This window comes from Blastocystis hominis (genome assembly GCF_000151665.1).
Source record: "Blastocystis hominis, Singapore isolate B (sub-type 7) whole genome shotgun sequence assembly, scaffold_5".
In the NCBI taxonomy this organism is placed as follows: domain Eukaryota; class Bigyra; order Opalinata; family Blastocystidae; genus Blastocystis; species Blastocystis hominis.
The window spans coordinates 238,865-369,997 of NW_013171860.1; the positions used below are offsets into that span (position 1 = coordinate 238,865).

The 131,133-nt window shown below is 49.0% G+C and overlaps 41 protein-coding genes; 19 read left to right on the forward strand and 22 right to left on the reverse strand.

The window, feature by feature from the left end:
• The window catches only part of GSBLH_T00003962001 (Succinate dehydrogenase iron-sulphur subunit (SDHB)), a gene marked incomplete at its 5' end in the record, with an annotated part of 1,012 nt that extends 814 nt beyond the window's left edge, over window positions 1-198 (forward strand). Inside the window, one exon of the mRNA XM_013042789.1 lies at window positions 1-198. This exon is cut by the window's left edge and continues 273 nt beyond it. Within this exon, the coding sequence (XP_012898243.1) occupies window positions 1-131 (131 nt within the window). The 3' untranslated portion in view covers window positions 132-198.
• Window positions 199-382: 184 nt separating this feature from the next.
• GSBLH_T00003963001 (uncharacterized protein) lies at window positions 383-1,823 on the reverse strand (the record flags this gene model as incomplete). Its single annotated transcript, XM_013042790.1, has 6 exons — window positions 383-789; window positions 823-1,099; window positions 1,135-1,417; window positions 1,446-1,532; window positions 1,563-1,712; window positions 1,741-1,823. The coding sequence occupies 6 exons, from the start codon at window positions 1,821-1,823 to the stop codon at window positions 383-385; spliced, it is 1,287 nt and encodes a 428-aa protein (XP_012898244.1).
• A 1,173-nt stretch (window positions 1,824-2,996) lies between these two features.
• GSBLH_T00003964001 (uncharacterized protein) lies at window positions 2,997-16,319 on the forward strand (the record flags this gene model as incomplete). Its single annotated transcript, XM_013042791.1, has 12 exons — window positions 2,997-3,247; window positions 3,277-3,397; window positions 3,436-3,740; window positions 3,770-3,913; window positions 3,946-4,357; window positions 4,394-4,788; window positions 4,816-5,257; window positions 5,289-5,456; window positions 15,377-15,598; window positions 15,630-15,698; window positions 15,730-15,870; window positions 15,903-16,319. The coding sequence occupies 12 exons, from the start codon at window positions 2,997-2,999 to the stop codon at window positions 16,317-16,319; spliced, it is 3,087 nt and encodes a 1,028-aa protein (XP_012898245.1).
• Window positions 16,320-16,458: 139 nt separating this feature from the next.
• GSBLH_T00003965001 (uncharacterized protein) lies at window positions 16,459-17,876 on the forward strand. XM_013042792.1 has 6 exons: window positions 16,459-16,508; window positions 16,542-16,646; window positions 16,680-16,758; window positions 16,796-16,931; window positions 16,963-17,354; window positions 17,421-17,876. Exons 1-6 carry the CDS (start codon window positions 16,474-16,476, stop codon window positions 17,862-17,864), a joined length of 1,191 nt encoding a protein of 396 aa, XP_012898246.1. The 5' UTR covers window positions 16,459-16,473; the 3' UTR covers window positions 17,865-17,876.
• Window positions 17,877-18,219: 343 nt separating this feature from the next.
• On the forward strand, window positions 18,220-18,495 carry GSBLH_T00003966001 (uncharacterized protein; the record flags this gene model as incomplete). Its single annotated transcript, XM_013042793.1, has 1 exon — window positions 18,220-18,495. One exon carries the CDS (start codon window positions 18,220-18,222, stop codon window positions 18,493-18,495), a length of 276 nt encoding a protein of 91 aa, XP_012898247.1.
• Window positions 18,496-20,029: 1,534 nt separating this feature from the next.
• GSBLH_T00003967001 (uncharacterized protein) lies at window positions 20,030-22,536 on the reverse strand (the record flags this gene model as incomplete). Its single annotated transcript, XM_013042794.1, has 8 exons — window positions 20,030-20,509; window positions 20,546-20,677; window positions 20,708-21,008; window positions 21,037-21,116; window positions 21,152-21,424; window positions 21,937-22,053; window positions 22,085-22,294; window positions 22,327-22,536. 8 exons carry the CDS (start codon window positions 22,534-22,536, stop codon window positions 20,030-20,032), a joined length of 1,803 nt encoding a protein of 600 aa, XP_012898248.1.
• Window positions 22,537-22,766: 230 nt separating this feature from the next.
• Window positions 22,767-23,057, forward strand: GSBLH_T00003968001 (uncharacterized protein; the record flags this gene model as incomplete). XM_013042795.1 has 4 exons in its annotated part: window positions 22,767-22,811; window positions 22,843-22,879; window positions 22,937-22,966; window positions 22,997-23,057. Exons 1-4 carry the CDS (start codon window positions 22,796-22,798, stop codon window positions 23,055-23,057), a joined length of 144 nt encoding a protein of 47 aa, XP_012898249.1. The 5' UTR covers window positions 22,767-22,795.
• A 7-nt stretch (window positions 23,058-23,064) lies between these two features.
• GSBLH_T00003969001 (uncharacterized protein) lies at window positions 23,065-23,582 on the forward strand (the record flags this gene model as incomplete). The annotated part of the gene is made up of 3 exons (XM_013042796.1): window positions 23,065-23,108; window positions 23,139-23,478; window positions 23,508-23,582. The coding sequence occupies 3 exons, from the start codon at window positions 23,065-23,067 to the stop codon at window positions 23,580-23,582; spliced, it is 459 nt and encodes a 152-aa protein (XP_012898250.1).
• Window positions 23,583-30,721: 7,139 nt separating this feature from the next.
• On the reverse strand, window positions 30,722-33,313 carry GSBLH_T00003970001 (uncharacterized protein; the record flags this gene model as incomplete). The annotated part of the gene is made up of 1 exon (XM_013042797.1): window positions 30,722-33,313. The coding sequence occupies one exon, from the start codon at window positions 33,311-33,313 to the stop codon at window positions 30,722-30,724; it is 2,592 nt and encodes an 863-aa protein (XP_012898251.1).
• A 9,728-nt stretch (window positions 33,314-43,041) lies between these two features.
• On the reverse strand, window positions 43,042-45,096 carry GSBLH_T00003971001 (GTP binding protein; the record flags this gene model as incomplete). The annotated part of the gene is made up of 6 exons (XM_013042798.1): window positions 43,042-43,300; window positions 43,336-43,529; window positions 43,560-44,333; window positions 44,434-44,566; window positions 44,599-44,840; window positions 44,875-45,096. The coding sequence occupies 6 exons, from the start codon at window positions 45,094-45,096 to the stop codon at window positions 43,042-43,044; spliced, it is 1,824 nt and encodes a 607-aa protein (XP_012898252.1).
• Window positions 45,097-45,862: 766 nt separating this feature from the next.
• Window positions 45,863-46,940, reverse strand: GSBLH_T00003972001 (uncharacterized protein; the record flags this gene model as incomplete). Its single annotated transcript, XM_013042799.1, has 6 exons — window positions 45,863-46,216; window positions 46,257-46,286; window positions 46,349-46,386; window positions 46,419-46,764; window positions 46,795-46,855; window positions 46,888-46,940. 6 exons carry the CDS (start codon window positions 46,938-46,940, stop codon window positions 45,863-45,865), a joined length of 882 nt encoding a protein of 293 aa, XP_012898253.1.
• A 156-nt stretch (window positions 46,941-47,096) lies between these two features.
• Window positions 47,097-48,473, forward strand: GSBLH_T00003973001 (uncharacterized protein; the record flags this gene model as incomplete). The annotated part of the gene is made up of 4 exons (XM_013042800.1): window positions 47,097-47,202; window positions 47,235-47,621; window positions 47,652-47,996; window positions 48,031-48,473. The coding sequence occupies 4 exons, from the start codon at window positions 47,097-47,099 to the stop codon at window positions 48,471-48,473; spliced, it is 1,281 nt and encodes a 426-aa protein (XP_012898254.1).
• A 9-nt stretch (window positions 48,474-48,482) lies between these two features.
• GSBLH_T00003974001 (uncharacterized protein) lies at window positions 48,483-49,271 on the reverse strand (the record flags this gene model as incomplete). The annotated part of the gene is made up of 2 exons (XM_013042801.1): window positions 48,483-48,930; window positions 48,961-49,271. 2 exons carry the CDS (start codon window positions 49,269-49,271, stop codon window positions 48,483-48,485), a joined length of 759 nt encoding a protein of 252 aa, XP_012898255.1.
• Window positions 49,272-50,933: 1,662 nt separating this feature from the next.
• GSBLH_T00003975001 (Glutamine synthetase) lies at window positions 50,934-53,224 on the forward strand (the record flags this gene model as incomplete). XM_013042802.1 has 3 exons in its annotated part: window positions 50,934-51,044; window positions 51,079-51,241; window positions 51,271-53,224. The coding sequence occupies 3 exons, from the start codon at window positions 50,934-50,936 to the stop codon at window positions 53,145-53,147; spliced, it is 2,151 nt and encodes a 716-aa protein (XP_012898256.1). The 3' UTR covers window positions 53,148-53,224.
• Window positions 53,225-53,417: 193 nt separating this feature from the next.
• GSBLH_T00003976001 (uncharacterized protein) lies at window positions 53,418-54,549 on the reverse strand (the record flags this gene model as incomplete). XM_013042803.1 has 4 exons in its annotated part: window positions 53,418-54,004; window positions 54,040-54,187; window positions 54,216-54,316; window positions 54,348-54,549. The coding sequence occupies 4 exons, from the start codon at window positions 54,547-54,549 to the stop codon at window positions 53,427-53,429; spliced, it is 1,029 nt and encodes a 342-aa protein (XP_012898257.1). The 3' UTR covers window positions 53,418-53,426.
• Window positions 54,550-54,556: 7 nt separating this feature from the next.
• On the reverse strand, window positions 54,557-56,078 carry GSBLH_T00003977001 (uncharacterized protein; the record flags this gene model as incomplete). XM_013042804.1 has 5 exons in its annotated part: window positions 55,966-56,078; window positions 55,863-55,931; window positions 55,218-55,828; window positions 55,065-55,183; window positions 54,557-55,031 (listed from the first exon to the last, which is right to left on the reverse strand). Exons 1-5 carry the CDS (start codon window positions 56,033-56,035, stop codon window positions 54,557-54,559), a joined length of 1,344 nt encoding a protein of 447 aa, XP_012898258.1. The 5' UTR covers window positions 56,036-56,078.
• A 1,185-nt stretch (window positions 56,079-57,263) lies between these two features.
• Window positions 57,264-58,018, forward strand: GSBLH_T00003978001 (uncharacterized protein; the record flags this gene model as incomplete). XM_013042805.1 has 4 exons in its annotated part: window positions 57,264-57,332; window positions 57,363-57,515; window positions 57,546-57,731; window positions 57,760-58,018. The coding sequence occupies 4 exons, from the start codon at window positions 57,264-57,266 to the stop codon at window positions 57,991-57,993; spliced, it is 642 nt and encodes a 213-aa protein (XP_012898259.1). The 3' UTR covers window positions 57,994-58,018.
• Window positions 58,019-58,610: 592 nt separating this feature from the next.
• GSBLH_T00006744001 (uncharacterized protein) lies at window positions 58,611-58,893 on the forward strand (the record flags this gene model as incomplete). The annotated part of the gene is made up of 2 exons (XM_013042806.1): window positions 58,611-58,669; window positions 58,701-58,893. The coding sequence occupies 2 exons, from the start codon at window positions 58,611-58,613 to the stop codon at window positions 58,891-58,893; spliced, it is 252 nt and encodes an 83-aa protein (XP_012898260.1).
• Window positions 58,894-58,909: 16 nt separating this feature from the next.
• GSBLH_T00003979001 (uncharacterized protein) lies at window positions 58,910-59,980 on the reverse strand (the record flags this gene model as incomplete). The annotated part of the gene is made up of 3 exons (XM_013042807.1): window positions 58,910-59,652; window positions 59,682-59,892; window positions 59,921-59,980. 3 exons carry the CDS (start codon window positions 59,978-59,980, stop codon window positions 58,910-58,912), a joined length of 1,014 nt encoding a protein of 337 aa, XP_012898261.1.
• A 1,043-nt stretch (window positions 59,981-61,023) lies between these two features.
• On the reverse strand, window positions 61,024-63,038 carry GSBLH_T00003980001 (uncharacterized protein; the record flags this gene model as incomplete). The annotated part of the gene is made up of 6 exons (XM_013042808.1): window positions 61,024-61,656; window positions 61,689-61,908; window positions 61,938-62,035; window positions 62,070-62,406; window positions 62,437-62,774; window positions 62,805-63,038. The coding sequence occupies 6 exons, from the start codon at window positions 63,036-63,038 to the stop codon at window positions 61,024-61,026; spliced, it is 1,860 nt and encodes a 619-aa protein (XP_012898262.1).
• Window positions 63,039-64,507: 1,469 nt separating this feature from the next.
• On the reverse strand, window positions 64,508-67,358 carry GSBLH_T00003981001 (uncharacterized protein; the record flags this gene model as incomplete). The annotated part of the gene is made up of 2 exons (XM_013042809.1): window positions 64,508-65,985; window positions 66,017-67,358. The coding sequence occupies 2 exons, from the start codon at window positions 67,356-67,358 to the stop codon at window positions 64,508-64,510; spliced, it is 2,820 nt and encodes a 939-aa protein (XP_012898263.1).
• Window positions 67,359-67,542: 184 nt separating this feature from the next.
• On the forward strand, window positions 67,543-68,406 carry GSBLH_T00006745001 (uncharacterized protein; the record flags this gene model as incomplete). The annotated part of the gene is made up of 5 exons (XM_013042810.1): window positions 67,543-67,595; window positions 67,627-67,876; window positions 67,909-68,093; window positions 68,125-68,263; window positions 68,293-68,406. The coding sequence occupies 5 exons, from the start codon at window positions 67,543-67,545 to the stop codon at window positions 68,404-68,406; spliced, it is 741 nt and encodes a 246-aa protein (XP_012898264.1).
• A 33-nt stretch (window positions 68,407-68,439) lies between these two features.
• On the forward strand, window positions 68,440-70,575 carry GSBLH_T00003982001 (uncharacterized protein; the record flags this gene model as incomplete). The annotated part of the gene is made up of 3 exons (XM_013042811.1): window positions 68,440-68,888; window positions 68,921-69,446; window positions 69,493-70,575. 3 exons carry the CDS (start codon window positions 68,440-68,442, stop codon window positions 70,573-70,575), a joined length of 2,058 nt encoding a protein of 685 aa, XP_012898265.1.
• Window positions 70,576-71,149: 574 nt separating this feature from the next.
• Window positions 71,150-73,307, reverse strand: GSBLH_T00003983001 (uncharacterized protein; the record flags this gene model as incomplete). Its single annotated transcript, XM_013042812.1, has 4 exons — window positions 71,150-71,243; window positions 71,275-71,455; window positions 71,481-72,663; window positions 72,693-73,307. 4 exons carry the CDS (start codon window positions 73,305-73,307, stop codon window positions 71,150-71,152), a joined length of 2,073 nt encoding a protein of 690 aa, XP_012898266.1.
• Window positions 73,308-74,797: 1,490 nt separating this feature from the next.
• On the reverse strand, window positions 74,798-75,779 carry GSBLH_T00003984001 (uncharacterized protein; the record flags this gene model as incomplete). Its single annotated transcript, XM_013042813.1, has 5 exons — window positions 74,798-75,280; window positions 75,315-75,441; window positions 75,473-75,506; window positions 75,542-75,703; window positions 75,740-75,779. 5 exons carry the CDS (start codon window positions 75,777-75,779, stop codon window positions 74,798-74,800), a joined length of 846 nt encoding a protein of 281 aa, XP_012898267.1.
• A 97-nt stretch (window positions 75,780-75,876) lies between these two features.
• GSBLH_T00003985001 (uncharacterized protein) lies at window positions 75,877-76,835 on the forward strand (the record flags this gene model as incomplete). The annotated part of the gene is made up of 6 exons (XM_013042814.1): window positions 75,877-75,935; window positions 75,968-76,044; window positions 76,077-76,206; window positions 76,239-76,385; window positions 76,535-76,727; window positions 76,758-76,835. The coding sequence occupies 6 exons, from the start codon at window positions 75,877-75,879 to the stop codon at window positions 76,833-76,835; spliced, it is 684 nt and encodes a 227-aa protein (XP_012898268.1).
• Window positions 76,836-78,821: 1,986 nt separating this feature from the next.
• GSBLH_T00003987001 (Succinyl-CoA Synthetase subunit ? (SCS?)) lies at window positions 78,822-80,273 on the forward strand (the record flags this gene model as incomplete). XM_013042815.1 has 5 exons in its annotated part: window positions 78,822-78,872; window positions 78,906-78,988; window positions 79,019-79,101; window positions 79,133-79,235; window positions 79,266-80,273. 5 exons carry the CDS (start codon window positions 78,822-78,824, stop codon window positions 80,245-80,247), a joined length of 1,302 nt encoding a protein of 433 aa, XP_012898269.1. The 3' UTR covers window positions 80,248-80,273.
• A 418-nt stretch (window positions 80,274-80,691) lies between these two features.
• GSBLH_T00003988001 (uncharacterized protein) lies at window positions 80,692-81,684 on the forward strand (the record flags this gene model as incomplete). XM_013042816.1 has 6 exons in its annotated part: window positions 80,692-80,752; window positions 80,785-81,032; window positions 81,067-81,196; window positions 81,228-81,304; window positions 81,336-81,550; window positions 81,581-81,684. 6 exons carry the CDS (start codon window positions 80,692-80,694, stop codon window positions 81,648-81,650), a joined length of 801 nt encoding a protein of 266 aa, XP_012898270.1. The 3' UTR covers window positions 81,651-81,684.
• Window positions 81,685-83,371: 1,687 nt separating this feature from the next.
• GSBLH_T00003989001 (uncharacterized protein) lies at window positions 83,372-84,141 on the reverse strand (the record flags this gene model as incomplete). Its single annotated transcript, XM_013042817.1, has 4 exons — window positions 83,372-83,798; window positions 83,830-83,949; window positions 83,980-84,083; window positions 84,115-84,141. 4 exons carry the CDS (start codon window positions 84,139-84,141, stop codon window positions 83,372-83,374), a joined length of 678 nt encoding a protein of 225 aa, XP_012898271.1.
• A 580-nt stretch (window positions 84,142-84,721) lies between these two features.
• GSBLH_T00006746001 (uncharacterized protein) lies at window positions 84,722-85,354 on the reverse strand (the record flags this gene model as incomplete). Its single annotated transcript, XM_013042818.1, has 3 exons — window positions 84,722-84,941; window positions 84,970-85,127; window positions 85,160-85,354. 3 exons carry the CDS (start codon window positions 85,352-85,354, stop codon window positions 84,722-84,724), a joined length of 573 nt encoding a protein of 190 aa, XP_012898272.1.
• A 4,328-nt stretch (window positions 85,355-89,682) lies between these two features.
• GSBLH_T00003990001 (uncharacterized protein) lies at window positions 89,683-90,889 on the reverse strand (the record flags this gene model as incomplete). Its single annotated transcript, XM_013042819.1, has 5 exons — window positions 89,683-90,239; window positions 90,276-90,380; window positions 90,410-90,496; window positions 90,525-90,687; window positions 90,719-90,889. 5 exons carry the CDS (start codon window positions 90,887-90,889, stop codon window positions 89,683-89,685), a joined length of 1,083 nt encoding a protein of 360 aa, XP_012898273.1.
• A 366-nt stretch (window positions 90,890-91,255) lies between these two features.
• Window positions 91,256-91,671, reverse strand: GSBLH_T00006747001 (uncharacterized protein; the record flags this gene model as incomplete). Its single annotated transcript, XM_013042820.1, has 3 exons — window positions 91,256-91,273; window positions 91,300-91,350; window positions 91,426-91,671. The coding sequence occupies 3 exons, from the start codon at window positions 91,669-91,671 to the stop codon at window positions 91,256-91,258; spliced, it is 315 nt and encodes a 104-aa protein (XP_012898274.1).
• Window positions 91,672-92,441: 770 nt separating this feature from the next.
• Window positions 92,442-93,321, reverse strand: GSBLH_T00003991001 (Ribosomal protein S3a; the record flags this gene model as incomplete). XM_013042821.1 has 2 exons in its annotated part: window positions 92,442-93,252; window positions 93,292-93,321. The coding sequence occupies 2 exons, from the start codon at window positions 93,319-93,321 to the stop codon at window positions 92,467-92,469; spliced, it is 816 nt and encodes a 271-aa protein (XP_012898275.1). The 3' UTR covers window positions 92,442-92,466.
• Window positions 93,322-94,247: 926 nt separating this feature from the next.
• GSBLH_T00003992001 (uncharacterized protein) lies at window positions 94,248-95,504 on the forward strand (the record flags this gene model as incomplete). Its single annotated transcript, XM_013042822.1, has 1 exon — window positions 94,248-95,504. The coding sequence occupies one exon, from the start codon at window positions 94,248-94,250 to the stop codon at window positions 95,502-95,504; it is 1,257 nt and encodes a 418-aa protein (XP_012898276.1).
• A 39-nt stretch (window positions 95,505-95,543) lies between these two features.
• GSBLH_T00003993001 (uncharacterized protein) lies at window positions 95,544-96,541 on the forward strand (the record flags this gene model as incomplete). XM_013042823.1 has 4 exons in its annotated part: window positions 95,544-95,999; window positions 96,026-96,245; window positions 96,280-96,426; window positions 96,457-96,541. 4 exons carry the CDS (start codon window positions 95,544-95,546, stop codon window positions 96,522-96,524), a joined length of 891 nt encoding a protein of 296 aa, XP_012898277.1. The 3' UTR covers window positions 96,525-96,541.
• A 275-nt stretch (window positions 96,542-96,816) lies between these two features.
• GSBLH_T00006748001 (uncharacterized protein) lies at window positions 96,817-97,901 on the reverse strand (the record flags this gene model as incomplete). The annotated part of the gene is made up of 3 exons (XM_013042824.1): window positions 96,817-97,026; window positions 97,059-97,652; window positions 97,686-97,901. The coding sequence occupies 3 exons, from the start codon at window positions 97,899-97,901 to the stop codon at window positions 96,817-96,819; spliced, it is 1,020 nt and encodes a 339-aa protein (XP_012898278.1).
• An 18-nt stretch (window positions 97,902-97,919) lies between these two features.
• On the reverse strand, window positions 97,920-98,998 carry GSBLH_T00006749001 (uncharacterized protein; the record flags this gene model as incomplete). Its single annotated transcript, XM_013042825.1, is given in 6 exon segments — window positions 97,920-98,040; window positions 98,069-98,260; window positions 98,291-98,462; window positions 98,492-98,678; window positions 98,710-98,951; window positions 98,971-98,998. The coding sequence occupies 6 exon segments, from the start codon at window positions 98,996-98,998 to the stop codon at window positions 97,920-97,922; spliced, it is 942 nt and encodes a 313-aa protein (XP_012898279.1).
• Window positions 98,999-99,038: 40 nt separating this feature from the next.
• GSBLH_T00006750001 (uncharacterized protein) lies at window positions 99,039-99,752 on the reverse strand (the record flags this gene model as incomplete). The annotated part of the gene is made up of 5 exons (XM_013042826.1): window positions 99,039-99,191; window positions 99,224-99,423; window positions 99,454-99,497; window positions 99,528-99,667; window positions 99,735-99,752. 5 exons carry the CDS (start codon window positions 99,750-99,752, stop codon window positions 99,039-99,041), a joined length of 555 nt encoding a protein of 184 aa, XP_012898280.1.
• Window positions 99,753-103,987: 4,235 nt separating this feature from the next.
• GSBLH_T00003994001 (uncharacterized protein) lies at window positions 103,988-106,194 on the reverse strand (the record flags this gene model as incomplete). The annotated part of the gene is made up of 10 exons (XM_013042827.1): window positions 103,988-104,240; window positions 104,269-104,360; window positions 104,390-104,545; window positions 104,579-104,806; window positions 104,836-105,114; window positions 105,143-105,622; window positions 105,652-105,799; window positions 105,830-106,012; window positions 106,044-106,100; window positions 106,133-106,194. 10 exons carry the CDS (start codon window positions 106,192-106,194, stop codon window positions 103,988-103,990), a joined length of 1,938 nt encoding a protein of 645 aa, XP_012898281.1.
• A 3,940-nt stretch (window positions 106,195-110,134) lies between these two features.
• On the forward strand, window positions 110,135-111,062 carry GSBLH_T00003995001 (uncharacterized protein; the record flags this gene model as incomplete). Its single annotated transcript, XM_013042828.1, has 2 exons — window positions 110,135-110,726; window positions 110,755-111,062. The coding sequence occupies 2 exons, from the start codon at window positions 110,135-110,137 to the stop codon at window positions 111,060-111,062; spliced, it is 900 nt and encodes a 299-aa protein (XP_012898282.1).
• A 5,113-nt stretch (window positions 111,063-116,175) lies between these two features.
• GSBLH_T00003996001 (uncharacterized protein) lies at window positions 116,176-118,059 on the forward strand (the record flags this gene model as incomplete). Its single annotated transcript, XM_013042829.1, has 1 exon — window positions 116,176-118,059. One exon carries the CDS (start codon window positions 116,176-116,178, stop codon window positions 118,057-118,059), a length of 1,884 nt encoding a protein of 627 aa, XP_012898283.1.
• Between the last annotated feature and the right edge of the window lie 13,074 nt (window positions 118,060-131,133).

Below are 131,133 nucleotides of genomic sequence, written 5' to 3' on the forward strand. Positions count from 1 at the left end.
AGAGTCTGGACGATACGTACAAGCTGTATCGATGCCATGCGATTATGAACTGCACGCATGCTTGCCCCAAGAATCTCAATCCGGGAAGGTCGATCCACAAGCTGAAGAAGGCAATCCACCATATGCATTAATGGAGGGGGAGGAAGAAGAGGAGAGTTGAGGTGCGGTGATTTGTGATGATGAGGATGAGGAGGATGTGGAGTGTTTGTTGGAGAAAGAGAAATGGGAACTGGTTGTTTGTTGGAGGAGCGTAGAGCGTCTTGTCGAAGTATTGGATATGGCCACAAGCCTACGAAAAGCAAAAGTGAAGAATTCCCACGTAAAGGATTTCTCGCAATGGAATAGACGAATTCCTCCCTCATTCTCTCCACTCCAACCATCATTAGTTCAAACAAACACTCCATTCCTGATCCTCCTCCGAATCCGATCCAAACGCGTCATCAATCAGCTCATCGATGTCCTCTTCCTCTTCCTCTTCCTCACTGCCCTGCTTTCTCTCCTTCGCCTTGGTTACCGATTTAATCGAGAATATCTTGTGTCCGAAGTCTTTCTTCAGCATTTCCTTCCACATCTCGTCTCTTCCACGACTCCGCTTCTCACCGAACTCCTTTACTGCCTTCACCACATTTCCATCGTAATGATCTCGCAGCAAGCAGCACTCCCACAGCGTCGCCGCGTGTCCATTCACGTGCTCTGGAACGTCTTTCTGCAGCTGGAACTGTCCGCTGATTCTCCGGCCCTCCTCGTTCTCGATAAGCGAGGAGTACATGGGATAACGATTCATCAGCGCTACGTTCGATCATTAATTCAGCGAAGAGCTACAGTGAGACAGCGAGATGCACGCCATCGCGTACTTCGTGGGCAGCTGCAGCGAAAGCGTGGTCAGTGCCTTGATATACGCGGCTACTCGCTCGTGGAGAAGCTCCTTCCGCTGCAGGAAGCCGATCTGGAGGTAAGAAAAAAGCGAAATGCGGACGTCGATGCACTCGAGAAAATCCGGAATCAGCGGGTAATTGCAGGGCAGCAAATAGTCAAACCGCGTAGCGTACAGCCGGCTGAGAAACAGACTGTCGTCCGTGCTGATCACCGAAGACGCAATCTACCAATCAGAACGCGTAAAGCGCCAGAAGGAACCTGCAGAAGACGCAGCGACGCCAGCACGCACTTCAGCACGCTTTCAATCGGCAGCTCCTGCTGCAGCACCGACTTCAGCAGCTCCAACAAGTCCCCGATGATGTGCGAATTCAGCAAATGTCCGAACTTCGCGAGTCCCTCCAGCACCACGTGAATCAACTTCTCGTTCCGCGGAAGCTTCAGAATCCGGAAGTACGTCAGCAGCACTTCCTGCAACGAATCTTTCTGAAACGCCTTGTACACTGCAGGGTCCGGACCCTCGCTCTCCGCCAAAATCTTATCCCTATGACAAAAATCGGGACGATTTCTACACTTCCGAAAGATGTCGCTTCTTGTGAGATTTCACGCCAAGCTCGTCGCCTTCCACCAACGCTTCGTGCAGCGGCAAGTCCAGAAATCTACCCATTTAACGGACTTTACAACGCCACATTTGCACCGCATTCGGGGAAACGTGGTAATTCTTCGCCTTCATCTTCTCCGCCAGCTGCCGCACGATCGAAAACGTGATCTGTCCCTGCGCATCCCCGCGGAAAACCTCCCCAAAACACGCATGCACGATTTCTCCGGTTTCCACGTTTCTACGTTGGAACCCTCCCGCGGGACTACGATAACAGCGCGAAGGGAATGATGGCCTTGCTGAGCGTGTCTGCGAGATTGAACTGGTAGTGGTTCTTCAGCAATTCGCACATGCAGCGCAATGCGAGGCGCTTCGTCGATTCATCAGAACCGCGGTTCTGGGCACACTTGGTCAACGTTTTGACGTAGGACTAATGAAAAACTCGCGGTCGAAGCGGTACGGAATAGGCGGTAAGAAGGCTTTCCTCGTATTGGCGGATCTGCCGGACCTCGCGCTTGTGCAGTCCCGCCTTTTCCTCGGCGGTGGCGAGGCGGATGGGGTAGTTCTAGGTGGCAATTCCCGCGGGAGAGTACCGGGAGGATGTCGTTGAAGACCTTGAGGAGGGAAAGCATGGCGATGCGGCGAAGACGGACGTCGTGGTCCTTGAGGAAGGCGAGGACTTGGGAGAGAGCGCTGGGCTGGCGGTGCGAGCGGACCACGCCGGTGGACGGGTCTTCGATGATCTTCTCGCAGTGCACGGCGATGGCGGTGAGCGAGGCCTCGTAGTGCTCGGAGGGACTGAGCGAAGGGGCGGAGGGAGCGGCCGACTCGGGTTTGGGTTCGGACTCGGAGTCAGAGTCAGAGTCTGCGTTGGATTTGGTTTTAGATTTGGATTTGGTTTTGGTTTTGGTTTGTTTTTTGTTGGATTGGGTGGCACGGGAAGAAGAATGAGACTGATCCTCCTCCTCTTCTTCTTCTTCTTCTTCCTCTACCTCTTCTTCGTCTTTGGACACCTTCTTGTCCACTTTTACCTTCTTTGTTACATGAATTGTACCATCTTCCTGAATTGTCGGAAGATATTCATCAACATGATCATTACGTACCTAGACATCAGTAGAAATAAAGCGGAATGACGCGTCGAGGGGCCATTTCGTACTCCTCCTCCATATTATCTTTCTCCTCTTCCAATTGTCTCTTCCTATCCATTCATACTCAATTCAATACCATACGAACGTCTTTTCTCACTTACCTCTCCAAGATTCATGTCCTGGAGGAAATCAGCAAACTTTGCATTCTTCTACACCATCAAAATCCATTGCAACAACCAACCTTAAAGTAGGCTTCATCGTCCAAATAATCATCTGAACTGGAATCGGATAGGTTCAATGCTTCCACGTCACTCATCGATTAAGGATAGACGAACAAGGTTGGACTCCTTAAAGAGTTAAGCCACGAATCGCAAGTCTTGGAACTTGTGGAATTCCAGAAATAGGCCATTGGGTCAAAAAGACTATAGAAATCGACAATGGGAGTTCCAACCCTGTTTAAATGGCTTGCCAAAAAGTACCCCAAATCGATCATGAATTGCGTGGAAGAATTTGGCACCATGGTCGATGGTTTGTATATTCCCCCAGATGTATCATTACCAAATCCAAATGGAATTGAATTTGATAATTTTTATATCGATATGAACGGAATCATTCACAATTGTTCTCACAATGAGGGACTGGATAAAGTTCCCGAAACCAGTAAGGACACCTTCGAAAACATGTTTATGTGTGATTATTGCGATCCGTTCAGTGTAGGTACCTTGATCGGCTTTTTGAAATTGTCCGTCCTCGAAAACTGATTTATCTGGCTGTCGACGGAGTGGCGCCGCGTGCCAAGATGAACCAGCAACGATCTCGACGTTTTAGTGCTTTTCAAGTTCGTTTCCTTCCTTTTCCTTATTTAATTATGTGTAGGAGCGGCAAGATCGAAAGGACGCTGAAGATGAGATTCGCTCCCGGATGTTGGCAGCAGGAAAAAAAGTACCTCCTCCGCGCACCAGCTCGTTCGATTCCAACAAAATCACTCCCGGCACCGAGTACATGATGGAGATCTGCGACAACCTCCGCTGGTACATCGCCGATCGCATGTCGCACAACCCCGCGTGGCAGAACGTGACAGTAATCCTCTCGGACGGCTCCGTCCCCGGCGAGGGCGAGCACAAAATCATGGACTACATCCGCCGCGAGCGCGCCCAGCCGGGCTACGACCCGAACACGAAGTGTGTTTTCCTTGTGTTTGTTGAGCTAGACACATCATCCACGGCCTCGACGCCGACCTCATCATGCTCGGCCTGGCCACTCACGAGGCGTACTTCTACATCCTCCGCGAGGAAGTCACCTCCAGCACGCTCCAAGTCACTCGCTGCGCTTTGTGCGGCTCCGATGGCCATTTGTTTGTTCTTAAAACCTCGAGTTCACGCCTAGAGCCGCGCAGTGCCAGGGCAAAAAGCCGCAGCCGCGCGGCGCGCTGACCCGCGAGAGCAAATACATGAAGCAGCCGCTGCAGATCCTGCAGCTGCCAGTGCTGCGAGAGTATTTGCAGGGCGAGTTCGGGCTGCTGGAGCGCGTGATTTCGTTCCCTTACGACTTCGAACACGTGCTGGACGACATCGTCCTGCTCTGCTTCCTCGTGGGGAACGACTTCCTACCTCGCCTGCCCTGCCTCAGCATCCGCGAGGGCGCGCTGGACCTTCTCTTCAACCTCTACAAGTCCATCCTCCCCGCCGAGCGCGGCTATCTCACCGCCGACGGCGGGAAAATCGATCTCCCGCGCCTCCACCGAATCTTCGAGGAGCTCGCCAAAGTGGAGGGAGAAATTCTCAGACGACGCAGGTGGGTCGCTGGGCATTGCTGAGCATGCAGAGCCGTGCAGATCAACCGGGACAATCAGCAGCGCGCGCGTGCTGCGAGAACCGACCATTTGCTCAAAGCGCCCGAAGTGAAACTCCCCGTGAAGCGGAACCGCGAGGAGATTTCGCTGGAGAACGAAGACGAAGATGACGATGACCAAAATGGCGGCGATTTTGACAAGGAAACTGCCGTGGATTCGGAGGATTCCGCGAAGGAAAAAAAGGCGGCAAATTTGGCGGCAGCGGTGACGGACGCGCTCTTCGCCGAACAAACCGCGAAAATCGACGCAGACGCGGCAGCCAATCAAAACCAAGACACAAATCCGAGCGATGGGAACACAAATCCGAGTGGTGGAAACGGAGAAACCGCCTCGAGCGCGCTGAGTGCGGAAGAGAAAGACAAGATCGAGATGGAGTAGTTTCCCTGTTTCCCCTTTCCGTGTAGCTTCTCGCTGGAGTTTCTGAAGGAGTGGAAGAAGCGAAACACGGACGACAGCGTGCAGGACACGATCCGGCTGGGCGAGGAGGGCTGGAAGCAGCGGTACTACCGCGAGAAGTTCTGCCGGAAGCCTGGAGACCGTCTGGACGGTGCGTTCTACCGGTCGATCTGCACGTCGTACGTGGAAGGCCTGCGCTGGATCATGCTGTACTACTACAAGGGCTGTCCGTCCTGGGACTGGTTCTTCCCGTTCCACTTCGCGCCGTGCGCGTCGACGCTGGCCGAGTTCTCCTACGAGGCCACGCCGTTCAAGGAGGGAAAGCCCTTCCGCCCGCTGGACCAGCTGATGGCGAACCAGCCGCCGGGCTGCGCGTATCTGCTGCCGAAGCCCTTCCAGGAGCTGATGACGTCGCCGAACTCGCCGATCCGCGATTTCTACCCCAAACGAGTGGGTCTGCGGCAGGATGCGTGACGCACAGATCGAGTACGACACGGACGGACTGCCTTTTCGCTGGCTGTGGACCGCGCTGATCTCGTTCATCGATAAAGACCGACTGCTCGCCGCTATCGACAGCGTGATGGACCAGCTGACTCCCGCAGACCTCATTCGCAACCACGTCGGCGTCGATCTGCTATGCGTTCGCAGAGCCCACAGAGGTCACCTCTAGGTCCATTCTTCCCATCCAATCGTGGAAACGTGGAAGCAGAACAAGGGCGAGTTGCTGATTCTCCGCAATCCCCAGGAATTCCCCATTTTCGGAGCCATCGAGACCTCCTCCGAGCCCTCTCTCGGTTTCCACGTTTCCACTTTTTGAGGTGTAGGCGAGAAAGTGTTCTCGAACCCTCCGGAGATGTTAGAGCCTGTTAACTACAACCACTGCCTCATGCTGCATTTCATCATGCCCCCCATCCAAATCCACCAATCAGCGCTTCTCCCCGGAGTGAAACTCCCGCGGTCGGTGCTGACGGGCGAAGACATCGTGAAGGCGGTGACGCTGGACCGGCATCTGAACGTGTCCGATCTTGGCTTCGTGCAGAGCGAGCCGTCCTGGGGGTCAGGCGCAGTGCGCGAGCTGCGTCGTAATGGGTAGAGAGAGAGGAAACGGAGGGTAATGAGTAGGAATTATAACGGTGCGTATAACAGCAATGGCTATTATAACAACTATTCTTGTTATAATCCTACCAATTATTACGCGCAGAACGAACCCAATCCCAAGCGGTTCCAGGGGGTCCAGGGGGTCCAGGGGGTGCCGCCCAATTTTGCCGCCAATTTCCAGCAGGGCTACCCGCCCAATTATCCCGCGCAGAATCTGCCGGGGTCGAATTACCCGCCAAACTACCCGCCTCCGCAGCCGTATCAGCAATTCTACCCCCCACAGCCGTATCAATCGACACAATCCTATCAATCGACACAATCCTATCAATCGACACAATCCTATCAATCGCCACAATCCTATCAATCGACACAATCCTATCAACCAAACCAATCCTATCAATCTGCTTACCCTCCTCAGCCCTACCAGCAACCCTACAAGCCGCAGGACTATCCTCCTCAGCCCTACCAGCAGTCCTATCAGCAGCCCTACCAGCAGCCTTATCAGCAGTCCACGGCGTCGGCAATGCCCAGAAACCCGGGATTTGCCTACGGACAGACGACCTACCAGCAGGGACCACCCGGACGGCCGGGGCAAGGCGCGATGAATGGAGGCGGGTTTGCGAATAATCCGCTGTTTCAGGATCCGAAGGCGAAGGAAAGTGGAGCGGGAAAACGCCCATTTAGTTTTTTGTAACTTTAGTTTTTGTTGGAAACATTTTTGGAACGGGTGTGGTGGCGTGAATGCTTCTGCGAGATGAAAGAGAATAGTTGTATCCGCGTTTCCTGTATTCTTGAGTGTAGTGAATCTACTTGCTGGAGCGTGCTGTGGCATGACTGTAGATAGTATCTTATTTCCACTTGATACTCTGAAAACGTATTGTTGGAAAGAAAGCCTCAGGAATAGTCGTTTTCAAGCGCGCGCAGGGAGTGTCCTTGTTTCTCGATATTATAATTTGTTTAATGGGTTGGGGACGATTTTGGTTGGTTCCGTTCCCGCATCTGCGATGTATTGGACAATTTACGAGAGAGTGAAAGGGGAAACAAAGAAAGTGTTTAAAAACGACCCGCGGTTCTTTCCTCTATGTGAAATGATCGCTGCTAGTGTAGGTGAAGTAATTGCAGGCAGTATACGAAATCCATTCGAGATAACCAAGCAGTTTATTCAAGTTCGCGGTTATTCGAGTCCAATGAAAGCAATTGTAGCAATCTGCAAGGAAAGAGGGTTTCTCTCTCTTTACTCGGGTTATGGCATTATGCTGATGCGAGATATTCCTTTTGATATTATCGAAGTAGGTTTCCTCGATTCTTTCCATTTCCCTTAGTTCGTTCTCTATGAGTCCGAAAAGCGCTATTTCTCTCAGCGAATCGTATTTCTTTGCTTTTTCCGTTCCTGGATAGACCCGTACAGACCTTCGTCTCTACGAAAACATGGCAATGGGTCTGATCGCTGGAGGCATTTCAGCCTTCATCACAACGCCTCTGGATGTGATGAAAACGCGCATCATGCTCTCTGCAGACCTCCCTGCAGCGCAGCGACGCGGGATCGTAGCGACCTTTCGCCAGCTGCAGAGCGAGGGAATGCGGAAAATGTTCGCTGGCGCGGTTCCGCGGACGATGTGGATCGCGCTGGGCGGAGCCGTGTGGTTTGGAGCGTTCGAAGAGTATCGGCGGGTGATCAATCGCTTGTTAAACTAAGAAGGAAGGAAGTGTTTTCTTTTTTGATTGAAGAGTGGTTAAATGAATTGAATCAATGAATTGTTTGTTTCATTCATTCATTCATCTCCAATCGCCTTCTTCTTCTTCTTCTTCTTCCTCCTCCTTCCAAGACTCAAACAAACACGGCAATAGCGAATCGTTTCGTTACTCAACAATCTTTCCAACTGGTATGTGTCTCGAATCGGAGTGCGAATATCCTCCACATTTGTAAGTTTTTTGAAAAAAGGAATCAGAGCAAACAACTACGCTCAACACCTCTCCATTCACTCACTTCCTTATCATCTTTCCCTCCTTTATACGTCGAGATCGGCACAGCATTGTTTACATTGTAACTGTACACCAACGGCGTGTTATCCAGAATAAACGTCTTTTCCTATGCGTCACACTCGCTCTCCGCAATCACCAAATCGCGATTCAGAATACGGAGATCCTTAAAGTGTTCTTGATCGTTCACGAACGTTGTGTACTCTCTTGCTAAACAGTATTGAATGATCTTCTCGTCCTTATTGAAGATATCTACGAGATGCTTCGCATAGCTAGAGCTCTCATCGCGCTTTTGCATTCTCCTACGATTCTGTCGAAGCAGTAAACACAATGATTTCGTAGTATTTGTTCATGACTTCTAAAAAGTGGAACACGTAAGGTCTGTATTGTACAAACACCGTACATCGCTCTGTCTGCTGTGTGGTCTCATCGTATGTTTCGTTCTGTGAGTGACTCCGCGCTTCGAGCTGCGTACAATAAAACTATCATCGTAGTACGAAGGTTCTTTCAAACTGCAATTCACGACAGTCCCGTCGAGATCTAAAACGAGTGTATATTTGGGAACGTTGGGAGCTTTGGGGGGGAGCACGTTCGAATGGGGGTCTTGCTGCGAATATGGGTACCGATCAACAAAGGAGCGAATCGAGGAAAACACATCGAACATACTGATTCCATAGTCGAAAAGTTCGTCTGGAGTCTTTCCGCATGTCTCATCAGTACTGAAAAGAGTATCAATATCACCGTCAGGGACCAGAGAGCTGTGGTTAAGAACAACTCCGGAACACTCTTATAGGATATATTCGTTCCTCATAGCAGTTCTCTTCTACCGTCTCGACGTATGCGTTTATACTTACGCGCGATCCTAGCTGTCACGATTTACAAAAGTAGCCGAACTCGAATGAAGAACGGGCCGTGGAGAAAAAATCTCGTTGTTATGAATTTGATCTTCCGAAATCATATCACTGGTTATACTCAGCCGACTAATGTGCGATCGTCGCCTATCAGTCGCGTCAGAGTCTACAAAAAATAAGACCCGGTGATGCAATACATACAGTCATATCCTGAAATACTTCTGTGATGATTAGCTTTATTATCCATTAAATGGGTAGAATTATTCTCCAAAAGGTCTTACTAGCTGTGGATTTTAAACTACCCAAGTGATATATCTTTTATAAGCGATATTAATCACATGAAGTACTCTGCCACTTTTTATGGATTTGCAAAAACACCGGCTTTTTCTCCAACGTCTTTTTGTATTATTCTTGGTTTTTGTTGCCAATTCATAGGAAATGAGCAAGGCTTTTTTGTCTCTACCGAGATACAGACTCAACGGAAACCAATATTCGTGGATGGTCAACAAACTCTCCGACCTTCTCTCGACTGTTCCAAGAAATGGTCAGAAACTGCGAGAGAGATATGTTTCGTTATTCCACGATGATCTTTCGATCCCTTCAGATCCGTTTCGTTTGATTTTGCGGATTATTTGTAGTGATTCTGTTTCCTACCCTCCTCCAACAAAAGGGGAGCACGAGCTTATTTTATCCTATGGAAATGTGATTGTAAAGACGAAAGGAAAGTATTCTGCATCATCCGTATGCGAGCCATAGTGTTCCTGAACGATATTTTCTATTATTATTCAATTCCGTGAAGCGAATTCCGCATTATGTCACCTTGGTGCTTCAGCGCGAAAACCTACTCCGAGTTACAGAGCTAATAAAAGTTCGTATCGATTGCACAGTTTCACCTAGGTTGTGATGGATGTCGCTGTCGCTATTCCCTCGAAGAGTAACGAAATCTATCAAATGATCGAAGACGTAATCAACAGTCTGCTTTCGGATGTAAGTCCATTCCATCATGATTCTCTCCAGACGTCCCGAGAACCGCTTCTCTTCGCCGTTCTGGAGTGTCTTTCCACCTGGCAGGGCGATTACCCCTTTCCCCACAGCGCTCTGCTTTCGCTCTGCTCCTCGCTGCTGCAGTTCATCCACACTCTCAACGACCACTGTACCTCGATTTCCCCGTTTCCCCAATTCCCTATAGACATGCAAGCGCGCGGCAGCAGTCACGTGGACGTTTCGAACCGTCTCTCCGTGCTGATCCTCATCGAGGCGCGTATCTTCCGCACGATTCGCGTAGAATTCCTCGCCAGTCCGTCAGGAATAGTATTCCTCGATCAGTCTGGAACTGATCCAGCCGCCCCTGATGTCGTTATTCGACCTCGCCAAGCATTACACGGGCCGCAGCGCGCAGCAGAGCCTGCTCATCGCGTGCTTCTCCCTGCTGGAGGACGTCTGCTTCTATTTCCCCAACGAGAACGCCTGGGTGTGGAGCTGCGTGTGGCGCCGCATGCTCATCTCCTGCCAGGAGCGCTCGCTGCAGGTGTCCGTGGCGACCGCGGCGATGCAAAGCCTCGCCAATCTGCTGCCGTCGATGCTGGAGGAGATGTTGAAGTGCGCGGAGGACTTGTACGGACTGCTGGACACCGCGCACATCCGCGAGGGCTGGTCGAATCGCCCGCGTTATCACCGAAATCGCAACGGTGCGGTGAATTACGAGAGTCGGTATTGTAGGAGAGAAGGAGGAGAAGAGAGAATTATCCGTAGCGATCTGGAAGCATCCCGAGCTGTTCGCTGCGTTTACGCGCCTCATCGTCACGCTGGCGCAGACAGAACAGAACAACCGCGCGGGAGACGCGCACGTGGCGTTCAAAATGAGCCTCACGCACACGCTGATCAATAAAATCGGGTCGTTTCTGCGGAATCTGGAGGGACAGCCCTCTTCGAGCGGCGAGCTGGCGGGATTGGACGCGTCGTCGGACATCAAGCAATACGAAACGGCGGTGTTGTCGCTCTGCTCGGAGCTGGTGCACGATGTGGATTGCGAAGAAGTGCGGAACGGGATCTATCAGATCTTGGTGGAAGGATTGGGAAGCAAAACGCCGATGCTCGCAGTGCTGCCGTGCCTCGTGGATTTGGCGCTGGAGGACGGGAAGGAGCGGCAGAACGACGTGAACAATATTCTCACCGGACTTCTCATGAAGATCGATACTCATAATGTGAGGAAACGTGGAACCGGGTGAGGAATAGTATCAAGAAGTGGTGAATCAAGTGTGCAGTTGCTTGTCGCAGCTGATTCGAGGAATTCACGATCCAGCGCAGAGCCAGTTTCTGCAGAACCAGATTTTGGTTTCGTGTGTGCAGCTGGGCCAGACGTTGCTGAAAGGATCGACGAGCACGCAGCGATTGCAGTGGCAGATCAGCAAGAGCATCATCAGCGTGCTGTCCACGATCGAGAAGAAGTGGGATCCCTACCAGCTGGACTATCCGATCGACTCCAATCTCAAGAACTATGTGAATGTGTGGTTCCATCTCGTGACGGTAGCATTGAAGGGAGTGAGCGAAGGGTAGATTAAATCGCTGTCCACCGAGCCGTGGTCGGAGTCCGCGGAGAATTCGCTGACGCTGTTTGCGTCCAAATCGCCGCTATTGTATCAGTACATCACCGATATGGAGACGGACATCGAGCTGTCGTCTCTCTTCGCTTCTGCGGAGCCTGCAGCGAACGAGGAATCGCTCAAGACGGCGCTGCTGAAGCGCTTGGGAGAGAGCCACGCGGAGGAAATCAAGGCGCTGACGCACACCTCCGCGCTGTATTTGTTCACGGTGTACGAAGTGGAGTCGCGTCGAACGAAGCAGCTCCGCACGCTGAAGGGCATCTTCAGCTACTTCAAAGCGTTCACCGACACGACCCATCCGCTCTATCCGGTGCTTCTGGTGATCCTGGAAACGATCTTCAACGAGTTTGTGGAGTTGCTGGATGGGGAGGATCAGTCGGAAATGACCGAGGCGATCTTGGAGGACCACATGGAGTTCCTGATCATCACGCTCTGCCATCGCTTCGAAGTCCTTCAGGACATTTCGCTCCGATACATCTGCCTCCTCCTGGAACACTATTCCTACTTAAAAACGAACGCTCGCTGTCTCAACGTTCTTCTGAAGTGCCTTCTCACCATGAAAATCAACCTCAAACCGCTCAACGAAGCGCCCGTGACGTTGAAAGAGAGCGAAATGCTGATGCTGAAGAACGACACGCGTCTGCACTACCAGCTCGATCTCCCTCTGAGCTCCGACAAGCTCACCAACGTCTACAAGAAAGCCATGAGCGTGTTTTCGACCTGGATGGACAAGGGCGATTCCCAGTTCGAAGAGGAAGTCCTCATCAATCTGCAGAAGTAGCAGCGCCGCAGTCCGCTGATGTGTAGCACCGTCTCTCCCGAAGTGTTCTCCTTCCTCTACGAGCTCCTTCTCGAGAATCGCGAGACCATGCGGGATACGCCCTTCACCGACTTCCTCGCGCTTTCCGCGGTTCATTGTGGGAGCGAACGCGCGGATTCATCCGTAGCCCTCAAGGAAAAGCTCAGCTACAACAGCGGGATTCTGCGCGAGCGCCTCAAGACCACGCCGGAATCTGCGATTGTGGCGGAGATGCACGCCGAGATGAAAACGTACCTGGAGACCAGTTTCTCTCTGGACTACCACGATTCGCCGCACAACGAAGACGAGAGCCTCAAATCGATCTCGTTCCCCGCGGGATCCGACGATCTCGACCCGGAGCGGCAGCCGAGCGACTTGTTGATCCGCTGCGCGGCGCTGTACTCGATCCTCCGCGAAGAAACGGACCCGCTCGTGGTGCAAATCATCTGCTGGCTGCCCACCATTCTGCTTCAGTTTGAACTCCTTCGCTCCTTTTTGACGCGTAGAGAATCGCTCCTCAAGGAGGCGATCGCGATTTGGCGCTGGCTCCTCGCGGAAATCCCGCTCCTCCACGTAGAGTTTCCCCGTTTCTCCGATCTAGTCCCGCCTGATCCGCGAGCTGAGCTGCGCGTGGCAAGTCACGCGCGAGTTGGGTCTGGGGATCTTCCGCGTGTCGGACTGCTGGCGCGACGGTCGCGACCGCTGGTTCCAAGGCGGTCTGCACCACGAGCAGCACAAATGCGCCTGTCCCTGCCACTGCAACACGGTCTTCGTCAAGCTGGACCGGCGCTTCGGACATCTCCCGGCCAGGTCGCCGAGCCCGTTCGATCTGGACGGGATCATCGAGGGCCTGCAGGACGAAATCCAGCTGCAGTCGACGCCGCCGCCGATCGTTCCGCAGCTGCGCTGTGAGGACAGCGGCGACTCGCTGTGCGCGTCGTGCTGCCATTGCGTGACGATGCGGGAGCAGAGCGAGGACCACCGAGAGCAGGCCATTCCGCAGGTCTCGCTTTTCTACGCAGCGCCGACGCTGCTTCGCGATCTGTGCGGCGTCGCGGCGTTTGCGCCCGCAGTGTTCTGCTCGACGTACACGGAGGAGCACTGCAAGTGCCAGGGACTCTGGCTCGACTTCTTCCAGGAAGTGATGAACGCGTATGCGGAACGGTACTCGGATTTGGTCCGCGAAATCAGCAGCGTGTTCTTCAGCTCGCTGCAGAGCGACCTGTCGATCGGGAGCTTCTCGCTGGAGCAGCGACTGTCGTTCCTGCAGAGCGCGTGGAACTGCTATCACGTGTGCTGCGATCGGCAGCTGTTCAGTGAGAAGGAGTGCAAGGTGTTTTATGGAAGTCTGGTGATGGCGGTGATCAATCTGATCGTGAATGCGTCCTACGACGAGAACGCGCTGTTTTCTGTGGGAGCCGTGAACGGGTTTTGACGTAGACGAACAGCGACTCGATGAGCCACGCGACGAACCGCCGCCAGCTGGATTTCCTGCTGGACATCTACGACGAAATCAACGTGGTCTATCTCGAGAACAAGAAGCGACTGGCGCACCTCAAAACGTCGCGTCGATCCCACGTGGCTTCGGACGTCGGACTCGACGAAGATGCTCTCGATGTGAGTCTCTACTCGCAGCTCTTCCAGAACGTGGAGGCACGCAACGGCCGAGCGCTGCGCGAAGGCCGTTCAGGACTCACTTTCAACGTGTTCGACTCGCAGTCCACGCCGTCCGCGAGCCGATCCCCGCACATTTCCGACCACTTAACCGTGGTGACTTCCATTACCACGTCTTCCACGATTCGCCACGAAGAACTGGCGCTGGTTCTGCTTCGCGGACTGATCGAGCAGTACTTGCTGAAGGTGAATCCGTGCCAGAACCCCGAGCGCGAGCTGCTGGACGAGTCGTACATGACGCACGGGAAAATGTACACGCCCAATCAGTGGAAGGACGTCATGCAGCTCGCGCGAGCGCACTCCTCGGAGTGCACGGTGTGGCTCACTCGCCTCTACCCCCACGTGTCCGTTCTCCAGTCCGAGGTAGGGCTGCTGGCGCGTCGCGTCGATCGTAGCTGGTCCGATTGGTCAATCAGTACCCGCAGAGCTATCTCCACATCCCCGAATGCGCCAAATACTACGTTCTTTCCCTCTTTCCCCTCTCTCACTCGCAGATTTTAGATCGCACCGATGCCTCCAAGCCGTGGCTCCTCTACTGGACGCTCCCCTCCCTTCCTACCGTTTCCACGTTTCCTCCTTTCAACGCGTAGCTGATCGACGCGATGGCTCGCAACACGGCGGACCGAATGGAGTCCGCGCCGCCCATGAGCAACCCCTCCACGATGCACTTCATCACCAAGGCGCTCGGGCAGTTCCCTCCCGAGTCGCTCTGCTTCTACCTGCCCCAACTGGTCCAGGGCCTGCGCCACGACACCACCAAAATGCTCCAGGAGTACATCCTTCTGCTCTGCTCGCGGAGCATTCTCCTCACCCACCAACTGCTCTGGGCGCTCATCACCGAGAGCGAGGCCGAGGGAAGCGCCACCGGCAAGTTCGGGTTCTCCGGCAACCCGGTATCCCCGCGGGAGAGGCGTGACGCGTAGCTGACGGGGAGCGACCCGCTGCCGCAGATCTGCAGGAGTATCATCGCGAAGATCCAGGACAACTTCACGCCCGGGCAGAAGCGGCTCTACGACCAGCAGTTCAGTCTGTTCAACATGCTGATCAACGTGAGCGGCGAGGCGAAGCCGTTCAAGAAGGAGGAGCGTCGCGGCGAGATCATGACGCGCCTCACCGAGCGCCTAGCGGAGCTGCAGCGCACCGTGAAGACGCAGTACTGCTACCTGCCCACCAATCCCGAGTTCCGCATCAAGGAGGTCGTCGTGGACAGCGCCGCCGCGATGCAGTCCGCGGGGAAGGCGCCCTACCGCCTCATGTTCCGCGTGGAGCGCTGGGACGGACCGGACAGCGCGCTGCGCGCGTTGGAGCGGAAGCCCCGCGTGGGCGCGGTGCGGTTGGAGGGTCGGAGTGACGCGTAGCCTGCGAGCGGACATTCCAACGTGCGACGCTCCGCCAAGGCCGCGCTGAAGGACTTTTATTCGCCGTAGAATCGCGGGAGGAGGGAGTGAGCACTAGGCGGCTGTCCTCGCGCATCAACGTGGCCTCTCCGCAGCATCTGCAGAACTTCCGAACGCTGCAGTCGGCGTCGCTTCTGCGCAGCGATAGCTCCGTATTCAGCACCAAGTCCATTCCGGAGGTGCAGCCCAAAGAGTCCGAGACCAAGACCATGGGACTCATTCTGAAAGCCTATGATGATTGCAGGCAGGACACGCTCGCATTGCAAGTAATGCGATTGCTGCAGATCATCTGGGAGGCCGAAGGAATCGACATTCCGCTTATGGTCTACAATGTAACCCCTGCCAGAACGAGTACGGAAGACAAGGTGATGGGAGGCATTATCGAATGCGTAAGGGCCCATGTCCCGATTTTATAAATAGGTCCCAAATAGCGATTCGCGAGATAATCTGGGGAAGAAGGGATTCACCACGCTGAAGTCGTACTATGAGGTAGAAGCAGGGTGTTTTGTATTCAGTGTAGTCGTTGTTTGGACGCGAGGATGGAGAGAAATACGAAATGGGACTACGAAGATTCATTCGAAGTTCGGCGGCCTATGCAGTGGCTTGCTATATTTTATGGGTCAAGGATCGGCATAACGGCAACCTCATGATCGATAATAACGTACAAACGGAGATGCGATTTCATAGTTGTAGGGAAATTTGATTCACATCGATTTTGGCTTTTTGCTGGGTACTTCTCCCGGAGGAAATATCGGTTTTGAGAAGGCGGCGTTTAAACTGTCGAAGGAAATGTTTACGTTACTTGGCGGGAAAATCGACGCGCCTGCCTTCCAGGAGTTTTTGGACCTCACGGTGGAGGCTTTCTTGTGTATTCGAAAGTATTGGAGCCAGATCTGCTCTCTGGTGGACTGCATGTCGGATAGCGGATTGCCCTGCTTCCTTCCGGACACGCTGGTGAACCTGAAGAAGCGGTTCACTCCGGATCTGTGCGAGATGCAGGCAGCGAAGGGAATGTACGACCGAGTAGGGGGAGTTTGGGGGGATGTGAGTTGTAGTCGATTGATTCAGAAGAAAAGCTTACGACGATTCTGTACGATGGTATTCAGGTGATTCAAAATGGTATTTACTCCGATGCGTGGTAATATTCTTGTTTGTTACGAAACACGGCAGAATCTGAAATGATTCATTTTGTAGGGGATGAGGACTGGGCAGATTCCGCTGAGGATTCATGTCCTCAATATCCTTTTGTGTTTGAATAATACCCATGAATTTTCTGAATCAGGCTAAGGGATTGGTCGCGTAGGGAGTGTACGCGCAAATTTGATGGTTTAGCAAGAAGACCGAGTTGGAGAAGACTCTGGACCAGGCTCTTTCGAACGAGAACTGGGGAGCCTCTGGAACGATGCTGAACGATCTCGCTCAGGCGTCCTACAACGAGTATGGCGTAGAAAACCGGATCTAATCGTCTAGTGCTGACTACAGAGTGATTTCTGAGGCTATCTGGAAGACCCTCGCTGTCCAGCCCAAGTACTGGAAGCAGATTTTCAAGGTACGTTTCATTCTCCCAGATCTTGCTTACGTTCTAGGCTCTGAACCTGATTGACCATCTGATCCGTAACGGATCTCCCCGCATTATCGATGACACCCGTGATCGTATCGAGAAGCTGCGCGCTCTGCAGGAGTTCTCCTTCAAGGAGCAGCAGTACGAGCGTGGAAACGGAAGTACGCCCTGTGTTGTCTAGTTGACGGTCAGTCCGCGAGAAGGCCTCTCTGATCATCGAGCTTCTGGACGACGATTCTCGTCTCCGTTTCGAGCGCAAGAAGGCCAAGGAGCTCAAGCAGAAGATGGCCTCGCGCCAGAACGCTGTGGGCGGCGGCGCTCCCGCCAGCGCGGGTCCGCAGATGCGCCAGCCGTCGCGTCCGATGCCTCGCAGCCGCTACGACGACGACGACTACGACCGTCCTCGCCGCCGTCGCTTCAGCGATGACGAGGACGAGCGGCCGCGTCGCCGCCGCGCGGATGTGAGCGACGATGAGGACGAGCGTCCGCGGCGGAAGCCGGTGAAGAAGGCGTCGCGGTACGACGACGACGACGAAGAGGAGGAGAAGCCGAAGAAGCGCGTGGTGAAGAAGGCGGCGAAGAAGGTGGCGGACGACGAGGACTTCGACGAGGAGGAGGAGAAGCCGAAGAAGAAGGTGGCCGCGAAGAAGGCGCCGGTGAAGAAGGCGGCGAAGAAGGCGGCGGCGGTGGAGGACGAGGACTTCGACGAGGACGAGGAGGAGGAGAAGCCCAAGAAGAAGGCGCCGGTGAAGAAGGCCGCGGCGAAGAAGGCGGCGCCGGTGGAGGAAGCGGAGGAGCCGGAGGAGGAGGAGCAGGGCGAGACGGACTTCATGGACATGTTCAGCGCGATGCCCGCGCAGAGCAATGCGGCGCCCGCGCAGCAGATGGACTACGGATATGGAGCCAACATGAACGCCAACGCGTACGGAGGCATGGTGGATCTCAGCACTCTCGCTTACGATGCCCAGCCCCAGGACCAGCAGCAGCAACAACAGCAGCAGCAGCAGGCGTATGGATATGGTGGCTACGGATATGGAGGCTATGGAGCCTATGGATATGGAGGCCAGCAAGGATTCAGTGGATACGGATATTAGTCGCGATCGCTTGGGGTGTTTGTTGGAAACAGAAGGAGTGAATGAGCAGTTGAGAGAGTGAATCGATTAATATATATATATATATATGGGAATGGACAATTGTGACAGTGAATCGATTAATATATATATATAAGGGAATGGACAGTTGGGACAGTGAATCGATCAGTATACGAATAATGGAAAGAAAAACAAGAAAGAGTGCGCCTTAATGAAGGGAGGAGTTACAAAAATCTATAGGTTTATTTTTGTTTGGATGTTCGAATTACAAGCTATCACTTCTCTCATTGTGATCTATCTACTCTCTCTTCTCGCTTGCTATGCAGCGGTGAAGGCACAATGTCGTGGTGTTTGTAATATGAACTTTTACACTTTTAATGCCTCTGAAATTTGTATTACCAATGATGTTTGCCAAAGCACGAACAAGAATCTTCTCCAGGCAAACATCCAGTTTCCCCCTAAAAGTCTCAAAACGCATGAAGAAATGCATAAAGTGGATGACGCTGCGTCTCTTCGAACCGAGTCTGCGTCGTTATCTCAAAATGTGGGAAAACAGAAAACCTTGTTAGGTATAGATAAGTGCTCTTATCCGTCCCAAGAAGGGAACAAAGAAATCAGCTGGAACACCGGATGAAGCCAGCAATAAAAAGAAGGAGGAGTGGAGGAAGCAAATTAACCAGCTGAGAACGGTAGACTTTTTAGAAATGGAGTCTATCTTTGCTGGCCACACAAACGATTTAAATATCAACTTGCCTCAGATTCAGTATGAGGACAGAGTGAAATATTTCCCTTGGAACGATACGTTCAACTACGGTAAGTTGTGTCGGAGAGTTCTTTCCCGCATCTCCAAGAACAACACGTACTTCATCATCTCTGGAAGCATCAACGGCGGAATCGGTCACAAATACCTTTCTCTCTTATACTCGGTAACCTACGCGATTCTTCTCCGCAGAAGATTTTTCAGTAGCCCATCATCTCCTCCATAATCTCTAGTTCACATGCGCGACGCGTTTTGGAGCGAAACCAACTCCTGTCTGCGCTCTCTTCGCTACGAAGGAGGTTACCAAGGCCTGGTGGTGTGCAGCAAGATGAATCCCTGCGTGTCCTCCCTCCAATCCACCGTCGACGAGCTGCCCCAATCCAATCTCGTCGTTCTGGACTTCCGCCTCCCCACGCTCTTCTCCGACGCGAACCTGGAGCGTCTCCGCGCGCTCGGGATCATCGGGCCCACGGACTCCTGGAACACGTACAAGATGCGCATCGTTCGCCTGCTGCTGAACCCGTCGCGCACGAACATCAAGCTGATTCGACGCGAGTGGGAGCGGCTCCAGGTCCCGCGCGTGGACCTGTCCACGCACATCCGCTGCGGCGGGCAGCTCGCCGACCATCACGAAGCCACGGTGATGGTCTCTCCGCAGCAGCTGGAGCGCATTCCCGGGATGATTCGGCAGGTTCTTGCGAGCTCTTCGATGGCGTACAAGGCGAACGGGCCGCTGCAGAGCAGGCCGGTCGTGTATTTGTCGACCGATTCGTCGAAGGCGGAGGCGAAGCTGCGGTCGGAGCTGACGGAGATGACGGTCCTCACAGTGTCGTCGCTGCAACGCGGACATACTGTTTTTGCGGGGGCCACGAGCTTGCAGCGCGCTCTGCTGGATATCTATCTGATTTGCAAGTCGCATACGTTTTTGGCCACGCAGGGAAGCGGGTTCAGCCAGATCGCGCGGATGTTGTGCATGCCGGAGTATGTCGCTATCATTCCTGTGAACAAGACACACATTGCTTTTGGTGTTTGTAACAAACAGTTCATTGGGTTCGACGTGTGTTGGCTGCTCGCTTCCTACGAGTGAGAAAAGAATGAAAAGAGGAGAAGTACTGCGTGGCGCGGCGTTTGGGAGCCGGTTGAGGCGCTGCTTCTTCTTCTTCCTCCATTTTATCGTCATCGTCGTGCATATCGCTTCTTTGCGTTATTTTGATTCGTTGAACGTACGCTAAAGTCTCGAGGTATTGCGTGCTGTCCTTCTCATACGCTTCTTTGACAATCTGCACCAAACTATCGGACGTGGCATTGCGTGTATCCACTTTCTCCAACACCTCCCTTGTGCAATGATCGAAATGCTCCATCATCATATGCCACGACATCGAGCATCGCTTATTCACATACTGCGACACTACGCAATCACTCTCTCCGCCCACAAAAACAAACATGTATCACGCATATGCATTGCATTTAATATCTTCAACCCGCCTTGCTCTTTCAAAAACGTCTCGATAAACCCGACCATCATCTCGAACTGCGCCGAACTCGACAAGCTTTCATCCATTCCCATTCCTTCTTCTTCTCCTTCTCCTTCTCCTCCTCCCGCACCGAGCGTCAACGCGCGTTTTCGACGAGGATACAGCAAACTATTCGGATTGGCGATGCGTCCGACGTATTTGGCTCCGAATAATGGCGGCGAAATGGAAGGAAAGCCTGTGATATCGACGGAAAGACGCACGAGAGGAAGTTTATCGCTGGGAGGGAGTCGAGAGAGAATGGATTCGATTTGTTGATCGAGTGTTTTCTCGATGGCTTCAGCGACGGTGGGCGACGCGGCATCGAGATGCGGAAAGTCGCTCAGAGAGCACGTTTGGAAAATGAAAGGCCGCATCTAGAGTGGATAGGAGTGGAAAAGAGAGAAAAAAACGTTTTGAATGGGAATGGGAGTGACGTGGAAGTCGGTCCCTGTGATTTCTAAAAGTGCAACGTGTTTGGGAATCGATTCGGCTTCGATGAGGGACGTCACGCAGGACGATCCTGGCTGCATTGTGTAAAATCTCTATGAATCGAGGAGGAGGGAGAAGCCAACGTTCTGCGCATTGAACGTCGGATCGATTTTGCACTCGTGTTCATGGCCCCAAATCACGAAGTCGAGGAATTTCGGAAGCAAATCCAGGCGGAACGTGCGCTGCGAACCGCGCGACTCGAGGTTTTGGTGGATCAGGAAGAGATGGAACCAGTCGTCCGAGTTGGGCGGCTCGAAGAACGTTACCTGCTTCTTTTCAAACATGCGAGACAAACGCTCGTCGGGCACATAGCCCATTCCGTAAAGAGCTAAGCGTGTGGATCCTTTGGAGAGGAGGATTGGCGTGATCTCGATGTTTTGAACACTGTGGAAGAGAGGAAGAAGAAAACGACTCTGGAACGCAGGCGAAGTAGTTCACTAAGCGAGAGGAACTCAGGATGTCGAGAGCGGAGTGGGCTTTGCTTTCGGGACCCTGAGAAATGAGGGGATGTTGAAGAAGAAATCTACTTCGTGCGTTGGGTCGTCGTGATTGCCGTGGATTACGAATACAGGTAAGGCGATGTTCAGGTTTTCGTCTTCATAGTTGACCGGCCTAGCGGTAAAAGCAATGGAACACCGAAACAAGACAACTAGAGGCGATTTTTCTGTAGGATGATGCGTAAAGTTGATATCTCCCGAGCCTAGACAATATTTGTTTAAAAGCGATGTTGTTTTGTCTAGAGTACTGGGTGTAGGCTTGTTGTCATTGAATAGATCACCTCCTAACAGCAAGAAATCAACCTAGCACGTAAATTCGCTTTCAATCAATTGCATTTAATTCACGGGCCGTTTTCAGTATAAACTCAAAGGATTCGAAGGAGTCATTTCCGATAATCGGGTCGGCCTCTCTATGTACTAGTAACGTGTAGGAGGATGATACTTATACCCAAGATGGTTGTCCGTAGCAACCAAAATGCGAAATGTGTTCTCTGACATATTATTATATTATTTTATTTAAAAAAAGGCGGGAAAATTACAACAACAAACAACAACAACAAAAACAATTCTTTTGTTATTACTATTATTATTATTATTATTATTTTTTACTTAATTAAGAATGAATAAAATAGAACATGGAACTACTCACTTACTCGAAGTAAGTAATCTCGCATCGAGCCGCAGAAGCGAGCTGCCTCTTCCATGCACTTCGAAAGGCACTACAAATCAAAGACGTTCTTGGAACTCACCATCGCACAGATATCGATATCGACAGCGCCACAGTGCGAAATGTGAATGATTTCCTAGGAATGAACCCCTCCATCAACTCCAACCTTCGTAGAGTTCAAGATAGCCAGTTGCGTGTAGCACTTCGCTTTCTCTAACTCATCGGATGTGGGATTGACGATCATTTGGTTGTTTTCCATCACACTCTACAGGGGAACCCAGAAAATCGAAACGAACGACACAGCAGCAACCAAGGAGTCCAAACAAGTTCAGCCCAGCGTCCGTTAACGCCAGAGAAGCACACATGAGGGATAAGCCGAGAGGATCTCCATCCACTTCTAGCACCATGATATACAGCTCAACAACGGCTTTAGGAAAAGCCTCCAAGTCCACACTGGTAGAGAGAATCTTCTCTAGAAGCAAGGACATTGACTTCGTTTCTCTGTTCTAAACAATAAAAAGCACGAAAAACAAGAAACGAGTAAGTTTGGCTGATATACGTCTTTCTGTGCGAATGGGGCATATTTAAAATCACAGTAGAGAGCTCCCTTGTCCTGACTGTCTACGGAACGGAACGAATCACGGGGTCCTTGAACAGAACACATAATCTTCATATTTCCCAACTCTACATAAGCACTTCCGCTGGCATTCTTCACAACGCCTGTGGAGATCAACAGCTGCTTGTCCATTGGCGTAACAAAAGTGAGAAAGCATTCCAGTCTTGGAGTTTCTGGACTTCCGATAATAGGGGGTATTTTGTGCACTTTCAAAAAAACAAAATTCTCATTCAATTTCGGCTGTCTCTTTAGTTCATCCCTGATTTCTTTATTTAGAAGACTACGAAAGCATGGTCGAATATAAATTAGAAGGGTATGAATTGCTGGCTAAAATTGGAGAGGGAACTTATGGAGATGTGTATAAAGCGAAGAGAATTGCTGATGGGAAAATATGTGCGATCAAATTTGTACAGTTATCTGCGTATTCTAAGTGTATAGATCCGATTTCGCAAGTCCTCTCTGGAAAATGGGGTTAGTATGTCAACAATTCGAGAGATTCACTTTTTACGCAGCATCGATAACAAAAATATAGTAAAACTGTACGACATCGTGTCTCCAGACGGTAGTGCTTTTTTTGCATCTATTACATTAGTCAATTTATCCTTAGAGTATTCCAAATTAAACCCTATCTGTATGATTATGGAATACGTTGAGCACGATATGTGGGGTTTTCTTCAATATACCAGGGATAAGAAGTTGGCATTGTATGTGTCGTCGCGGTCTGTAATGTATAGATACTCTAAAGACCACGTTCGCTGGTACATGTACCAGTTTCTCCAGGCGCTAAGCTATCTCCACAAAAACATGATCATGCACCGCGACTTGAAGACGTCGAACCTCCTGCTGACCAACAAGCACGAAATCAAGCTGACCGATTTCGGCCTGGCTCGTCAGCTCCAATTCGGCGACAAGAATCGCTACACGACCGAAGTGATGACGCTCTGGTACCGTCCGCCCGAGCTTCTCCTCGGCAAGTCCGAGTACAGCACGGAGACGGACGTGTGGTCGGCGGGGTGCATTTTCGGCGAGCTTCTCGCATGCGGCCCGCTGTTTCCGACGCACTCGGACAACAAAGTAAGCGAACTCGCTCGCCTTCACCGCAGATCGAAGAGCTGAATCTGATCTTCAAAGCGTGCGGCACGCCCAGCGACGACGAAATGCGCCACCTCATGCAGTAGGCCTCGAGACTCGCTTCCATCGCAGGAACCAAGCGGCCGAGCTGAAGCACTACCCGGGCGATTTGGCGGGCTATCTTCGCCAGCGCGTGGAGAACTACGGCGTCAACAACGTCGACTGGATCACCGACGAGGTCGTCGATCTGCTCTCCCAGATGCTCCAGGTCGTTCCTTCCAAGCGAAAGCCCGCCAAGGAGGTTTCCACGGTTTCTCCGATTCACGCGTAGCTGCTCGAGCACGCCTACTTCGACGAGGTCCGCGCCAAGGCGCCGGAATTGCCGGAGCTGGCGCCGTCGATCCAGACGCACTCCTTCCAGGTCAAAAGCCGCATTCTCCAGAACACCGACAGCACGCACGCCGCGCGGGCCCCGCCGCCGCCCCCCGCGGAGCCCTCCTTCTTCTTCGACAACCCGCTCCCGCCCTTCGCGCCCCCCAGCGTCTTCGCGCCCGCCGGGTTCCCGCCGCCGCGCCCGCCCTTCTTCGCCCCGTTCGATCCGCGCTTCCCCTACCCCCTGCAGCCCCAGCAGCCCCAGCAGCCCCAGCAAACGCCGCCGTTGGCGGGCTATCCGCGAGCCATGGCGCTGCAGGGACCGCAGGGACCGCAAGGAGGGGCGGAGAAGGGAGTGGAGCCGTTCGGAGCGAGGAGGGGAGAGGGGAAGGAGGAGAGGAAGGCGAGGGATGGAGCGAAGAATCGGTCGGAGCCGAGGAACGCGGAGGCGGGGTATGCGAGCTATCCGCGGTCGGAGGAAGCGAGTCGAGGAGGATCGGTGAGGCGTGGAGAGAGAGAGAGAGAAAGAGAAAGAGAAAGAGAAAGGGGAGAGAGTCCGAGTCGAAGTCGAAGACCATCGAGTCGAGATCGAAGTCAAGGGCATTCCAGGGGTCCGAGTCAAAGTCAAAGTCAAAGTCAAAGTCAAAGTCATATTCAAAGTCAAAGTCAAAGTCATATTCCTAGTCAAAGTTATGGTCTAAATCGGAGTCGAACGCGAGATCGAAGTCCAAATCGATATCGGAATCGAAGTCGAAGTCGAAGTCGAAGTCATGGTCGAGGTAGAACTCGAAGCCGAACGCGAAGTCGAAGTCGAAGTCGAAGTCGAAGTCGAAGTCGAAGTCGATATAAAGATCGATATAAATATCACAATAGGAGCCGAAATCAAGATCGATTTCGACATCGCTCGCATTCGCGTTCTCGTTCTCATTCTCATTCTCGCTCTCGTAATATATATCATCGGTGAAACTATTTTGTTTGTTTGAAATAAATAGTCAATGGGATGAGACGTTTATACTCTTGTTTGTATTTTCATTGTTAACTGCACGAATGATGATCCATAGTCTCTTATTATCGAGTTGAGATAAAGAGGCAAGAATATAATAGGAAATATGGGGAATTGTTCGTTTAATATATTATAATATGTTTATATCACTGTTAGTCATAATTATAACAATAATGAAAGTCAAGTCAAGAATACAAAACAGTTGATTCTATTCTCAATCTCTTTGTTATTTTGATCTGATAGTTGCATGTTCATGGATTATAATTCATCAGGTATCTATCTTTTAGAAAAAATGATCCAAATGAACACATTAGTTTGCAAAATACATTCGATCGCTTATTGATATAAAAATGAAATTGCATAATCTATGTGGTAGCAAAAAACGAAAAATGAAGTGTTTCTGCGAATTGTCTTCTTTGAAGACTTTTGGTGATTCGTTGTATTACTGACTATAAAGCAGTGAGATTGTGATTATAATAGATATGTAATATCTTAAATTACAGAAAGTGAAGGAAAAAACACAATTAATGCAATTGTTTAGTATTTCCAAGGTAAATGTGTAATGAAAGTAATCACATATATAATAATGGACAAAGAATTAAAAAGGAAAACCATAAAAGAGGTAATAATTAATGAATAACCACTCTGTTATTGTGCTCTAATGCAGTCCTGTAATCATGTTGTGTTTTGTGACTCTTTATGACATTAGGATCAATTACAAACAAAAGTTATTCGAGAGTTTGATGTTGCTAATATAAACATGAATTAATCTTGCATGGTTTTTATCCATTTTTCCACAATTACATTTGTCTAGCACTTCATTTTCAAAAGTGGGCTATCCAGTTGTGCTGTTCCTATATACTCTTACTGCAATAGGGATTTTTGATATTATCCTTTGTGTTATAGAAAATGAGTTCAGTGAACACTTTGAGTAATTATGTTTCCTTTTCTAACACATAGTAAATCAATATTTCTTATCCGAAGGGTATATAATTGAAAATAGGAGTAGAGTAATTACCAAAGAAAATGAATCTTTTCATTTGCAGACATACAGAGGAGATCATAAAAATGAGTATACGCTATTCAATGACACAAAAATAATGCATTACAAAAATGGCTTACTAATGAAATCGTGTGACATAAATAATGGAAAAATAGACGGTGGCATTATCGTTTACGAAAATGGATACTCCAAATATTGGCAAAAGACTACATCTTCAAATGAAGAAATAGAAATTCGTATTTTAAATGCAAAGAGAGGTCTCATAAAGGAATTAATTATTACCTCTACACAAAGAGTGATTTATCGTGGAGGAGCAGATGAGAACGGGAAAAGAAAAGGAAAAGGTTTTGCGTTTGATCCTGAAACAGGAGGGTTGCAGCTAGAGGGCTTCTGGATTAATAATCAACTGAGGAGGATCACTCGGACCTTTGAAGGGGATCAAATGACTGAATATAGTAATGATTCTGATAACCTCGATATCACTAATCGTCACGCAATTTATATTGGTGGTTACTTCTATGATAAGGACAAAAATCTCTGTTATCGCAATGGAACAGGCTATTTAATCAACCAAAAGGGGTTTGCTTGTAGTAAAGGGGAATGGGATAAAGGAGAAGAGATTAGGACTGACCAGTTACGCGATGGTTGGCTAGATTCAGAAGAAGATCCTCTTAGGGATTATGACCGGCAGTGTCAAAATCTTGTCATCCCTGCCGAAAAATACAAAGAGAGTAGTGTGTTGAATCTGAATCGATTTCACGAATTGAAGAAAATTGATATTAAAGAACACAACTTTTGCAATGTGCTGCATTTTAACATTTGTGGCATAGATACATTGAAAACCATCAATATTGGAAACAAGTCTTTTTATAATGAAGATCGCGCGGAACGAATGAATCGCACTTTTAGTATAATGAATTGTAAAAACTTGCGAACTATCAAAATTGGTCTCTTATCTTTTCACTTTTTCAGCGGTGCATTTGAGCTTAGCAATCTCCCTTCTTTGGAATCCATTCAATGTGGAGAAATTGGAAGTGGTTCCTGTAACTTTTCGTTTTCGAAGTTTCTCATCAAAGGAACGCTTTGAATTGTGAACTGTTATGTCTAGATCTTCCCGAGCTTAAAACGATCATTCTAGGCGATCATTCATTTGAATGTCAGGAAGAAATTGAATTGTCAAGTAGGAAAGCGGAGCTATCCTTTTCTAATGAAAATAGATCTTCCTCGTTTGGAATCCATGGAGCTGGGATGGGCAGCTTTATCAGGAAAGCTGGATAATACTTCATTGATAATGAAAGGTACGATTTTTGGATCGAATCGTTTCTTCAGATCTTCCGAAGCTAAAATCCATGCGGTTGCTGGGTTCTAATTTTCTGTATGTTCAATCAGTGACTCTGAGCAGTCTGCTTTATAATAGAAATCATGACCGTAGATATTCCCAGTGTCGACGAAATTGTTATAGGTCCGAGCAACTACAACAATCACTTTTTGCTCTTTCCTGAAGCCACTAGAGTTCGAATCAGTAGTAAGGCAATGCGTTGTTATGTTTAAAGAAAGATATCTCCAATTATTTTAAACTACACATTACGATAGGAAACTCTCCCATTAAAATCAGTCCTGGATTGAAATTTAACGAATTGGAGTTTAGTTACGGGGAGAAGATCATTAACATTCCTGCGTATTCTGGTAATGACAGTGAAGAATTCATCAACATCAACCGATTTGCGAACCTTGAAGAACTGATTATCGGAAAGAATTCGTTTATGAAGGTTACCAGTGTCATTATTGATCATCGAGAAAAACTGAAAGACATTTTCATTCATTGTCAATCGTTTTTCACTCCTGTGAATACTCAGTTGCGCGGTTCGTTCAAGGTATCGAACTGCAAGCAATTGGAAACAATCACGATCGATTGCTTGAGCTGCATTCATTTTTGCAATGATTTTGTGTTGTTGAATCTTCCTTCACTCAAAACACTCAAAGTTGGAGAAATCGGGAAATATTCCTCCAACTTTTTTCGCATGTCCTTTTGTTTAAAAGGTGATTTCTATCCCAATCGTGTTCTATCTCTAGATTTACCAAGTCTAGAATCGGTTGTTTTGGGAGATGAGGTCTTTCAGTTCTCTTTAGACACGGTGTTTGAAAGTAGTTTTTTTCGAATTCTCACGATTCAGATCTTCCTTCTCTCCGAACAATCGAGTTGGGTTACAAAGCTTTGATGGGTTGCGATGATGATCAGTGTCGTCTTTCAATGCAGAGTTGCTTTGATTCGGATTGGTAATGTTCAGATTTGCCCAAATTAGAGAAGATCATTGCCCCTTCAAATAGTTTCCAAGAAGTGCGCATTTTGTTACTCATCAATCTTCAACCCAAGGAAGTGAAATTGGATAGTTCGTCTTTGCGAAAGGTACTCTTTTGTTTTTCGTCAGGGATTAATCATCCGTTGACTGATCTGACACGAAGGATTATATAAAGTGAGTTTAGTTTTGCTTGTATACTATTACGTTCTCAGCTTGTTTGTTTGCTACTTGTTAAGAGTCTTTTCTTTTAAGTTTGAATCAATCAATAACTGCTCGCATTATCGTTAATGATCTTGTTTCTTGTATTGTATCATCGGTGAAGTTGACTCTGAAATGTTTAATTTACAATTCTTTTCATTTCTCATCACATCAATGTATGAGTCGACGTTGATAAACGATTCATTCAGAATCTTAATCGTATTTTCAGCAAAACAAACAATCTCAATCAAAATCCCTCTTCAAATTCCACTACAATCTTCAAAATGCATGGATAACAGTAGCAAAAGAAGTCGCGAAAGGCAGCTTGCTTCCCTTTTTCATCTATCAAACTAAGAAGCGAGAAAACAGCGAGCACAGAGTGATAAAACACCTACATTCCACGCCAACTCCAGTCCTACGCTTAGATAAGTGAACAACGTAAACGCCAGCTTTCGATTTTCTACGCTTGTGTCTTTCTGAAACTTCATTTCATGATATTCTCTGTGATGCTCCAGCAACTCTTCGATAACGTTGCTGATAAGCTCCGTTTTGGACGGAAAGCAACGATTCATCACATATTTCGTCACACTACATTGAACAAAACAATTCCAATCGTCACAGAATGACAAAGCTTCGAGGATCAATTCGACACTCCTCCTCTTCAGCAACCATTTCTCGAAACACTCTTTTCAGTTTTTCGACTCTCTCTTCGTAGGGTTCTTGCTTGATCGCCCTGTAGTTGCTGATTCGTTCTTTGATCACATCAATATTGTTCTCGATTCTACACTTCTCCACTTCCATCGCCAATCCCCACCTCGCCTTCACGCTTTCTTCAGACTTGTAAAAACTCACTTCGCAGTCTTGGAAGTAATAGAACGGATGCTTTCCGAGCAGTTTATACGTTCTCTTCACGATCTTCGCGATGATTTCGGCTACGATCGAACGCTTCTCTTTCCTTTCTACAGCTCTCGTTGAATTCTGGCGTTTGCAACAGCGGAACGCCGACAAACGAAGTGAAGATCATATTGAACCCCGTTGTGTTATAGCTTCTCGAAAATTCATTGCTGATTTCGAGCAAAGCGTCTAGAATGATAAGCACGCTGACGAGAGAAAAAAACCTTTCGGAATCTTCGATTTGACCGCTTCGACTTCTGCCACATCGTTCGTCAGAGCGCTCCAAGGGAGATCCACCTGATTGCTGGCATAAAGACTCGCAACCTTCTCGTAAATCTCGCGCAGCTCTTGGTTTGTGTGCTCCTTGAAGTGCTTTTCGCAGTCTTGCTTCGTCGCGCAGTGGGTTTTAATCTCTTCGAGCAGTTGGGGAGGCGGGAGAAACTTTTTCCCGCTCTCTGTATTGATCGCTTGTCTTTTCAAAAAGTCATTTCCATTGAGAACAACGAAATAGTAGAGTTGAAACTCTTGGATGTTCAGATGTTTCATGAGCAGATGCCGTCTCGTTATGTATAACGGACCGCCCTTATACCCATTTATAAATATCACGCCTGGAAGATTGTAGAAGATGAAGTCACTGTCGGTTGTAAGAACGAGGGCGTTATTTAGATAGCTGTAGCGAGCAATATCCCTAGAAAGCAAGCACTCATCGTTCATACCGATCTCCATCAATTCCAGATAATCCTACAATACTCATACCGTATGTATCAGTGAACGCAGCCATTACAGCATCTATACAACAGTTGGGTATCCCCAAATGCTCTACTTTATAAATCACAGTGACTCCTACCCTTCTTTTTCAAACCACTTTCCCAAAATTTAATAATTTGCTTTTGCAGACTTGCTCTTCGACTTACATACGTATCCGCTTTGCTCGGATTGTTTATTGCATCGATAAACACTTTAATAACTTTTAGCTTCAGTTGCTTCAGCAGTTCAATGAATTCGATTGTCTTTTGATAAAGATATGTTGGATTATGACTGTAGGCAAAGCCAGAGGGAATCAAAGAATGGTACAGTTGGTTAGCATAGGAGAGTCCGTCAACAACCAAGTTGCATTCCGGATCTCTACAAAAAGTGCAATTCACTACATCTACCTTATCCTTCGCTTTGATGTATGCGCATGGATTTGATTCTGTATGAGAGCACGGGTACCACTAACACCCATTGAAAAAAAGTATAAAAAATGGTAATTCTGTGTTTGACATACTAGAGACAATCCTGAATGATTGATTGATCGTTAATCCGTACTCTCGAAGCTGTTATAGCGCACATGGGAATGGTAAATCTTCCTTCCAGCATGATGTCCTCCTCCTATCCATATATATATTTTTTTATTTTTTTCTCTGCACCACCCAAGTGTTCCTTTTCCCCTCACGTCTTTCTCCAACAAACATCTCATCAACTCATCACCAGTCTCTACAACGCCAGTCGGATGACAACATCCATGGGGTTCTCGGGCTCTCCGCACCAGCACTCGCACTTGGTATCCGTGAGGAAGCACGAGCACTCGCTGCCCATGTCCTCGAAGATGTATCCTCCGCTGCAGGGGTACTGTGACACCGCGAAGGCGTAGTTCTCAGGGAGGTTCAGCGCGCGATTGCCCGCGCTGTCCTTGAAGTCCTCCGCGTTGAACTTCACCGTGTAGCTGTGGCCCGCAGGGATCGCCGAGCCGCGCACCACCACGCGGTTGGCGTCCACGAACAGGCGCGGGTACACCTTGTCCTTCTCGCGCGCGTAGTGCAGCGTCACGTTCCGCGTGGTCTCGTCGGTGAGCACGAACACGAAGTCCTCCGCGAGCTCGATCCGCTTGTTGAACACCAGCACCAGGTCCTCGCTCGCGGGCACGTGCTGCTGCCCGTTGGCGGGGAAGATGCTCATCATCTGCGGCGGGGTCTGCAGGCTGCGCACCGTGAAGTGCAGCTCGATGGGCTGCGAGATGCACACGCCGAACGTCGAGCAGATCGAGCCTTCCGGCAGCACGATCCGCACCTCCGAGTCCTCGGGGTAGAACAGCTGGCGCGCGGCCACCACCATGTTGTTGCTGAACAGCATCTCGCTGGTCGGCAGGTACAGCGGCGCGTCGTTGTTCACCAGCACCTTGTAGAAGGCCGAGCCCGCCATCACCGGACGGTCGAACGTGAAGGTCACTTCCAGCGTCGACTGCTGGCTCTCCGCGCCGTTCTTCGGCATCGAGTCCACCAGGGCGGGCTCGGCCGTCAGCAGCGTGTCGTTCGTCACCACGAACGCGAACTTGTCCGCGGGGAGCAGGGCGGGAAGCGGGAAGCGGCTGAAGGCGTCCAGGAAGAGACCCAGCGTGGTCTCCACGACGTATTCGTAGGCGGGGTGCAGCGGGCGGAGCGGCGTCACGCGGACCGTGTTGCCCTGAATCTCGAAACGCGTGTTGTTGGGACGGAGAATCTGCGTGAACTCGGGGTGCTGCGGGCAGGAGAGCGTCAGCGTGCCCACGTAGGGGATCACGGGCAGCGCGCCGGTGAGCTCGATCGCCGCGTTCACGTAGACCTGCACCGATCCGCTCGGCGAGAGCGACGCCCACTGCGGACTGTCCACGGCGGCCGTGGTGAACACGAAGTCCTCCTCCGCCAGACGGCGGCGCAGCACGGTGCGCGAGGCGTCGAAGTCGGGGTCGAAGATGCAGCGCGCGTTGTACGTGGTGCTGGGCTTCAGCTCGGACAGCAGCACGCTCATCTCGCGCATCTCGGGGAACACGTAGCTGCGGTAGCCCTTCTTGATGAACTGGGCGCGCGACGGCCACACGGGGACCGTGCTGCCCTCGGGCACCACCAAGCAGTACACGTTACCGGGCATGTTCACCGCCTCCACGGCCACGCGCACGAAGGACGCGCTCGTCTCGGACAGGATCGGATCGGCCAGCAGCATGGACGGCAAAGCGAAGTCGTTGTAGGTCGCGAACATCACCGAGCCGCTGATCGGCACGAACTCCACATCGAAGCCCTGGCAGTCAATGAAGTATTCGGTATCCGGGTCCAGACTCTTGAACAGGTACGCGGGCGGATTGTTCACCGGGTCGACCACCACCTCCTGCGAGCCCAGAATCTCCGCATCGAAGCGCTGGCGGATCGTGCAGGTCGCCGTCGTGTGGAACTCGCTCGTCACGAAGAACGACACGAAGTCGTAGCCCGGACGCGCCTGGATGGTCAGACGCGGCTGCCCGCAGAACACGGTCACGCGGTTCGAAGGCAGGCCGGCGAAGTTTCCGTTGACGGTGGCGCGGACCGTGATGGTGATCGAGCTGCTCGTGCAGTACTCCATTCGGATCGGGCAGGACTCCAGAACGGTTCCGGAGATCGCGCACTCGTCGTCGAAGACATTGCCGTAGTGCACCGTGTACTTCTCGATGGGGAAGTAGTTCTCCAGCGGGTGCGTGAAGCCGACTCGCATCTCCCCCTGCGACATGCGCTCCGCGACCAGCTTGATGTTGGCGCCCTGCGGGAAGCGATCCACGTCCTCCAGATCGATCGCGGTCACGAAGTCGCGCGACACCTCCGTGCAGCGCTCGCCCTCCTCGACCTCCTGGTTCGCGCAGGTCCGCACCGTCACGCGGTAGTTGCTCACGCTGTTCGACACCGTGATCGTCGCGCTCGTCTCCGCCGTCTGCGCCTGCTCCGCCTCCGACACCGTCTGGTTGAACTGCAGCTCCGCTACCACCACGTGGTAGGTCACGTTGTTCGAGCGCGACGCCGTCCAGCACGCCTCGGCCTCCGTGTACACGATCAGGCCCGCGCTGGTCTTCACAGGATCGTTCAGGCGGCAGATTCGGAGGTCGGTGATGGGCTGCGGCGTGGAAGGCTTCGTGCGGAACTCCACCGCGTAGGAAGGAAGCGAATAGCCGAGGCTGTTGCGAGCCACCAAGCTCAGCTGGTAGAGCGTGTCGGGCTCCAGATCGGTGAGCGTCAGCACGCCGCTCTCGCGCGCCGTCGTGTCCTCCAGGGGCGCGCGGTGCGCCGAGGGCACCAGCACCGCGATCATGGACTGGATGGCGTCGCCGCCAGCGCTCGCGCCGCTGTACTCCACCGTGGCCGTCGTGGCCGTCACCGCGGTCACCGCCACGTACGTGGGCGGCATGGGAATGCCCGAGCTGGTGGTGAACTGCGGCGTGGCGAAGTCCGTCGAAGAAGGCATGTTGGTCTCATCGCAGAAGGCCTCGGCCTCCCAGGTGATCGTGTAGTTGGCGTTGGACAGCAGCGGCACGGTGAAGTAGGCGATGCGATCCATGAAGCGGACGCGGTCGTCGGTGGTCAGCAGCGACAGCACGTCGTTCGGGTAGCCCTCGGGCGTGAAGGTGACCACGCCGCCGCACGAGTGCACCGCCGTCGAGAAGTGGATCTCCACGGACATCTGGGAGTCGGCGTGGTAGTAGATCTGCAGCACCTCCGGCTTGACGTTGTCCTTGCGGAGGATCAGCTCGGAGGCGGCGGAGGGAAGGCCGAACAGGTCGGTGAACGCGCCCTCCTCGACGAACACGCGCACATAGCGGTCGGTATCGCTCACGAAGCTCACTTCGAACGTGTAGCTCTCCGAGTCCTGGTGGTACTGGAAGTTGGCGATGTCGCAGTTGGTGCAGTGAAGCAGCTGGCTGTTGAAGTCCGTGAACGAGGACAGGATGTGGGTGATGTTGGGGATCACCACGGTCACCGGGATGTTGAAGATCGAAGACTCGGAGGTCCACTCGCTCGAGAACTCGGGCTTGGTCGACTGCATGTTGTGGAAGAACGTCACCGGGCCGACAGCGTCGTTGGTGCTGTTGTACTTGTTCGCGAACACGCCCTCCGGGACGGTCAGCGACACCTCGTTCAGCGAAGTGGTCGCGTGGATGTACTGGATCTGGCACAGACCGCGCACGGCGTTCAGATACGACTGCTCCACCACGCGGTAGTCGGGGTTGCTCACCACCACCTTGCCGCACGCGAGATCGGTGGGCTCCGAGGAGAGCAGCTCGAAGCCGCAGAGCGCGCTCGAGCAGTAGAGATCGGTGACCGAGAGAGAAATCACCGGCTTCATCACATACACCGAAGAGAAGGAAACGTCGTGCTCCATCTTGTTGCCCGCATCGTTGAAGATCATCTCCGAGAGGAAGCGAATCGACCACTCGCAGCTCGTCGTGCAGGACAGCTGGATCGTCATCACGTACTGCATCACGATGTCCACGTGCTCCGTCACGACGCTCAGCACCTGCACGGAGTCGGAAGCCGTCCACATCGAGGACGTGAGATGGCTGATCGGACCGTTCTGGACGTTCAACGCCAGTTGGATCGTGTTCTCGGAGCTCGACAGCACCTCCACGGTCATGTTCGGAGAGACTTCATTGATCCACACCACCAAGCTCGATTCTGCGTTCGGATTGCCGTAGAGATCGTACACGACGCCCTGCGGGTACACGAGAGTGAACTGCACGATCGACTCGTACAGCTCCACCATCGAGAACGTCAGCGACCAGGAATACTTCTGGCCCTCCTCGATCACAGAGAACGTCTCCATGACCACCGTCGCGCTCTGATCGTCGTATTCGATCTGCAGCTGTCCGTAATCCACACCCTGCACGACCTTATCGAAGGTGCCGAACACGGTAATCGTTTCGTTGTCGTGCATGTAGCGCTGCGTCGCCTCCAGCGTCATCTTGGGCGGCACCATATCGATGGTGATCAGATAGCGCACAGGCATGCACTCGTTTCCATACGCATCGCGGCAGTTCTTCAGCGTCACCAGCACCGTGCCCAGATAGTTGTCCACGCGCTCCTCCATCGCTGTGAAGCGCAGCGTCACGTTCGTGCGATCACTATTCAATTCCTCCACGTGGTTCAGCACCACACTGTCGTGCGTGATCTCGAACAGCGTATCCTGCTCCACCGGCTCGGTGAACCAGCAACTCAACGTCACTTCGCCCACACTGATCACCGAAGGAACCTCGCACGACACCATCGGCGACACCGTATCATAGAAGCCATTCACCACAATCGTCTCCGCGTTCATGCTCTCATCCGAGCCAATCACCGCGCCCGCAGCCAGCGAGACGGACCAATCTCCCTGCTGCGTGATAGTGAACGTAAGTTCCACGGTGTAGCCGTTGATTGCCACGCTCTCCAGGACGGCATTGACGCCAGTGACCTTGCTCTCCACGATCGACACCACCGGCTGCGAGAACTCGAGAACCACCACGTTCGGACGACCCGCGGGAATCACGGGGTTTGAGCTGAGGCGGAGCACGCCGTCGGTCGCCACCAGCACAAAGGCGTTGGAAGCGGCGTTCTGGAGGCCATTGGTGGCCGTCAAGGCGCCAGCAGCGACGACGATCGACATCTCGTCGCCCGGAGCGAACTGGACCACAGTGTTGCTGAGCAGAGCGACAGACTCCACGAAGCCCTCGCCTTGCGGTTCCTGCATCACGAAGCTGATCGCGTTGCCGTTCAGCGTGCCGGTCACGTAGGTAGCGAAGTCGGCCGACAGCGAAGCTTGCTTGTTGAATGTCAGCGTGATCGTCACAGGGAGCGCGCTGAACGCAATGCCGCCCTGGATCGTCACCGATTGGACCTGAGGCGGCTCGTTATCCACGACCACCTCGAAGGAGGCGGGCGAGACGGTGTTGCCAGCCAGATCCACGAACGCCGTGGAGGACAGCGACAGCACGCAGCGGAAGGAAGTCGAGAGCAGCACGGGCGTCATGGTGATGGTGACCGTATCGGCCTGCACAGACGTCGACTGCACGGCGAACAGCTGACTCAGAGACATGCCCTCCGCGCCAGTGACCGAATCCAGCACGAACAGCTCTTCGATGGCGTCCGACACATCGGCCATTCGATGGTTGAAGACCAGCTCCACAGAGAAGGCCATCGCGCCGTTCAGCGTGGTCGTGATCACCGGGTCGATGGGCTGCATCACGGGCTGCTCCGCGTAGTACACGATCTCGTAGCGCGCGTACGTCTCCATCGCGTTGCCATAAGCATCCACGATGTTCTGGAGCGAGAACGCGACCACGCCGCTGCCCGTGGGCTGGAACTGGAGCAGGTTCGCGCAGCTCTCCGTGCTGTTGAGCGTTACAGACGTCAGCGAATCCACGTTACTCACCGTGAACTCCACGGGGTGAGTGAAGGTCACACAGGCAGTGACGGGCAGTTCAGAGACGTACGCCTCGGCAGCGACGCTGGCTTCCGGAGCAGCGCGGCTGTAGTGCACCGTCAGCGTGGCAGGGGACGAGGCGCGACCCAAAGAGTCCACGAAGAAGCCCTCCGCGAACTGCAACGTCAGATCGCAGTCCGCATCGGTCTCCCAAGCAACGCTGATCTCCACCTTCTCGTTCTGCACCTGCGTCACAGAGCCCTGGCACGTCAGGCTGCGCGTGAGCTTCGACAGCGTCATCACCACGTTGGCAGGCACCGTGATCGCCAGATGGGCATCTCCGTTCACGAACGCTTCGCCCTGGCTCGGCGTGGCCGTGTCGATCTGCACAGACGACACTCTCTCGCCCACAGTCACCGTGGTGTCGATGAGCGGGTAGGCTTCGTCGATCTCGAGGAACACGTAGCGTCCAGCAGAAGGCAGCTGCCAGTGCGTGCGCACGAAGTCCTCTTCCAGATACAGGTAGCAGCGATTGCCGGTCGTGATGTCCACCGTCAGCACGACGCACTGCGAGGTCACTTCCTTCACGACCGCACTGCTGCAGCCCTGCAGCGCGTTCACGCCTCCCTGGCCGCGCAGAATGCTCCAGTCGTAGCACAGCGTCACGTCGTTCCGAGTGTTGGCAGCGAAGACCGTAGGCGTGGTGCTGATGATCGAAGGCGTGCTCTGGTACGAGCGGAATCCGATCATGATGCTGTACGAGAGACCGCCGTAGCCGTCCTGCGCCGCTCCCTCCAGAATACGGATGAACACCGAGCCCTCCGTCAGACTGCGACCCGTAATCGTCCAGTTGCACAGCGAGTTCGGATAGGCGCTGGTGATCACCGCGTTCTCCGTCAGAATGAGGTCAGGCACGGTGAGATCCATGAGCGCGCAGTCCGTAACCGTCCACACGTCGATCGCGAACTCCTGGGTGTTCACGTACGTGTCGTCCAGCAGGTTGTGAATCTTGTAGCTCAGCTGAGGACCGTTGATCGTGAACTTCGCAGAGCAGTTGTTGCTCGCACCGCCCTTGTTGCCCACCAGATCGGTCACCTCCTTCACCGAGAAAGTGAACGTGCTGTTGCTGACGCAGGTGATCGTGATCAAGAAGGCGGTATCCGACTCCATCGTAATGTTGCGCACTTCGCAGGCGCTCGGGAGGTCCAGATTGGATTCCGCGAGCGGCTGGCACGGCTCGCTCAGCTCTCCCGGAATGGTGATCGTGTTGAGCACGGTGCTCTGCGCGGGGCAGCGCAGCGTGACCGTCGGACTCACGAAATCGTAGCTGAACTCCATGTCGTTCGACCGCAGATTGTAGTTGTTGTGGGCGTCCATCATGCACTGCTCCTTCACATACACCGTGAAGACGCCGCTCGACAGGCTCGCACGCATGTCTCTGTTCCGCACCGTCACATCCACGACCTGGTTGGACGTCAGCGACTGCTCCTCCATCGAGAAGCTCACCTCCAGATTCTCCGCACCGACAACCTCGAAGCACGAGGTGTTGAAGCTCTCCATCAGCTCGCTCACGCTCATATGCATCTGCAGAGTCTCCACCGCAGGACCGAAGAGCGTGCTGCCCATCGCGGACAGCGTGATGACTGGAGGATAGCCGTCCACGTAGATCACGCGGGAGAAGGAGGCCGAAGGGAGGCCCGTCAGCTCGATCGCGGCGCCCTCCAGAATCGTCACGTTCAGATTGCCCTCCTGGGTCAGAGGACACACGCCCCTGTAGGAGAACACGTTGTCCGTCTGGTTGCGCGTGAACACGCAGTTGGTCAGCGGCTGACCGCCCTCGAACTGCAGCAGGAAGTAGCTAGCGGGCTCCTTGTCTCCGAACGAAGCCATGTCGGTGAAGGAAACCTCAACCACGAAGTTCTCCTCCTCCTCCGTCTTGGGAGTCATCTCGAAGACAGGCACCGTGGGCGTGTTGTCGAAGTAGATCTGGAACTGCGTCGCCTCGTTGAAGAGTCCGACGCTGTTGATACACGCCATGGCCGGAATGTAGATCGTCATGTTCTTGTAGCGGTCCTCCGGATAGGTCTCGAAGTTGAAGAACGTGATGGTGAACGTCTCCAAGATCGTGCCGTTCTCGTCCACGCTGTCGCTGATCTTCTCAATGCGAGCCACATCGCGGTCGTACTCGAAGACGCTCGGGAACACGTACTCGTAGCTCGGACACAGCCACACATAGTCGATGCTCAGCGTGAAGGTGTTCTGCACCTGGCTGGTGTAGCGAGGAGCATCCACCGTGATGCGAGCGCCCTCGTTCAGCGTCAGAGGCGTCAGGGTGTTCGACACAAAGTTCGGGTTGCCGGCAAAGTCGGTGAAGCGGCCTTCCGGAACGAAGAAGATGATGTACGTTCCGTTCACGGGCTTGGGATCGAACTCGTAGTGGCACGTGTGGTCGTTCAGCTGGCTCACCGTCACGGACACTTGCTGAACGGCGATTCCGATCGAGTTGCACGTGAACAGCGTGTTGGGCTCCGAGATCGAGAACTGGATATCGATCGTGTTGGTGTACAGGTTCGACGACTCCGTCGACAGAGTCACCTGCGGACGCGTGTAGTCCATCTCCACCGACTGCATCACCATCGTGATGGCATCCTGCGAGAACACCTCATTGCCGTAATCATCGCTCAGCAAAATGTTCTCCACCAGGTCCACCTTCACCGTTCCCTCCAGACAGTTGCTCAGCTTGTAGCTCACCACGCTCTTGTCGTCCTGCACCACGTGCGACAAGAACGCAGCATCGCAGCCTTCCACCGTCACCAGGCTGATCGACTCGTTGAAGCGGTACAGCGGCTCGTCGAAGAAGATCGCCACCACAGGCGCGTGGTTCCAGTACTGCTTCAGCGTCTCGGGGAACTCGGTCGTTCCCTCCTCCACGAACGCCAAGCGACCCACCGGAGCCGCGAAATCAAACTCGATCGTGTCCTCGAACGCCAAGTTCTTGTTGCCGTAGCTGTCGACTACCTTCTCGGCCTCCGCTCCGTAGACGCAGAATCCGTCCATCACCGCCAGAGAGATCGAGGGCAGCACCGACAGAGACGAGCTGAGCACATAGCCCAGAGGGCGGCACGCGTTCCGGAAGTACATCAGCTCCGTAGGCAGCGCCGAACCGATCGTCGGGAGGAAGCCCTCATGGAACGAAGCCGTGAAGACGCCCTCGTTTGCGACAGAGCTCCAAGGCAGGTCCACGGACTGCCGCACATCGATTCCGCCCTCCGGATAGGTGAGATACACGCCCTCCAAAGACAACTTCGCGGAGGTGGAGCGGTACTGCTCCTTCACGAACAGACCCGCAGGAACGGTCACCGACTGCATCTCGCTGGTCATCTCGAAGGTCAGCTGCACTGCCTCCTCTCCCGCCAGGATCGTCATCATACCCTCGCTCACCACACTCTCGTTCAGCGTCCAGTCCGCAGCAGGCGAGCGCAGCACGATGTTCTTAGCGCCCAGCGTGTTCGTCTTCATGTCCACCAGATGGACATCGCGCAGCAAGGTCGCATCCACCGACTCGCCAGCCAGCAGAATCGGCTCCGACGCGTACGTCGCCGAGGCTACCGCATCGCTCGTCTTGCAGTAGCCAGCGTTCAGCGTGATCGTCGCAGGCACCTCCAAAGCACGCAGGGCAAGCGTCGTTCTCGAGGGAGTCTCGCTCACGAGATAGGCCTCCATGTTGCTCACCACAGGCTCTCCCCACTCGGCACAAGGAATGGACGTGTCCACCGTGATCATCTGGAGACGCTTGGAGGAATCGAAGGACACGGTCAGCACAGGAGGGTTGCGGAGATAAATGATCGTGTTGTAGGGGATCATGTTGTACGTCACGGGAATCAGAGTTGTGTTGGTGGTGTAGGAAATGGCTCCCTCCTCCATGGACACATACACCTCGTTGGCATCGACCGGACGAGGGAACGCGATGCATCGCATTCCGTCTTCCTCCTTGTCCTCGGTCGGCAGAATCTGATTGCCAGCAGTCACGTGGATCTTGCTGTGGTCGCGGTAAATGGTGTAGTTGACTCCGAACGTGAAGCAAATGTGGATCTCCGTATCCAGAACCTTCTCGTACGCCGTGTAATCCATGGGGTACTCCACATACGACACCTTGGGAGCACTCGTGAACCGATCCTTCTGGCTGGTCAGCCAGTAGGTCACGTTCGTGACCTTGTCAAGAACATGGAAATAGGTGTTCGCGTAACGCGTGAAGTAGTATTCGTTGATCGACATGTAGTTCACTCCACGAGGCACAGGATACGCAGACTCTCCCACAGCGACGCTGTAGCCCAGAAGCTGGGTGGGCAGCGAGGAATACTCCGAAGTGATGTCCATGTAGTCGTTCGTCTGCTCGGCCCACTCCGAAGAAGACCAGTACAATCCGAAGATGAAGCGGATGTGGTCGTAATCGTCATACTGCGAGTCGCTGTGATGATTGCCCGTCGTGTAGATGAACAGGTTATCTTGGAAGTCCAGCAAGAAGCCGTGCATTTCGTAGTTGAACGAGTAGTCGTTCGACACATTCGCGGGAATCTGGCGATCCAAATGCTGCGTCATGGCCACGTAGCTCCAGGACACCACCGTTCCAGCCTCCGTATCCTTCTTCGGGGTCCAGCTGATGCAGCCATCCGTTCCGTGATCGATGAAGCCGATCAGGTCGCTCACCCATCCAGAATCCGTGAAGAAGATCTTATCCCACGTGAACACCTTTCGAAGCGGAACGAAATCAAACTCGGGCGAGTAGTACGAGTTCACACGCACGATCACGATATCGCCGGGATTGAAGGCGGGATCGTACGCGAACTTGAACTGCGACTCCGTAAACTCGACAATGAAGGCTCCATCGCACGTCACTCGGTCCTCATGGATCTCGATCACGTGGTGATCGATGGTGTAGGTATGCACATCCACAACTACGCCATTGGATTGCCGACTCACGACCATGTGCACGTTGTGATCGGACGTGAACGCGTTCGAGAAGTCGCAGCGACTCGTCGGCATGTCGGAGCTCAGCAGGAATTCCAGACGGAAGTTGTCGCTGGGCAGGATGTAGGTCTCGTTCTGCGAGGGAGCACCCAGATTCTCCTGCGACAGCTGGAGCACCATCGTGATACGCGAAATGAAGATGTTCACCGGGGTCTGCTGCTTCACAGGAGCTCCCGAAATCGAGGTCACCACGTCGTGGTTCAGCGAGACATCAAACTGCGCAGTGTCCTGCACGATGCAGAGCGTAACGTCCATAGCCAGATGGCTCGGGTCCATGACAAAGTTCTTCTGCTCCACAGCGACATTCGAGACATTGTATGACAGCACGTTCTCGCTCGAGGCCTTCACCGGCGAGTCAAACGTCACATGCACAGCCGCGCAGCCCTCGCTTCCGCGTGTGTACGTCAGCGAGTAGGTGGGCTGAGGAACCTTCACCACCATAATCGAAGAGCGCGTGGGGTAGTTGAGGACACTGCACGTGCTCGGAACAAAGCCCACGAAGTCGATCACTCCAGGAGCCGCTCCATCCACCAGCACGCCGAGCAGCTCCGTTCCCTCGATCGACAGATCGATATTCTCGCCACGGAACGACAAGTCGTTCACCTGGCAGCCGTTCTCCGTAAAGCCAGACACGTCCACCACAAAGGAATCCTCCGATACAAACAGGTCTTCGTTCGAGCTCCAGCCCTGTAGGGTTCGCGAGCTGGACATGATTCTGCCCACGTTGATAGGAATCACGTTCTGCGTGTTCGATCTCTGGCCCCAGTACGAATACAGCACGCCAGCCTTGATCTCAATGTTGCTCTGGCCGACGCTTGTCGGGTTCAGCACGAACACGTCCACTAAGTAAGCATCACTAGAGGTTACAGGGCGCAGACGTCGCTACATTGTCGTTTGAACTTTCACAACTTTCAAACAGTCGGGGAAAGTAGCGATTTCGGAAACATTGGTCACATGCTGAAGGACGGTCCAGCCTCCATCAATGCGAACAGTTGCAAAATCAGGAACTTCAGAGATGTCACCGATAGAAGCCTTCACATCCACACTCTGAGCAATGTAGCTGTCTACAGTTCAAGTTCGCGCGGCAGAACCTACAGGAAGCAGAAACACTATACTCGGGAGAGAGCTCACTACCAGATCTAAACGCTCCCTCGCCCAGAAGTAAGGTAATCATTCCGATTGTTTTGTCCTCAACTTCAGCAGTAATCACAAACTCTGTAGACTCTCCAGAGGACGGAGACAACGAAACAAATCTAGGAACAAACACTCTAGCAGCATTTTCTAAAACAGCAGGTTCTGAAAAGGTACAGCGAAAGGACACCGTTCTCGAATATTGGTCCATATTCGGTGCCTCGCACTGCACTGACAATGCAGAAACTGCAGCACATATGACTAACGTAACAATCAAAGTCTAGAATGTCAGACACCGCCCAAGCGGGCAAAGAAACCTACCGAGTGCATATTTCTCTTCTTAAATTGTCAATATCAGCTAAATATGGAAGAAATCAACCAAAATAACGAACCGAGTGGTTCAAATAACTGGCGCAAAATGGAAAAATCCCCGCTCACCACAACTTTAAACACTTTACCCGTTTTTCTTTCTAACAAACAGAACATCAACTAGTGAGATGAATTACCCCTTCGCTTTGCTGCTGCCGCTGCTGCTGATGCGTGATTCTATTCTTCAAAATCCCTCCATTCCGTACTGTGTAAGGATTCTCTGAAGCCCGCACAAAAATCCGGACCGGCACTCCGTTCAGATTGAACTCTTCTCGCAGGCAGGAGCACAAGTAACGCAAATAGGTTGCATCCAGTTCTTTCACATTGCAAAACAACACAAAGCTTGGCGGTCGCGCCTTTGTCTGCGTGATATACCTACACAAACATAACCAATGTATTCCCATCCATACTTCAACTTCACTTCCTTGCCCGATTTCGTTCGAGGAGGAGGATGGCGGAAGGAAATTGCATCGAGCCATCGATTCAGAATTCCTGTCGAGATGCGGGTCCGCCATCGGTCAAAAACATCAAGCGCCAGCGGGAAGACAGCATCGGTTCCCCTTCCATAGAGTGCCGAAACGACGATCGAAGGAACGTGTCCAGCCTACTTCCACAACGCGACTCTGCCGCCTACCTGAGGCACGAATCGATCCATGTATTGGACAAGCTGCTTTTTGGCGGCTGCGGGCGACTGCATCACGTCGCTTTTGTTGAGAATCACGAAGAGTCCGCGGCCCTTATCGAGGACCTCCTTCGCGAGAGCGAGATCGTGTTTGGTGAGGAGGCGACTGCCGTCCAAAATAAGAGCGACGACGTGCGAATAGTCGAGTTGTTTGTGAGCGTGGAAGACGCTGAGCGAGTTCAGAGAGGGCGGCAAAACGCCGTCGGCCTTGGGGATTCCGGGCGTGTCGACGACGCGGATACGTCGATTGTGGAATTCGATCTCCGTGCTCACCGTGTCGCGTGTGAGTCCCGGAATACTCCCCGTAATGAACCGATCTGTCTTCAAAAGAGTGTTGAGAAGCGTCGATTTCCCGCTGTTTGGGATGCCCAAAATCGTCAGCTGCAAGATCTCATCATCCAGATCGCGCGTGTTCTTTTCGTTACTCGGCTCGCTCGATTCTACCATGTCCACGTTCGTTCGCACGCGATATCCCTGCCGGCTCCGCGACGCCTTCGCTTCCCTTGCCTCCAGAATCTTCGCGTAGCGCTCTCGCTCCGCGGCTTTGTTCAGATTGATCAAATCGCCGAACGGCTGCAGCACTTCGAACAGATCCAGCAAGCCCTCGCCGTGCTCCGCGGAAACGCCCACAGGCTCGCCCAGACCCAGCTGGTACACTTCAGATTTGAGTTCTTCCCAGGGCGGGCAGTTTCCATTGTCGTCTGTGTGGGAGAAAATGCCTTCGGTCTGCTCGTGGGAAAGTGGAAAAGAGGTACCTTGTTGACTACGACGAAGATTCGGGAATGCAGCGATTTCTGCTTCTTTCGGAGCCATCTGGGGTTGAGACAAAAAGCGGAAACGGGTACGAGGCGATGGCGCGGTCTTCGTTCGTCACCCCGACCTTGCCGTCGAGGAGGAAGAACAGAACATCCGCTTTTTCCACGGCGTATTCCGTTTGTTTGTTGATTTGCTGCTCGATTCTAGGCAATAAGGCAAGTATTGAGCGGGATACAGGCTGATGTTTTTGTTTTCAGGAACATACCCTCCGGTGTCGATCAGAGTAAACTCCAGACCCGAGATATGCCCTTTTCCCTCACGACGATCACGCGTTGTTCCAGCTTCTTTGCTCACCAGTGCATCGCGTCTGCCCACGAGTCGATTGAACAAAGTAGACTTCCCGACGTTGGTTCGTCCAACCAGAGCAACCGAAAAGTGGTTCAGCTGGACCACTTTGTCGTTCCTTTCCTTTTTCTCCTTTTTTTGTTTCAAACTAGTGCCAATAGAGTACCAAAACATACTCAATCTTCATGTACTGCTCATGATTCGATCCTATGAATCTCCTCTGAGTTGCAGTCGATAGAAAAGAAGAGTAGGCTGTTACACGATCCCAAACAACCGAAGAACACGGAAAACATCCCAGTCTCGAGATTCCTCTCCCAGAATGAATGGGTCTAATGCAACGAGCGAGTCTGAACGATTTGGCTCCAGTTCTGCCGAAAAGACAAAACATGTCTGGCACTCTGAACCAAATCGAGCGAAATACCCATTTTAAATCAATACCTATCACCTTGATGCAACAAACAAGCGGTCACAACTTAATACTTCTTCAAATTTTCTTTCAGTTCAATTCCCGCATCCCGTCGCAACTGCTTCCACTTTATGCAATCGAACAACTTCATCCCGTTAACCACACCACTCAGCTTGTCCACGATGGCACCCAATCCCGACTGCGTCGAGTCCCAAAACTGGCCAAACTCCATAAAATCCTTCGCGTTTTCCTCCGACCCCTCGCAGTTCGGATTCTGCACCTCATACGACGGCAGCATGCTCAGCGTGTACGCCTCGTACTGCTTCTTGACGTCCTCGTTCTGCCGGAACACGCGCGTCTGGATGGTTCTACGCTCGACTCCCTCGCCTATCCGCACGACTCCAAGCTGGTATCCACGAAATACGACCCCAGCAACAGATGGAACACGTAGCCTTCATGCCGCAGATACTCCGTCAGCTGCGTCGAGTCGAACCCGGGCGTGACGAAATCCTCGTCGTACGGAATATCGAACGAGTTGTGGCGACGCATGTAGAAACTATCCGTCAATCGGGGAAACTGGGGAAACTAGTCATCCAGAGGCTCCATGCAGGACAGTTTCCGCATATAGTACTTGTCCTTATTCGGCTCAAACCACGATTTCTATTCTGAACCGCGGGACCCTGGCCTACCATAAGGAACTTTCCCCGCGGGAAGCACTTTTTGGCGCGTAAACAGGCGGCCGCGTCGTTCAGAGTCTCGTGATCGCTATGTTTGAGAGGCGTTTTGTTCGGACTTTTCTCCGTAAAAGGCGGGAATGGCGACCAAATGGATGGGCTCGTAGAGCACGCTGAGCGGAATCTGGCGAAGCCGCGTGTAGAGATTGGCGGAGGGCAGCATGGAGGGCTCGATCTCGATGAAGTGCGTGGTGAAGACGGTCGAGATGGCGACGTTGCGGAGGAAATTGGCGGGGAAGACCGCGTTGTAGAAGTCGCTGTAGACCACGGTGATGGTCATCTGGCTCAGAGGGAGGGACTTGAGCGCTTCGAGGACGGTGGAGTGGGAGGAGGCGTAGGGACCAGCGAAGACGCAGAGATTCACGGGACTAGAGATTAGAAAATAAAAAGAGAAAGAGAGAGAGATACCCTTGCCACAGCGTGGGAAGGACGGACATGCTAGATAGTTTGTCGATTCTGAGGTAACAAAAAAAGACAAAAAAATACTCAAGAACACTCACCAGAGTGATGTCGTACGGGAACGCATCGTTGTGGATAACTGGGTTCAAAAGAGAGAAGAAAAAGAGTTACAGTTCTTAGGTTTCACGTAAGCTTGCTCCCCTTTCACTGTATACACCTTAATGGTCGCGGAATAACGAATCAAGCTTGCAACATCGATAGTTTCCTCTGTTATCGAGCTGGCGATCAACCCCGTCTGTTTCGCTCGCTCATACACGGCTCGACGCACCATTTTGGGAACGAACGACGTATCAAGGCGCTTTGGAGGCTTCTCTCTTTCTCCGATCACAACTCGGATCGGTCTCTTAGCTTCCTGAGAGACCAGTTGAAAACCATCCTTGTTCGCATCAGAAACATACATCTTGTTTTGGAATTTGCTGATAGGCTCCTGGAACAGCTTCAACTTGGCTGTCAAAGACTAGCATCACACCAAAACACGAACCACTACATTTTCCGGGAGGGAGCGCAATAGTACATTCAGAAAAACGACGATCGAGCACACTAAGATTCTTGGGCATTACGAAACATAGAAAACTCATACAGGTCCATGATCAGATTCACGATTGAGTACTGTCCATTCGAGTTTTTCGCCATCTTGTCTCTCAACTCTTTGAATGAGTTTCGGGTTGAAACTCCAAGAAGCGTTTCATGAGTGTCCCAATTCCAGTGTATTTTTAGGTTCTGTTAGGGACCATATATAGCTCTCCGTCCGTATATTATTGATAATCCGTTAGTAAGAGACACGAAACGATGAGCTCAAAGCTGTTAGTTGCTTTGTTTTGTCTGTCATCTGTTGCTTATGCAGCGTGTAATGCGGATGATGTGACCTGTGAAGATCCCATCCGGTTTGAACAAAGTACTTGCTGTCGCGAAAATTGTGATGAGTAGACCCGTCTAATTTTTATATTTCAAAGTATTCTCCTTATTATGGAGAGACAGACGTTCTTCTTGATACGACGTTCCAACTCCAGTTCACCGATTCCATTTATATTTCTGAGGGACTGGATCATTACTTTTTCCTTCTAAACCAGTTTAGTGGAGTGTCGACCGAACTCCCTGCTAGTTGCATAAATGTGGTGAGCGGACACACGCTGGAGATCTCCGTTATGGCTTGTTTGGGAGATATTCTCGAGGCTAACACCGTGTATGTTCTTTATATTTCCCAGCGTCTCAACGACACTGGCATTCAAACTTTGTCGAGCGTGAAGGGAATCAGTTTGAGCGAAGCCGCTTTCGGCCTCCAGTACAAGAGCATTTCGTTCCGCACCATTCAGCGTATATTTCGATTCTCCGTTTCAGTTCTAGACATTTCTGCGGACGTCGTTCCCGAGAAGTGCTCTCCCGCCTTCGGATCGACCAATGTTCCCCTGAAGCCGGTCATCACGATCGCGTTCAGCTCTGCTGTGCATCTGGGCGTTGGAACCATCGAGCTTCGTTCGTCCACGCACCACCCCTCGGCGTCCGTGACGGTGGATGTGTCGGACAAGACACACGTGGTGCTGGGCGAAGATCTGAAGTCCCTGCAGGTCTACGACGTGTCTCTGATGGGCAACGAGCAATACCAAGTGCTGTTTGACGCTGGAATCGTGCTGAGCGCGAGCGGAAGCAAGTGCGGAACGACGGACGCGTTCGTGTTCACGACGGAGCCTGGTAGGTCGCGTGGAAGCCGTGTGTAAATTGGCAGATGTGGAGAAGCCGTTCATCAAGATCATCAGTCCTGCCAACTTCAAAACGGGTCTTCCGAAGAATCTCCGCGTGTACGTGGTGTTCAGCGAGAGCGTCCGACCCAACGTGGGCATGATCAGTTTCCTCTCGGAGAAGGAGGAAGTGGCGGTGAACGTGCAGAGCAGCGGAGAAGTGCGCTGCGAGGGCGACACGTGCACGATTCAGCCGAACGGAGGCTTCCCTGCGGGGACCTACGAGATGTCGTTCAGTGAGTCGACGTTCGTGGATCAGTCGGGGAACACGCTGGTGGAGGGCGTGGCCTCGCATGTGTTCTCGGTGACCGAGGAGAGCTGTGGAATGGCGTTCCTGAGCGTGAACGAAGGCGAAGAGTGCTTCTGTCAGAGCTTGGAGAACCAGTGTCAGTGTCGATGTGGAGAGACATACTTCGTTAAGGACTACTAAATGTCATACTCACTGTATTTCTATCGAGTGTTTGTTGGAAACAGAATAGGCTCCAAGCGAATGGACTCGCTCATACAAGCTTAGAAACTGCGCAGTGAGCTTGCTTCGGTTCAAGTCGCAGCTTTGATCGGACTGGTTGTCGAGTGAATCGGTGGATGAATGCGTGGATGAGCTATTCAAAGAATGGATGGATGAGCTATCCGAAGAATGCGTGGATGAACTATTCAAAGAATGGATGGATGAACTATCCGAAGAACTCTCTGATTCGCTCTCAGTCTGCGTCTCCAGTCCGTTCTCACTTCGTTTCAACTGCCTCTCGTCTTCGTTCATTGCTCTCCGTTCCTGTTCAAAGAACAGCAGCTCCAGCTCCACTACAGTACTGAACGCTTGCTGCACTTTCTCTCCCAGCTCCTTTTTCAGCACCGAAACCAGCAGTTTCTTCTGCTGAAAAGCTTCTCTACTCTTCAGATTCGCTCTCTTCGCTCACTTTGGACAGCCGACACCGCGACGGCGCAAGGCTCGACGCCATTTCTCTGGATTCGATCCACACTGGTCCTCCACGATCTCTTCAGGCGAGTGGAACAGCTGGATGTATCCATTCACGTGGGCTTCCCCGCGGATATGAAACAGTATGATCGCCTCCAGCTCGTTCACCAAGGCAGATCGAGGCTTGTCGCCTACCACGCCGTCGTTCTCTTGGATGCTCCGAGCGAGCTCTTCGCGTGGCATGCATGCAGGGAAGTTCATTGAAAGATACTCCATGTCTTCGAGATTTGCTTCGGGAAGCTCGTTTTGCATGAGTAGATAGATCAGGGTGGACTGGGTGGATAAAGGAAAGCAGAATGGAACGCAAAAGATATTATACAGATTTATACAAAAGGTAGAGTCTCTCAATCTCCATTGGATCGAAGGGATCGAATGAATCCACTGAAAAATCGAGGCCTTGCTTTGAAAAGTACAATAGACTGCTTACCCACGTTGTTCATTCGCTTTATTAGGTGCTCACACCAGACTTTGGATACAAGAGTGCGTAACTCCTCATCTGAATATTTACAATCATAATCTAGAATCTGTCAAACCAAAATAGCATAATACTGTCTCTGGAAAAAACTGAAATCTCCTCAGACTCATATGGAATGTCGATCGAACCATGGCGACACTTCTTGTGCTTCCGGTTCTTTTTCTTTTCACTGGATCTGGGTTGGTGGATTCTCATGGTAAAAGAATACCGAAAAACATACTGCTTCTGCTTACAGGCTATGATATTGAGACGCGATGCTTCTTGGTACAACTGTTCTATCGATAACTAGAAATGATCCAAAAGATCAGGTCGCACTTTTCCTATCTGACTTGGTTTTCTCTGAAACATCAATATCACAGGAGTCTAGATATCAAATGATTTCCCAGTATCCAACATTATGTTGATAGTCAATGGCTGCTGGAGCAAAATCGAACGAAACATGCCGATTTCGAACTCTCTCCCTATCTGGTTCTTCCACAAGACACTCCATTAAAAAAATGAGATATTCCAGAAACGACGAAAATGTTGACTATTTTTGACTTGTTGTAGGCAAGTGATATGCCCTTGACAGTTCGCCATTTTCACCGTATAAACAAATATCGACTACAAGCAGCCCTTACGAATGGTTATGAAACACCCAATTAACTCAAAAATGGTCATCGAGTCTAATCAGCACTCTGGCATTGTCCTGAATGATATGCCACACACTCAGCATAAGCAAAGCAATCGTATAGTCGCACCGTTCGCCCCCAAAACAATCCTTTTCCGACAATCGAAAGTGCTCCACGAGTCTGCAGTGCCTTAGCTCACTTATTCCAGAAATTACATTTCTCTACAGGGGCTATCTATTGAAGTAAGAGGATAATGTTGTTGCACGCCTTTTCTCGAGTTTGCTTATTCCTTCATCGCTCTCAGCCTCCTTATTCCAAAATGCGTATTTTCCAAAAATACGACAATCCCATAAATGAGAGCGCGAGAGACACCCCTTAGAGTAGAACGGGCAATGGGGGGTGAAAATGGGTCTTTAGTGGTGTCAACGAGTGTTTCTTGAGTCATTAGCGTTTGTTTGTATCGATTTCCAATACCGGGATGTTCCAGTAAAAAGAAAAGTCTCGTTCAAGGAAAACCTTGCGCGTGTCAGTTGCGCACGGTTTCGAAGTGCTCTTTGTTTTTGATATCATTTCCTGACTACAAAGAGGGGGAAGGTTGCAACATTTTCGTTTTCAGACATCTAGTGTATTGACCAATCAGATTGCAGCAAGTGTACAGTAATGGCAATTGCCTATAATAATCAAGTACGGTTAATCACTCTACAAATCGTTTTCCTTACCAATTTGCATTAATTTTTAATTTTCTTCCTTTTTATGTTGAGCAGAGTCTGCCTACTCACCAAGGCTGTAGATGTTTTTCACCGAGGCCTGACTTTTTAGACCCCCCGCATGGTCCTGCGCCGTGTTGCCACCTCCACTTCACCCCTTATTGATGAAGTGTTCGGTATGTACTCATTTAACGACGAAACGCTCCAGAAGTCGGTGCCTAAATTCGCGTATGTGGAAGCGAATCGAAGTGAGGTATAGATACGAGAAGGTCCTGGAAGCGAGAAGGAGCCCTGAGATTGAGTTGGATAAGGATACTGCCGATGTGGTTGCCCAGGCCATGATGAAATGGGCGGAGAGCCTGGGAGTGACCCACTTCTGCCACTGGTTCCAGCCGCTGTCTGGAGTAACGGCTCAGAAGCAAGATGCTTGTTGGTGTGTGCAACACGATTAATTTTAGTTATTTCCCGTGTGAACGGCAAGACGGTTTCCAATTTCACGGGTAAGAAGCTGATTAAAGGAGAGCCCGATGCTTCCTCATTCCCCAACGGAGGTTTACGAGAGACGCACATGGCTCGTGGCTTTACTGTGTGGGACCCCAACAGTAATCCGATTATTGTGAAGCACGACAACGGAGGCACCTTGTACATCCCGTCGGTGTTTATTTCCTGGACGGGAGACGTTTTGGATCAGAAGATTCCCTTCCTCCGTTCGAACGAAGTGCTCATCCGCGAAGCGGACCGCTTGTTCCGCATCATCGGCCATCCGCAGACCAACTACAGCGTGAACTGCGGCATTGAGCAGGAGTTCTTCCTAATCCAACGCGAGTACTACGACAAGCGTCCCGACCTCAAGCTTACCGGTCGCACCTTGTTCGGTTGTCCTGCTCCGAAGGGCCAGGAACTCCACGACCAGTACTTCGCCGAAATGTCCACCAAGTCGCTGAACTTCATTCACGACGTGGAGATCCAGATGTGGAAGCTTGGCATTCCCTCCACCACGCGTCATCGCGAAGTGGCTCCCGGACAATACGAGCTGGCTCCGCTGTACAACGAGAGCATTCTGGCCACCGATCAGAACCTGCAGTGCATGGACATCCTCAAGAAGCAGGGACGAAAGCACAACCTGAAGGCTCTCTTCCACGAGAAGCCTTTCTACGGAGTGAATGGATCTGGAAAGCACAACAACTGGTCGCTCAGCAGCAAGGAAACGCCTACGTTCTTGGAGCTGGGATCGCATCCTGAGAAGAACATTCCGTTCATCGTTTCGGTGGCCGCATCGATTCGAGCGGTGGACAAATACGGAGATTTGCTGCGTGCCTGCGTTACGTCGGCTTCCAATGATCATCGATTGGGCGGTCATGAAGCGCCTCCTGCGATTATGTCGATGTATCTGGGCGAAGACGTGAGCAACGCGTTGGAATTGTACATGAAGCGAACGAACGCGACGCCGTACTGCGTCAACGACAATCTGAAGACGGGAATCAGTTCGATTCCGAGCATCAATCGCGAGGGAAACGACCGAAACCGAACCTCTCCGTTCGCGTTCACTGTGAATAAATTCGAGTTCCGTGCGGTGGGATCGAACCAGAGCGCGGCACGAAGCAACATGGTGATCAACACGATCATGGCCGATTCGCTGCGCTACGTTGCGGATATGATTCTGTTCAACAAGCGGAAGATGTGCTTAGAAGACGCCATCCAGCGAACTGTGACGGATATCGTGAAGAAGCACAACCGGATTATCTTTAACGGCAATGGATACTCGCAGGAGTGGGTCTCGCGGGCTGCCGAGCTGGGTCTTCCCAACAACGTCTCGTCTCCCGAGGCCATCAAAGCGTGGACCGATCCGAAGAACGTGGAGCTGTTCACCTCCATGGGAATCATGAAATCGAGCGAGATCAGCTCGCGTCAGTCGATTCTGTGGGATCAGTACAACAAGGATATCTTGGTGGAGGCTCGCTGCATGCGCGCTCTCGCCACGGAGCGCATCTTCCCCGTTGTTTTCAAGTCGCAGACGCAGTTCAACGCGTCGCTGTCGGCGCTGGCTGCGAACTGTCCGGCGGTGGATCGAAGTGCGCAGGTGTCGTACGTGAGCAGCATGGGCGAGGAGCTGAACAGCGCGATCGCGGCGCTGAATCAGCTGGAGAAGGTGATTAAGACGATCGAGACGCCGGGATTGATCGAAGGCGAGGAGGCGCAGTCGTACTTCTGCCGAGACGACATTCTCCCGGCGATGGCGGAGCTGCGAAAGCACGTCGATCGGCTGGAAGGCATGGTGGATTTCCGGGAATGGCCATTGCCGTCGTACTCCGCGATGTTCTTCAACCAGAGTTAAGATCGAGAAGATGGTTGGAGCTGTGGTTTGTCAGTTTAAGAAACAACGCTATGTTAGTAAACGGTTTAACGCAATGATTTTGTTTGTTGCAATCTGCTTTGAGTGAGGACCTAGGAGGAAGTGCATGTGAGTTCACTCCTTTTGATGAGGTCATTCTTCTATAGATTGATGACATTCAATTCTATGAAACCTATTTCATTCATTCAATCAATCAATCAATCATTCATTCATTCATTCATTCATTTCCCTTCTGTTTCTCACAAACACACCAAAAGACTTTTAGTCCAGCTTGGCTTTCTTCGCCTCTTCTTCTCCCTCTCCCTCTCCTTCATTCTCTCGTTCTCTCTTCTCTCCCTTCTCGTTCTTCTTCGCCTTCTCCCCATCGATCATCAGCGCCTTCATCTTCGTCCACACTCCGTTCGCCTTCTTTCCCTTCAGCACCTGCAACTTCAGCGGCTTCTCCGCGATCGTCGTCGTTTTCAGCTCCTCCACCGCCTTCGCCGCTTCTTCGCACGTCGCAAAGCGCACCATCGCCTGGTTCTCGCCCTCCGTGTGCAGCACGAAGCTGTACTCCGTCAGGTACGGCTTCAGCACTTCGCGCAGCTTCTCCGTCGTCGTTTCGGTGCCGATGTTGCGGATCTGAACGATGCTGTCGCGGCAGAAACTCAGCCGCTTGTTGCGCTCCTCGAACTCCTTCTCGCGCTCCGAGAGCAGCTGCTTCTCTGTGATCTCCACGCCGGCGAACACGATCTTCTTCTCCATGAACGCGGCCGCTTCCTCAGCCGTCTCGAACTCCACATTCACCGATCCCTTGAACTCGCGAGTGCTCACGAAACGACGCATTTCGATGAAGCGAACTACGAAGATGAATCACAAAAACGGACAGAAATACTGTTGCCGTAGGGCTTTAAGCCTTCAAGAAGATCGTCCAGCGTCGCACTGGTAGGGAAGCCACGCATATGGACCGTGCGGAGAGAAACATCGTTTTCAGGCTTTCTGAAATCAATGTTGCTCTTCACCTTGGTAAAGTCGCTGTTGAACTACATGAAAGCTTGCAACGAAACATACGGCTAGCTTATCGGAACTCTTAATCGCATCAACAACAACCTTAGGATCGGTTGTGAGCTGCTTCAGACGATTGAACGTCATGAGGGTTTCAATGGTCATAACTACCTGTAAAATACGTCTCGTACACGATACATCCCTCAGGATCAGCAGACATCTTTTCCCTCATAAACTTGTCGCGTCTCAAATTCAGTCCACTGAAATAGAACTCCACTTGCTTCCGAATCTTGCTAGCCAAGTCTTCCGACATGATAAAATGGTATGGAACCAATTGTAAAAGAGCAACAAAAATATCCCCGACTTTTGGAATTCCGAAAAACAAACACATTTTACCCATTTCAAATCTAAACTACGTAAAAACAGCTATTGCGAGCCGCGGCACGCCCCGTCGAGAACAAAAGAATGAAAATCCTCTGGAATATACACGTCGGGAGCCCCAAACTCTTCCTACACAGTAATTCCAAAACCTCGCTTCTCTCTACCATTGCGATGCTTTTCATATGCTGAATCGTTCGAAAGTAGTGAAGATCGTCCAAATAGTCGTAGCGATTGGAGATGTGGTTCAGTATTAATTGCTTCGCTTTCATCTCCCTCGCAAACGCTGCAGCCTCAATCGCAGTGCTGTGTCCTTTCGAATGGACTTTCTTCTCCAGCAAGCGACGCTGCTTACAACTCAGCGCGGCCGTGGCTTCCATGGCGTCCGGTTGGAGCTGCATATTCCCAATGATGTGTTCGGATCGCTCAAAATCCTGGGGTAAGGGACCGACCGTCGCTTCATGCACCAAAACATCACAGCCACGAATCAAATCGGCCATGCGTCTAGAACTCAGAGATTTGGTTCTGCCTCTCTACTGTGGATTTCTAGTGTCGCCGAGGATCGAAATATGCCTTCCTTTTTTCACTTCCGAGATGAGTTCACGATTGGAAGGATCGAGAACGGTTTGATCGGGTAAAACGCATATTTCTCCGCTCTGCAATTAAGTTACGCCCGAATACACGACATACCTTAAAGCGTTTCAACACATCATAAATGGTTCCGCCTGACTTTTCGATTTCGATTTTGTTTCTTTGGAGAAGAGGCACCACGACATCTGCATTTACGTTCCCTGGCTGGTCCTTTTCAAAGTAAGAGTATCCAAATGTGGTAATGGGATGAGAAACAATTCCCGCCAAAACGCTGCCAAAGTCCTCAGACACACATTTCCATTCGAATTTGTCGTTGGGATACAGCGCTCTTACGGTGATGCGATCTCTGTTGATTCCACTAGCAGGAAGAGTACTACAAGGTTGATCTGGGAGACAGAGCTCTGTGATATCGATATTGCATTGGATATGCGATTCGCACACATCAAAACAACTGCTGATGTAGTTCCCCAAGCCAGAAGGTCCATAGAGGTGGATCGGCGATTCCCTTAGCAATTCTGGATTTTTCTCAAAATTGATGCCTAAAATGACAGAGGGAAGACCAAAAATGTGATCTCCGTGGAGATGCGTGATGAAAATCCGATTTAGCTTATTACAACCAAACCGGAAGTTTTCTAAAGACTGTAGATGCGACTTGTTCACAATGTGCCGCTTCGAACTCTTGTTGAAAATGCACAACTGACGGAACGTGCCTACGTGCTCACCATGCACCACTCCTCGGTTTACCTTCTCCACAATCGAATAACCAACTTTCTGAACCTCGTTTCGTTGGGAGGAACATTCCCATCGCGCTCGCTATTGGATCAATGGGTCTTTCGCTACCACTCACTTCCACGACGTAATGAAGGCTTCATTGCCCCCGTCCCAAAAAAGGTCATAATGAGGTCTCTACTCGCCATAGAATTGCTTCAGCCTTAAACTATCCCTCTTCCTTGAGTTTCGAAGAAAATCGAATAAAAAGTTTGAGTACTTTTTAGTACAATATTACTTTGCATCGGTTTGTCTGTTTCTCACTAAACTTTGATTTGTAAAATTGGAACTTGAAGGAGAAAAATACAACCGCGGGAATAGTTTCGAATTAAAATCATTACGGAACATTTTTTTCGAAAATCATGAGATTCATCTTTGTATTGCTTTTGCTATTTTCTATTGCGCTCAGCAGAGACTACTATGCGATGTGAGGTCATGGTGAGAAGTTTAATGTCCAGGGAGGTCAACGAGCTGGAGCCTGAAGACCTTAACGAGTTTCTCAGCGATGATTCAGACAGATATTTGGTTCTTTCGTTCCGAGGAGAGCAATGTCTGACTTGCAAGTGGCAACTCTATTATCCCACCCTTTTGACCTATCACTTTGAAGGAGAAAATGATGTATGACACTCTAGCAAGATTTAATGACGCAGATCATCTTTGGTGTGATCGACACGAACAAAGCCGGCAGAGTCGCCGAGTTCTGCGATGTGGATCCCGAGTCCGCAAAGCTCGAGCTCCGCATTCTCACAAAAGGCGGTACTCGTTGTGAGCAGTACATCGAGCCCGAACCACTCGTTTTCTCTATTTCTCTGTGTTTCACTCCCTCAGACCGATTTCGTGACGAGCGTAACCGGTCGTATCGCCAAGAAGAGCTACGTCATTCCTCACAATCGTCCCACGTTCGAAGCCATGCGCGCCGATAAGTCCAAATCGCACTTCATCGAAGTCATGTCTCCCTTCGAGCGTCCCTGCTACGATTTCTCCATCCAAGTCGAAAAGGCCGCCGAAGCCTTCGCCGTACCTCCGTTTCCCCGTTTCCACGCTAGATGGAGCCGTCCGTGGACTTCAACCGCATCGACTGCTCGCTGATGCACGACCTCTGCGAGGAGCTGCACGTGCAGGGCGTCCCCGCGGTGATGTTCTTCCCCGCGGAGAACGTGGCGTACAACCAGACGTACCCCGAGTACCCGACGGTGAACGGGATCGTGGACTTCCTCAACGGCGTGCTGGGCACGCACCGCTCTCCGGACGGCGGGCTGGACGAGCTCTATGGGCGGGACGCGGCGCTGGACGCGCTGGCGGAGCGGTTCGCGACGGTGAGAGAGAGAGAGAGAGAGCGGTGATGCGTAGGCGACGGAGGCGGAGCGACGAGAAATGATGAAGCAGGTGAAGCGGGAGCGGAAGCAGCACTTGAACAGCGCGCTGTACTACACGGTGATGAAGGATGTAGCGAGAGAGAGAGGGAGTGAGAAGTAGATTCTGGCCAACGGCATCGATGTCGTGTTCGATCGAGTCAATGAGACGCTTCTCCAGGCGCGCGAGGTGGGCGTGCTGGACCCCAAACACGCGCCGCTCATCGCTCGCCTCAACGTCTACCGCGCGTTCGAGCCCATCGAGCCCTCGCGATCCGTGCTCCCTGCTTCTCGCCTCTTCCCATAGATCATCCTGACGCCGCAGAACGTGGACCGCGTGCTGAACGGGCAGCGGAACGTGATGGTTCTCTTCTACGATCCGCGCTGCCCCGTCTGCAGAGACTTCGCGCAGGTCTACCGCGACGCCTTCGAGAAGCATCCCTTCACCGTTTATTTCGCCTCTCTTAACGCGGCTCATTTTGAAGCGCTCCGAGTAGGGTTCGGTTCGAATTCGCGAGAAGATTCGGTTCAATGTCACCGATCATCCCGTGTTGAAGTACTTCGCCGAGGGAGAGCCGCTCGAGAACGCGCTGGAGATCCCGGAGAGAACGCCCGATGGCATCGTGGAGTGGCTCCGAGCGCAGCTGGTCGAGCAGACGCGGAGAAAGAAGGAGATGGAGATGAAGATGGCCATGGAGGGGTCGGCGGCGGAGAAGGTCGAGAAGGAGGAGCAGGAGCAGGAACAGGAGTTGTAATTTGGAACGGGGATTGTTGGAGGGTGGGTTGTTTGTTGCACACAGCTTTTCAAATTGACATGAGCTGATCTGCCATTTTTTGAGAAGTGATGAGTGTGAAAAACGTTTCGAACGTGGGAGAAGTCGAACCTGTAGTTTCCGTGCTCTCCCAGGCATTTGTGGATGATCCGAGTTTAGTTTTCGTTGGATCCATGATTCATAGTCGTAACGCGCCTGCTTAGAAAAGATAGTCAAGCTCCCTATGCTGTGCGATGCCTCTTTGAGCACATGGTACCCTCCTGTATAACCAATGACACAAACGTGCAGATCAACAATGAAGAAAACGCTACCATTATCTGGTGAGGCAAAAAGTGCAGGCTAACATGAAGGTGGAAAAACTGCGATGCTCCTCTGGGATATACGTTCATTCTCAAGTCTCTAATGAATCTGCCGACATGGGCAGACATGATCGGTTCCTACTACGAAGTATGGACCGTAGGGGCTACAAACAGTATTTCACATAGGCAATCAACTATCTCCGCAATATCTTCGGGAAAGAGCCCAAAGTGAGTCATCCTCAAAGCGTACTCATGTAGTTCCCCCATCTGTATGTATTTGCAATTGCTGTGGATCCCCTGATGAAGCACCAAGGTCTCGGCTCCAAAATGATGGCCTTGGTAACCGAATACGCAGACACGTAAAGTGAACAAAACTATTTTTGAAGGTAGATACAATTACCCGGTTTACCTTGAAAACTCAAAAGAGGAGAACTTAAGGTTTTACGAGAAGCACGGGTTCGTCGCCCTCGAGAGACTGCAACCCTTCGGAGACACTTCCTGCTTGTGGCGAATGCTCCGACCCATGAAGAATCCCAAGCGACCTGCTGGTGAGAGACTTTCCGACTCCGATGTTTGTTGCTGAACAAACAGAAAACTAACTACTTGTGACTAACATAGTATGTCTTTTCAGAATGAGATAGAACCGAGGCAAGTCTTCCATATGAACTATCCTCTGTGTAGATTAAGTAGTCACAACTAGATAAAATCATCAAGTCGATCAACGCTCGTTGTCCATGATTCGATCCATCAGAACTGCGTAAATTTGATGTGTGTCCGATCTTAAAGTCATCGGAAGTGTGTATCAACTGCGGAAAGATGGATTTGAGTTCGGTTAAGACTTCCTGTGAATCAGTGGAGACAAACAAATTATAGTTAAAAATATAATTCTCTGTAACAACCTTGTTGATCATATCAATCACACGATACATAGTAGAGGGGGAAAAGAACACATTATCTTCATTATCGGAGGCAAGCGAACCTCCAGTTCGAATTTGAACACCAATACTCGGGTATTTGTGCAAATTTCGAACAAACTCTTTTGAATAAGAAGCAAGATTGCTCTTAGGCACAAAGAAGGTATACGTAAGTAGTTTACGAACATCAATGTCTGTTGGAAGAGACTCAAAAAGACCTAGTGATACTAGACGCTGTCGGTTTTCGGATTTCAACAGTATTTTTTGTATATCATCTTCTGTAAATAACACTCTTTGGCATATATCTTTCCTTATGTAAAGCGAATCCACACGAGATAAAAGGGGGCATCTCATTGATTCAATGAACCCCCCGGCCTTTAATGGATGAATTTTATCATCCATAAGATCAAAATAAGACATCCAATTAACTACGATTAAAGGTTCACCAAACACCAACTCTTGAGTCTCATTCCTGTCACCAAAGCTAATAAGGCCGCTGTACGCAGGCCTTGAAACACATTAGCAAACCCACCCCACTGATTCTGGTCAAAATAGATAATACCGGAGGCTTGGGATCCCTGCTGTAATAGACTGAGCACTTTATCTGTGCGATTCACAACGAACGACTGGGCAATACTATTACTATTCTTTCCGAAAAGCGCGTCATCCTACCTCAAACGATACACATAATCCTACAGCGTTCACTAAAGTGATCAAAAGTATATAAAGTACAAAATAAACACAAGTTGTAATCATTTTTTGGGAAGTTAAGTATTTTTAGTTGTCTCAAATAGTGTGTTTTGAAAACTGGAACAGGTCCCATATAGTCTAATAGGTTAGGATAGCAGGCTCTCACCCTGCCGATCCGGGTTCGATTCCCGGTGTGGGAACTCTTTTTAACTCGTATTTTTTCTTGATCTGATATTTCCATTTGAATGGAAACCAAAGATCGTATTTTATCAGTTTTGACGCGACAAAGACAGCGATATGAAGAGCAAATGAAAACTCTGTATGAGGTACATGTGTATCTTGTTTTGTAATTACTAGTTTACAAATCTGTATCAAAACAGTACAGGTGTCAATCCGCTAACGGGCCAAGTAAGAATATTGTGATTTGGGAGATGTGTAGAGAATTGTCGCTTTACAAAGTATTTCAGATCAGGAAATTAAGGTAGTAAGGAAATCTGCGTCAAACGCGTTTGTATATCCTCTCACTTGGTTCGAACAGCAAGTTTTGGAATGTATTGATCCAAATTCGGGCGTGGTGAACACTGTGGAGGGTGCAAATCGTTTGATGCAGTTGATGAAGTCTACAAATACGGTGTGTATTCTGATTGTTTCATCATCGATAGATTGGGGAGCGTTATTTGCTCATAGAGTGTATCCGAAATATATCCAATCGCTCTGCACTTGATTACTGCTATTTGAAAGGTCTTCAACCCACTCTGATAAGGTATATGGAAGACAATCATGATATTGTAACCAACTATGACTATATTATGAATTTGCTACACTTGTTATGTACGATTGAACTGCCTAATTCAAACCGTACACCCCTGAACTCGTCACAACTCACCTATTTTCTTCATTGCGGCGATCCCGATATCGAAACGGAAGCCCACAATGTTCTAGAGCATTGGTCCCGTTAGTTTTTACCATCCTTCCATTGAATCCTTGATGATCCATTCACTCATTTACTAATTCACGCACCCATCCACTCATTCACTAACTCACCCACTCATTTGATAATCTATCCCATAGCCATTTCTCTCGTGTTTGTAACAAACACTTGAAACACTTCACTTAAACACCCTTAACGGATGGGCCTCCGTATTAAACACTTGTTTCGTAAGATCCACAATCTTCTCGTCCTTGAACAACAAATACACGTATTTCAGCGTCTCTGCGAAGAAGAAGCTCTCCGCACGATCCTCCTGCGACGCTTTATCGTTCACATTCCGCAAGTGGGTGTATCCATAGTTCGTGCGGCAGTACGTATCGATTCCCTTCCACATCTCCCAGCCCCACTCGCGATAGATCGGGTCGCCCGTGATCTGGTTCAGGTAGTACATCGTCTCCAGCGCCTCGGGCCGCAGAATGTAGTACGTCGCGCGCGAGTTCACCGTGGGCTTGTCCCCGTTGAAGAACATTCCCTCCGCCGAGATGCCCGTCTGCGTGCTCCGGTACATCAGGTAGCAGCTGTACGCCAGAGCCTTCGCGTTCTCCAGATCGCGCTCCGAAGTCGCGGGACTCACGTTGTGCAGCACGCCCAGCGCCAGCATGCCGCCCACGAAGCAGGTCAGATGGCCCATCTCCGCCTTGAACGAGCCGCTCGCGCTCTGCTCGCCGCAGTAGAGAAGCCCGCTGGGGCTGCGCCGGAGGAGCCGCTTGGTGAATCCGTCGACGGCCTCGTTGTACATCTTCTGGAGCGTCTAGGCGTGATGGAGAGAGAGGAGCAGCGGACTTTGTCCTTTTTGCCGCTCTGGATCCACATCTTGAGGAGGTATTCGTAGTAGGAGTCGCTGCTCGCGCCCATGCTGAAGGTCTGGCCGTCGTGTTTGCCCGTGTTGGGGTTCAGGAAGAGCGACAGCATGCCGTCCGCCGTCGGCGTGTTCTTCAGCGTCTCGTACATCTTGTCGATCACCTTCTTGTATTTCTTCTCCTTCGACGCACGCGCCAGGTATCTCCGTTTCACCGTTTCCACGTTCCTTACAAGTACTCCAGCGACATCGAGCCCAGCTCGGCGAGAATCACTTTCCCGCGGGTCCACGACGGCACCTGCGCCTCGCCCGTCTTCAGATTGATCGAGGACTACGCGTCATCGCTCTCCCTCTCCACGTAGTACTTTGGGATAGCCAGAGGGCGTGTTGAACGCGGGGAGCAAGCGGTCCGCGATGTCCCTCGCCTTCTTCAGGAACATCTTGTTCTCCGTGAGGTCGTACGCCGCCAGCAGGCCGCCCACCACGCGGATGTTCGTTTCGAACACCGACACGCTCACGTACCGGTCGAACTCCACGTTCTTCTCCACCCACTCCGTCGCGTCGCTCAGCTCTTTCTCCAGCCCCAGCAGCTTCAGCGTGTCCAGCGCGTCCAGAATCGTCATCCCGAACCCGCCCCAGTTGTTTCCGCGGCCTCCCGACCGCGGATGCACCTCGTCGGCGCCCCACGCGAACTTCCGGTACCTGCGTCTCACCCTCCCCGCGGGACCCTACCCCGCCCACGCGAAGCAGAACGCATCCCGGACGTACTTCGCGCGGTACTCGCTCAGATAGTGATACTCGTCGTGCAGGGCGTCGGGCACCGCGAACTGGAACTTCCCGTTCTTGATCTCCGCTCCGTCCTTCTCCAGCAGCAGCGAAACGAATCGCTCCAGATCTCCGCTCAGCACCGGCAGCGGCGTGGGCGGCGACAGCGCGCAGTACTCGTCCTTTTCCGCGGGAGGCGGGCGCAGAAGAACGTCGTCGCCGCCTCGCAGCAAGCCGGGGACTTTCTTCTTCGGTCGGAACGGCTCGCGGTCCAGATAGCGCTGCAGAAGCTCGGAAGGCGGCGTCTGCAGGTCATAGAAATCGAGGGATCCCACGATGGGGCACTGAGCGACCTCCTCGAGCTGGGCCTGGGCCTCACGCTCCTCGCTGTCGTGGAGATCGGCTTCGGCGACGGTGTCCTGGGCTTGAGCGGGGCTCTCCGTGGGCGCTGCGTGGCTTCGAAGCGCCTCCTCGCTGGGCGCGGCGTCCATCGCTTTGGGTCCCTGCTGTCCGGCCCGTTCTGCTGAGGCCTCCGCTCTCTGCTCCTTCTCCAACCCCGTCGCTTCCATCGAGCTCTCTGCGCCTTTGGATGCCCTCGCGCCCGCTGCGCCCGCTGCGCCCGCTGCGCCCTCCGATTCCATCGAATTCTCCTCGGCCACGGCGGGTCGGGCGGGCTTCGACGTCTCCACGGCGCCCTGCGCCACCGCGATGAACCACGGCATGGGCTGCGGCGTGGTGCTGGCGGGCCGCGGCGCGGGCTCGGCGTGGAGCAGGTAGGTTCCTTCGCAGAGCAGCGCGATGGTCCGCACGTCGTCGGCGTGGTTCGTCATCAGCGACGCTACTTGGTCCTCCGAGAACGGATAGCTCGACAGCAGCAGCTGGAACATCCGGCCCTGCACGCCGTACCGACGGGACGGGCTCGCGCCCACGTACAGGGTGCGCACACCCGCGGGGAAACGGACGATTCGGCTGGTGTGGCCGAGCGCGCCGTTCACGAAAAGCTCGATCGTGGAGGAGTAGGCGCCGTTGCCTTGCGACTGGGAACGCAGGAAGAGGAACGTCACGTGGTTCCAGTTGTTCTTGCTATGCGTGAATTGGGGAAACAGCAGAAACCGAAGGCGATGAGAAGTGAGCTTGAGAACGGTGGTGAGTTGGTTGGGAGAGCGCCAGATCAAGTTAAATCGCCTGTGGGTTGAGAAGGAAGACGGGGAGTACATTTCTTCAGGGTCCAAAATCAAAGCAAAACCATTACAGCTCTCGGCGGTAGAACATGTTAGGTCACGATTTCCAAGAACGTAGTAACCGGACTTCGAAACTTTTTCAGGTAGATAGATCCAAAAAGACATCTAGACATGGTTACTGAGCAGGGGCAATACTGTCCAGTTCGGCGTATCCTTGAATGAAGAAACGCTGTAATAATTGTATCCATTCAACTCAAGACCGCTATTATCCCTGTTGCTCACTTCAACTGAGAACACTTACGGAACGTTCACAATTTTCTTTATAGCCGGCTTGGGAACACGTCTACTCGATGTAGAACCGAAAAAGCTAGGTCTAGTTTGTCTAGATATCAAGATCACGCACAACTGCCTACTTCATGGAATACTTATCAGCATTGCTAGCCAAACGATATGCATAGCGAATAGCCAAAGTTACACAAAAAAGCATGAGACAGGCAGAAATCAACAAGGCATAGCGAAAAACGCGAACGCGGCTCCACGGCTCTCTCTTTCGCGTGGCTATAGTATAACCCTTACTGAGTCTTATAGATGCCATCCATCAATATATGAGAAAAAGGAAATGACATTGGACTAATTCGGGTTCCTTCTGAAAATCTCTCCGAGCTCGAATAGCTCAGCTGGTTAGAGCGTCGTGCTAATAACGCGAAGGTCTTGGGTTCGATCCCCAGTTTGAGCACTTTTTTGCTTCTTTTTTGTTTGTGTTTTGAATATTTAGGCATACATCTCATTCATTTCTTTATTTGTTTGTTTCCCTCCTATTCATTTGCCCATAGCATGCCTTTCCTTCAACAAACACATCAGAAACCAGTATCATTCAAATCAACATCCAATAAACCCGCAAGTTCGTCTTCCTTCTCCTCTCCCTTCTCTCGTCCTTTGCTTGCACCACCCACACTCACACCAGCACTAGCACTAGCACCCACACCTCTCTCGTTTGTCTCTGCATACTCCGCAGCGGTTGTCGTTCCCATATTCTGCATCAACCGCTTCGACAGCTTCGACTGCCGATTATCCACATATTTCGTGCGTCCTCGCAGGTCCAGCGAGTACAGCGACAAATGATCCAGCGACGCTCCGCACACGAGACATTTATTCATCTGGAAATGATTCATGAGCTCAACCCAGATCGGATGCGACCGCAACGTGTTCGGATTGCCGATGATCACAATTCCGTACTTGGCTCGCGTGATGGCGACATTCAACCGTCGCATATCGTTCAGGAATCCCAGCACGCCATCCGAATTCGACCGAACGCACGAGAAGATAATATAGTCGTTTTCGCGTCCCTGGAACTCGTCCACGCTCGCGATTTCCACCTTTTTCACCTCCTCCGCCTTCTCCATATGCCGCGACAGCACCTGCCGCAGCAGCGTTCGCTGGCTGTCGTACGGCGTGATCACGCCGATGCGGTCTCCGGGGATGCCGCAGTTGATAAACCGCTCGACGACCTTCTCGACGCAGGTGGCTTCCATGCGGTTCAGGAAGGATCGGCCGGAGGATCCGGGATCTTCCGAGCCCTGCACGCACCAGAACATCATGGGCATGTCCGAGCGGGGCCAGGGGAAGGCGAGGTTGCGCGTGCGCTCGGAGGAATGCACGGCGTTCTTGAGCGCGCCGTTGTAGAACATGTTCGACGGGAAGATCGACAGCGCGGGGTGCATTCGGTACTGGATGTTCAGGCAGTACGGCTTGATTCCTAGCGACAGCAGGCGCTCGAACAGCGAGATGTCGAACTCCGCGCGCTTGGCTTCCTGGTCCTGGATCACCGGGCCCAGCTGCTTGTGATCGCCCACCAGAATCAGCCGGTCGCAGCCGTTCACGATCGGGATCAGACACTCCGGCTCGCGCGCCTGCGTCGACTCGTCGACCAGCACCGCGGGGAAGCTCAGCCCGGCGAGGCGCGCGTCCAGAGCGGCGCTGCAGGTGCAGCAGACGACCTCGGCGTGGGAGAGAATGGTGTGCTCGGCGATGGTGAGGTAGGACTTGTAGAGCGCGGCCTCCTTCTCGCTGAGCTGCCCGTTCTCCTGCAGCTTCGCGTTGAGTTTGTAGAGCTCGCTGGTCGGCCCGCCCACGTACACGGCGAGGTTGTGCAGACAGACGTTCTCGACCTCGCTGCGGACGCTCTCGCGGGAGCGGGCGACGAGGCGGACCACGCAGAGGCCGAGGCGGTGGAGCCGAAGCGTGAGGTTGTCGACGGCGATGTTGGACGGCGCGCAGACGAGCACGCGCTGCTTGTACGATTTCACGATGTGGTAGATGATGGTGGCGGAGACCACTACAAAGGAGCGAAGCCAAAAGCGCGGGACCTGTCTTGCCGGTGCCAGGCGGGCCCTGGATGAGCGTTAAGTGCTTGTTGAGCGCGTTCTTGACCGCGTCGAGCTGGAATCCGTTGAGCTGCTTGAAGTTGGGCAGCGAGTAGCTCTTGATGTACACCGGCGGATACTCCTTGTCCGGCACGTTGTACCCTAAAATCGACTGGTAGATGAAGTCCGTCATGCGCTCCGGGTTGAAATACGAGCTCACCGCCTTCAGCATCCGCGTGAACGGCGTCGCGTTCCAGCAGAACGTCACCGAAAAACCCGTCTGGCGGCCGGTCGGCGGCTCTTCCTGCGATTTCATGAGGACTTTGATGCGGTTGTTGTCGATATGGATGACTTTCCCCGCGTAATTGCCTTCGCACACCGTGTCTCCCACCTTCGTCTCGTAGTGGATCACGATCTCCTGCCCCACGTTCATGCGGTAGCGACTGTCGAGTTGGTCGTGGACGAACGTGGCGATCGTGCTCTGGCCGATGCCCGTGTCCCAGGTGATCGAGACATCCGTGATGCGCTTGAGGTTGTTCGCCACCTCGTCCGCCTCCATATCCAAGCGGATTAGCGGAGAGAAGATGCGGCTGTACTCCTCCGCGTTCTCAAAACGACTGGGCACCTTTTCGATGGTTTTTATGAGTTTTTTGGGGTTTGAGATGATATCGTATATGGTGGCTTGCGGGTTTATCTTCCATAAACTCTCGAGCGTTTGGATTTCTTTCTGGGAAACCGGAATTGTGAATTGACCTTCCGGGGGACCGTTACTTAGAATCGAGTCAACAAAATGACGGTTCTGAATAATGTGAGTCCACGAATCTGCGTCCCAACCAATTTCCTTTAGACGTGACCGATCCAAACAGTTGTCTCTGCAAATGATCGTATAATCTCCGTTCACGCTCTGGATAATTCCCAGACTAAACACATTTGTGTGCTGAGCGTTATTCAAGCAGCTCAGAGGAGTGTCTTTTGTCATAGGAATGAGTCCATCTGGATGGAGAATAATTGATCTGTGATCATTGTAAATCAAATGCTGAATAATATGGCTCCTTGATTTACATTGACTATTGCAAAACCATCTTTTGCACACGGCGCATTGCGCTACTGCAGTGACATCATCGTTACGGCAATAGCAGCATGCCCAAGGAGGAATGGTAGCATCGCCTTCTTCTTCGTCTCCCTCTTCGCCTTGTTCCTCAATATGCTTTCTTCTTCTCAGTTTTACATCCCTTTCTTGTTCATCCTCTTCATTGGAGGATGGCTCGCTTTCGTAGTTAAAAGCACTCTCATCTTCCTGCTCGTCGCTGCTGTTATATACTCCATCAAAATATGGCTTGGACATGCGCTAGCTACCAAAAACAAGGAATTTATGCTAGAAAAAAGACAAAACAATCCTTTTTACTATTATTTTTAGTATGGATTACCATCAGAGTTGGTCCTGTGAAATCGCTACAGAGGATTTTTCCTATCATTGGTGCCAACTCTCTGTTGATTACATGAGTGGTTGTTTTTTTGTTGATTCATCAATGCTTTGCCCAATCCAGGAGGCTACGATCTTGGTAGCGAATAATGGCAAGGGGTATCTGTGTTGGGATGCATTTAAGTGTTAGAAACCTTTGTAGCATGCAAGATGCGAAAAAGGAGATCATATGTTTCTTGCAATTTGATTCAAGCGAAAAGTTGCAGGAGATGTTGAAGGCGCAAGAAAAATACGGTGATTTATTTAAGCATGAATATAGAAACGAGGATCCAATAACCACGCCCTCTGATTTCGAGAATAACTTGCGTAATGTTCAATATCATTTTAAGAGCCCAATTCCAACATGCTATTCTAATTTTATGATTTACCGCACATATCGTGTAGGATCTGTCCAATATTGGTTTGATTCTAGTACCTTTATCTCGTTGCGGAGGTTCCGGACTGTCATGGCGATGGATTCCGTCTACTGAAAATCGAACTCTGCGAACCTGGAACTCTGAGCGAGCCCCTCTCCGATATCATCTTCGATGACGAGCGAACCTACTCTAAGAACGAGATTCAGATTCTCCTCCGCACGCTGCACGATGGAAACAAATCGTAGCAAATGTTTGTTGTGCATGTCATTCAGCATGGGTGGTCTCACGCTTGTGACCTCCGCCAAAGCCATTCTGGGCTTTATTCGTTTTGTTCGTTGTTATTATCTGGTGGTTGTCACCGAAACCAAGCCCGAAGGCATCATCATGGGTCACGTGATCTACTCCATCACCGTACGAAACAACCATCGAATTCCAAATAGAACTCCGAAGTCATTCCGCTCAAGATCGAGCCCTCCTCCAAAAACAAGCTCAAATCCCTCCTCTCTCTCAAGAGCGAGGAAGACGTTTCCTTTCCGCGGGGATTTCAGGAATAGGACCTCGAAGATCACTGCCTGGGCCTCTTCAACATGGTCGATCTCACCAAGGGATTTTTCTTCAGCTACAACTATCCGCTGCCCTGCTCCGTCCAGCAAAACATTCTCCAGTGCGTCCATTCTCCCGCTTCTCCCGCTTCTCCAGTTTCTACCAACCCTGCAGATTCGAATGCTGGTTCCTCGGTTTCCCCAGTTTCCACGAACCATACCAACCCGACTCCAGTCTTCCCAAACCAAACCAATCCGATCCCTGGCTCCCCAGTTTCCCCGGTTTCCCCGGTTTCCCCGGTTTCGCAGCCTCTGTTCGATTGGAGGTCGCTCTGGGACTCGATGTTCGTTTGGAACGCGCACTGGACCCGGGAGGCCCGCGCGCTGCTGGCGTGTCCGTGGCTGGTGGCGCTGATCCACGGCGTGGTGCTGCAGCAGCGCTGTATTCAGAGCGACCGGCAGTTCCAGCTGACGCTGATCGCTCGGCGAAGCCGGTAGGGCTGGGCAGTGCCTGGGAGGTAGGTAGAATGTACGCGGGTCCGCGGTATCTGAAGCGAGGCATCAACGATGAGGGCTATGTGGCGAACGAGGTGGAGGTGGAGACGGTGATCGAAGACGAGTTCGGACACATCGCGGCGCACACGCAAGTGCGAGGGTCCATTCCGGGGTATTGGAAGCAGGACGTGAGCGTGGCGGTGCCGCGGCCGCCCATCCAGATCGTGCGGAACGACCCGCTGTACCGCACCTTCACGACGCACATGTCCCTTCTGCTGCAGCGCTATTCCGCGCCCATCCAAGTCCTCGATCTCGTCAAAACCAAGGAGAAACACCCCAGAGAGTCCCTCGTCGCCAACCTTCTCCGCGAGAGCTGCGCCTTCTTGAACCAGCGAACGCCGCCGGGCATGAAGATCTCCTATTGGCACGTCGATTTCGCGGATATCGCCAAGCATTCCAGCGTCGAGAACCCTCTTCTCCACGACATTCTCTCGCGCTATGCTCGCTCCTCCATGGAGTTTCCACGTTTCCACTTTCGTGACGGACAGATCGACCGGGTTCTTCGCTTCGTACATCTCCCAATCGGCGCGACGACATGCACAGAACGATGAAACGCCCGGTCCCTTGTCGGATTCCATGCGGTCGGCGCTGCTGCAGTGCGGCCATTTGGAGCAGCGCGGCGTTCTGCGGAGCAACTGCATCGACTGTCTGGATCGCACGAACGTGGCGCAGTTCTTCCTGTCGTACACCGCGGTTTATCACATGCTTTTCACGCTGGGGATCGTGGAATCGCCGGCGACGCCGGACACTTCGCCGCTGCAGCAGATTTTAGTGGAGATGTACAAGGACCTCGGCGATGTGATTAGTTTGCAATACGGCGGCAGCAACGCCCACGACAAGATCGACGTGACGCGCGGGAACAAGAAGAAAAAGGACTTCCTCACGACGATTCTACGGCATTACAACAACGCCTTCACCGACAAAGTGAAGCAGGAAAGCATCAACATCTTCCTCGGCGTCGTGGACCCCCTCAAACACGGCCAGATCATCTCCATCACCAACGCCAAGCCCAACTACGACTACTACCTCCACAACCGCGGCTACCTCCAGAACGAAACCGTCTCCATCCGCACCAGCGCCACCTGGTGGCAGGCTCCGGTCGTTTCTTTCGAGCAGTCCGTCGTTTCTGACCTCCCGACCTTCCTGCAGGCCTGCCCCGCGCTGGACTGCCGCTTCTGCGGGAAGGAGCCGGCCGTCCCCAGCGCGCTGTGCTGCGCTTTCTGCGGCTCGCTGCTGCGACGACGCCTCCCAGCGCTCCATCGCGGGAGTTTCTACGCCGCCTCGCACGAGACCGGACTCGTCTACGAGCAGTTGGTTCCGTCCGAGAAAGAGTGGAAACGGGGGAAACCGCTGAGCCGTAGAAGGTCGCTGTGCGAGCTGGATCGCTTGCTTGCGGTTCCGTGCCTCGTTCCGCACTACCTCAACACCGTATCTCGCTGGTTTCTCATTGGCTCATTGGGAATAGTGTTCCGCGGAGGACTGCACCCCCAACACGCCCGTGAAACTCCGCTTCTGGGAGAACTGGAACGCGCGCACGCAGTCGACGGTTCAGTACGTGGGCGTTTCCGACTGGAACGAATCCACGCGCAAAGCGCTGCCGCGCGAAGACGAAGACGACGACGATGACCCGGACGACCCTCCGAGCGTCCTCGACAACCCCGCGGTGCGACACTCGCATCGGTCGCCGAGCAACGGTACGGACCGTCCCGCGGGGATGGAGGAGGACCGCGAGGCGGGAAACGGGTCGCTTCTGCTGGAGAAAGAACGGACCTCCGAGGCGAACGCGCAGCGAGACGAGATGGAGGAGGCGGAAAAGGCGTGGAGCGGGAAGTTCGCGAGCGAGCGAGGCGTGTCGCAGCGCGATCTGCTGCGCTATCAGGCGTACTCGGCATTTCCCAGTCGGCTGGAGAAGTCTGCGTTCGAGAGAGAGGAGAATTATGAGTGTGGGGATGGTGGAAACGTGGAACCTGATGGATAGGCGCGGATAAAGAGATCTACTCGGAGTATGTGATGCGAGGCCGGCTGGACGAGCTGATCGACCCGGTGAACTGCTTCAATCAGCAGCAGGAAATGGCGGGGAGCTACCACGTGAAGGTGGGAAATGCCGAGTATGACGGAGACACGTCGGCGTGCGTGCTGCTGACGATCGACGAGGAGGACGCGAAGCTGTTCGAGCATTACATGAGCGGTGAAGGGCTGTTCAAGTGATCGTGCGCATGGAACAAACAGGCAATAAAACAAGCTTTGACTGAAGTGTTTGTTGGACCGTCCCGATGACTCGCTTCAATTCCTCACTACACCTCATCTTTTCGACACAGCTCCCACTTCCCCGATTCCAAAACGTCCTCCACACACTGCTCCCACAAATCTGGCCGCGCTCGCGCGAACTGCACCAGCTGCTTCTCCTTCAGCAGCACCAGCAGCACCAGCAAACTCCACTCCGCACAATCCGCCGTCATGCAGCGCCGCAGCAAATATCTACAACCCATCGTCCTTCCGCGCCAATCTCACTCCATATCTGCTTCGTCTACCTTCGACTCGCTCGTCGGAAGACTCACCAGCTCTGCATCCCGCAGCTCCATCCGCCAGCCACTCCCGTGCATCAAAACCGCCAGACTGTCCGCATAGTTGGCGACCTCGCGATGCATGGCCGTGTCCCACTCGAATTCCACGCTTTTGAGCAAATGCACCAGCGATTCCGTGTGTCCTTTGAACAACAATTGCTCCACAATCACGCTCAGCACGTGCGACACCAAATATGCCGCGGGAATCGGCTTCTCCGTCTCGTCGTGACGCGCTTCCTACGTAAAACTCCCGACCCATCCTCACTTCCATCAGCAAAAACCGATAAATATCCGCGAGGAGCGCGTATTCCCCGCGGATAATCGCCACAAACAGCAGCTGGAGTCCGCTGAGGTGCGCGACGCACTCGCCCTCCACGTTGCAGCAGAACACTTCGCTGTAGTCGTCGATAAGCCACTCCTCGCTGCCCCGTAACGCCTGTTTCCACGTTTCGATCTGCAAGGGGGACTGCGTGGCGGCGTTCCAGGCATTTCCGACGGAGCAGAGCAATCCCTGGAGGATGGAAATGGTGGTAACGGCGTATTCCATGTCGTTGTTGAAGAGGAATTCGAGGTAGAGCGACTGGATGTCTTCCGCGTTCTGCACGGCGAACGGCCACATGGAACGCTCCTGCTTGCGCAGACAGCGCACTAGGATGTGCGAGAAGAAGGGCAGCTGGCTGAGCAGCTGCAGCGTCGCGGAGAGAAACGTGGAGTCGCCGCAGTTGAGCGCGTAGTGGAGAAGGAACTCGAGAGAGGCGGGGAAGCCGGGGAGATACAGCGCCGTTGCTTGCTGGAGATAGCCGGAAGCGATGAGAAGCTGCTGGCTGTGCAGCAGCTCCGCGAGGAGGAGATGAAACGCGCAGACGGCGATGGGACGAAGGCCGAGAGAGTCGAGCGGATACTCGATGGTGCTGTTATAGCCGCTACTGCCGATGGTAGTGGTGCCGGTAGTAGCAGTGGTAGTGCTGGTGCTACTACTACTGCTACTACTACTACTGTTGATGACGGTGGCTGTGTTGTTGGGGAGCATCGATAGAAGCACGCAGTCGCTCCATAAAAAGGCCCAGATCGCGCCGCAGGTCTGTGACTCGACGAGACGATGCGGATGAGAGACGGAAGAAGGGAGAGAAGAAGTCGCGGGGAACCAAGCCTGCATCGAAAGCGTGGAAAAGTGGAAACGGTGTAGTAGTTGCTGAGGGAGAAGAGGAGAAAGGTCTCGAGATTCATGGGGTTTTGGAGAACGCCGCGATCGCGATAGTCGCAGAAAACGATTTGTTTGACTTGCGCGAAGAGCAGCGAATCCTCCGCGTCTTCGGTGAGATGCGAAAGATACACAGCGTCGTCCCAGGACCACACCAGCACGTCGTTGCACGTGACGAGCGAGGACTCGCCGGTTTCCAGCTCGACGGCGCGCTGGGAAACCACGAAGAGTCCGCGGCGGACCCACCAATCGGTTCGAAGCTCGCCTTTGGTGACGAATTGAACGGGGAGGCGAGAGAGCGAAGGCGCGTTGAACGATTCTAGCGATGGAGCGAGCGAAGAGGAACTACCCGACTCAGGCACGGAGAATAAATAGAAGAGACGATGCGTGGTGCAGCAGAGAATGTGGTTCTCCGCGACGTGGATCGAGGAAATGTAGGGGAAGGCCACCGTGGGCATGCAGCGAGGAAGCAACGCGCTGAGCGACGGCGTGAAGACGGGGCCTTTGAAGTTGAGCTCCACTTCCTGGAGGATCTGCGAGCTGTCGAGATTGTGGATGTTGAAAGCGTAAAGAACGGCGCCGGGCTTCGCCATGTGGAAGGGCGAAACGGCTACGAGAATGACGGATTCGGAGAACCACTCCGCGGCAGTGATGAGCCCGTTCTGCGATAAATCGATCTCAGAAAAGCGTACAGAGATGAATTGGTTTGCGACGGTGAATTTGCCTCGCTTGCTCTGATACACACAGAGCGAGGAGGCGGTGAAAAGGAGAAGCGAGCTGCCCGACGGAGAGGCGGATTGTCCTAAAAGAATCTCTTGGTTTGCGAGAAAAGAGAATGGGAGCGGAATCACAGAGGAAAGAACGGCATGTGAGGAGTTTGTATTGCTATGCACGTGAACGAGAACGGTGCTCGAGTAGCCGAAACACGAGCAGTGCTCGCTACAGTCAACAAACAAAACAAAAAGCCAACGTGGCCGAAATCACGTCGGGAGTCACTACAAATCGCTGACAGAGCAGACGCGAGTCGCGCACGAACACTTCATTATTCGTCCCATGAATCACTTTTTCGTAGGGAATGTTGAACAGCAGCGCCGTTCCCTCCATATTGAACGAGCAACAACTCACCTCCACCCCCAACCCGCCATTGGCCTGATCGGAGGCAGCGAGGGAAGGGCCCGAGTACGAGAAAATCAAGTTTCCTTGCGTGTCCAACACCATGATTCCTTGATATTTCATCCCCAAAGCGAGAAACGAGGTTCCGGGACACCATTCCGCACACAGAATCGTATCATACGAGTAGAGATAGGACAGGTTGACTTGGGGGTATTGCCGAATGTCGATCGTGTTGAGTAAATTGGGAGCAAACCAGTCGCCGTCGCGCTTGATCTGATAAATGTTCACAGAAAGCCGCGAAGAAGCGACAGCAAGAAGAGGAAGGCCTGGACAGACCGAGAGGAAGCGGACGCCGTCCTCGACGTTCTTGTTAAATTGGATGACTCGCGAGGGAAGGCGAGAGGAGGGCAAAACTTCGAGGAGAAGACAAGAACCATCATTGATAGCGAGAATAAGAATGCACAACTCGGGAATCGAGGCAACACTTATAGCATTCCGCTTCTGCAGAGAATAGTCTTTGGGAAGTAAGGACTCGGGAACAAATCGGTGGAGTGGGCAAGCCAAGATGTTTCCATTCCAGTTCAATTCAGCAATGCTACCACTATCGAATACTATATATATTTTGTTAGATAATAGACAGGCAGACAAGGGATATCCAAATTGATCGATCCGAATCGAACACGTTTTCCTTATTGCCGCAGAAATACCAAAAACAGGAGACGATACATCTTCGCACACATCTTCCAGAGAACGATAATCTACAGAGATTTTGTAATAATCGACCTCTCCTTCGGAACGAACAACGATAAGCTCACGGCTATTGTCTTTCCAAAGGACGAAAATCCTATTCAAAAGCGCTTTACTATATCCAGCAGGACGATTGTGCCCAATACTTGCAAGAAGAGATATGGTAGGATGCACTGACCAAATCTGAATCGCGCTGACGGTTACAGCTGCGAAGAGCGATCCGTCAGGCGACAACTCCAAGCAACGATAATTTGATTTTGGAGGAACTGCGTATTCCACCAAGCGTTCGAATGGAGTTATCATCACCAAAAATGATCTTTCTATGAAGTTTGGTAATTCTTGCTTGAACGGATTGTGAGGTTTTTAAAAAACAAGAGCAGTTCACAACGCAGCAAGCTGCTGGACCACAGTAGTTTTCTTTTTCCGATTCGGGTGGACTTGGAGATAGGCCCGAGTCGTAGGGCGGTATAGGCATCATTGGACGAATATCGGTGTCATGTGCATCGATTCGTTTGCTTATTTCTATAATTGGATGAACCAAAATGCATGTGTATATACCGCTTAGAATGGTTTCAAAGGCTTTATCGATTCCAGTGGAATCATAAGCAGAAGTTTCGATAAACGCAATATTGTGCTGTTCAGCAAATTGAACGGCTTCTTGCGATTCGATGACTCGCAGATTGGCTAGGTCGCACTTGTTTCCTACCTGCATTGTAAGCAAAAGTCGTATTGCAGCTTACTAGTACGATCGTCATGTCGTTATCCGAATAATGTGATAGCTCTGCCAACCATACACCAATGTTGTCAAATGTCGATCTCACTGTTATATCATATACAAGGAGAGCTCCAACAGCTCCTCTATAATACCTGTGTGTTATCCTATTTGACTGCTTCGTACGCACTGGTGATGGCTCGATAGCGTTCTTGTCCCGCTACATCGATAGCACATGGCTCGAAAAGCACATACCTGTATCCCAAATTTGCGCCTTGATCGTTTTGTTGTCAATAGTCACACACTTAGAGGCGAATTCCACTCCAACCGTTGATTTTGTATCTGTATAAAACTCGTTCTTCGCGTAGCGCGTAAGGATGTTCGTTTTTCCCACCCCGGTGTCACCAATCAAGACAACTACACGTTATCCACGATTTCAAATCGTTCTTTTGCACAAATAGTCGTATCTCTCTTCTGGTTCGGCTGTTGACATATGAATTGAAGCAGTTTTGAACGATTTCTTCAAATCTGGAATTCCCGGAATTGAGCCTATTTTTCTCCTTCTTCACTTCTCAATTGAAATCCCTTCGATGCAGTTTATTAGCGAAAAGAAATCTAGCACCACAGCCGTCCCTATGAAACGCACAACGTACGTGTATATCGGATTTGGTTGATTGTTAGGGATCCGATTGTGACTGGAAGTACGGTACTAGCAATGAAGTACAGAGACGGCGTGATGATGTGCACGGACACTTTAGGTAGGTGGTACGGACTCTGGTTGTTGTTTTAGCTTCCTATGGAAGTATGTCAATGTTTAAGAATGTACAGAGAATGTACGTGCTGAAGAATAATGTAATCATCGGATTTGATGGAGAATATAGCGACTTTGCCCACATTGTTGAAGAACTTGAGAAGATTCTGTACCTTCTGTGAATTCTGAATTGACGGGTAGGGATGAATCCATTTTCCAGGACGACAATTCTATGTTGACCGCTGCTTCCACATTCAACTTTTTGCGAGCTTGGCTGTACAACCAACGCACAAAGATGGAACCTCTCTGGAATACGATTGTCGTGATCGGCCTGGAGAACCAAAAGCCGTAAGTACTTGAGTGTTGTGAGTTGCGAAGAGCCCAAGCGTTCTTTCGCTTTGTACACGCTCGGAAAGATTGTCTTGTCAATCGTTGTGGAGCGATCGGAGCGATGATTCTGCTTCTGTTTCCGTTGACAGACATTAACCTGCATGTAGCTTCCTCGGCATCGTAGACAAACTGGGCGCCGCCTATGAGGAGAACTTCACCGCCACATCATTTGGATTGTATTTCTGCCTGCCGCTGCTTCGCTCCTTGTACCGAGAGGACATGACCGAGGAGGAGGCCCGTGCGACGTTGGAGGAGTGTGCTCGCGTTGGATATTATAGAAATTGCTATGCCAGCAATCGCGTAGGCGTAGATTGAGGGAATAAGGCGTAGATACAAATGGCGAAGGTGACGAACGAGGGATGCGTGATAAGTGATCCGTATGTGTTGGAGACGCGCTGGCTTGTCTAATTGTGTGTGTTTGTTCGAGAAATGTGCGCGTGGTTTATAAGGCGCATGGTTTCGGATGCAATTTATTCGAAATGGAGTTATTTCCTAGAAAGATATGCAATGAAGTATGAAAATGTACAGAGATGAACTATTTCTCCACATTCCTAATTTCTGATTCAAAATGATATGAACTCTGTGCCTCAAACCGATCGATCCTACCTCCAACCCAATTTCATTCCCATTCTCCGCTTTCACGCATCTTTTCCATCCACTCGACCTTCAACATATTTCAACAAACAGCTCATCCACCTCTCGGAACAAACTCACTGTATGGACTTCGGTAATGCGTTTTCCATGCATAATAGTGACTACTAAACTTCCAGCTATAATAAAACTCGATGCACTCCTGCGTGCTCTTCGTCTTCACTGCCCTGCTAATATAATAAAACTCCTTCCCATAGACACAGATCGCTGCCTCAAACACAGCCACTTCGTACGGCGTCCATCGCTCTACGCTCGATTTCCCCGCGATTCCCTACCCAACGGAGAAACGGGGATGAGTTCCGACGACAGCTGTCCGAGGAGCTTCGCGCGGTCGAACAGATACTGCATGCCAAAAGTGGAAATGGAGTACCAGTTGGGTGTGGTGGAGTCCGTAAGGAATCGCGCTGCGCGTGTTGTAGATGCGACTGACGCAGCCGAGATAGTCCTCCATCTGCTGCCGCGACTGCCCGAGATACTTGCCGTGGTTGTTCGGGTGGAGACTTTTCACGTGCTGGAGCTCGGTCCAGGGCTCCGAGTCGAGGTCTGTGGGAGAATGAAGGAAGGAAGGAGAAAAGTACGGAGAGAGAGCGAGCAGTCGAGGCAAATGTTGGATTCGGGCTTTTTATCGGAGGCTTCCTTGCGATCCTGCTTTTTGGACTTGGAAGAAGGGGCGTCGGAGGGGTCGTGGTGGCTCGAGGACTCATCTGCAGGGGAAAAAGACTAAGGAAGGCTACGGGATTTGCGATTATCTTTGGAATGGTGGCTTTTGTCGGCTTTCGATGACTCCTTTTCTTGAGGTTTGTTTCGTTTGATAAATGCTCTTCTACCGGCATAAAAGAGCGATTTGAAAGGTTTACCGCATAATTGTTTGGCGCTTTGCGGCTTCGGGTCGAAACATGACCTTCCGAATATGCTCTATGATCTTTAATTGTTTATTCATTTTCAGATGTCTTTGTGTCAATTCTTTCCCAAAGCTCAACTCTTTGGTCGATGGAACACGTGCTATTTCTTGCAGGTATCGAACGGCTTCAATAACATCTTCTACAGACTCAAACACAATAACACGAAAAAATACCCCGAGTATACTCTTGCGGCATCGTATTAGAGAATGGACTCGTAGCTCGACCTGCCTGTTAGATAGATAGATACAATAAATTAATATCTAGTTAGAAAAATTGCCGATTACAAACTTTATGTGGATCCTTGCTCATGGTGAATGTGAAAATGGGAGCATTGGAGATATGGATTCTATCTCTGTCAAACTTGCGTCTTTGGTGATTTTGCAGAATTGTTGACGAATCAATCCTATTTCCCTTTCAGTGTTATTAGCAGACCATTTCGCATATTGCAAAAATAGAACCTAGAAAAGTGACTCTGTTCCGTAATGACGCGTTCTTAACCATCGATTCCTATTCGGAGTGTTGTGGACACACGACCCCATTCAAACTCCGTATTCAAGTGTCTTCTCTGTACGAACCTTGGCGAAATCGAGATAGTAAAGTCCCATTCTAGAGCAGACACCGACCCAAGCATATTTCTTGTCAAACAGTTTAGCAGACAGCATAATCGATCCTGTGCGATCCACTTCCATTGGCGTGAGCTCGATAACACTATTCGAAATATCTCCTGTATATGTGTAAATATCCTTTGGCAAATGCGTAGGATGATGACCAGTTCCACGATTCCACGTTTCCACATAAGCTTCCAAGGTTATTCCATTTTCTAAAAGATTGTTGTATTCGAATGTTCACTCGCGGACTTATTGCTGCGTCGACTAAGACATACGTCAGCTCTGTCGATAGCCCTATTCTGAATATGATTTTGTAGATGCTGAAAATGGCTCCTAAAGCCGTGGGAGCTGTGCGAAACCTTAATATCCATGAATGGCAGAGCAAGCAGCTCATTCAAAAGTAGCGGATTGGGGGAGCTCACGATTTTAGATACGGAGGAAGAGCTCAGTCTGGAGAAGTGGCTTATTCTCCTGAGCGTTCAAAGGACATTGCTCTGCAGCTGTGGAATCAGTGTAGGTTGTGTCTGTCTTGTGTCATCCGTAGTCCCTGGTTGTAAATTTGTGGTAAAGGCTCAGGTTCTTGCCGGAGGTCGTGGAAAGGGCCACTGGGAGAACGGCATGCAGGGAGGTGTGAAACTCGCCAAGACGTACTGGTGATGGGTGTGTTTGATGTCTAGCCCCGATGAAGTGTACGCCATCGCTCAGGAGATGATCGGCCACAAGCTGATCACCAAGCAGACCGGTGCGAAGGGCATCAACTGCAACAAGGTGATGGTGTGCGGTGCCGTGAAGATTCTTAAAGAATTCTACCTGGCGATCCTGCTGGACCGCGCGATGGGCTGCCCCATGATCATCGCGACCTCGCAGGGAGGCATGGGCATTGAGGAAGTGGCTCAGAAGTGCCCGGAGTGCCTGTTCAAGATCCCCATTTCGGTGAAGAACGGTCCCACCAAGGAGCAGCTGGCCAAGCTGGCGTCCGACCTGGGTCTGCAGGGCGATCTGGCGAAGGACTGCGCCGCGAACGTGCAGGCGCTGTACAACGTGTTCGACCGCTGCGACTGTACGATGGTGGAGATCAACCCGCTGGGCGTGATCGAGACCCCCACGGACGAGCAGGTGGTCTGCTGCCTGGACGCCAAGCTGCAGTTCGATAACGACGCGGAGTTCCGCCAGCGCGACATCTTCGCGATGCGCGACAAGAGCCAGGAGGACCCGCGCGACGTGCGCGCGTCGATGGCCGGACTGAACTACATCGGTCTGGAGGGCAACATCGGCTGCATGGTGAACGGAGCCGGTCTGGCCATGGCCACCATGGATACCATCAACTACTTCGGAGGTAGCGCCGCCAACTTCCTCGATGTGGGCGGCAACGCCAAGAAGGAGCAGATCTCCGAGGCGCTGCGCATTCTGCGCTCGGACGCCCACGTGAAGTCCATCCTCATCAACATCTTCGGAGGAATCATGCGATGCGATGTGGTCGCCCAGGGTATCGTGGAGGCTGCCCGCGAGGCCGCGCTCGACATCCCTCTGGTGGTGCGTCTGGAGGGAACCAACGTGGAGAAGGGAAAGCAGATCATCAAGGAGAGCGGACTGAACATTATCCCCGCCGACGATCTCGGCGATGCGGCCAAGAAGGCGGTGGCTTCTGTGAAGGCCTAAGTGTGTTACCGTATATCAATTGCATTGCGATGTTTGTTGGAGGAAAGAAGGAAAGGGAATATTTGGATGGTCACGATCTCTATCTGTTGGCTAGCGGACTTTGTATGTTGGTGCAGCATAGAGCAGGAAAAATTAATAATAATATATGATGTCTTTTGGCTTTTCTTTGAGAATAACTCGCCAATCGAATTCTATTAAGAAAAACGATTCCTAATCGCGATAATCTACTCTTTAGATCATTGCCCTTTTATTTTTAGCAACCTCCAACTTCGTTCCCTCTTTCCTGCTATTTCGAGTCCTACCTCTCTCAAGGGGAAACGGAGAATAAGACCCGATTTAAATAGCCCCAAATGTTCCAAATCGTATAGGAAAAATGAACCGGCCCTAATTATTAGGGACACTATTTCAGTCGTTCTCTCACTATTCTCCATTCTTTCTCACATCATGGAAGACAAGCACATCCTTCTTCCTTATATATCTCCTGAAGTTAATACAATGGTTTCAAGTACCTCCTATGGGCAGGGATTTTATTTTCAGACACTTATTGGAGTGGTGTTGATCCCTCGATATTTTTACCTGAAACAACAGAGTCGACTGAGGGCGAGTCTGTGGAGTCCTCCCCCACGCTCTCCCCGACCGAAGCTGTTGAAAGACGATCCCCCGTGACGACAATTCAAGAATACAGCCGCTTGGTTATTGACTGCATGAAGAGGGGAAAGAAGATGAACACCACAGAAGTGGCCCGCACCATTCTCAGCTCTGTTCGCCCCAAACCTGCTTCTCTGGTAGGATGATGAGGCTGGCGAGCGTAACAATCAGACTGTCAATATTCGAAGACGCGTCGGAGATGCTTTGAGTGTGTTGGCCGCGATTAACTATGTGAAGAAGGTTGGCAACGGGTATATCTGGATTCGAGATAACGGTTCTCAATGCCACACCGAGTTGGATAGTTTGCACTTCTCGCTGTGTTTCACGTATAGAAATGAAGAAAGAAGTCAGTCTTCTGGAACTCAAACTAGAGGAGAAAAGACGCAAGCTGCAAGCTCTCATTGCTCAGGTTCGAATTCATTTCAACATTTAATATGCAGAGAAAGCAAAGGCAGATGGAAACACAACTACAAAACTCCACATTCACTTCGCCGATCCCTGATGAGTGTTCGATCAGTCTGGACACTCCCTCGGTTCACGAAGAGAGCGAGCCCTCATTCCATTCCATTTCTGTACCTGAATTTACCTTCTCGGATCTACCATCCCTGTGTGAGCCTGAAAGTTGTCTGCCGAACGACGACTTTGCGCTGTTTACGTAAGACTGGACTGAGAAATTGATGGGTAGACCCCACTTTTCTTCCATTTCAAGATCATCTTCTTTTGGGTTTTTTGGAGAGCTGGAAGACTCGAACTAGTTGAGTTTTGTAGTTTTTCTATTTTAGTTGGAACGTAATTCCCATGTTTGTTTTAAACACTTCGATGGAAGTCGTGAGTGAGACGAATGGAGCGTTGGAGGCGTGCCTAAAATTGCTACGTGGAAGCAAGGACGAACAAAAGTTCGCGGGATTGTTAATGGCATCAAAGCATTTGAAGCCCGAGGTAGGAGCAATCCACTGTGGTTTATAATCGATCTAGAAGGATGAAATGCTCACAAAAGAGATGCTCGACGAACGGAGTAAAACTTTGATATTTCAAATGAATTCTAGCTTCCAGCATTTTTCATGCTATTGGTCTCCCGTTTTTAGAGCGGTTGCTAAAGAGTAACAAGGATGACACGTATTGTGATGTGGCTGTGTCCCTTCTAGTCAAGTAGGTCAAGAGACTTTCGTTCAGAATAGTTTTTGTGATAATCCAAGTCTTCACAAGGAGATTGTCCAGCTCATCGTTCCTCTGATTCAGCTTCTCTGTAAATCCGAAAATGACACGATTCGCGGCGATATCGTCACAATTCTCTCAGCCCTAGCCGGCGATTCCTCTCTTCTTGCTGTATTTCTCTCTCTTTCAATCCGAATTTCAGTTTCTTAGCAATAAAATCGTCGTTTCCTCGCTTTTGACGCATATCAAACACATTCTCTCTCATGATGTCTCTTCGTCCTTAAAAGAATCGTATATTCACCAAACTTTTTCTTATTCCCAGTTCTATTTCCCTGTTATTTTACCTTCTTCAGCATTATCCTGCCTCCCAAGCCACGTCTCCCCTTCTTTTGGAATTCCTAAAATTGGTCTGTTTTTGCCCGTTGATCGAATCCTACGGGTTGTTTCCCTCGCTTTCTCTGTTTGTTTCTCTCCATCCTACAATTTCCTCCACGCTTTCCCACTCCATTTTGTTCCACCTCCACTTGCTTTTTTCCCGCCTTTTCACTCACAAAATGCCGAAGGAGCGTCGAGCTGATTTGTTTGAGCTCGTTTGGACGCTGCTTCGCGAATTTGGTTTTGATTGGCTGAACGAATCGCTGGAAGGAAAGCAAGGCGAAGTTTCGGATTTAGAAAAAAGCGTAACGAACGAAAAACTTACGATCTTAATTACGAAACTGAGTAGCGTGGAGGTGCGCGTAGAATTGGATTATTTTTACAAAGACGTTGTGAACACGTACGAAAACGTGAAAGACAAAAATAGGGAAAATCGGAAAGACGCCAGTCGATTGTTGTTTGTGAGAGCACTCTACTCGATGTGAGGTGTAGAGTTGTTTACAAATCGTCATGCTCATTATGAAAGAAGTCGGCGAGAGTGTCGAAACAACCAATCGTTTTTATTCTTATTTTTGAACGATTATGCATTGTAGCCTTCACTCAGTTTGATTATGACACGGTAATCGAACTCAGTACTGCGTGGGCGGACGCTCTGCGCTGTGTGAAAGAGTTTATTTCGCTGGCATTGGGCGTTACAAAAACAGACATGTATTTACATCAATATAGCCGTTATGAACTAGATATAAAAAAGAGTGGAAAGAAAATGACGAGTTCCGCATCATGAACGAAGTCTTGGAGTATTGCGCGCTGTTTATCCACGATTGTCTTCAAGAATTCCCGGAAGAGATCGACGACGATGCGATGATCGAAGACCTGCTGAATTGGCACGAACAAACGCAATTTCACCTGTGAGATGTTAAGAGATGTTACGAAATGTTACGAAATGTTATGAAATCTTTGAAGCGTTCTGAGCTGTTTGAAACCAAACACAAAACAGAATATGAATGACTTTCACCGATCCATTATAGGCATTGATCGTTTTATACGCGATTACGGCCGCCTTGCAGAACACTTCGGAAATATTCTCCCCACTCTTTGCGGAACATTCGATTGCTTCAAACTGATTGGCTGCAGCATAATGAATGATGTCTTCCGATTTGACTTTCCGGTTCGCCGAATCAATTTTATTACCAACAATCAGAACCTGGACGTTCGGACTCACTTCTAATAGACAGTTAAGCCACTCATCCATGTTCGAGGCCGAATCTAAATCTGTAACATCGTAAACAAGAAGCCCAATCACGGCCTCTCGCAGGAAAAAGCGCGTAACGGAACGATACTGCTCTTCTCCGGCAGTATCCCAAATGTGAAGCCTATCCTTCATATCTTATGATCGATCTGTACTTCACGGTCACCTCTTCTCCGTCCTCACGTTGGAGAACCATATCTTTTGAAGCAAACGCAGAACCGATTGTGAGCGCATGGGCGGCTGTAAATGTGTTTTCTGTAAACCGCTTTACAATGCTATTCCTCAGAAATCATGCAGATTCATACCTAGACTTGCCTACTGCACGATCTCCAAGGAGGACGATCTTATAGGCTTCAGGAAGAACCTCCTTGCTTTCGTCATTATCCACAGGAATATCAATCGGCGCACTCTACCCATGATTCCACAAGCGTTTTTTTCACTTTTTCTTTTCCAGAACAGTTCCCCATAGTATTTGGTACAAGTTCGAATCAAAGAAGGAAAAAAACGGAAACAAAATTGTAGGTCGCAGCTATCATTCGTACAAACAAACAAGGATCCAAACCAAAACTAAATTCACGCACGAAAGCCGAATAATCCGAGCAAGAACAGCATGCCGACTACCAAAAGTTCTTCATTGATCAATAGTTTCTAGAGATAACGCATCGCACCCGTTCCTACGTATTCCGAATCTTCTGTCACGCTGTTATTCACGATTGGAGGAACAGCAGGAACAACATCCGTATTCGCATTGAGATCTTTCTTTTCTGTTTCGTTTTCGTTTTTCTTTTCATTTTCGCTTGCTGTTTCTTTCTTTTCTTCACTGCATGCTACAATTTGCTTCGCTGACTGCTCTTCAGTCGCCCCTTTCACTTCCCTAGGTGGATCTTGTGGCTTTTCCGAAACGAATTTGTGGATTTCTTGGAGTGTTTCATTCGTTTCTGCCCACATCTCAATGTGATGATTCTAGAAAACGTGTACCTGCTCTTGGGTAGCTTGAATGGACTCTACTTGTTTTGAGAGAGCATTCTATCTAATGAAAACGAGCATCTACGCTACATTCGACGAAATGGTGTTTTCCATGTTTTTTCGAATTCTCTTTCGATCGTATCGCGTATAACAGAATGTGAGGACGTTCAAAAACAACATTGCAATATACGAATACTGACCCAGTCTTCGAATCTTCTGTTCCCACGCTCGTTCCTCATAATATCGCTTGTAAATCTTCTCTTTGTAGTCTTCCAGCTGCTTCTTCTGCGTTTCAAACAGTCTACGGAACACGGAATGCCCTCGATTACTCTTGGTAGTCCTTCCGAAGGCTCTCTAAGGGAGTTTCCCATTCGTTCTCGTTGGCTACCAATTCGGCGAGACGCTTGTTTTCCTCGGTGGTTCGTTTGGGCTTTGCCAGGAGTCCTGAGCGTTCCAATTGCAGCTGCATCACTTTTTGCTGCTTATTCTACTCTTTAGGTTGAGAATGCAATACTGTACCATATAAGAAGCGTTTAGATCTCTCAGCTCTTGCGTAGTTTTCTCAAAGGTTCGTTCTGACTCAATCACTGCCTTTTCCATCTCCGTGATTTGGTCGTACCCCGTTGTTTTATTGATAACGTCGCTGGACCAATCGATAAATTGATTGAACCGAACCGAACTCTTGGATTTTGCTTCTGCGAGTTTTTTCTCCATTCTTTGCTTTTACGGCCTACAATCAATTCTACTCTTTTAGATAGGGCTCCGAATTTGCTTTTAACTCACCCGCTTTCTTCTTGAGCACATCGAGAGAGCTCTGCGACTTTGCCTCTTTCGCTACACCTAACCATTCCCTTTTCTCCCTCCTACAGAAGTGTCTGCACCAGCACGCTGCCCTCGCCAACATGCGCACAATTTTCCAACAAACAGGTTCCACAATCTATACAAACGGATTTGGCATGATCTTTCCGCCGATCTCCACCTTCGTCGCCTCTCTGCGCGCGAACGGGTTCCCCGCGGACCCGGTCGGTCTTCGCATGATCGCCAGCTCTCCCTTCTGCCTGGCCGCGAACGGGTTGAATCCGGGCCTTGCCTCCGGCTTTTTCTCGGGGTGGCGCACGATCGGCGCGAACACATCGTACCCCAGATTGGGTTCCGGCGTGGGGCTCGGAACCGGCGGATTGGCGCCCACGCGGCTAAACGGATTGCCACAATTCGGAGCGAACGGATTCCCGCGGGGAGACGGCGTCGCCGGAGCGATGTACGGAATGCGTTTCCCGTGGTTAAACGGCGTCGGCAGACCCTCCGGCTCCTCGGGGGGCGGTAAAAGCGGGCGGCGCGGCCGCGGCATTCGGCTGAGAACCGCGGGAATCGGAGGAAGCGCGTCATCGGAGAAACTGCTCTCCGAAAACGAATCTTCGCTGGAAATCGAATCGAACCGGTTTCTCCGGTTTCCACGTTTCGTTCGATCGAATTCTTCGTCCGAATCGTCGAATTCCTCGTCTTCTTCGGAATCCTCGTATCGACGGTTTCCACGGTTTCCACGGTTTCTCCGATCGAATTCTTCCTCCTCTTCGGAATCGTCGTACCGGTTTCCCCGGTTTCCCCGTTTCTTTCGATCGAATTCTTCGTCTTCTTCGTCGAATTCTTCGTCTTCGTCGCGGAACCGCGGTTTCCGCTCGGGCGTTTCCTCCTTGGCGGGCGTTTCGCCTTTGGGCTCGGCTTTTCCGAGTTTGAATTTGGCGAACAAATTGCTCAGCGCCGCCTTCGCCTTGTTCTCGCCCGCGCCACTCGGTTTCTCCGGTTTCTCCGGTTTCTCCGGTTTCTCCATGGGTCCGTTGGGTCCGTTGGGGCGTGGGGGTCGCTTCGGTAACCGCGGGGGCAGCTTCGGTCTGCGGGGCGTTTCCTCGTCGAAGTCCTCCTCGCTGTCGTCGCGGTACCGATTCCCGCGGGGAGGCGGGGCTCTGGGCATGCCGGGTCTCCCGCGGGGCGGTGGTACCTCCTCGTCGAAGTCCTCGCTGTCGTCGCGGTATCGATTCCCGCGGGGAGGCAGGGGTCTGGGCCCGCGGGGCATTCCGCGGGGCGGCGGAGCCATGCCGGGACGCGGAGGTCTGGGACCGCCAGGCATTCCTCTGGGACCGCCGGGCATTCCTCGAGGCGGAGGCATGGGGGTGCGGCTGCGGGGCGGCGCGGACGAGTCGTCCTCCTCGTCGAACTCATTGGCAGCGTCGGCCTGCGGCCCCTGGCGCGGCCCCTTCATGGACCCAGCGGCGAACTCCTCGCTGGGCTCCTTCTTGGGCTCCTTCTTGGGCTGCCGACTCACCGCGATGTCCTCGAGAGGCATCTCTACGGGTCACGCCTTCTCTCCGCTCCCACGCGTCAGCGACGCGGCCATCGCCGTGCTGGACAGGCCCTTCATCGTCAGGAACAGCGTCTACGCCTCACTCCCCCTCTTCTCTCCCACGCCCTGCTCCCCTGCCTCGTTCCGCATATGCACCACATGCCGCAGATACCCCTCTCGGTCCAGCTTCGCGAACACTTGGTCCAGCGGCAGCATCCCTTCCCCGAGCACTTTGCTCGCTCCCTGCACGATCTGCACGCGGATCCCCGCCAGCACTTCCAGCCCCATCGCGCCCGACCCGAACCGGAAGCTCTCCGCCCAGTTGTACGGGACGATCCGCACGTCCTTCGTGCGCCGTTCCTCGTCGCTGATCGGCTGCCCCATCGCGTCCACGCCGGACAGCACCACGTGCGCGGGGCTGCGCGTGAAGAGGGAAACGGGGAACCTACCCGATGATGCGCAGACCCATGAGGTCGTTGACGCAGACCTGCAGCCCGGAATACCCGCGGAAATCGATGTCCTTGAGCGACAGATTGACTGGAGGTGAGCGGAGACAACGCAGACAAACGATTGGCCGCGCCGATTCCGAAGAACTTCCACCGCAGAAGGATGCAGAGCTCCTCGAGCTGCTTCTTGGTGATGTCGATGACGATGCAGTCCTGCATGGCGCACAGCGAATCCTTGCAGTCGTCCAGGATGCGTCCCGGGCTAATCAGCTCGCTCGACGCGGTGGGCGTCACTACTCTTCACCAGCTTCCCTGTTTCTACGATCCACGTCGAACTCGTTCTCCTCTTCGCCCGACTTGGGCTTCATCATCTTCGCCATTTTGGCGGGATCGCCGACCATTCCCTTCCCCAGAATCAGCACGTGCCGCCGATTCTTCGCCTTCATCGACGGCGCCCAGATCTGCTTCCCGCTCTCGATCTTCTTCCCGCCGTACAGGTCGCCGATGAGCTTCAAGATCTGCAGCTTGAGCCCGGTGAGCGGCAGCTGGTTCTCCTTCACCCAGTCGAACATCACGTAGTCGAACCGTTTCGCCGCTTCCTCCTGCGCCGGATCCAGCTGTGCGTTACGCGAAGACACCGAGAAAGAGTACGGTCAGATAGGTCTTGTAGGTGTCGCGCGTGAGCGACCAGAGAAGCGTGTTCGCGGTTGTCTTCGCGGTGTAGCTGCAGCGATTCTGCTCTTTGAGCAATTCGGCTCCCAGCACCGCGCCGGGACCCAGAATCGCGATTACCTTCTCGTCTCCCTCTATGCGTTACCCGGTTTCCCCGATTCGACGCGGCGTTTTCTTGGTGACGCGGACCTGCCCTCCGACGACGAAGAAACAGGCGGCAAAGTCGTCTCCCTCCTTGCAGAGCACGGTGTCTTTGTTCATGTACGTGGTGGTGAGCTGGTAGCGCAGCAGATTCAGCTACGTTCGATCGAACTCGATCTCCCCTACCGCCTCCTCGTCATAATCCTCGATCATTCCGTCGAGCATCGTGACCAGGCCCTGCACGCTCTGCCCCATCAGCAGCCGCTTCACCGACAGCGCGAGCTCGCGATGCCCCTTCTTCATCATCCGCTCGATCGCTGCCCTTCAGCCCTCCTTCCTCACCCTCCTACCGCTCACGCTCAGACTCAGACACACCGTATCGTCCTCCGCGATCGCCGTGTACCCGCTCACATCGTCGATCAGCGCCTCGCCGCCGAACCATTCGCCCGGGCCCAGCGTGACCAGCTGGTACGTGTTGGTCACCAGCTTCACTTGTCCCTTCACGATGAACAGCAGCGACGAGCTCGCCGAGTCGCCGGATTTGATGATCAGCGTGTCGCGGTGGATGTACGCGGGAGAGAAGTACTCCGACGCCTCTGCGAGAATCTGGGCGCGCATCGGCTCGATGAGCCCGCGGTTATTCACCAGCAGGCGCAGCAGCGTGTTCTGGCAGGCCACTTTGAACATTTCCTCGCGGGGAATCGTCGGAATGATCTGCACGTCAGTCCGGTTCCACGGTTCCACCTTCCGGAAGGTGTTTCCCTTGTTGGAATTCGGTCCGATTCGCAGCGTCACGGCGCCGTACACGGGGGAATGGTCCGAATCGCGGATATAATCGATCTCGTCATATCTGCGATCGGATTGGCCGCACCAATCCCCACTTATAAATGTACAGCATCGACGCGACGTCCGTCGGATACGCCTGGAACAGGATTCGGTCGGTGAAGCTACGGATTACCGCGGTTCTGGTCCTCTACGAGGGAGTTCTGCGCGTGGCGCCCGCGTCTTTCATTTCGTGGTCGTAGCAATTGAACACGACCGCTAAATCCTTGTAGCCCTTCGGATCGCCCTCCTCGTTCTTCTACCCGTCACATCCCCGCGGTGAGCGCACCTTCCGCTTGTAGGTGGGGGCGAACCGCGGCAAAGTGAGTTCCTGGAAGCCGGGGAAGGTGGCGGCGGTGGCGAGGCAGGGCGTCAATTGGTCGTTGTCGATGAGCGTGTAGGCGGCGTCGGCGTCGTTGTTTCCGATGGCTTTGACGATTAACTGCAGGCACTACGCGGGCAAATCGCTCGATTACCGAATAAAAAGTACGTCTTCGGGCGCCATGTCGATTCGGTAGTTCATATCGCCCATAGTGAACACATAGCCTTTTCGCTCGCTGTCGTCCAGCACCAGCGCCTGCACCAGCTCGCTACGCGTCAGCGCCTCTTCTCTTCGCTCTCTCCTACACGGCGTTCTTGTTTCGCTTCGCCAGCTTCGATTCGCCGTGCTGATCCGACGCCAAGTGGCAGCAGATGAAATCAACCTGCGTGTGCAGGTCCGGAACGCCCTCCCACGCCGTCAGATCCAGCGGGCAGCGCACGCGGACGCCTCCCTTGTTGCTCGCGCGCGTCACCACCAGGTTCTTCCCCAGAGCGACGTTTTTCGTGGCGATTTCCGCCATGGGGACCAGTCCCGACTGAATCAAGTCGATCCGAATGAACAGCTGCGCGTGAAACGGGGAAACCGAGGCTACGATCACCGCGATATAACCGTGGAAACCGACCTCCTTGCGCGTGCTGCCGACCTTCTCCTGGACGGCGTGGAAATCGCTGCCGATGACGCCGGAGGCGCGCATTTCGAGCTCGGGGAGTTCTGCAATGCAGACCAATCCTTGTGGATACTCATGCATTCCTCCACCCCCACCGCGATAAGGTCGAACGAGTTGGGCACCCACTCCTCCAGGTTGTAGGGAGGGTCGCACTCGCCCATGTTCCACGTGCCGGCCCAGATGTCCAGCGACTGTGCGTTAGATTTCCGCGGGAGACAAGAGCCTACCAGCGTCTGCGAGTTGTCGCCCTTCACAGCGTTTAGCAGACGCGGCTTCAGCTTCGCGCGCAGAGCGGAGACGGCGGCGGTGTGGTGCATTTTGAGGTCTTTTGGCTGCGGTGGAGAGGGGAAATGAGGCATACACGACGAGTGTCCGGAGTGATGATCTCGCCGGGACTCAGATAGTCGTCTTCGTCGATGCTCTTGAAATCTTCGCCTTCTTCGAGGAACTAGACAGGCAAGAGCGGGAAATCCCACATACGTCGATGTTTGCCTGGATAGCCGCGAACCAGCCTGTGTAATCCATATCCATAACGCACTCGAAGCAGAACTTGCACTTTTCGTTGGGACACAAAACATTGAAGCGCTTCTTAACCTGCTTATCGGCTTGGATCTCTGCTCCGTTCAGATTGATGCACGCCTACGAGGAAGAGGAATTCGGAATAAAACACCATCGCGACTGGATCTCCCAAATTTGCATAGACCACGATTCTATCCTGGAGTAGAACCACGACTCGTTTGGAATAGCCAGGCGAGCGCTTTCCCTTCTTTAATAGAAATCCACTCTTCACGACGGGTTCTTTAATCTTTGGTAGTGTGCGATGTCTACACATTGATTTCATCAAAATAATAAAAACAGTCGTCTGTGCTTAATACACACATATTCAGGAAGAATTTCCTTTCCATGTTGTAAAAACATGCGTTGACTCTTGCATCCCTCATGGACACAATTAACAAAGACCAACTCTCCCTTGTTGGACATATTTTGGGACAAAATGGGAATTACATGGATTTTCCTTGATCATCAACGACCACTGTGCGTACCAACAAACAGCCGAAAAGAAAAAATACAATTTATAATTCAATAATTCAATAATTAATTAATCACAATGATAATTCAATAATAAAGTACAATAATTGCTATATGCAGATGGATACAATAATGACAGTCACCAACACAATGACTCCATACTGATAACAAGTCACATTCACCTTCCTCCGAAGCTCTACAATGAATCCACCACTCGCAAACCTCACCAAATTCCATTCGAATTTCCTTGTCGTGCGCGATCTCTCCCAATTCCTACACATCACCCAATCGCGTGAGTTCGACCAGATCTTTGCCTCGATAAAACGGCAATCTGCAAACGGGACAAACCTTGCTCTGTTTTCCAAGCCATGGAACAATACATTGGTAATGGAAAACATGTCCACAAGGAAGCATGGAGACTTTTTCTCCCTTGCAAAATTCGGCTAAACAAATGCTGCATAACGTTTCCTTGATGGAAACATCGTAATAGCTCGAAGGGATCGTCATGATCCGCCTCTTCACCTTTTCGTTGACTCGTTTGTTGATCATTTTAGAGCTAAAGTGATACTGCACCATACCGTATCCGAGAACCATCAAGAAAACGATGATTCCCATTACCCACTTTGCAATGATGATAGTTCTCGAGTGGACTAGAAGCAATGAGAGTGAATAAATGCGCCATTTACTTTCTCCTGATTCACTTATTCGGATATCGAAGTTCGTTTCATGAAGAGAATGGGCAAGAGCGTGACCGACATTTTTCTCGACTAAAATGGAGCAGATTCGCACCTATTTCTAGAATGAGGATTCGAGCGTCGTACTGCTTTTGCTATGGATGCGTTAGAAATCGAGGGAATATAAACTCGCATCTCTTGCTCTGTGGTCACGTTTGCTGAAAATACAACTGCAGCAGCGCCATCTAGTTGAGCCTATTTGTTAGGCACGCGAACGAGAGGAACGGAATAAATCAGTTGTTCCAAAGACTTGTTAGAATGTAACAAATCGGTGTACGAAAAGAAGACCGCTCTTTTATTAATGTTGGACTGTTTGTAAAGCGAACTGTTATAGTATAGTAATTCACCACTATAACCTACACTTCACAAGCAAAAACTAGTTATACGACACATAAACACACTTCCAATTTTCAAGCGAATATGTGTATATGTAGTTTCCGAGGGATACTTCACAACTAAGGATTGGCACACAGATAATAGAAAAGTAACAAAAAATATCGCACAGAAAGTCATCATTGAATTTCGCAAAAGAGATGAATCAATACTCGTAAAAATGATCCGTTTTTATAACCTCTCCTATTTTGCTCCACTTCCGCGGGGATCCGCCCTCTTTGTTCCAACAAACAATCCACTCGTTGTGTCAGCTTTCTCACCCTTAGAGACGACCTCCCGATCCAGCCATGGGAGCCACAGTCTCCTCCACCTTCACGCCCTCTTCCTCCTTCTTCACGACATCGGCGTGCTGCTCCATCAGCTTCACCGTATCGATCTTGGGCGACTTGATCATCTTCACCTTGCGGATCAGCGTGTTCTCCAGAGGATAGATCTTGTTGCACTCCTTCTGAATGCGAGCACCGATCGACTCCATGCACAGCTTCGGAACCAGCGTCGCAAGATCGCACTTCGACACCTCGTCCGTGATGATCTCCACCATCTTCGCACGAATGCGGTGGATCTGAGAGGCCTGCGCGTAGCAAGTCTTCTTGTTCTGGTTGTCCTGCTTGCGGGTGAACGCGATGCAGAACAGACGCAGCTTGTAACCGTCGGTGGTAGACACCTCCACGTTGCACTCGATCAGAGTCTTCCACTTCTTGATCAGAGAACCCAGCTTGTCGCGGGTGATGTCCATTCCGTAGAAGAGGGTGATGCACTTATCTCCCTGCACGTCCTCCACTCGCAGCTTGATCTTGCGGTAACCCTGCTCCTCGTTCTTGCTCAGATCACCCAGATTGGCCTCGAAAATACGTCCCTTCAGACCCTCCGAAGCGATTTTCAATCCCGAAGTACGAGACACGAGCGTCTTGCACACATCACGCACCAGGAACTGGTTCGGGGCACGCACGTCGTACCACTCCTTCTTAGCCATGGTATCAATCACCTTCTTTCCCTTTCCTTTCTTACTGACTTTCTTCTGAGATTTGCCTAGAAATCGGTTAGCACTCTACTGTTCTCCAAAAGCGGGAACAAAACGAAAATTCACTAGAAATAGAAATTTCTTACCAATAGCCATTGTCTGACACAACAATTGTTGAATAGAAAGAAGAAAGACAGAAATAGGGTACAGGGGCGAGATATAATCACCAAATATGCAGAATTGGGTCACATTGCTTATTCCAGCTAGATTATAAATGATGATTAATGAAAACGCCTTAGAGTTAATATGGATTGTGAATCGATAGATTCATTTGTTGCAAACTGTGACAGATTGTTAACCAAAGCACATAGACGATTACTAGATTTTTCAATGTGTATATTACCATTAATAAAACCCAAATTTTGGCATTACGTAATATTCAGAAAAAGTCATCGAGTTTTCCTCTACTGCGTTTTTGGAGTTCATAGTGATAGATGACAAAAGGCCGTATTGTGGAGACTATTTTAATCGCGTTCCTTTTGCTAGTTGCTATTTTTGTATATGTTGGTATAGAATTGTTTGATAACGGTTAGACAGATATTCGTAGATATAACGATATTGTAAATAATGTGGAAGATATCGTGTTTGTGGTAATGTTTTTCCGTTGGTTATTTTTGTAGAGACAGTATTTTGGAAGTGGTGTTGCCCAAAGAAAGAGGGGGAATATTCGTTCCACAACGAATCAAGTCACTTCTAGTGAACCAAGTGTGTTGTTTAATGCTTTCAAGAATTCGTTTGATAATGTGAACAAGCATCTGGATGCAAGCACGTTGATTTCTTCAGACGAGAATTCCGAGTCGAGTAGATTGATTGTTTAGGAGAAATGAGAAATAGTCGATGAGACAGCCCAGCCCACTTTTGCAGCAGATGAGGAATTTGAGAACGTCTCGGGTAGTGAAGCAGTGGATGTAGTCGAAGAGAGTCAACCAACCGAAATGGCGAATTTATCCGAGGAATCTCCAGTGAAAGAAGAAAAGGGGCAGGTGGAAAGCAACAGTGAGAACGAAAAGGGTGAAGAGACGATGGAATCGGATGAGAATGAAAGGGGAAATGATTCTACCACTAATCCAGAGGGCGAAGAGAACGGAAAGACCGAAGACAACAATAATGATAATGATAATGATAATGATAATGATGATGGCAAGGAATCTGAAGAGACCAAAGAGGCCGAGGAGACAAATGAATCAGAGGAGTCGAAAGAATCGAATGAATCAGAGGAGTCGAAAGAGTCGAATGAATCAGAGGAGTCGAAAGAATCGAATGAATCAGAGGAGTCGAAAGAGTCGAATGAATCTGAAGAAACAAAAGAGAGTGGTGATGACAAGGAATCTGAAGAATCTGAAGAATCCAATAAGTCTGAAGAAAGTGAGTCAAATGAAAATCCCGAAGAGATTCAAAGTGAAAAGACTGAGAATCTTCAGGACTCACAGGAGGAAAAGGAATCTTCGAAGTTGGCCAAACCCGAAAAGCCCGGCAAATCCCAAAAGCCCAAGAAAAGCCGAAAGTCCTCCAAATCCGCCAAACCCGATAAGGTTTCCACGGTTTCCACGGTTACTCCATCAGAGAGCAGTGACGAGTCATCGGTGGAAACGGAGGTCCCTTCCTCTGCGGTGGAAATCGAAGAGGTGAGCGATGAAAAAATCGCGGCAATCCAAGACGAAGAACCCGCCAAAACCGAGAAAAACCCGCTCTATGATGACGAAACTTCCAATGAAACTGGAGAAACTGGAGAAACTGGAGAAACTGGAGAAACTGGAGAGGCAGACAAGGAAGAAACGGAAGAAGCAGACACAGAGAAAGGGGAAACTGGAGAAACAGAGGAAACCGGGGAAGCAGAAAAAGAAGAAACGGTAGAAACCGAGAAAAGTGGAGAAAGCGATGAAGCCGACGACTCTGAGACTGGAGAAACTGGAGAAACAGTAGAAACGGAGGAGAAAAACGCGGAATCGTCGAAGGAGGAAGGAATAACCGCGGAAGAGGAAGCGTCGGACCCGTTGTTGGCGCAGCTGCCGTCGGATTCGCTGGGTGGGAAGAAGAAAAAGAAGAAGTTGATCCGTCACGTGCGCATCTCGAAGACGATCGTGATGGTGAGCAAGGACAAAACGCGTCGCTTCCGGTTCAACAAGGACCACATTCCTCGCACACGCGGCGTGCGGCTGAACCTCACGATCCCCGTGGCTCCGCTGCCGCCGCAGCCGAAAGGAACGCGGTTCTCTCTGGTGGCTTTCACGACGGCGGACGTGGCGCGCGTGGGCGAAGCAGAGAGTGGTGACGGGTAGAACTACGCGCACAGCTTCAAGATCGTGAACTGGCTGCGCATGATGTGTCTGTTCCAGCGCGAGTTCAACGCTCACGCGATGGTGTTCACGCGCAGCAAGCAGATCATCGCGCAGGCGAGCGAGTGCGGCATCACCATCGTCAAGAAATACCCGTCGGACTGCGCGGAGCCGGTGAGATGTAGGACGAATCGGTTCGGAATGCCCTATGTGCGCGGCATGTTCGCCAAGGCGAAGCAGATGTTCGATAGCGATTACTACGGGTACATCAACAGCGACATTCTGCTCACTTTCAATCTCTTCGACGTCCTCGAGATCTGCAAGAAGAACGCCGAGCTCGGCATCATGAGTCTTCGCGTAGTTTCCACGTTTCTACGATTAGGAATAGCACGAAATCGCGGGGAGAGTGCACGAAGTGGCGAAGTACAACCCGCTTCCCAACGAAAACCTGACCGTCTATCTCAAATATCTTCGTTCTGCGGCGCTTCGCATGCGTCCGTTGCGTCACGAGCATTCCGCTGTAGGCGATGAAAGTTCCTCTCACGCAGGATTACTTCATTTTCTCGCGGTATTTCAACTTCTCGTCGTTCAAGCCGGTGGTGATCGGGCGTCTCAAAGTGGACAATTACTTGCTTTCTGTGCCGTACGAAGCGCCCGAAACGCCGGAGGACTGGAAATACGCGGTGGACCCGAAGGACGGGAAGCGTGCGAACAAAGGAAACCTGATTAACACGTCGCATAACGGTGAGCGAAGCGCGTTGGATGCGCTGATGTTTAGTGATCGGGTTCCATTTGGGGCTGGACGGATATCACCATCGAATGAAGCGGGATCATTTGAACTCGCAGGATAGCAATTGGAACTTGGAGTATTTCCGCAACGTGCATCGCTCGCATGGATCGCTGATGTACTCCAATTTCGTGTTTCGTAGGCGTGGGATAGCGGAATGAGGCGTAGCGTCCTCTCGCAAGGCATTGATGCTGGGCTATGTGAAGGACTTGGAGCGACGACGAGCTTCTCTTTAGTGTGGAATTGAATGAATGGATTGTTTGTTGCGAGAAGCAAATCGAGGAGATTTCCGAGTCGTGTAGAATGAAATGAAATGAAATGAATCGATTCTGTGCCACATCAAACAGAAAAGGGAAGCAAGTCTCTCGTGTAGAATAATAATAATAACACCTGATTGTTGAATAAACTCAACAAAACAAATAAGTCTTTCGTGTAGAATCGAATCAATAAATTGTTTGTCGCTCATACTCAACACATCGAAGAGATTTCCCTTTCGTGTACAATAGAACGAATCGATTGTTTACTGCATCAAACAGAGTAAAGAAACAACTCTTCTTGGAAGAAATCGCGATTAAGCAGCTCATTAAATCGTCGATCTGCGCTCGCGATCACTGCGTCTGCTTTCACCGCATAAAATCCGTTTCGCGTTTCGCTCGCCTTCTTGATCAACGCCGGCACACACACATGAATCACATATTTGCACAGCGAAACCTCACGAACCGACTGAATCATCGCTTTCTGTGCATCAAATCCTCTCTCGTTTCACGCACCTGCGATACGCCGCAAGGCTCAAACCGAACTTCGGTTTCGCGCGGCTTTTTAGTCTCATCGCACATCTGTCCGTTCGCGTAGTGATAAGCGTAAAAAGGAATCGGGGGCGTGGAGGAAGTGTCTAAGCCGTATGTTCCGTGCTGTGTGGTGTCATGTGAATTTTGACTCGCGAAGCTGCCTAGACTCCAATTCAAATCCAAATCGTTTGATTGGGTTTCGCGTTTTTTGTGGAACTGCTCGATCGATTGTTTGTGGTTGTAGCGGTAGCTCCAGTACCCTACAGAGTGAACGGGTGCGGAGATTGAATGGAATGTGTCATCTAGAAAGGCGTCAATGTGGTCTTCGTCCACGGCGAGCATATCAGCAATGTCATCTTGCGTGTATTGGGAGTAATCTTCAGGGAGATCGTATCCAAACTCTTCCTCATCATCCACAGTCTCCACAAAGAACCCCAGACTGGATTTGCAATGGTTACATTGGATGGACGAGGAAATATGGCCAGGGAAATTAGTACACGACTTCTTGTCGGGGAGAATCGATACCGAGTCCGAAATGTTCTGGAAATACAGCATTTGAGCCGTTCCCCAGTCTATCTATTCGTTAATCAATAATTTGGCTTGCTCTACATTCCCGATAAACTGGTCGTAGTGAATGTGCAACCCTTTTTCCAGACTTCCCAATTCCAGACGCGAGTGCGCCTTCGAGGATGTCTTATCCGTCCAACTTGAATAATTTGCTATCAGCGCTCCACACACGCGACAGTAGAAATGAACCTCTTTGCCCTTCGTCTCGCACGAAACAACCATACACAGCAACAGAAGACTCAAAAACAGCTGTTTCATTTTCCAAACAAACAAAGATTACCATAAAAGAACTTTGGTTACATTATGAATCACTCGATTATGCAAAAACTTCATATACAACGCAGCCATCGCTTCCCTCGTTTCTTTCAAACTCATCACATTCATAGTTTTTTCATTCCTACAAATGACCCCATTTCCTCTTCTACAACTCTTTCATATCGATAATAATCAGCGAAATATTCGATAAATTTAAGATTCCTTCTTCGGCCAACTTCAACACGCGATTAGGAACTCCGATCGCAATTGACGATTTTCTTTGCAGCGCTTTCTTCTGTTCCTCCACTTTCATGTGCTTTCCAAACAATTTCGGGATGAAAACGTGGAGATCCGACAGCGGTCTGCTGATTACAACGCTTCCGCTCACTTACTTCAAAAGCTCCGTGCAACGAATCGCTGAAATGCAGAGAATGAGAATGGAAGGTCCGGATCGCATCCTCTTTTTCGATGTTAATGATGATTTCCAATCTGGGATGATTTGTTTAATTCTGCCTAAAAGAAGCGAGTCATCGTGTGGCTGCTCGGCTAGCTGCAAATACTGCTCTATCCTGAAGGAAACTCTCGAATCATACCTTGGAAAGGATGTTCCATTCCATACTCATCGAATTGATTCTTATTATTATTGTTGTTTTTCTTATCATTGGAGCTGCTGTTTTCTAAGACAATGTATGACCAAAAGTAAGCTGCCTGCTCGACGGAATCCATCTTGGAAGTGTCAAAGGTAATGCGGTTCTGGGCATTTCTCTCTTTTCGCCGCCTCTACAAAAGAAAACACGAATTATGAGAGTACTTTCAGTTCCTCCAACCTTTCTTTCTTCTTTTGCTTCGCATCAAGCTTTACTGTGACGCTGTCCTCTTCACTCTCCTCAGGCTCATCTCGTTTCTGGGAAGTGGGCACTGGTAATTCAGGAGTATTCAAATCAGCGGTATTCTCAGCCGGAGTGGGTTCTTCTACTATCACATACATAAATATAGACACACCCTGATGGTCAGAGAGAACAAAGGCATCATCGTCTGAATCTCCAGTAAACTCTAATACTGAGTCGAATACTCAATACAAAACTCTCAAACAAACTCATTTAGAAAATTGGATGGAACAAACAAAACAATGGCAGAAATCTATTCTCTGTTTTTGCTCTCTTTGGATTGAAGATATGAGTCAATACACGATTTCTTGTCTCGAATAATAGAGTATTTGGAGAATGGCTGCAGTGACTTGTTCTCGATTGAGTCCAAAATCCACTGAGGGTCCAAAACACGGAGAGAGGGTTTCTATGGGAGAAACAAAACGATTCTGCGCTCACTTTCAAATATTGCTGCTCCTTTGAATAGCAGACATTCTTTGCAATAATAATACCAACGCGAGAGCGAGAATAGAAATGCTCTACGTCTCCACCATGTGCCCGAACGAGTTCCACGAGTTCCAAACGCGTCTTTTCCCCAAGAAATCCGTCAAAATAAAACGAAAACCCGGCGAACAATTGGGTGCAGATTGGATAACTGTCTAAACGTTCAGAAAATAATACAAATATACTGTCGCTCCTATTTTCGTAATATTTATCATGTGATTTGGAATATCTACAGATGACATTGACAAGATGACCAAACTTGCCGAAATCGAACTTCTTTTTAAATGGAAATGGGGCGGAGAGCAGGTATTTTGATTTTTTGCTGTATGTTGCACTTTTCTTCTGAGTGCCTTTCCGTTTCACATAGCGATCCATGGAATGGTTTATATTCTGCAGATTCTAACAAAATATAAGAAAATATTAATAAAAGCAGATTGCCTCCAAATAATACTTAAGGAGAGAATACAGTTTGTATTATTGTCATAGGAAAGGCATTGAAAAATGCAGAATCGTCTCTCTAGTTCATTGTTAACGTGTTCTGGATAATAACAGTGCAAGAAATGATTATTAATAATATACTCAAAATAGAGATGTTCATATGCAGAGATGAGCGTATGGAAAGGAAGCCAGTGAAGTGGTTTAACGGGACAGTTACAAGATATTTTAAGCGGATGTATATATTATATGATGCAAGTATTTTCTGCCTTTGATTCTATCGAAAGAGTGCCTTTCGTTTTCCCACAGACGTTCCAGACTCGATTGTTCGTTCTGTTGAATCGATTTTTTAGTATGCCATTACTCGAATAATACCTTGCATATATCTATTTCAATGCTCATTTACACATCACAATCGTTTATGTATTATCGGATGTAATGCCATTTCCATATGTATTGGATATTATTGCCTATTATTACTTTATATCCAAAATATGAAGTAGATCAATCTACCAGGTCTGCTTGCATTTGAGTATTGCAAAATGTACAAACTATTACATCTAACACAGAGACTAATATGAAATAAACAATAGCGAACAGACTTCATATCATCTATTATACAGTGTAGATATTTCATAGAGACAAATATAAGCATATTCTCTAACAAGAAATAAAACAAATAACTCAAAAAGTATACATATTACGACATATCTACAAAAAGAGAAAAACAGGACATACATGGAATACTATGCTCTTTGCAGTTAAACCTATTCAAAAGCAATAAAGAGATCGTTGATAACCAAAAATCGTTATATGCCAAATGAAGAATTTTTTCAAATTCCGAACTTTCTTAAAATCATTTTTATTGTAATGTACAGGATAGCTGATTTTCTCAATTCTGCGAGTAGTAACTATCACATTGATGGTTCCACTATTCAATATGTGCAAGGACGTCTGAATGAAGATAGGAAAGTGGATGGCTGGATTTCACTAATATTGAATAACAGAAAGTGTATAGTTATGAAATTCAATAATGGAGTATTCATAAATCAAGGATTTCTGGTCAATGAGCAGAAAGTGTTGAAAGTGATTGGAAATCATCAGATTGGTGCTATTTCATATAACGATAATTGCATAGTGGAAGAAGGAATAGTGGATTTGGATCATGGAAGTCGATTTGAAGGCTTGGTATTGAAAGAAAGAGAAGGCCAGATTGGAATTCCATTTGGATATGGTGAAATGTATGATGATGATGGAATATTGGTATACAAGGGCATAATGATCAATTGGAAACGATTCGGGTTTGGAACGAGTTATCATAATAATGGATGTATTGAATATGAAGGATATTGGTGTGATGATAAGCAATTTGGACAAGGTATCGTATACGATCAATATGGTAAATTAGTAACTGAATATAACTGGTACGATGGAATTGAAAGTGATATTTATAAAGGAAATGGAAGCAAACCAATTAATATCGCAATCAAACATTTGAAACTGACTAACAGTTGTGCATTGGTAGATTGGGATGTTTCATTGTTGTATAATTTGGAATCAATTGAAATCGGCGATGATTGTTTTGGATTAGTGAAAACATTCAAAATCGAAGGATTGAATCGATTGAAAACTATCAAAATCGGAGAAAATTCTTTTACGCAAAAAAAGAACAGTAGTGGAAATGATGTATCGAAATCATTCCACATATTGAATTGTGAATCACTAGAGTCAATTGAAATTGGTCGATTTAGTTTCAGTGATTTTGCTGGCGACTTTGAATTGAAGAATCTACCACAATTGAAATCAATTCAAATTGGTACAATTGGAAGCAAATCATACAACTTTATCTGCAGTACCTTTGTGGCAAAAGGTAAGAGTTTTATAATACATTTTTAATGTCTAGATCTTCCAAATCTACAATCCATCATATTGGGTGATTCTGTTTTCAATTACAGTAATAAATGCACTTTTCAAAATCTACCTTCATTACATTATATATATATTGGCAGTGATTGCTTTGGACTCGTAAGAACGTTCAGAATCGAGGAATTGAGTCAATTAAAACGCATTAGAATCGGGAAGAATTCGTTTTCCCAGAAAAAGAATCAGTTTGGAAGTGACAAATCGAAATCTTTCCACATCATTCATTGTGAAGCCTTACTATCTATTGACATTGATGAATTTAGTTTTATCGACTTTGGTGGAGACTTTGAATTGACTAATCTACCTCTATTGGATTATATTAGAATTGGTGAACTTGGCTGTTGGTCACGTAATTTCTATAATAGTTCATTCGCAATTCGAGGTATTTTTCGACCGCCATTTTGATTAATAGATTTACCAAAGCTAAGATCTGTTATTTTGGGGAATGACGCATTTGAATTTTCTCTGTCGACAGTATTTGAGAGTAATAAATATGAGCGAAGTATTTAACTGTACTAGACCTTCCATCTCTGCAATCCATTAAACTCGGAAAAAAAGCATTGTATGGAATAGATGACAAGTCGTGCTCACTGGAAATGAGAAGTATTTGTGAAGTGGATTGTAATTATCGAATATAGATATCCCGAATCTAAAATATATCCAATCTGAAGGATGGAGTTTCTACTGCCCTCATTCAGTAATTTTGAAAAGTAAATGAAATAACATAATTTTGATTTGATATAGATATTCCAATTATACATCATATTAATCTACCAAGATCGTTTTTATGTGTTCAATCAGAATCTATTTCGAGTATTGTATTAATTCATCATTTCTAACACAGATACTCCATCTATTCTCGTTGATCTTGTCAAATTACATGTGAAACGACCAGAACAATCCGATCATACAAAACATCCAAGACAACTAAATGAAGTACATCTGCATTATCTAAATTTACCAATGCAATCACAGCTAAAAGAAAAGAGGCAAAGAAAGAAACATGCAAACCAGTCAAATAAACCTAAGCAGAAAGGCGCATCATGCCAATCAAGCCTGCCACAACAAACAAGCACATCAAAAGAGCCAAAGAAACAGGAAATACAAAAAGAAATGCTTGCCAATGAATCAATTCCACAAATCCAATCAAAGAAGTCACAAGAATCTAACCAACCACAGCAAACGTATGAATTCAATGAATCCGATGAGCTGGGTATTTTCAGACCTTTTTTTCAACCCAGTTTCCTGAGCGAGCCAGAGGATCAAGAGCAGAAGAAGAAAAAGAAACACTTCAACAAATCAAAATGGAAGAAGAAACAGAAAGCATTTAAAAAGTTACTGAAAGAGAAAAAGAAATTAAAGAAACAGAAAAAGAGGGAGAAAAAACAAAGGAATAAACAACGGTGTAAATCAACTCCACATAATCAAACAAATGCAGCCAACGCATCTAAGCAAACTAATGTTCCTAAAGATTCAAATGTTCCCAATGCATCAAATGTACCCAATGTACCCAATACATCTAATGAACCCAATGTACCCATTGTATCCAATGTTCCCAATGTATCCAATGTTCCCAATGTATCCAATGTACTCAATGTATCCAATTCATCTAATGAACCAAATGTACCCATTGTATCCAATACACCCATTGTATCCAATGTATCCAATGTATCCAATGTATTGAGTGTTTCAAGTCAACCAAGTCAACCAAGTCAACCAAAGAAACAAAAACAATCAAAGAAACAGGCAAAGAAACAGGCAAAGAAACAGGCAAAGAAACAGCAACAGGCAAAAAAGCAGGCAAAAGAGCAGGCAAAGAAAAAGGCAAAGAAACAGCAACAACAACAGAATGATACAACTCAACATAGTCAGCAGAATGGACCAAAGAATCAAAAGAATCAAAAGAATCAGAAGCAGTCTAGTGGATCTAACAATACTGGTCAACGCAGCCAAACACATCAGAAAAAAAAACAGAACAAGCCAAACCCTCCGAAATAGCCAAATCAAAAGGTATATAATAAGAATACCAGAGCTGTGTAATCAGCAAAGAGCATTATTCTGTTTGTTGGTACTCTCATTATAGAACTATTTTACTTGTCTTGGATGTTACTTCTTTCACTGTATTTCGATTGATTTCATCGTGAATCAACACTTTATGAAAGACAATTCCTTATCTTTTCTTTCATAAACCACAAAATATAGTATTTACATATACAATCAAATTACGAATTGGTGTTATGGCTTATATTGACTATCAAACCCTATTCTTTAAATGATTCTAGTATCAACAATTCCAAAAATCTTACCATCATCCCACCCTTCTCTTTCGAACAAACAAATAAACTACTCTCAGATTACCCATTATTCATTCGCTCCAGAAACATTCGCTTGACTCTTGTAAAAGTCCACGACTTGCTCTGCAGTCGTCGCTTCTTCCGGCTTTTTGTCCTCTCGAATTCTCACAAATCGCGGGAATCGCAACGCTATTCCCTTATCTGCATCCACCAATCCGATGGCAGCCGTATGAACAGGCGAAATGGACAGATCGGCAGCGCGGACTTCCCAGACTTGCACCGGATTCAGCCAAACATCCGGTTCGACTGAAGGATTCACACTACATCAAAACTACCCCCAAAAAACACTTGAAAATCGGAAGTTTGTGGTCAAGAAGATTGCCATTCGAAAAGAATTCGGAATACTGTTTCAACGCGTCATCACTGAATCCCGTCCCAATCTTCCCATCATTTTTAAAATCAAACCAACTACCTTGCAAATGCTCTGAAATTCTTCCGACGATTCATCAAAACAAGCCAGCAAAAACGCGCCAAAATTCCCCGTTCTTTTGCCTTTCCCATAATACCCGCCAATTGGCACCAGATCCATCGAATCCCCCAAATCCTGCAAATAATCCTTTTTCAGCTATATATTCGCCATTCCAAAAAAACGGCCTACTTTCAGCCAGTTCAGCGAGCGCTTGGAAGGCTCATACGTCGCGTTTTCCTCCAGCGTTTTGATCATCAGGCCCTCGCATCCGTTGGCCACCGATTCCAAAAGAAAAGCCTGGATCTTTTCGGTGTCGTTGTCGTCCATGAACGACGCAAAGTGGATTTTGCCCTCCACTTCTTTGAAGTTTTCACGCAGCAGCGCGCGTCGCTCGCGCAGCGGCTTCTGGATCAGCGACTGCGGTCAAAACCCGATCAAACGCCCACCTCTCCGTTCAAAAACAGCAAGTCGAACGCGAAAATCACGACGTGGATCTTCACTTCCTCCTCCTTCACTTCCTTCCTCGCGCGCGTGCTCAAAATCTGGAACGGCAGGATGCGCTTCGCCTCGCGGTCCCACGCCACGCACTCGCTATCCACGATGAACGTTCCTACCGACGCAGACACGCAATCCTGCAGCGCCTTCACCAGATCCGGGTACTTGCTCGTGTTGTCCTCGTTGTTCCGACTGAAGATCTTGATCGTACCGTCTTCTCTCCGATGGATCTACTCCACAACCGCGGGAATCCCTTACCTGCGCGCGCTCGCCGTCGTATTTAAACTCGCACGTGAACTGCCGGCCTTGCAGCCGGTCCAGTACCTCCGAAATGCCCTTCGTGGGCTTGGCGAGCATGGGATGCACCGGAATTCCAGGCGTTAAGTGGCAGATCTGGTTCAGCTGCGACAGTGGGGCTTGTAGAACCGCGGGAATGAGCTTGTCGTAGGAGGGACACTCGCTGAGCGCCTGTTTGACGGTCTCGACCGCGTCGCTGAGCATGGTTTGGAGCTTTGCGGGGTTGGTGTGGAGGGAAGCGTCGAGAACGGGGGGCGGGAGAGTGGCGGAAGGGGGCGTGAGAACGACGGCGTGCGCGAGAGCGGCGAGAACGGACTGCTCCGCCAGTCCGACTCGAAGTTTTCCTTGCAGACCGCGCACTAGAAACTTGATTTCGGAGCCGTGAGCGGAGACGAGGAGGCGCTTGATGACGCCTACTTTCCGACTCTGGGTGCTGTTGCCCTGGAGAAGGAGAAAAGAGGGAAAACTACCTCAAGTTGAGCGAGCGAGAGAAAATCTTTGAAGAGACCGCGGACGGTAAGAGGAGGGGGAGGAAAGAGAAGGCGCTGTGTCGATTTACAGGTCATTGCGACATCTCCAAGATCTCCATGTTTCTTGAGTTCAGACTTAATGGAGGCGCTGTGAATGAAACCCGAAAAAAACGAGTACGATGATTTACCAGTAGCTTCTTGAATAGCCTTGATAATGATTCCGTCTCCTATTCCAAGCTCCAAGCCCTCATATGAAGGAGCTACTTGGTTTATCAATAAATATACTGTGGGGAGCAAGTCATCCGGAGTAGTCGCAATTATACTTCGAAAAAGGTTTGCGGTGAGGGAAATGATACGATTTCTATGAATCGAACTAAATATCGAAAAATAACCTCTCTCCGATCTTTTCGACTTCATCTAAAAGGGAAGCTACTGCTTTGTAGGGGACTCTGCAAATCAGCAGACGACATATAGTTCCAACGCTTCTTTTTGTTTCCATATCGCACCCTGAATAGGGTCATACTTGGAAATCGTAGAAGACATTTCGTAACAACAAGAAAATAATAAAGCAGGAATATGATTATCAATTTGAAGTGAAATTTGTAGTATTTTTTAAAAACCAAGCCTAAAAAGGTAAAAAGCATGTATGTGATTTCATTGTCAGTTTCTAATGTCAAATCGCTAAATGCGATATGCAGAGATGTTTTCTCTATATGCATGATCAAAGTAGAGGGGTTGATTATTTATAGTGTTGATTGGGTCAACATGAGAGTTGTGCCTCATCCATATGTGTGGTTTTCTAAATTACAGATAGGTATCTGATAGAGATGCAACGTCGTTCGCTTGAGAAACGATTTCAGGACAAGTAATAGCTGAAATGGATTTTTTGGCACTAGCTGCATATGCATTTATATTACTTATAGTTTACAATCATTAATAATGAAATCAAACACCTTTCAATCAATTTATATATGTATTTGTAGAAGTAATGATTACTAACAATACAGTTTTATCACGCTAGAATAGTTGGATATCATCGAAACAAATAGTGACAAAAGGAGTTGATTCAAAAAACATAAAAAATAACGAACGACCCACAAAGCACTTTCTTATTATCTGCATTTTATTCATTTCACATACGCATATGCTGATAATTGAGCACATGAAGAAGTACGTTCAGAAACTGGTATATCTTTATAATCCTTGTATGAAATATATACATATATATATAATTTGTATGAACACACAATATACATTATTATTAATACTATTGTTTTGGGGTAGAATAATTATTCTTTCCCTTCTAATAATTACGATGAATAACATAGTGAATAGACACAACAACTACTAAAGACTTATAATAACTGATGATAAAGTGGAGGTAAGTCTGAATGGGCTATATAATAAGGAAAAGCTGTTCTGTTTCCAGTTGCAAAACATATTTGTGTGCCAATTTCAACGTAGCAACAATACCATTTTCAAAAAGAATACACCGATGACAGTCAAACAGAGAGCTTAATTTACTAATATCTCTCAGTGCAAAGTGAAGTACAATAACGCTATACAATAAGACGTTCATGGACAAACACAAATTATTATTTACTTTTATAAATAAAACAACAATGTATAATCAATAGGAAGAACAAATAGGAAACTACAATGAAAGCATAAATACAAAGAGTTAGATTGGATTCCTAGATTTTCTAGCAGAGAATTAATATGGGTAACATTGCTATAAGAAATGATTATATAACGGTTTCACTCTGATACCTATTGTTGATCATAGCAGAATAACAGATTTTAAACGAAAATAAAATCTTTTATTTCTTAAAAAGTGTGTGTATGTAGTGACGAAAACAAACTATTTCTACATTGAGCGATATTTTATTTACCGATCGATTTTAAACAAAGTAATTTTCCAAATTTGGAAATTACAAATACTCTTTAGAACTAATATGAAGTGTTTTCAAAAGACATCAAGAAATGAAAGTATCAAATCATAATTACTAGGCAGGAAATGAAGAATAAACAATCACTCTCTTCTGCCTGTGATATAATCAACGAGGATAGGTGAGACATCTACGCAATCAAATCATACAACAATCGAAACTTGAAATCGATTTTGATCGAACGTTCTTAAATGGTATTAATCCTGTTTTTGTAGGTAACTTAACAATTTGGAGATTCGGAATATCTAAACCACTCAATATCCACTATTTTGAGCGACTTTCTAAAATAACTGAACATGGCCAAAAGAAACTAGATCCTAAAGAAGTGAGGGAGGCGAGCTTTGGAAGATCTGCACATAATCATTATCGACCATATTATTCATACTTCTCATTATCACCGTGCATGATTCATTACAAGTTCCGAAGAACACACCCCAGCCAAGTGTAATGGATCGTAATGATGGAAGATCTATAGTAATATCATATCACTCAAATTATTGCAATACTGTCAAAAATAATAGATAATGGATATGAGAATGAACTGTTACCTATAATAATGAATTGCAAACTTGGCAGATATAGTCATTCAACTATTCAATATCATATCAATACTTCGAATCACAAATGAACCCCAATAGAAATTGCGTGAATTATCTTCAACTGTACCAAATTGCAGATAATATAATTTTGGAAGATTACTTATTTCGAAGTCTCCAGCAAAATCACTAAAGCCATATTGATCAACTTGGATCAATACCAATGATTCACAATTCAATATGTGGAATGATTTCGATTCATCCCAGCCTAGGCTATTCTTTTTGTTAGTAAATGACCTCTTGCCGATTTTTAGGATTTTCAATCGATTCAATCCTTCGATTTTGAATGTTTTCACTGATATAAAACAATCATCACCGATTTCAATTGATTCCAAATTAGAAAACAATGAAACATCCCAACGTCTCAGAATACAATGGTCACTTAGTTTCAAATGTTTGATTGCGATATTAATTGGTTTTCTTCCATCTCCTCCATATTCAATAATATCACTTTCATGTCCATAAAACCAGTTACAATCCTTCATAAGTCTCCCTCTGCGATCATAAAGCTTTCCACTTCCAAACAGAAAATCATCACACCAATATCCTTCATATTCAATACATCCATTATTATGATAACTCGTTCCATAGCCAAATCGTTTCCAATTGATCATTATGCCCTTGTACACCAATATTCCATCATCATCATACATTTCACCATATCCAAATGGAATTCCAATTTGGCCTTCTTTTTCTTTCAATAACAAGCCTTCAAATCGACTTCCATGATCCAAATCCACTATTCCTTCTTCCACTATGCATTTATCGTTATATGAAATAGCACCAATCTGATGATTTCCAATCACTTTCAACACTTTCTGCTCATTGAGCACAAATCCTTGGTTCATAAATACTCCATTATTGAATTTCATAACTATACACTTTCTGTTATTCAATATTAGTGAAATCCAGCCATCCACTTTCATTTGTATATTCAACCGTCCTTGAACATTTTGGATGTTAGAACTATCAACATGATAGTTATTAATAACAGAATTGAGAAAATCAACAAAGTTTGACATTGAAATAAATAAAAGACAATTGTTCCCCTCATTCTCCATAACAATTGTTTTGCTTTTTTTCTCTGCTTTTGTATTACAGAATAGTTATCGGTGATACAAATGTATTTTTGTGGTTTTGTTCACTCTTTCTTTGAAATATAAATGTTCTGCGTTGTTTTTTTGTGTAATGAGCTTTCTAGTTATCCGGGAGCTCCCTCGGTGATTTATTGAACGTAGAACAAATTACTATTCATAACGTATATTTTCAAACACAAGAAGTTGAATATTTGAAGGTATAATTACAGATGAATGTAAACTTGGAAAATGTGATCTATATTCGTGAGTTGAGTCAAGAAGAAGTGTTGCATTTCAGTTTCGAGAGTGTAGAAATTGCAGAAGAATGGATACTTAGTATTCTGCGTGCAATGAAAGGAAAGTCTCTAAACGAGGCAACTCCCTGCGAGTCGTCGCCTATCGACGATTCAATTCGGCGTTTACTATGTGAATTTGATGGATCTGTTTCTTCCTGCCCGCGTTCTCCGTTGAAAACACTTTCGTTGGTAGACAATCGTGCTGCACAGTTAGAACTAGTTGAATGTGTCTCTGAGCGTTCAGTTGGAACACACGGAGATTGTGTCCTCGCTCTCTGCGAACGATTTGTACTGTTTTGTGTGTAATGTGGATGCTTTGTGTGTGTCCTATCATGTAGTCGAATCTATCGATGAGCGGAGTTCGCAGCCTTGTTTGGAAGGTGGCGTTGGGTTGTCTAAGCGCCCATCGTAGCTACGAGATGGTTGTGCTATCTAGAGCCGTTGGAGCAATGGTGCAGGGAGATTGGGTTGCTGCGCGCACGGTACGAAGAGCTGTGTCGGGACTATTCTCGTCGGTTTGCTCCGAACGTTGCGTCGGAGGAAGGTGAGGTTCGTGTTTCTCCGCGATGGAGCGAGGATCTGCGCGACCCGGAGCACCAGGCAAGCGAGCAAACGATCCGGAAGGACTGCACGCGCACGTTCAGCCAGCTTCTGTTCTTCAAGAGCGCGGCGGTGCAGGACCTGATCGTGCGGCTGCTGCTGGTCTTCGCGTTCGCTCACCCGGAAATCGGGTACAAGCAGGGCATGACGGACCTGCTGGCCGTGCTGCTGCTCTGTCTGTACTGCGACCGGTGGCGACTGGGCGGCGAAGGCGGAGGCGGAGGCGGAGGCGGAGGCGGAGGCGAAGGCAGTCTTCCCCAACGGACCCAAGACGTGCTGGACGAACATCTGCGCTTTCAGAGCGAAGCGTATCGACAAGAGGCGGAGGCGTTCCGGCGAACTCGTTCTCCCTCGCAGCGCCACGCCATCGCGTGTCTGCAGATTCTGACCTCTTCAAAGTATCTGGAGCACGACTGCTTTTGTCTTCTGGAGGCGGTGTTCGCTCCCCTTCGAGGCTGCTATGTGTCGGACAACAGCGATTCGAGTCTGGAATTGCGCATGGATCGCGTGCTGTGGCTGGTAGGACGCTGGGACTCTGCGTTGGGAAGCCATCTCGCTGTATTTCCGTGACTCGAATACGATTCAGATGCTGGAAATCCACCCCTCGATGTTCCTATTGCGTTGGATTCGGCTTCTGTTCTGCCGAGAATTTGCTTTGGAGGATGTGCTCTATCTCTGGGATCGGCTGTTTCTGCACGCTCTGCCCGATTTCCCCGCGGTTCCCTATCTCTGCACATCGATTCTGCTGGGCATGAGAGAGAAGATAAAGGGGTGCGAATCGATCTCGATGTTGCTATCAGCGATGCAGGAAGGACCGAGAGCATTAAACATAAGTGCGGTATGGGAACTAACGATGTGGTTGTGGCAAGTAATGGAGGGCGAGATTGCTTTTAATCATAGAAGTATGAAGTGGTTGAGTACGAGAGAGTGGTGGGAGAAGAGAAAGAAAAGGAGAAAACGAAGGAGAAAACGAAGGAGAAAACGAAGGAGAAAAAGAAAGGCTTGCTAGAGAGACTGCTTGGCAAACGAGCGAAGCACCGCCCTTCTAAACTCGAAAAGAGCGAAGATAGTCCTAATTCAGCGAGTTGCACAGAGTTGGAAGCAAAGACTTTCATCGAGTCCGGGAAGGAATGCAGCCAGATTCCCTCTCCATCAAGCGAAAACACGGGTATTGAGGGTACTGCCGCTTCCATCCTATCAAAGTACTTTACCTGCCGTGTTTGTAATAGAAACGAGATAATAGGGTATCTAGAGTATAATTATTAGAGGAAAAAGAAAATAGGAGGAAAACAGATTTAAAGGAGCAATATTCTCGCAATTCAACAAAATATACTCTATATTGGATCGAAAAAAGAAGGAATGCGCATATGGATACGTTGTTAAAGTGAAAACCATTCACTGTGTTATTACTTGTGAAACAAGTTAAATAGCGTGTAAACTATGAATAATCCGATTCATTAACACTGGAAAAATGGAGGACACGAAAAGAGTGGGAGATAATGCAGAAGAGCAACAAACCTACTGGAAACGGTCTAATATGGATTGCATTGTTGTTGCTATATTAATGACTCTTCCCTCTATATCCACATTTCTGATTGTGAGAATGAAGTTGTATCTATTCGTGAACAATTGACTCAATACTCTACCACCTCAAGAGAAGGAAAAATACACACAGATTATGCAACACGCCACAAATATAGATATTCAGAAGAGTGAACAGACATAGTGAAATACAAGCAACAAAGAACATCAATATGAAAGCACTCAGCTGACTAATATTCAAGGTTGCAGTTTGCACAAAAATCCTAATTGGCTGTTTAAGAGAAAAATATGTAAAACTGTCATCCAAAGCCCTATGAATATGTACACGGACTAATATTACACTATTATCAATTGAGGAAGAACATAAATATAAAAAACACACACCATGACGTTCCAAAACTGTATTTATCTAAATAACCAATATAATACAATTTTCTAAGCAACCACTATTTTTGATAGAGCAAACCATTTCACTCAAAGGCCAATCCTGGAAAACTATGAATAACAGAAAGAGGGAATCCGTAAAAGTCTTCCAGTTCGAATCTATGGAGTGAAAGTTATGCAGAAAATAGGGTAATCACACAGGTGAAAACTAATCCCAACAACCATGCTTTCTATACCAACTTTTCAACACAAAAAATGAAGTAGATAAGATTCTTAAGTAATACTGTGCTACTCGATAGAAACTAGTAAATGAGAAAATCATTTTGGTTGAAAACGTAAATAACCCTAATTCTTATAATTCATGTACTATAATAATGCAGAATATTAAACAGTTCACTACATCTACAACAACTCCTTCCTGACTTGTTCTCACCAACTAATAACGTTCTCACTATTATAATTATTATTATTCATTGTAACTCATGACATGAAATATCCACATTTCTTCAAACGAAAGATTCTCTACAGAATAACAATTGTGAAATGTAGTGATATCACAAAGCAAGTAATGCTGACTCGTTCTAGCACATTGTTTTCAAACAAACGATACTGATTATTAGAAAACCAATAGTGAAGGCTATTTCCATATAATATTAGTATCTTTATACAGCTATACATGTTTCTTTTATGTATTCCCCATTTCATGTGTTTTCAAGAATTAGCTTCAATTCACAAGAATCCATTGTATATTATTCTGCTATTACTAATAACGCCACACACATCGAATGAGAACAAAATACCTCTTCACAATATCTAGAGATACGGTTTTACTTTCAACACTCTCGTTTTTCCATTATTTGTATTAAAATGAAGTGGTTTGTTTTTACTTTGGTTTTCACGTTTATTTTCTGTAGTATCCTGGAATTTGACCTAATTTCTAGCCACGGTTACGAGTGACTGTGCCGAAGGAGAAGTCGCTGTGACCTTCCAACGAACTACAAAGAACTACTGTGATGAAGAGTCTATGGACATTTATGCTGGAACCTCTGCTACCGGAACACCTGTTTATTCTGAACCTACAGGTTATTATACCACGATCGGTGTACATCCAGAAACCAATCACTGCTTGGCTTATGGAACGTATTATGTACAAATGGGAGACATTTATGGAGATGGATGGACCACTGGCTCAACTCTCTCAATTAAGCAAGGAAGTGAAGAAATTGTTCAAATTGTATGGACTTGTGGAGGAACCTCTAGTAATCGCGTCTATACTTGTAGTCAGACATTTACGATTGAGGCTCCCGCAGAATGGCAGTATTCTTCGACTGCCCAAACAAGCTCTTCTTGGACTACTGGAGAGTTGGATTGGACTAGTTATGCTGGATATTATCCTGCTCCTACTACCACAACTCGTTACTTCCGTCGTTCGATTGAAATGACTGGAATTGATAATTTTGGTATCCATGTTACTCTTACAATTAATGGTGGCGCTGTTGTATATGTAAATGGTCAAGAGCTTACCCGATGGAATCTTCCTGACGGAGAGATTTCCTCTTCTACGGAAGCAACTGCCTCGACAACTGGTAAACACACTTATGTTCAGCTTTTGGCTGCAATTCCTACGCCTGAAAACAATACGTATGTTATTGGTGTTGAAGTGCATGCTGGCTCAAGTGCTCCAAGTGCTGAAGAGTTCCAGTGTAGTGTTTCCTATTTGAATGAAGATTATCGTCTTATTAATTCTGATGGATCTTATGTTTGCACTCCGGAAAATACTAATCTACCATCTGAAAATGGAGCCAAGTTATATGATGGAAGTACTTCAACTAAATGGTGCGTGGACGTTACTTCTGCATCTTTCCCTACTACTCACATTTGGACGTTTGGTAACAACGATCGCTTGGTTGTTAACAAGTATGCGTTTTCGACAGCTAACAATTATGATATTCGTGATTGTGTTGATTGGGACATTTTTGGCTCTAATGATGGAAGCCAGTGGGATCTTCTCGATACTCAGAGTGGTATAACATGGACTGCGCGTTACCAGACTAAGTACTTTGAGATGGAGAACCAGCTTGCTTATAACAAATACAAATGGCAGTGCAATGCTGTGAAATCTTTATCTGGATATTATGGTAATGTTATTCAGATGTCTGAGTGGAATTTGCTGTTCACTGGTGCTGCTTACGTTCCTCCAGGCATTTCGTATCCTCAGGATGTTTATTCCTGGTCGGTGGGTATTGATAATGTGGACATTACTCCTGGTAAGTCTGGTTACACGAACTGGCAGATTGCTGGAGCTGGTGGCGCTTCTCTTCCTGCTGGTCTGAACTTCGATAGCACGACTGGTGCTATTACTGGTATTCCTACGGAGGGTTTGGAAGAAACTGTGTTCACTGTGTCTGCGACGTATTCTGTGGACAGTCAGGTCTACACTTGCACGATCACGATTACTGTTTTGTCTTGCGATCTGCCTAACTACATTTCGGTTTCAGTGGAGAAGGTAAACTACAATACCGCTTCTGAGACTTGGACGATTAAGAACAGTGAAGGAGAGTCGGTTCTTGCATCGAGCAACACGGAGAGTTTGGTGGGTACTTGCTTGCCTGTTGGTGAATACACGGTGACGATGACGAGTTCTTCGGGTACGACATGGCAGAGTACTTCTTTGATGACGATTAATGCTCTTGCTGACGGTCATTCGTTTGTTCTGGCGAAGACTCGTCTGAAGATTGAAGGTGAGGATTCGTTTGTGTTGCCAATCACTCTTCCTCTGCTTCCTGCTTCGGCTGGTTCGTTCAAGTATCTTGCTGATGGAACGGTTCCTTCGAACTGGTACACGAGCGGTTTCTCGGATTCTGCCTGGACGACTCTGGATGCTTCTTCGCGTCCTACGACTGCGCAGAAGGTGAAGCTGTTCCGTGCGACGTTCAATGTGGCTTCGAAGGAGGGAGCTCAAGGATTTGAGTTGTATCTGAAGGCTCGCAACGGAGTTCTTGCGTACTTGAACGGAGAGGAGATCTATCGGTCTTATCTGGAAGCGGGCGATCTTACGGCTGAGTCGACTCCGACTGGAGGAAGCTCGGTGTATAATTGGAGACGTGTGACGGGAGCGATCAGTCACATCAATGCTGGAAGCAACACGATCGCTGTGGCTGTGCTGACTCTGGGAAGTGCGGATATCGAGATTGAGTTTGATATGCATCTTCGATTGCTGAAGGATTCGCACATTCATCCTCGCTATTGGGATTATTCGACGGCTGGTACTACTTCGAGCGAGGTTGGTAAGCTGTTCGATATGAATCCTTCGACTTATGCTTATGTGTACAAGGCGACTACTCCGACTCAGAAGTTCACGATCCAGTTCGCGAACGATGGAGCCGAATATTTCAACAACTACTGCTTCATAACGAGTTCTCAGTCGAATAATTATGATCCTCGTGAGTGGAGCATTGAGGCATCGATGGATGGTCAGACCTTCAGCGAGTTGAAGAGCGAGTCTGAGGTGTATTTCGATTCGCGTTCTACGGAGTATTGCTTCTACATGCCTTCGAATACAAAGGCGTGGACATACTACCAACTGACTCTGAAGAAGGCTCGTGTTGACGATACCGATAACTACTATGCTCTTGCTGATTGGAATTTGTTGTTGCAGGACTATTCTTCGCTGGAGATTCCGGAGCTGTCGTTCAGTCCGAGCGAGATTACTGCCTATACGGGTGCTGAAGTGCCTGGATGGACTTGCTCTTCTTCCTATTACAACACGTTCTCGATCACTCCTGAGCTTCCGAGTGGACTTTCGTTCAGTACGACGACTGGAATGATCACTGGAACTCCCACGGACATCAAGGCTTCGACCGTGTACACGATCACTGCGCTGAATCCTCTGGGCGAGGAGAAGACGACGACGGTGACTCTGACGGTTCAGGAGTGTGCTGGAGACATGGTGTCGTTCAGCATTGAATTGACGTTCGAAACGGGAGCCTCTACGTGCTCGTTCGTGTTGAAGGATCGTGCGACTGGCGAGGAATTGGAGGAGCGCTCGAACTTCGCTGACTACAGTTCGCTCTCGATTCAGATGTGTCGTCCTGCAACAACGTATGCTCTGGTGCTGAAGAAGCAAGGCACTGGCGGTTGGGGCAACAACAAGGCGACGGTGAAGCTGGCGGATGGCCGCACGCTTCTGTCGGAGTCGTTGGCTGCCGGAGCGACGGAGAAGGAGTACAACTTCAATCCTGCGTATTCTGTGTATCCTCAGTGGACTCACTGGAGCTACCTGGTGGACGGCACGGCCGCTCCTGCGGGCTGGAACACTCTGAGCGGAGCTCCCTCGAACTGGGAGACGCAGCGACCGGGTCAGTTCCCTGCGGCCAGCGGTGTGACTCAGTACTATTTCACGAAGTTCCAGATCGAGGATCTGACGGAGTTCGCTTCGATGGACATCGCTGTGAACGTGAAGGCCGGAGTGGTTGTGTATCTGAACGGAGTGGAGATCCGTCGCTACAATCTCCCCGAGAATGCGGAGGTGAAGGAGGATACTGCGGCTACGGGCGAGAGCGGCGAACCGTTCTTGCTGGTGATCGGAGAGGCTGTGCAGAGAGAGCGGCTGGTGGTGGGCGAGAACATTCTGGCGTTCGAGCTGCATCGCTATGAGGCGAACGAGGAGACGAACAGCTTCGATGGATCTGCGATTCTGATTCTGGACAACATGTACATGCTGCTGGATGGTACGGGTACGACGATGCCTGCTTTGACTGGAAACGATGGATCGGACAAAGTGTTCGATAACAATTCGGCTACAAAGATGCTGACTGCTTCTGGAATCTGCGAGGGTGTGGAACTGATCTGGTCGTGGAGCAATGATCGTCGTGAACCGATCGGTCGGTACGGTCTGGTGTCTGGAAATGACTGCAACAACCGCCATCCTTCGGGTTGGACTCTGTATGGTTCGAATGACGGAGAGAACTGGACGATTCTGCAGTCGAAGGCTGGTCAAATGTTCACTTCGTACTTTGAGCAGAAGCTTTACAACATGTTCAACGTGAATCCGTACAACAAGTACAGATTGGTGGCTACGGAGTGCTCCAACAGCGATCCCATGATGAATTGTGATAACTGGGGAGCGACGAAGAGATTCCAGCTTGCTGATTTCTATCTGTTCACCAAACTGATCGCCTCCACTGATTACTGCCGTCCTGAAGGCGACTTTGAAGGAGCGATGAACGGAGATATTGCTTATGCTGAGTGTCCGAATCTTTATGAGGGAACTCGAAGCCGTTATTGCAACAATGGAACGTTCGCGGAGGAAGTGACTGCCTGCTATCCTTCCATTCCTCAGGGTATTGATTATGGTGCTACCACTTTGGAACTCGTTCAGAACAAGGAAGTGAACATTGTTCCTACGATTATTGGAGTTGAGGTGACTGTGTCTTCGTTCCCCACATTGCCTGCGGGTCTGACTCTGGTTCCTTCGACTGGAGCAATCACTGGCAAGCCGACCACGGTGCAGGACTCTAGAAAGTACACGATTTCTGTGACAAACGAGGGAGGAACGATCACCACCACGATCACCATTCGGGTATTGGAAGCTCCTGTGAACTATGTGTTGATTGTGCTGATCGTTGTTGTCGTAATCATTGTGATCGTGGCGATTGTTGTTCTGATAGTGTTGTTGAGCAAGAAGAAGAAGAGGGGAACGAAGAAATTGATGCCAAAGTCGGCTAAGTCTGCGAAGGCTCCGGCTCCGAAGCCAGCTCAGGTAAAGACGAGAGCTATTCGATCTATTCAGGCTCCGACTTCCCAACCAACTCCTAGGCAATCTCCTGAAGCATGTCCTGAACCAGGGTCAAAACAAGATCCAAGAACATACAATGAACCAGCTCCTGAACTATCTTCTGGACAAGTTCCTAAACCATATCCTATTATTATTGAAGTAAATGTGGAACCTTCTATGAGGGTTTAGAGTTAATTTTGTATATTATTATTTTAATTATTATGGAGTCTATGTTTTGTTGTAAAAAAGCATGTGGAATGATACGAATACCGTGATTTTCAAATAGATGATTCCTTATCGATAAAGTGTCTTCACATTGAGTAAATGATCACACTTGTAAGTGAAATAAGAGAATAGTTTATTACCTATTGTTTGAAGAAACATGGATTATATAAGTGGAATACAGAATCCTTGCGTGCGTTTCTTTATTGAGAGGGAATGTATAAAAACAATAGGTAATTATACTTCAACTTCAATATCAGAACAGTATTATGGTAAAATCACAGATATGATTCTAGAATTGATGACAATATCAGACAAGGATATATATACACACTTGATTAATGCTTGTTCTACATGCTGTTACTTATTACATGTCATCGAATAGTATTCTTAGTATTCAAAGTACAATTCTATTTATTTCGAATAGTATTATTTGAAATACTGTTCAATTTTTACAGTATCATATCCTCTAAAGAGTTTAGTTGATCATATTTCTTTTCTACAGAAATCATGATGTTCTTACGCAATATGCGCAAATGAATTCGAAAAAACGAGATTCATTCACATTCATGTTGATAAACTGTAATCCAATCATTATCCATACATGTTCGACAACACAGTACAATTCAGTTCCACCACTGGATCTTTTCAATGTTATGGTCTGCTTTCTAGTGAATAGTTAACATGACACATTTCTATCTTTTACTATGAAACAAGTTTGATCGTATTATTATAGTACTTTAATATCTCAATTAACCCACATTATTCTTCATTTCTTCGAATACACAATGGATTAAATCACTCTCGCTAAACCAATCTGGTCGATGATAATAGAACAAAATAAGAGATAATTTTGTAATAATATAGCGACCCTAGTGTGACGGTAAAGAATTTGGAACAAAGTTAATTACTAAAGAAGTAGCTAAATGATGCAAAAAGTGCGAAACCATTTTCTGCCATTTTGGTCATTGTCTGCCCTTTATGTAATGGTAAAGAGAGAAAGACCATGCATTACTCCATGCTCATACAAAGCTCACAAACCAACGGCACATTCACCTGGATCAATCCGTACAAGTATCGGAACCCCTACATCACTTCCATCACTGTCCTGTTTCCATAAGACCCTGTCATAGTCAGCAACGTTGACACGACGAACATTGTCACGAATTCGAATGACGAGAAAGTGATAATTCACGCTGGTTATTACACGATCAGTGAGATCATTGCCTTGCTCAATACCATGACCGATACTACATTCTCCATATCCACGAATGCCTCGTCGTTCGGTTGTATCTGGATTCAGTCTCCACACACGATTGATTTCACGGATGCACCTGACATTCGTGAGATCCTCGGCTTCGATGGACGAACGGTCATTCTACCTGCTTCGTTCGGTGGATCGAACGTGATTGATATCACGCGAAATCGCCAAGTGATCCAGGTCTACTCGACGATCGTGCGATCATCGGACCTGAAGATTGCCAACCAGAACAACAACCTGCTCACCACAATGATCATTGACGATCCAACGGCTGACTACGTGCGAACTGTGGAAGACGTGTGCATTCCAATGATCACTCGGTTTGATCAATTGATGTTCGTGTTCCGCGATATGGATGGCAAGATGATGCGACTGCACGGCGAATTCGAACTCCAGTTGACGATTGATGACGTGTATGATGAAGTGCCTTCATCGATTGCCTCTGCGAACCAGTTCTCCATGATGGAAGTGTTCGGTAATATCACCAAGAAGGAAGTGAAGCTGGACAATCCTCTGTCGTTCGACCAGTGCTACATCTCGTCTGTGTCGTTGTATACGGACTTCGTGTTGCACAACGTACCGACTGACCAAGTGGTGCTAATCAATGCTGGCGCTACGATTCAAGAGATCGCGATACCACGCGGTGCATACGACATCGAAACGATCATTGCAAAGCTGAATGATAGTGATGCCCTGTTCGAATTGGTGTATAGCGGTGAGAATGCGTTCCACATCACGGTAGATCACTTCTACATGATTGATTTCACGAATGCACCAGAGATCCAATCGATCCTCGGATTCGAATCGGACACTTTGGTGAAAGGACTTGACAATCCGAAGCGCTACTACCTGTCTTCCTCGTATAATCAAGTGGTTGTTACTGACAGCAGGGAATCGCACATGTTGACATTGCCTGTCGGTTACTACACGTTCAGCGAGTTCATCGAGGCTGTTGGTGCTGAAATGGTGAAAGTGCTTCCTCTCATATCAATGATAATCGAGGATGACCATGTACGCTTCATTTATCAATCCAACTCTTGGTATTTCGATCGAACCTTTGTTAACACGACGATCGATGGTATTGGTTGGACTCCATGGTTCAAACTGTCATTATCGACTCACAATATTTGTATAGAGCGTCCCGTGGAGACTGTGTTTGATACCAACGGACCATCTCTACTAGATGAGACGAATGATCAAGGTCTTGGAGGTCATGCATACCTCGATCCATCACATGTCGTGTATGACAGGAAATTGCGCACGAATACATCCTTCTTCATACTGAAGCCACAAGTGACGTACAAGATGACGAATACTGATGGTTCATTGTTCGATTCTGGCACATTCTACATAACGGAAGACACGGAAACACTGATATCCTTGGAAACACTCAGGAACTCGTGCTTATCACAGTTGAATGTGAAGTACCAACAGGCACGTGATATCACATCATAGCACCAGGAAGCCATTGCATGGATTGGTGGCAAAGCAGACGATAGAGTTACGTGGACTGCGAAAGCTTACGCGCCTGATCTCGAGTACGACATGACAGCTGAGAACATGAATGTGTCCATAACGATTAACGAGGATAAGCGAGGTGGATCATTCGGACCATTGTACTCCAAGGACAGTGTGTACAACGATAGTGTCTAGGTTGATACCACACATCTCGTACTGTCTTACGAAGGATACGACAAGAAATCGAGTGTGACAATCGAACGAGGAAAATACACTGCTTTGAAGATCGCGCAGATGGTGGCTAATGGTTTCAATGCTATCGATGGTTATCGCGTCATGGCTCGAGAAATACATCGTGGTCTAGCACAGAATGGACCTCGTTCCAATGCTCACCCTGATATGCGAATCATATCCAATGACAACCCATACTTGCCATTGAAACCAGGATTGACTCGTAGAATCGATTTCACATTTTATCGCAATTACTACATCAGGATGCCCGAGTTGACATCACCTTACGAGTTTGCGATGGCGAACATCGATGGTCTGAATGCGACGAATATGATCAAAGGTAGTACGTATTCCGATCGTGCTGTGTCACTTGACTTCATACAACCGACACGTGTTACGTATGTGAGGAATGATGAAGTTGTTGTTCCATCATTGAATACCTTCGTTGACTGGGATCAATCTGAGTCGTACATGACAAATACGACGATACGCTTCCCGTACGGAATGATGACACTGGACGAAGGGGGAAGCATGGCGGAACTACGTTCCGCCGGGGCAACTTTGTCGCCCCAAAGCACTGCTTCCCCCGAGACTGATATCATGTACACGGATGACATTCAGACATTCACGTGGACCATACCATCACGATTGACACAGGCTGACATGATATGGCACATGAACCAGTGTTTTGACTCGGCTGCACTGAACATACGATGGAAAGCTGAGTCAGATGGGTACTACATTCACGCAGACCACGTGTTCTCGTTGAGTGGTAACCTGGGAACCATAGTTCCCGCTTCAGGATCGCAATCACATACATGGCGTATCCCTTTCGACAATGGTGTGTACTATGCCAACTATGGTCCAATGGTTGCCGAGTATCCTGTCGATATCACGAACGGTCTATCGAACATACAGCTGTATTGCAACATCGTGAAAAGCAAGACCACTCCACTGCTTGCGAATATCCCGATGGACAGCTTGTACAAGAACTACTTCTACAAGAATCGCATGTTGGTACCATGTTCTGAATTGCTTGATCGCATCGTGTACGAATTGAAGGATGAAAATGGTGACCCGCTATCGTTCATTGGGAGCGTGTACCTGCTAATCGGATTCACCGTTTCAGGAGGAAATAATAAATGAATCTAGTGTTCAACATTGCTCGAACGTACGAACATGAATTCACGAGTAACAATCTCATCAAAAGCGACATGGTAATCGATCGGATATCGATGAAAGGCGATTCGACTGGCACCTGCCTTGTCCTTGATCGAATGAACAACATGCAAGAACGACGACAGTCTCCGTTGGTTGTATTGAACGAGGAGTACACGGAGAATGCACACATGAATGTCGTGGTACCCAAAAGTCGCAAATGGTCATTCTCGTTGACCGATAAGACTGGTGCAACGATTGTCTTACCAATGCCGATTACGGTGTGCATTCACTTCCATGTTCTCCAAAGTAAATGAGTCATAATCGTGCACTACCGGTGAGTGTGATTAACCACAATACAGTAATTCCGAAGAACAACGAACGATACCATGAAACGTTCAACACGGTGATAATGCCTCGTGACCTTGTGTACAAGATCACTTCGATTACATGCAAGATCGATACGACATCTCTCTGGAACATTCGTGCAATGAATGTGGTGAAGGTTCAAATGCTGTCAGGGTTTGAAATGGTCTACAACGTCGGTCCTGGCTACTACTCGATTACCGAGTTATGCCGTGCGATAGCCGATTCCATCCAGGTAGACGATGTCAACCGAGCACACCTGAACAGTGACGTGGCGACCGCTGTTGACCTTAGTGGCGCACCTGATTACACGAGTATCCTCAAGTTGGAAGGTGTCGTTGAGGCAGGCATGGTAGCGAGTGAACCCTACGACACCACGAATGGCATGAGTGTGATCCGAGTGTACAGTAGTATCAATGCTCAAACATTCGGTCTGAAGAGTCCGCTGATCGATAACCTGATTCATGTATCGATGGGACTGAACAACATGATCACCTGGGACAATCTATCGATCGATGTGATTGAACAATCGAACCTGGACTACATTGATTGGGTACTGACAGATGCGAATGACCGCCCGATCTCCTTGAATTCGAATGTGTACATCTCATTCACGATATCTTGTTACACCAAAGTAAAGAATGGATGAATACGTTGCTACAATTCCAATCATTCGATTCAAACCACACAAAGTGAAATCGAGAAACATGATGGACAAAATATTGAATCGATATTTCGATAAAGTCGTTGAAAGTGAATTCAATCAACAGCGCATGAGGAGCGAACAATGGCGACAGAAGCGAACCTTGTTTGATTCGTACATGAATCTCTCACCTGCTGAACGTCGTCGTGTATCTGTCTCTGACATGCGTGGATATCAAATGCAGCGAATTGATAATGAGAATGTGCTGTTGTATTCATTCGAGGACAACGTGGTCTACAATGCTAAAATTGAGAAACGATTCAACAAGATCGTTGTCCAGTCTGTGAATCACGAGTTATCTGATATGGAGAAACGAGCTGTGTTTGATAATCCATTTGGATATGAGCCAGTATCACCCTATCGTATCCGCTACTGGAAGGCACAGGTTGGCGATGCACAAATCATGAATATAACTGGTGATTTTGGAGCTAGTATCGAAGAGATGAAGAATGCTGCTGATGCCATATCGAATGCAGCTCAACGAATGGGAGATAGTATCAACACAGTTACTCAACAGAATGCAGCGATTATCAATGATTTCGCAGGTTTGCGAGAAGATGTGACAGAACATGGTGATCCAGAGCGAACATTTCTATTATGGAATGATGACAATAGCACGGTATTTTATGGTCGTGATGTGACGCACTCTGTGAAACGAGGTAGTCAGGCATACAAGAATTTGGTATCTGCAGGTCGTGTTGAACGTGGACGATGGATGGTCAAACCCGAAGTACAACCTGTGAATGTAACGAATGAGATCATACAACAGATGGATGTGTCGTCCATTATCGCCAAGTTGGATCAAGTGATTACTGTGATGCAGAGTTTCGATATCCAGGTGAACCTTGGCAATATTTATAATGCAATAGCTTATGTATCACACCAAATCAATTTCCTGGAAGATGAGAAGACAGATTATCCTGAGATGTAAGAATTGTTGAAAGGTGTACAAGAAAAATTGGAAGGTTCGAACGAAGGAATCAAGTTGTTGAATGATAAGTATGCTGAAGTGGCAACAAGCATTGCAACAGGAGACGACAAGTTGTTACAGAAAATTGGTGACTTGGTAAATCAACAGAAGTCTGTGATTGAGGAGAGTAATAGATATCTGCAAGGAGTCGAAGCTCGTCTGAAAGGAATTGAAAACAGACCCGATCCTCCTGCAATTGCTGATATCCAAGTATTGATTCCAAAACAAAGTGAAATGCGAATCGATGGATTGACAGAGTTCATGAAGAACCAATACAATCATTTCTTGCAACAGTGGCTGGAGCGAAACAGCTTCATTCAGCAATTTGTATCTGCTGAGTTGGCAAAAGCATATGATGAAATCAACAAACGGTTGGTTGAATCATTCAATCGATTCTCATTTCTGATTCAAAACGTGTCCAATGAATTGTAGAGTACGAACAAGAATCTGATAGCTCTTGGTAATGCGGTTGAAGAAGAGGGAAAGGCATCTAGGAAACAACTATTGGATGGTACGAATGCTCTGGGCAACCAATATGAACAAGGACAAGCTCAAACAACCAAGTTAATCACAGATTCTACGGGTGCAATTGTTAATCAACTTGCTGACAATCAGACTCATACGACTAACCTGTTGACAAATGGATTCACTTCCATGAGTAGCCAACTTGCTGAAGGACAGACTCAAACTAACAACCTGTTGACAAATGTTGGTAATGCAGTTGTTGATGGACATGCTCAAACTGGTCAGCTGCTTACTACAATGAGTAATCAATTTGCTGATACTCAGCTGTCCCGGGAACAATTATATCAACAATTGTATGAGCAGAATATGAGAGGAATCCAGAACTTCATGGATGCCATTTGGCAATCATATGAATATTTCCGGAATCAGCCACAAATTCAACCTGTGATTGTACTGAACGGTCGTCAATCTGAAAGTGTAAATACCAGTTTCACACCTCAAGCAATCGATCAAGTGAATCGAGCTGCAGCCTTGATTGACGCGTATGAAAGTAAAGATTCTAATTCCACCAAGGAAAGTTGGGAAAACGATGATACTCGCGAAGATTTCATTGCTTTCTCAAGTTTGCTTGCTCGCAATTTCAACAATCCTGTTTTCGCTCAATTTACAAATGAACTTGGATTCTCACGTCTCTTCAGGGCTTATCGTGATCGAAATGAAGACCCCGAACTGATGAGTTTCTTCATACAAATAGCTAATAGTAAGGACCTAACTCCAGATTATTTGGACTACATGAAAAACAAGATCAAACGGTTTGCTGTCAATGTAGATCAACAATTCGAGCAATACCTGCAAAATACGTATAACACGATCAAGGATATGTTCATTACACAAGGTTTCAATGGCTAAATGAATATAGCTGTGATCTTCTTTTCACTTTGTGTGCATAAATGGCAATTCCATTCACTGTTGATATATCTGCTTTCTATGGCGAACCCCATTTTCGAGGACAGGATAGTGGAACGATCGTGGACCGACGCAAGACATTGAATCTACACAAGGAACTCGAAACACCAGTAAACAACACGCCAAAGAGAGGGACGACGAAGTCGTCACGGGGGAGGCAAAGTCTCCCCAGGGAAAGAAACGAACACCGAAGCGAGCTCCAGCGAAAAGTGCTGGTACCATTGGTTTCAACGACGTTAACTCAGGAGGAGGTTGTAAACCCGGAGGAGCCCTGGCATTCAATGAAGCGCAATTGATGAACGAGCTAACCGGACTCAAGAAAGGTGGGGCACTTGGTACTCTTGCTGCCACGATCATCCCAGCACTCATTCAGATGGATCCACAGATCATCTCAAGCCTCAAAGAGCTAGTGAAGGGTAAGGAGGGTGGCGCGCTGAAATTCGGTGGTGCTTCTGCTGTGTTCCTCAATGGGAATCAACCCTAGCGACTACGACGATGTGTTGAAGACCATGAAAGCCATCGAGCGACAAAGTAAAAACATCGAAGTCCGAGGTGGAGCCTTGTACGCCGGTTCAAGTCGTGTCGGCACGTTCTTCAAGAATGCGTGGAACAAGATCAAAGGTTGGTACGACAACAATGCCGACAAGTTGAAACCCATCACCGATATCCTGGTCAATGCTGGCACGAATGCTGCGAATAACGCGATCAACAAGGATGTGAACTATGTATCCCAGAAGACAGGATCGGATACTGTAAAACAGATCGCGAACGTTGTGGGTGACATGGCAAAAGAAGGGATAACCGATGTCGCCAATAGACTCCAAGAAAAGGAAAGCAAAGCCGGCACTGGCTGCGATATTTCGGACCTCTCGGACGAGGTGAACGCAATGGCAGTCCCGACGAAAAAAAGAATCGCATCCTCACAGCCCTTCCACAGAACGAGAACAAGATAGAGAAGTCAGTGATCCGAAGGAGAGTCTATTGAGCCTCTACACCCACGGCTACATGAATGTGGATGCTGAACCAATGACTTTCGATGAAGTCCGTTCCTTGGCCAAGCAACTCGAGATCCCCGACTTTGATGTGATGGAATTGGACAAGTACAAGTCCTTGGCAAAGAAGTGCAAAGAACCAGCGAATTGCATCATCTGGATACCCTTTGAAGACGGTGGCAACCTCGGCCACTTCGTGTCTTGCTTCCGTGAATCCGATGGCACGCTGAACTACCAGGACAGCTTTGGCGAGATGAATGACTTCCCGCTGGCAGGTACAAACCGTGTGTTCCGTGTGAACAAAGTGAAATACCAGTCGATCTTTGCCAACAACTGTGGCTACCTGGCACTCCTTCACTTGTACACGCACGACGCTGTTGACCCGGCTATCCAGAAATTGTAAACAACTTTAAGAATTCAATACATAAATACAAAATCAATAGAAATGAAATTCGTAGAGATTGAGTTTTACGACTACAAGATCCGCATGTGTATTGACAATGGTATTCGAATGTACCTGGTCTCCGATCTGCTGCGACAGTACAACGAGAAGCATGGTACGAACAAGCGATTCAAACATTACCTTGAGAACAAGCAAACCCAAGAATTGATCGAACACATGGTAAAAACGGTAGGCCCGAATTCGTGCCCTACCATCAAACGAGGGTCAAATGGCAAGTTTGATATTTGCGATGTGATTCAGTATATTACAACCCCTGATTTCAATGGAACAAACAAAGGCTACATCGTCTGCGAGGAGTTGCTTCATGCTTGCCTAATGTGGGCCGATCCTGCATTTGCTTGCGATGTGCTTAGATTCCTCACACAACGTCGACAGGAGGACAATGACTACCTTCGAAAGGCAAACGAAGAGCTGAAGCAGGAAGTCAAGGAACTGAAGAACCGTCGTATACCAGACGTGGAAGGACAGCAATGGTGCTATTACATATCGTTCAAAATAGAGGGTGATACCGTGCTCATCTATTCACAACATGTTAACAAGAAACGATGGAAGAGTGCATGCTCTAGAATGAAGAAAGAGGGTCGTTCTTGCGTTTACAGTGTTAAGGATTTACCAAATGGTTTCACTTTCTGCGATGAGATCGATGAAATCCTTGAGTCCATTTGCGAGAAGTATGGTGGAGTAAAGAAACGTAAGAATCACTACATAATTCCATTGGATACCTGGGAAATCAATAAACATCGTATCGAGCCACTGTTTTGTTCACGGGCAAAGCAGACTCGTGTTGGTCTAGGTTGGCGAAGTGACTTGGACAATTTGAACAGACCATAAGCAGCCAAAGTAAACATGGCTGCTTCATTTCTACTTTGGAGGAGACGGTGTCTCTATGCTAATCCATACCTGGATCGCAGGCCTTTCTTTTTACTTTGACGACCGTTGGTCACTTCGCTCGTGTAGTTTGCCATGCCATCCTTCGGCTTCTGTACGAACTGGAATTCCTTCGTGTTGATAGCTTTGCTGTAGTTCTGTGGTTTGATTTCAACGGCCTCTTTGATGTCCAAGAGATTGTACGTGCGGCTCTCGTCTCTCTTTTCCTCTTTTCTCGTTCCTCCTTGTCGTCCCAGTTCCTGCTCGAGTTGTTGTACTTGTCGTTGCTTCTCTTCCACTTCTTTGCGTTTTCGTTCATCACTTAATGCCTTCGGTAACTTCGATCGCATCTTGTTGATTGTCTATTGTTTGCTACTCAGTTCGTATGGGACATACTCGACCAACGAATCGTCGTCCAGGTAGTACCATCGTGTGTGCATGCCCATCTGGATATCACGAAGTACCTCGGACAGATTGGACGGCGGTGGTATCTTCATTTTGCGCCATAGATCCTCTCGTCCAAGGATGTCATAGTACAAGAAGATATGAGTGGCGTTATCCAGAATCTTGTTGCTCAATCGAGAGAATCCTTGGAATGCAATGAAACAACTGGTCTTTCGATGTCGACTCATGCAAGCCATGGTGTCCATGAAGTTCACCACCCAATGATCGTTCGGTTTCGTGTACAGGTCGTCGAAGATGTAGATGGATGGATATTTGGTGTCGTTGTAGATGGCCACACTTGATCCATCCTCATTCAATTGTTTGTACGCGACGTCCTCGCTATCCGTGAATTCAGGGCGTACTTCGCTGTCCGTGTTGATCCATTGTGTCTTGATGCCTGCTTTGTTGGCGACATGTTTGAGCATTTGTGGACACTTGTTTTCATAGCTCACCTTTCCCATGAAGAAACAGATCTTGTCGAACGAGTGAAATATCTCGTAGCACAACTGATTGATGAGGAACGACTTGCCCGACTTGGAAGGAGCAATGATGAGCGTGAATTGATTGAGGAATGTGTCCTGACAATCGAGTTCCCAATCGAACTTCATAATGCCCATGCTTTCCTTGTTCTGTCGAAGATCCTGCAATTGCTCGTCAATGGTTTGCTCTGGTTGGATGTAGTCGGCTAGTTCTCGCAGTATTTTGGTATATTGCTTGCTCTTCTCTTCATCGGTTTCATTCTCCATCCGTTGTTTGATGGTATCCTGCATTACTTCGGCTTGATTGAGCGTATTCTCTGTTCTTCTTGTCAATCGTTTGTTGTTATACGGACATCGATGGTTGAGTCGTCTTATTCGATTCTTAATGGCGAGCAATGTTGTATCAATGTTGGGAATGTATGGGGATTCTTCCATTTATTCATGGCAACCACGGCAACCACGGCAACCACGGCAACCACGGCAGCCACGGCAACCACGGCAACCACGGTGACCACGACAGCCACGGCAGCCACGACAGCCAAAGTGAAAAAGGTAGTCACAGCAACCACGGTAGCCATTTACAGGAAATCGCAATCAAAGACACTATTCTTATCCTTGATCTTGATTTGCGTTGCTGTGAGAGTTGTGTACGAGAACTCGGTGATACTGCCGTCCTTGTCTTCCTTCATGAACTCCTTGCTCTCCCCGGTCACCACAAGATCAATCGTTGCATCCTTGTATTCGCGAAGATCGGCACAGGGCACATTTCGCAGGTCAATCTTAATGGGTTTCTTGTCGTTATTCACGATCTTCGTGTTCGGACTCAATTTCACTTTGAACTGGATCTCACCATCTTATTCGCTGTATGGGTGATTCTCTTTCTTCGTCTCATCGAGGATTCTTTTGAACTCTTTCGATTGCTCCTTGGGCGGTGTGATGGAGAGAGTGTTGAACAGTTTCTTCTTGTCTGTTTCGAACTTCGAGTTGTCACCCACGAAAACAATGGTAGCATCGGTGATCTTGCAGACATACTTAGCCGATTCGCCATCTCTCTTGAATCCGGTGGAAGTGAGAGACACATTGGAAGCATTGGAAAGATCGAAAACCTGAATCTTGTTGCTCATATCTATTTATATTTACGTTTTGAAATCTTTAAGTACCACTTAGGCACTCACGTGTGGGACAGCATCGCTGCCCCAGGAGCGTTTTACGCGTTCACAGTATTAGCACGGATCATGATGAGGTGTATCTGGGTCGTTGCTGCAACATCCTCTTCCAACTCGATTTCGAATTGGATCTGATTCGCTGCTCGCATCGGGAACCACTCGGCCAACGGGAAGGCAAAGATTCGGAACTGATTCAACCACGTCTTGTACGTCAACAGCGTGTCGTACTCGTCGGAACGACTATTGCAAAGATAGTCCATCCATTCGAAGAACGTGTGATCAATTCCATCAGGTGTGTTCGTGTTGTCCACATTGATGATACGCTTCTGTTCACCAGCGATGTTCAATGAGATACGTTTGAATCGAATGTCCTTGAGTGTCGAGAAATCGCCATTGTCGTCTGTGAACATCATGAACATCATTTTGACGGGGAAGTTGACCAGCACACGATCATCGATGAAGTTTTGGCCAGAAGGAATACGGAACGTCTTGGTCATGATCTGGTTCTTCACCAACTGAGTGTCCTCAGGATCGAAGGTCGAATCATCGCTCGTCTTGTAACTGTGATACCAAAGCGTGCACGTATCGAAATACACACCGGTGAAAGCCGTGGCTGATGGAACAGCGTCCGGACTTGTAGCGGTATTGATTTTGCCAGCATCGATGTAGAAGTATGCATCGTCGTTCGTGGGATAGATCTGAGCATCCATCTGCGTGAGATTGATGAATCGTTCCTGGGAACAACCTTCGAAGATGTATGCAAAGTTCACATTGATCGTCGTGTACGCCGTGGTCGATCCAGGTGGCTGTACGAACTTGAGCATGTTGTAGAATAACTTCCCGCCATAAGGTCGACCCAGGATGGCCGCAGTTCGTGCGGTTTTATCGGTTGTATCATAGTCACGGTCATCGTAGTAGATGTAGGACAGTTCCTTCAGTCCTTCGTTCACCACATTGTTGTGCTTGTTGTCTGTGAGCGCATTCAAGAGTGACCGGATCTGACCGATGTTTTCATTGTCTGCACTCAGAGGCAAGGACGCCAAGTTCTCACC

Excerpts from the sequence above, each read along its gene's own strand:
- GSBLH_T00003965001 (XM_013042792.1), top strand. The coding sequence starts at position 16,474 with ATGAATTTTCTGAATCAGGCTAAGGGATTGGTCGC. Across the intron at positions 16,509-16,541 it reads CAGGCTAAGGGATTGGTCGC|CAAGAAGACCGAGTTGGAGA; the intron begins GTAGGGAGTGTA and ends TTGATGGTTTAG. Across the intron at positions 16,932-16,962 it reads GTACGAGCGTGGAAACGGAA|TCCGCGAGAAGGCCTCTCTG; the intron begins GTACGCCCTGTG and ends GTTGACGGTCAG.